Source organism: Lupinus angustifolius, chromosome LG06, assembly GCF_001865875.1.
Source record: "Lupinus angustifolius cultivar Tanjil chromosome LG06, LupAngTanjil_v1.0, whole genome shotgun sequence".
Classification (NCBI taxonomy): domain Eukaryota; kingdom Viridiplantae; phylum Streptophyta; class Magnoliopsida; order Fabales; family Fabaceae; genus Lupinus; species Lupinus angustifolius.
The window spans coordinates 3,216,146-3,341,150 of record NC_032014.1 but is presented as its reverse complement, the minus strand read 5'-3'; the positions used below and the strand labels follow the sequence as shown (position 1 = coordinate 3,341,150).

At 32.0% G+C, this 125,005-nt stretch overlaps 17 protein-coding genes and 1 long non-coding RNA gene across 28 annotated transcripts; 10 read left to right on the top strand and 8 right to left on the bottom strand.

The window, feature by feature from the left end:
• LOC109348991 lies at positions 3,938 to 9,153 on the top strand. Of its 3 annotated transcripts, none has more exons than XM_019589626.1 (6): positions 3,938 to 4,056; positions 5,033 to 5,229; positions 5,618 to 5,688; positions 6,197 to 7,852; positions 7,959 to 8,127; positions 8,358 to 9,153. In XM_019589626.1, the coding sequence occupies exons 2-6, from the start codon at positions 5,148 to 5,150 to the stop codon at positions 8,975 to 8,977; spliced, it is 2,598 nt and encodes an 865-aa protein (XP_019445171.1). In that variant the 5' UTR covers positions 3,938 to 4,056; positions 5,033 to 5,147; the 3' UTR covers positions 8,978 to 9,153. The 3 variants fall into 3 exon arrangements, with proteins under 3 accessions (XP_019445171.1, XP_019445170.1, XP_019445172.1); XM_019589625.1 differs by lacking the exon at positions 3,938 to 4,056 and adding an exon at positions 4,068 to 4,310; XM_019589627.1 differs by lacking the exon at positions 3,938 to 4,056 and adding an exon at positions 4,317 to 4,947.
• Positions 12,400 to 14,605, top strand: LOC109348995. The gene is made up of 6 exons (XM_019589631.1): positions 12,400 to 12,452; positions 13,066 to 13,243; positions 13,354 to 13,438; positions 13,563 to 13,617; positions 14,014 to 14,152; positions 14,376 to 14,605. The coding sequence occupies exons 1-6, from the start codon at positions 12,415 to 12,417 to the stop codon at positions 14,469 to 14,471; spliced, it is 591 nt and encodes a 196-aa protein (XP_019445176.1). The 5' UTR covers positions 12,400 to 12,414; the 3' UTR covers positions 14,472 to 14,605.
• On the top strand, positions 16,598 to 19,053 carry LOC109348993. Of its 2 annotated transcripts, XM_019589630.1 has the most exons (3): positions 16,598 to 16,803; positions 17,261 to 18,536; positions 18,618 to 19,053. In XM_019589630.1, the coding sequence occupies exons 2-3, from the start codon at positions 17,594 to 17,596 to the stop codon at positions 18,725 to 18,727; spliced, it is 1,053 nt and encodes a 350-aa protein (XP_019445175.1). In that variant the 5' UTR covers positions 16,598 to 16,803; positions 17,261 to 17,593; the 3' UTR covers positions 18,728 to 19,053. The 2 variants fall into 2 exon arrangements, with proteins under 2 accessions (XP_019445175.1, XP_019445174.1); XM_019589629.1 differs by having other exon boundaries at positions 16,602 to 16,803; positions 17,261 to 19,053.
• LOC109348992 (SRSF protein kinase 1-like) lies at positions 22,641 to 26,554 on the bottom strand. Its single transcript, XM_019589628.1, has 4 exons — positions 26,000 to 26,554; positions 23,882 to 24,667; positions 23,367 to 23,414; positions 22,641 to 23,119 (listed from the first exon to the last, which is right to left on the bottom strand). The coding sequence occupies exons 1-4, from the start codon at positions 26,180 to 26,182 to the stop codon at positions 22,883 to 22,885; spliced, it is 1,254 nt and encodes a 417-aa protein (XP_019445173.1). The 5' UTR covers positions 26,183 to 26,554; the 3' UTR covers positions 22,641 to 22,882.
• On the top strand, positions 28,021 to 30,262 carry LOC109348990. Its single transcript, XM_019589624.1, has 2 exons — positions 28,021 to 28,214; positions 30,124 to 30,262. The coding sequence occupies exons 1-2, from the start codon at positions 28,063 to 28,065 to the stop codon at positions 30,194 to 30,196; spliced, it is 225 nt and encodes a 74-aa protein (XP_019445169.1). The 5' UTR covers positions 28,021 to 28,062; the 3' UTR covers positions 30,197 to 30,262.
• On the bottom strand, positions 31,511 to 33,043 carry LOC109348989 (amino acid transporter ANTL3-like). The gene has a single exon (XM_019589623.1). The coding sequence runs from the start codon at positions 32,876 to 32,878 to the stop codon at positions 31,589 to 31,591; it is 1,290 nt and encodes a 429-aa protein (XP_019445168.1). The 5' UTR covers positions 32,879 to 33,043; the 3' UTR covers positions 31,511 to 31,588.
• Positions 38,069 to 40,233, bottom strand: LOC109348988 (pentatricopeptide repeat-containing protein At2g17525, mitochondrial). The gene has a single exon (XM_019589622.1). The coding sequence runs from the start codon at positions 40,180 to 40,182 to the stop codon at positions 38,311 to 38,313; it is 1,872 nt and encodes a 623-aa protein (XP_019445167.1). The 5' UTR covers positions 40,183 to 40,233; the 3' UTR covers positions 38,069 to 38,310.
• On the top strand, positions 41,386 to 44,914 carry LOC109348985 (probable protein phosphatase 2C 47). 2 transcript variants are annotated; one of them, XM_019589619.1, is made up of 5 exons: positions 41,386 to 42,029; positions 42,060 to 42,184; positions 43,233 to 43,427; positions 43,546 to 43,751; positions 43,985 to 44,914. In XM_019589619.1, the coding sequence occupies exons 1-5, from the start codon at positions 41,981 to 41,983 to the stop codon at positions 44,538 to 44,540; spliced, it is 1,131 nt and encodes a 376-aa protein (XP_019445164.1). In that variant the 5' UTR covers positions 41,386 to 41,980; the 3' UTR covers positions 44,541 to 44,914. The 2 variants fall into 2 exon arrangements, with proteins under 2 accessions (XP_019445164.1, XP_019445163.1); XM_019589618.1 differs by having other exon boundaries at positions 41,387 to 42,184.
• LOC109348982 (glutamate receptor 3.6-like) lies at positions 45,956 to 50,418 on the top strand. Of its 2 annotated transcripts, XM_019589611.1 has the most exons (7): positions 45,956 to 46,189; positions 46,626 to 46,908; positions 47,022 to 48,373; positions 48,551 to 48,828; positions 48,987 to 49,018; positions 49,113 to 49,519; positions 49,703 to 50,418. In XM_019589611.1, exons 2-7 carry the CDS (start codon positions 46,641 to 46,643, stop codon positions 50,177 to 50,179), a joined length of 2,814 nt encoding a protein of 937 aa, XP_019445156.1. In that variant the 5' UTR covers positions 45,956 to 46,189; positions 46,626 to 46,640; the 3' UTR covers positions 50,180 to 50,418. The 2 variants fall into 2 exon arrangements, with proteins under 2 accessions (XP_019445156.1, XP_019445157.1); XM_019589612.1 differs by lacking the exon at positions 45,956 to 46,189 and having other exon boundaries at positions 46,508 to 46,908.
• LOC109348987 lies at positions 48,824 to 73,120 on the bottom strand. Its single transcript, XR_002107841.1, has 3 exons — positions 73,109 to 73,120; positions 72,713 to 72,718; positions 48,824 to 48,946 (listed from the first exon to the last, which is right to left on the bottom strand). It is a non-coding gene; the product is annotated as an uncharacterized LOC109348987 (long non-coding RNA).
• On the bottom strand, positions 51,035 to 57,333 carry LOC109348984 (protein PIN-LIKES 7). Of its 3 annotated transcripts, none has more exons than XM_019589616.1 (10): positions 57,230 to 57,333; positions 54,064 to 54,282; positions 53,825 to 53,904; positions 53,234 to 53,480; positions 52,933 to 53,145; positions 52,503 to 52,622; positions 52,256 to 52,356; positions 52,074 to 52,126; positions 51,803 to 51,988; positions 51,035 to 51,489 (listed from the first exon to the last, which is right to left on the bottom strand). In XM_019589616.1, the coding sequence occupies exons 2-10, from the start codon at positions 54,199 to 54,201 to the stop codon at positions 51,368 to 51,370; spliced, it is 1,260 nt and encodes a 419-aa protein (XP_019445161.1). In that variant the 5' UTR covers positions 54,202 to 54,282; positions 57,230 to 57,333; the 3' UTR covers positions 51,035 to 51,367. The 3 variants fall into 3 exon arrangements, with proteins under 3 accessions (XP_019445161.1, XP_019445162.1, XP_019445160.1); XM_019589617.1 differs by having other exon boundaries at positions 54,064 to 54,287; positions 57,230 to 57,328; XM_019589615.1 differs by lacking the exon at positions 57,230 to 57,333 and having other exon boundaries at positions 51,074 to 51,489; positions 54,064 to 54,353.
• LOC109348986 lies at positions 58,816 to 74,234 on the bottom strand. The gene is made up of 7 exons (XM_019589620.1): positions 74,223 to 74,234; positions 62,240 to 62,359; positions 60,869 to 60,990; positions 60,487 to 60,586; positions 60,259 to 60,345; positions 59,167 to 59,302; positions 58,816 to 58,967 (listed from the first exon to the last, which is right to left on the bottom strand). Exons 2-6 carry the CDS (start codon positions 62,300 to 62,302, stop codon positions 59,207 to 59,209), a joined length of 468 nt encoding a protein of 155 aa, XP_019445165.1. The 5' UTR covers positions 62,303 to 62,359; positions 74,223 to 74,234; the 3' UTR covers positions 58,816 to 58,967; positions 59,167 to 59,206.
• On the top strand, positions 65,442 to 72,151 carry LOC109348983 (MLO-like protein 10). Its single transcript, XM_019589614.1, has 15 exons — positions 65,442 to 65,868; positions 66,915 to 66,972; positions 67,056 to 67,282; positions 68,252 to 68,368; positions 68,962 to 69,022; positions 69,174 to 69,262; positions 69,364 to 69,438; positions 69,521 to 69,609; positions 69,737 to 69,786; positions 69,890 to 69,930; positions 70,005 to 70,178; positions 70,491 to 70,526; positions 70,628 to 70,695; positions 70,883 to 70,943; positions 71,494 to 72,151. Exons 1-15 carry the CDS (start codon positions 65,662 to 65,664, stop codon positions 71,914 to 71,916), a joined length of 1,776 nt encoding a protein of 591 aa, XP_019445159.1. The 5' UTR covers positions 65,442 to 65,661; the 3' UTR covers positions 71,917 to 72,151.
• Positions 79,324 to 80,392, top strand: LOC109348981 (RING-H2 finger protein ATL8-like). Its single transcript, XM_019589610.1, has one exon. The coding sequence runs from the start codon at positions 79,642 to 79,644 to the stop codon at positions 80,299 to 80,301; it is 660 nt and encodes a 219-aa protein (XP_019445155.1). The 5' UTR covers positions 79,324 to 79,641; the 3' UTR covers positions 80,302 to 80,392.
• On the bottom strand, positions 85,108 to 87,769 carry LOC109348980. Of its 2 annotated transcripts, none has more exons than XM_019589608.1 (6): positions 87,530 to 87,769; positions 87,198 to 87,258; positions 86,993 to 87,128; positions 86,522 to 86,849; positions 86,131 to 86,259; positions 85,108 to 86,038 (listed from the first exon to the last, which is right to left on the bottom strand). In XM_019589608.1, exons 1-6 carry the CDS (start codon positions 87,630 to 87,632, stop codon positions 85,566 to 85,568), a joined length of 1,230 nt encoding a protein of 409 aa, XP_019445153.1. In that variant the 5' UTR covers positions 87,633 to 87,769; the 3' UTR covers positions 85,108 to 85,565. The 2 variants fall into 2 exon arrangements, with proteins under 2 accessions (XP_019445153.1, XP_019445154.1); XM_019589609.1 differs by having other exon boundaries at positions 85,108 to 86,029; positions 87,530 to 87,763.
• LOC109348979 (mitochondrial phosphate carrier protein 1, mitochondrial-like) lies at positions 91,164 to 95,374 on the top strand. The gene is made up of 6 exons (XM_019589607.1): positions 91,164 to 91,565; positions 92,551 to 92,900; positions 93,000 to 93,043; positions 93,593 to 93,807; positions 93,896 to 94,020; positions 95,054 to 95,374. The coding sequence occupies exons 1-6, from the start codon at positions 91,437 to 91,439 to the stop codon at positions 95,103 to 95,105; spliced, it is 915 nt and encodes a 304-aa protein (XP_019445152.1). The 5' UTR covers positions 91,164 to 91,436; the 3' UTR covers positions 95,106 to 95,374.
• Positions 98,567 to 101,453, bottom strand: LOC109348978 (plant intracellular Ras-group-related LRR protein 4-like). Of its 2 annotated transcripts, none has more exons than XM_019589604.1 (4): positions 101,204 to 101,453; positions 100,275 to 101,095; positions 99,234 to 100,147; positions 98,567 to 99,140 (listed from the first exon to the last, which is right to left on the bottom strand). In XM_019589604.1, exons 2-4 carry the CDS (start codon positions 100,939 to 100,941, stop codon positions 99,024 to 99,026), a joined length of 1,698 nt encoding a protein of 565 aa, XP_019445149.1. In that variant the 5' UTR covers positions 100,942 to 101,095; positions 101,204 to 101,453; the 3' UTR covers positions 98,567 to 99,023. The 2 variants fall into 2 exon arrangements, with proteins under 2 accessions (XP_019445149.1, XP_019445151.1); XM_019589606.1 differs by having other exon boundaries at positions 101,213 to 101,453.
• Positions 112,028 to 117,903, top strand: LOC109348977 (WD repeat-containing protein 55-like). Of its 2 annotated transcripts, XM_019589602.1 has the most exons (15): positions 112,029 to 112,232; positions 112,335 to 112,367; positions 112,503 to 112,567; positions 113,078 to 113,165; positions 113,265 to 113,337; positions 114,205 to 114,311; positions 115,346 to 115,388; positions 115,487 to 115,543; positions 115,727 to 115,803; positions 115,948 to 115,996; positions 116,091 to 116,137; positions 116,243 to 116,316; positions 116,571 to 116,626; positions 117,256 to 117,379; positions 117,479 to 117,903. In XM_019589602.1, the coding sequence occupies exons 1-15, from the start codon at positions 112,138 to 112,140 to the stop codon at positions 117,547 to 117,549; spliced, it is 1,059 nt and encodes a 352-aa protein (XP_019445147.1). In that variant the 5' UTR covers positions 112,029 to 112,137; the 3' UTR covers positions 117,550 to 117,903. The 2 variants fall into 2 exon arrangements, with proteins under 2 accessions (XP_019445148.1, XP_019445147.1); XM_019589603.1 differs by lacking the exons at positions 116,571 to 116,626; positions 117,256 to 117,379; positions 117,479 to 117,903 and adding an exon at positions 116,388 to 116,500 and having other exon boundaries at positions 112,028 to 112,232.

Genomic DNA, 125,005 nt, shown 5'->3' with positions numbered 1-125,005 from the left:
GGATGAGGACGAGAATGAGGATAGGATGAGGAAGAACATGAGAATTAGGATAGGATGAGGATGAGGATAGGATGAGGACGAGAATTTGGATGAGGACGAGCATAGGATGAGGATAAGCAGGAGGATAAGATGTGGACGAGAATGAGCATGAGGATAGGATGAGGATGAGGACGAGGATAGAATGAGGATGAGGACGATAATGAGAATAAGGATAGGATGAGGATTAGGATAGGATGAGGATAAGAATAGGATGAGAATGAGGAAGTGGATTAGGTTGAGGATGTGGATGAGGATGAGGGTGAGGATGAGGAAGAGGATAGGAAGAGGATGAAGATGAGGAAGAGGATGAGAATGAGGATGAGGATGAGGATGAGGATGAGGATGAGGATGAGGATGAGGACGAGGATGAGNTACTGTTTTGCTCCAAACTTGTAGTTCCTTGCTCCTTTAACTTGTGGGTCAAGGCTCTGGGTATTTGTGCTTTGTTGTGCCAAGTCTTCACTAATTGCATTGTTTATCACGTTGCTTGGCTGCCTTGAAGAGTCTTGTTGCCAATTGGGTGGAAACCCATGCTTGAAGTAGCATGTTTCCACTGTGTGCCTCTCCTTTCCACAGTGAGTGCATACTTTGACATTGTTTGCTTTTGTGAACCTTCCTGATCCTCTGCCTCTGCCTTGATTAGTGCCTCCTCTAGGTGCTGAGTTTCTTGGTTTCCAAGATTGTGCATTGTCACCAAAAGTGCCTTGATTCCTTGAGTTGTTGAACAAAGCTTTAGAATTAATTGCTCCTGGATCTTGTTGTCTTTCTTGTTGTATGACCAGAGAGAACACTTTGTTGATGCCAGGTAGAGGCTCCATTAGGAAGATTTGTGACCTTGTTGTGTTGAATTCTTCATTGAGGCCCTTTAGGAAGCATATCACATATTCATTTTCTCGGTATGATTTCATTTTGTCAAGGACCCAACATTTGCATCTGAATTCACACACACAGTATGGTAAAGGTCTTAATGCCTCAAGCTCTTCCCACTGTGTTTTCAGGTCTGTGAAGTACTTGGAGACACTTCTGTCAGCTTGCTTGATGGAGTGCAAATCTTGAAGGAGATCAGACATTCGAAAGTAATCCCCTTTTGAAAATCTATCCTTCAAGTCTTGCCATAGGTCTTGAGCATTCTCAATGTAGATGATGCTTTCTGATATTTCTGGTGTGAGGCATCTAGTGATCCATGATATGACCATGGTGTTGCAACGCTCCCATGTGTCGTATTCTGGATCAGATTTTCTTGGTGCAGGTATCGTGCCATCTGCAAATTTGTATTTGTTCTTGGAGAGGAGGGCCCTCCTCATGGCCCTGCTCCATGATTGGTAGTTAGAGCCATCTAGTGGTGTAGTCACTAGCATTGATCCTGGGTTATCTCCAGGATGAAGAAAGAATGGATTTTTCAAATCATTGTTGTTGTAGACTGGTTGAGATTCTCTTTCTGATTGATTAGAAGGTGAGTCTGCCATTCTGTTTTGATTGTTTGTGAAGGAAGAAGACAAGGTTTCTCTTTTTCTTGGTTAGCCATAATCTTGGCTTTGTATTGCAGCGGAGGTGGTGATCAGAACCTTCAATTTGAAGGCTCTGATACCATATTACTTTTTTGAATAGAATACCTCATAATGCTTCTTTTATTTTCCTTAATTATAGAAGTGAATGAGCACTTCTATATATAACAAGTTTGTTGCTTCAAGAGCAAGCAACTAACTATTAACAACTTTTGGAGCCAAAAAAAAAACTCATAACAACCTATAGCAAAAAACTTCTAAGAAGCATCTAGAATCCAAAGGAACAATAAAAGCCTATGAGAAATGCTCAATGAGAAAAAGGGCTCAGCCCAAAGGAGATGTGTGCGCCATGGCTCGGTCAGAGCTGGTGCGCCATGGCCAACCAGAATTGGTGCGCCCATGATGCACTCAGGCCAGCAAACACGGTCAGTGCGCCTGAGGCATGGCGCCTGGGCATTCATGCGCCTCGGTCATGATGCGCCTAGATTCAGAAGACACGGTCAGGGCGCCTCGGTCAGAAAGCTGAAGGTGCGCCTCAGGCTGATGCACATTGGGCGATGCACTGTGTTGGTTGAGCTTCTCATTTCTTCGGTCATGGATCATAATTCCTCGGTCAACCTTGGTTTTTCCTCGGTCATGTGGTGCTATTGGTCGGTGGATTTTGAGTTTGGCTCTATGAATTTTGACTTTGGCTTGGTTAAGTTGCGTGGGAGTTTCAGCTTGATGAGGTGCACTTGTTGGTGACTTTAATAACTACTACAACTTTTTCAACACAAATGATCCAAAGTGGTGTCATCTTTTGCAACCCAAAAATAATAATGTGCAAAACATAAATCATAATAAGCATATTATCATATCCAAATATTCCACTGAAAACCATGGATCTCCCAATAAATTTATATTAACACAATCATGTTACACTTTCAGTAAGAAGCAACAAACAAGAGGTTTACAAATTTCTCAACGGAATTAATGTAAGGTAATGCTGCAACTGCACATGGATGATGGAGCAAAAAGAAAGCATGCTCTAGAATTGTTATGGTAAAATGGACCTTTCAGTTTTCATACATATAGCTAATCCCTTGTCCCTATATTTTGTTTGGGTACATCCTTGTACCTATATATAAACCTTTATTATAATAGTAAAGAGTGGGCCAAAGTCAAAGAGACAGTTTATAAAAATATTATTTTTCTTCTAAAAAAGCATAATTTATTAATTATTATGAATATAATTTTTATATATTATATATTTATATATTATCAGTATAAAGATTTATATATTGCCAGTATATCATTAATCATTCTTTTATATTACTTTGTTTTAAAAATTCAATAATATTTAAACATAAATAATAAATGATACAATAACATTATATAAAATTAATGAGTAATGTTATATCCTCATACTATTCTTTATATCCACGAGAATGTAATATATGTAACTTGTAAACTAATTATTAAAAAATAAAGAACCACTTTATGACATATGTCATTTTCTTATGAGTATGAAAATTTAGTAAGATGATAAATCATTTTCCAAAATTAATACATTATGAATGCATATATTTTTTTCCTCTCTCAACAATGTATATAATTAACCTATGTACTATTAAGAAAAATAAATGAGCGTGATTGTGAAGGACAAATAAACTAATAGAAAAGGGAATGTGATAGGTAAACTTTTCTGGCGCCATATGGACTGCAAAAAGCAACTACCTCTGTGTATCTGTCTCATCTCTGAGCTGTTAGTTGCTTGTACTAACTAATCACCTCAATTATCACATTGTGCTTTGTCACTTCTCACTTCATATTTGTTTTATTTAGACTACATTTTTTGCAAACAAATAGTATTTGCATAGAGGTAACTGTGAGATTAACTCTCAAATTAGTGTTATAATTTGAAAATAAATCACATAATGAAATCATTTTTATAAAAAAAATTAAAATCATATAGCTTTTCTTAGCACTACATGTTTATTCAAAGATAATAGTACAAAGATGAAAAGGTTACATGAAAATCATACCAAAGGAGAGTTGAACATGGACAGAGATTTAGTAAAATCTCAGAGGATAATTTTGTAAAAAATATATATTTTGATAACTATCATTTTCTCTCTCATCTTTAAAAAAAAAATCTATCTAAGAAGCTAAAAAATCAGAATCATATCAAAAAAGCATTTATTTTCCAAAAGAATCCGAAACAATCGCAGTCTTAAATAAACAAGACTCCTAATAAGTACTGTAATCGTGTAGCATAGTAATATTATCCCAATGAAGAAAAAAGACAAACCTATAAGAAAACCACTCTAACAGCATAATCACTGCTGGCTTAGCTTCAAATTTTATCACAAAGAAAATATAAAAAGAATTAAAATAGAATGATTAGTTAATAAACAAAATAACAGAGAAGGAACCCTTCGCTTTCCACACACAACCAATTATGATTATTTTTCAGCAATGAATGTCTTCTTCACTTCCATTCAATACACTAACCTCGTAATCTTTTTCCTCTGTCATCTTTATTAGTATTATTACCTTTTCATAAAGTTTTAATCTTTGATTTCTTCCTCATTGTACAATTTCCCAGTTCCAAATTTTCAACCTTTTCATTCGACCCATCTCAGTTTTTTCACCAAGTTCAAAGCTTTGCTGCTTTTCAACCACACCCATCTTCTCCTTTCTCACAATGCACGATTAGTTCAGAGTTTTTGTTTACGTTCTAAACTTTGATACGTTGTTTGTTCTGAAGCTTCTCAAAAGTTATCGGTATGGTGATTTACTCTGTTTATTTATTATTATGTGTTCACTGATGTGTTGGGTTTCCCAGAAAAGCAATGAAAATTTGATTCAGTCAATATTTGTTATACACAACCATGTTCATGATTCTTCAACAACAAAAAAACGTTTGCATTTCTGTTATACAAAGTTTTCAGCATGAAAGTCAAAGTTTTTCAGGTTTTTCTATATTGACCTGTTTATACGAGTCTTCAAACTCTTAATCTCTATATAACACTGAAAGAGATTGGTATGCATAAACCCCATTACTTTTATTGATTGATTTTATGTTATGATAATTTTAGTACGCCCAAAATGCAGTTTCTGAATATGGATGATCACAGCATCCAAAACTGATGTGAATCAACTAATAGTTTGATTCTTCTCAGATTTCTGAATTCTTTTACCAGTCTGCTATACATGCAGTCATTTCATCACTAATCATCTTCCCTTTTTCTCTTTCATATGTAGATTGGTATCTTCTGCAATAGTTTTTGTTTTGGTAAAAAAATTTGGGGCCTCAACTGCTATTGACTGATTTCATTCTTACAGAAGAAAAAACGTTCAGATTAGTTGATTACAGAAATTAAAACAATCTACATATGAAAATATAAGATGCCACTCAATGGTGTTTATTCATTTTTAAGATGTATTTTTTATTTTACTCTTTTGCTACTTTTTAACTGATACCCGAGTAACTTGTGGCATTAAAGGGTAAAAAGGGATTGTGTCATACAAAAGAAATAAAAGATCAGTGCAATTTATGTGGTGTGAGGCATGGTAACCGAGGTTGAGGACAGAAGAGTCTTTTGGTAGACCCATTGTCTTATGGGAGGGTTGTTGCACTTTTTTGAGTTCAATCAGGGGAGGATGGCCAAGAAAGTCCACGCTCACAAGAAAAATCATGGTGGTAAGTGTTGTTTTATATATTCTCAAGAAGAAAGTCACTCTTGCTATGAAAGATTTTCTTTGGTTTATGTACCAAGTACATTCTTAGGAGGTAGATAAACAGTTAAACTATAGGCAAGCTTAATTGTGCACTAACTTCTTATGATTCATCCCTGAAAGTGAAAAACTGCTAGTAGCTAATTTGCTTGTGAAATCTTGTAGGAGTTAATGTTTAAATGGGTATTGGTTGTGCCATTAAATGGGATGAAAAAGTCTAATTGAATAGGCTGATTAATTTGTTACAGCAATTAAGATATTTGAAAATGTCTTGAAAATCATATTTTGTCTGTCCCTTTTAATCGATTGATTTTGCTGATTTTTCTATGATATGGTTCTGGTGCCTCATGCAGGCCTGGCTCCTCCTCAAAATAGACTGGATTCGCAAGCAGAAACATCTCACAATCCACAAAGAGAACTACCAGTAAGTTTATCTCCTTAAGTTATATTAAGGGTCTAAAAACACTATCACATTTTCCTCCTCCCATATTCATGTATTCTTGGTGACCATGGCCATTGCAATTTTGTGCAATATGTTCTTTATTTTCCTTTTGTCAATGGTCTACAAAGTTTTGGGATAGGGCTTGATCATGGCTTGTGTTTTGGTAGAAACTGCACTAATTTATTGTATGGTTGATTGGATACTTTACCAAGCCTTTGTAACATGTTGTCACTAAAAATGATGGTTTCTTGGATTTGATTACTTTTCCCCTTTACTTCATTCAATTGACAAATCTAAAAACTGGTTTTTAAGTCAATCTTCTCATTTCCCCCCTTCATTTTACATTCAACTACATGGGTGACAATAAACTCATGAGATCTCATTTCTCATTTCTATCTACAGCAGTAGAATTTAGTGGTTTTTAACTTTTTCATGACAAGTTTCCCTCTTCCCATTTTTTAATTGAATTGACTCTTAAATGAATTTTCAGTACTCTTATCAAGTAGAAGACTGGTCTGAGAATAATTGTTACTCAAATGTGGCTTCAATGAAAAATTTGATCAATGAGGAGCTATCCAAAGGATCAAGCACCAAACAAAATGTGCCAAGCCTTGTGGCAAGGTTGATGGGGATAGATATGATGCCACTGGACACGAAATCTGCTGTTCCATCAGAAAGAATAAGGGAAAATATGGGGAAGAAACTTTCAAAAAAGGGAATGAATGGAAACAATTCGATTAGTCGGGGTTCCTCCAACTTCAGTTATTCTAAGCAGACGGAATTAGACTCACTTTATGGACACGGATATGATGCTGGATGGAGCCCGAGTTTCCGAGAAGCAAGGTCGCAGGAACATCCTCAGGAAGAGGAACTCCAGAAATTTAAGAAAGAGTTTGAAGCATATCAAGAAGCAAGGTTTGTGGAGTGTTCAAAGGTTGCTGATATTGGCAGTGTGCCTAGACGATTGCGTGCTCAAGAAAACCTGAACAATGAAAAGGTGGCACATAATGCAAGTTCACGGAGAGCAGCAAGAGAGAAACTTGCAGAATATGGTGGTGATATGACGGAGTTAATCCCAACTATGCCAAAGCAAGCCTTTCCTTCAAGGAGCAGAACACTTAGTAGAGACTTTGAGGAGTGCTTAATGTTGAAATCTAAAAACAGATTAGATAGATCTTCTTCTCCTACTCATATAGTTATCTTGAAGCCTGGTCTTGATAGCATTTGCAACAATGAAGAGAGTTGGAGCAGTTCTTCAAGTACTTTACAAGGGAGTAGTATAGAAGAATTTCTTGAGGAAGTGAAAGAGCGGTTGAAATGTGAACTACAACAAGGGAAAACTTCCAAAAAATGTTCAGTGGTTCGAGGAAGTGGAATTGAGACACCTTACACCGAAAAACCATGTGATCATAAACCAATAGGCTGTCATATAGTAAAACCGGTGACCAGAGATACTGAATCAAATTTACTACGTTCCGAATCAGCAAGATCATACACAAGTGAAATGCAGTTCCATGGGCCAAGTTCTCCAGAATTTATCAATAGAGATACCAGGAGGTTTTTGTCGGAGAGGCTAAGAAATATCATGAAATGCGAAACACATGTTGACATTCCTGAAGTGATATATAGAAACTCCAGATCTAATGCATTAGATGATCACAGAGTTAGACTAAATGCAGGAGATATTATCAAGTGTGCCAATGGCATGAGCTACTCAGAAGAGGAAAACGAAATCCAAACAGGATCTTTCAGGCATGAACCAGAGCCAGATGGGAATACATTGCCCCGCTGCCACAGGGATTTGTCCCCTAGGAACCTTGTCAGATCCTTGTCTGCTCCTGTATCAGGATCAGGAACGTCATTCGGGAAGCTTCTTCTAGAGGACCGCCACATTTTTACTGGTGCCCAAATTCAGAGGAAGGTTGAAGCTGTTGAAAACAATTCGGTTGATGTTAAAAAACGGCGAAAAGATAGATTTAGTATTAAAGAAAAGGTCTCCAGTTTTAGATATAGTCTTAATCTAAGAAAGAATATTTTTGGAAAAAGGAATCAGTCGATGGCAGAATCACATGTCAACGAATATGTTCCAATGGTGAGAGATATCAGAAGTGGACCAACAGTTCTCATGAACTATGGTGATAGGCATGTAAGTTATATATATATTTCTACCATTCTCCATCATGACCTTCATTTTTAACTATACTTCATATGTAGTTATCTTATCAACATATTTTCTGTAATCTGCTTTTTAGGAGAACTCCACTGAGGTGCCTCCTAGTCCTGCATCTGTGTGTAGCAGTGTTCATGATGAACTCTGGAGGCAGGTAGAATATTTAAGTCCAATATCAACTCCAGATGTGTCTTCAAGAGACAACAATGTTGTGTCCCATGTTTTCAGAGATATCAGCTCTGGTTTGAACGGTATGACATAATTATAACTTTCATCTCTTGAGAAAATACGGTTAATGTTATCTTTGTTATGGTTTTACTGCATGTGCAACTTTTGTCTTGAATTATTATTTCTTATGTCTGGATCCTTTTTTATATATCTTTTGAATATCATCCTTTTTCTTACCTCTCTCTTCCCCCCTCTTTCTACTGCTATATGATTTTTCAATGCTGATTGATCAGTTTGGTTGTTGATTTGACAGAGGTAAGGAAGAAACTCAGTCAACTTGAGTCCGATAGCGTCGACGAATTCATTACGAAACAGGAGGCTGAGCCTGATGAGTCTGAATTAGTTCAAATAGAGGATCCAGCAGAATCATACATAAGAGATCTACTTATTGCTTCTGGTCTGTACTTTGGTTCATGGGATAAATCTTTATTAAGAGGGGACACATTTGCAAAGCCTATTGGCAACTCAGTTTTTGAAGAAGTGGAAGCATCTCATAAGAAATCGGTCAAGGAGAGTAATGATATGTCTACAAAGGACCACAAGGTTTTACTTGATTTGTTGAATGAGGCACTTTCACTAGTTCTTGGACCACCTTTGACATGGTCTAGATTCAAAAGGAAGTTATGCAACACTTCAGTGATGCTACCACCTTATGGAAAGGAACTATTGAAGTTAGTATGGGACATAATCCGTATCTCTTTACATCCTCCATGTGACATATGTCCTTATTCACTTGATACTTTGGTGGCTCAACATTTGGAGTCTATCCCTTGGTCTAGATTAACATATGAAGAGATGAATCTATTAGGAAGAGATATAGAATGTCTAATAACTAGTGATCTTGTTGAAGAAATCACAAAGGATATGCTCTAAAGATTTTTAGTGTGGAGTGTCATTTTACATGACCATTAAAAATGTATGCATACTTGAATCAAGGCTTTACACATATAACAGCATAACATATTTGGTGTGAATGTTTGTGATACAGGAAGCAGCTTTCAGCATTGAGGTAATATATATTGAACGTGAGTGGCATATATTATTAGGTTATTTTTTCATGCATAAAATTGATTGATTTTATTTAACTCATGGTAATCTGTTATTATAAATAGTTATTATTCTTTTGAAAAGTCAAATATCAAGGGAGGCATGTAGCTGCACCAAATATTACGAATCAGAGTCAAAATTTGTAACACTTTCTTTAACATAATAATAATAATAAATAAAGAAATCACGGGAACGGACTTGTTTGGATGTTCAGACATGAATGTAACCTGAAAATGTTCCACATGCTACCATGTTGCGTGTGTCCATCTGGCATACCTTTTATATGTCAAATCTAATGTTTGGGTTTTCATAATCTGCCTAATACTCCCAAAATAACTGATGGCTTAATGTTCTTGTCTTTTACATACACATACATGAGATACATGTTCTTTTCTTCAACTGTCTTTTGATTTTTAGAAGGATTTAATTAAATAATTATATTTTTTTTCAACAAACATAATAACATATGCAAAAAAATCAATATTTAAAGCAATAATTATTATGATCTTAAGGTAGTGTTTGGTTTTGAGCACCTAATTTGGCAATATAGTATGACTTGCTCGTTTGGTAGAATGTTAGGAAAGAAAAAAACAGCGCAAATGTGAATGAGAGAAAACATATTCTTACCTCCTTTTTAAGCTATAATGCTGGATTTTAACACGGATTTACAAATTTGGGAGCAAATTGAGTTTCTTGCTCTTTTCCTTTAATATTCATATTTAATTCTCTCATCTCCCTTCAATAATATTTTTTGAAAAGTTAATCATATTTTTATGATGTTTTTTATCTATCAATTATATTTAATTATATTCAACTTTACTTGTAATTAAATATGTGAATGAACGTTATCCAAACATTACATTCTCCAAGATATATTCTAAGATAAAAGGATGTATACGTCATACACAACTCTTACAATACCTATTGGTGGATCTCCATGCTCATTATAAATTATGTGTATAACTGTTCATAAAAGTGGTTGTATTAGCAGCATTGCCGGTGAATTTATCATGAGCTAAATTAGATGGAATAATATTTGTTGTACAATCAATGATTTATTTTTTTAAATCAGCGAATTATATATGTTTTGTTAACGACAACATTTTATGTCAAAAAAAATATATTATTTTATGTATTATTTTTTCTGATTAATTAAAAATATATTTATTATTAAATTTTAAATTTAAATATATATTTATTAATCGATCAGATAAAATATCATATCAAATAATAAACTCTTTTAGTACAATAGATATTGACCTGTTTTCCTAATACTAAGGAATAAGAATTACTTTGATTTTTAGCTATTAAAAGCATGAGATAAATTATGAGATGATTTTTGGATTAATGACTTTAATCACATCTTTACAATTTGAAATAAATTTATTTAACTTTAATCATTAATACCTTATTAATGATGAGAATCTCATTAGATCATTTTTTGTATTATCAAGTTACTCACAATAAATAAAACCTTATATTATTAAATCAACCCTTTATTGCTATTAGATTATTTATATTGTATTAATAATTGCTCAAGGGTGCAATTTGCAACTCATCACTATATAAAAATAAACCCAACCGTTTTTTGGCATAATAGATTATCCCTCTCACGGTCTCACCCGATAGTAAGTGACGTCACTTTCGGGGTACCAAATGGAGATAGAAAATGGAGAAGCAGAGCCAAGCCGGACAAAGGAGAAAAATACTGCAGATTTGTCTCCCATGGAAAGAAGAGAGGAAGGGTGAAACAAAATAAAGCTGGTCAAGGCACTGGCTTGTATCAAACAAAATAAAGCTGTGCAGTCATAATATTCAGATTCAATTGAGTTCACTGGATGCTACCTAGCACTACTGTGACAAAACCTGATAGTTGAGATTCATGTTATTTTTCATATAATACATATGACTTTAAATTTGATGAACGAGACCAATGGGCCAAATTAACAAATTGTGAGGCCTACAATGGGCCAAATTAACAAATTGTGAGGCCTACAATTGGCCCAATGTGCCACTGCTCGGGTCGTGTTTTTCCTCCTTTGAAAGAAAAAAAAAGAAGAATCGCCGATACATTTGTGAACCGGTGTGGGAAGGAGTAGAAAGAAATTGGGGTTGACGAATTTCATCATCACGGTGGCTGGTGTCGGCGCCGTTGTTCTTCTTCTCAGGAGCGACGTCAAGCAATCCACCTCTATCTTCAAACGCAACGTCAAACACATTCGCACGTGGCTCGAAGAAGAAACTGCTAATTCTTCCAAGTGAGCATTTTTTTCTACCCATCTATTGTTAATCAATTATGATTAGTACTTTTGTGTTTAAAAGTTTAGTCTTTCGATACTGGGTTACTTTGGTTCACTGGGTTTTTTTGTGTGTGTGGGAAAGTCATTGTTCTTCACTTAATTCACTGGGTTTCCAGAAATCATTTTCTATTATGGCTTTTGCTATTATTGCAATTGGTATTGATCTTGAAACGAGAAGGGTGTCACTCTAGGTTGTTTTCATTTGATGATGGATTGAGGTTAGGTTTTAGCCATGTAATCGAACATAACCATTCATTAGATGATTACGGATTTTGGGTTTTCATAAATACGAGCATGTGGATAACTGACTGTGTATTTTTTAATCTCTAACGTGGGTAAATTACTCAAAAGGATGATCCAAATAGTGTAAGTAACTAAGTATATAAACCTGTGTGATTTTTCTTTCTGTTCGGAGCTTCATTTTATTTCGATTGTGCTAATCTGCTAGCTCAATACCACATTTTGCTGGTGTAATTATAAGGTATTTATTTTGCTGTATAATCTGTTTACATGCACGTGATTAGATATTCTAAGTCGTAAATAGTGTATGCTAACACTAGATAATATAAGACGGAAAGATTTACATGATTTTGGGATGAAGAGAGCTGCTGGGTTTTGTTGTTTTCTTTTTGAGAAAAGTGTGTATAACACCACTAAGCTTTAAGCTACCAACAAGCTACCACCACAACTTAGATCGTTTAAATTTTATTTTCTATTTTCACATTGAATGCAACATGCATTGTTCTTTCTCTTTAACTCTGTGCTTACTTTGGTGGTAACATGAAACTGTCTTTTTCAAATGAGAATTTAATACCACTTTGTAAATAAGCTTATGGTACACTCGTTTAGTTCTTACCAAACAGAGGATTTAGTTTCTTTCTTCTTTTTTCTTATTAATTTTAGTTGTGGAATAAATGTGGCTTTAAGCTGGAAGATTTTCGATTTGGCTGATTAGGTGAGATTATGATTTGTGAAGGAGCACTGTGTTTTTATTTTTTAAGGTACAATAACATTCTCTGGGGGTTAAATGGTTTTTCATATTGGACTCATGATCTAAGCCATTTGAATTTCAGAAGCTTCTGTGTGTTTCACTTTGGTTTCACATGTTTTTCCCCTTATTGATTACTGAATTGTTGTCCCCTCTAATAAAGGTTGTCGTGGTATGGTGTTCTATGACTGGAACAGTACCTTTTCTAGTGTTTGAGTTGATAAATCTTCCTGTGAAACATGTTACATTGGCACTAATTTGTCTCAAACTTCATCTCCTTTTTGAACATGATTTTTTTCCTCAAACTTAGATAAAATTGGCGGCGATTCCATTTTTTTGGAAGTTATTTCTACGCCATTCTATTGCAATTCCGGGCGTGACAATGTAAGTATGGTTGAGACTATAGTTGCAAGGGACTCAATTCAGTACCTCATTAGCTGTACTCTCAAATTCTTTAAGAGTTTAAGGTTTAAATAAGCCTTGGTGCATATTTAGGGTACACAAATTATTATTGTAAATGAACAATTGGTTATAATTTTAATCACCGAGAATTCTGATTCTTCTTATGGAGTAGAGTGTAAGTGTATGAAGACTTGATAGATTTATTTGCTCTCCTTTGGTTTCAGAATGGTGAAATTCTCAATAAGCAATGCCAGATATATTTATGTGCATGATCAGAAATATCCCTCTGAAGATGTTGACATACACCATATAGTGTCAAGAAAGAGTATAGCAAAATCTCTCTTTGTGTACACCTTAGCATTTCTGGTATTAGCATGTTCCATCTATCTCTTTGTTCTTGAGGTATGTCATCTATTTTTATTTTCAATGACTCAAGGATTTTGAAAAAAATAATCAGTTTCTGTAACACTTTTGCCTCTCTTTTTTATTGATTGATTCCATTCTGTTAACAGGAAAAATCAATTAGCCTTGTCTTTTACAGCTTGCTTTTTGACATATTTCTTGTCAAGTTGTTACTTGGGAAGCCTGTTAAAAAAGGTGAGGAAAAGGGTAACTAGGCTTATGGTTACTCTATGGAAGCCAATAAAATAAATTTTGTAATGTATGTCGTAATTATGGAACTTCTTTTCGTCATTTACACAACGTTTGTATTTGCTCCTAGAGTCTGTTGTGATTATGCCAGCTTTTGGAGTACAGCTTGAAACTCACTACATGAGGTAATACTTTTTTATATTTATTCATTAAAAAACATTCATCATTTTGTTAGAGAACATGTAAAGCCTAATCTTGGAATATATAATTTGTGTTTGAAAGAATAGTGTGCTCTTTAATTGCTATCTTTTAGGAGAGTGGAATGTTCGTATTAGTTTAGGGCCTTTGAGCTCTTCATGCTTAAGAGAAAAAAATGAAAGTGATGTGCTTCCCTAGCTTGTATTTGGCACGGATAATTGAAGTACATTATGGATTTAAAATGAATATATCCTAATTCTTTTTCAGCTAACTGACCTAGTTAATCTTGCTCGGCTTTCATAGTGACTGTTGCAAATCCAGTATGTCATTTTCATACATGTTACTATCATATTCTTATTTTGTCTTCGGATGTTTTGTTACAGTGGAAAAGTCATCCGATGCTTTGTTCCTATTGACAAGATTCTGAAGCCTGTTTTAGTAGAATGTGTGACGGCTGTGACATGTTACTGGACTCTATCCTTAATTGTTCGTGGGGAATCAGAAATGGTGTTAGTTTTCAAGGTAGAATTATTTTCCTCTCATTAGTTTTCAGTTTCTGAGAGCTGTTTCACCTAGATAGAGGAAACAAATTAAAAATGGAAACACTATTGCTAATTTTTTGAAGGCTAATCATGTAAAAAGAGTTAATAGTCTTCTCATAAGGCAATTAACTGGGGATGTCATTCAGATATGTTGTTTGAGATCTTTTGTCTACTTATGAATTCTCTCTGAATTTGTTTTTTAGAGCTTACGTCCACCAGTGAAAATGCTGGTCCCTGTCTGGAAAGCCCTGTGTGCTGCAACTGGTAGTAAAGAAGAGGCTTGTACACATGAAGAGTGAATAATTTACACTTATGTTGATACTGGTTCAGGACCCCTTGGATATAATCTCAAGTTGAAGTTTGGTACCTCTTCACTTCAGCACTGCTGGGCATTCAATTAGAGGCTAATTGACACTAGTTTTTGTACCACGAACTGGGGAAGAAATTTGTATTATGACAAAGGACTATTAGCACAACTGCAGTTCTATCTCACCAAAAACAAACTTTAGGAACTAAAATGTTGCCCAGTTGCAAATATACCACCGATGTATCTATCATGCTGGATTTAGTTGCCAAGAGCATTTATCATTTTCATTTTGAAAGTTTTTTTATAGGGATGATGATTATTATATGTATTGATTTTGTAGCATATAATACTCATAAAATTAGTTTATTTTTTGGCCAATTACAACAAGTGACACATGGAGTGATACACTTTGTAAAACAGAAGATTGTTCTCGTTGATGCACACTCAATTACGAAAAGATTATTTTGCCATAAAAGCATGAATTTTATCAACTTTAGTTTCTCAGTTCTCAACTTCCTCTAGCGGAACATAAACACTCTGTTGCACACTCAACACATATTGTCTATATAGTTTATGCTACATATTATTAGAGCTATCATACATTAGTCCAAGCTTGACTATCTGATTGTTTTTGGTCACCCGTAGCACACTGCACGACAAAACAAATTCCTCAATTTGCCATAAATGTTGCAGTTTCTCTCAACACACACAAACATGAAAACACATATCTTACTTGGAAACAAAGTGATGTCTCATTTAGGCTTTTTAGCTCTTCAACCATAAGGGAGCATTCTAATGGTAGATTGGTAGCCAAAAGCTATTCAAAAAGCCTTTTAAACTTGACAAATCATAATTGTAACAGTATATCTACCTATTTATCCATATAGACATATTGATCTATTTACACCTAAAACTTATTTACCAAGTTAGTTGTCTGGTATAACACAATAATATATTAGTATATAGTTTTTTTTAAATATATATCATAAGATATCTTAGTTATAATTTTTACTCCTTCATCAGGAACAACAATATTATCGAGGGGGGAGTAGGGAGAAATAAATATGAGGAAAGAATGATAATTTTATTTTTTATTGAACTCAATGTTTTAAAATTAACAACAACAAAATTTATACCAATTTTGAGAAGGAATTGTAGCTATAATTATTTTGAAATAGGTTACATCCTCATAACAAATCAGATTAAACATCATCTTGACCATAATAAAATGACACGTATTATCTATATACTTATATGGTCATTGCTATAATAATTAGTTGAAAGCCAGGCGAAAGAAAAGAAGAACGTAATGTTCTTAGAGAAATATTAAGTCATAAATGTATTGGTTAGGAAATTTAAAGTAAAATGTGTTTTATAAGTGATACATTTAAGACTTTGAACTTAAAATATTAAGTGTAATATTTATGTACTGATATCGTAAAGATTTATACATAATCAATACATCATCAGCTTTTTATTTAGATTACTTTTTTTAAAGTCGATGATGATTAAAAATGAATACAAATAATATGATTTCAATATAAAAAACTCTTACACTATTATGTATTCATATTTTTTCTAACATATTATGCTTTTTGATGTACATTTTTATGTTTAGTTTCTTTGACCGTGCTTTTAGATATTCTTTAGCGTAACCCCATGTATCATTATTAGATTGTTCATGTGAAATAAAAGGCACATAAATAAGTGAATTTGATCATTTTGAAGAAGGATTTGACTCCTCTATGAACCTCACGGAAAATAATTTGTCGAAAATAACACTTTAGATAAATAATTTACAAATATTTATTTAAATTAACCCTATTAATTAAGTTCATCGATCCTGCAATCTGCAATGAAGAAAAGAAGTAAGAAGCCATGATAAAATAACAGGGGTTGAAAAACTGGATGCAAAACAACATGAGAATTGAGAAAGAATGTTAGAAATGGTGGAATTTGACAACAAAGAAAAGAAAGGAAAATAAGTTTTGGTGTTAGTTACAGAGAGAAAAGTTGGGCAGTAATTTGGGGCGTGTTTGTAGAAGACCAATCCAAAATTCCTTCACTTTCTGATATACATGCATTTCTTTTAAAAATAAAACCATGTCATAATCTAATACTATCACCATATTTATTATGTAAACAAACAAAGAAAATAAGGGGAAAAAAAAGAAGAAAAAAAAGATGTTGGGTGTTCCTAGCTCTGGAAATTCTTCCATCACCTATTTCTATTTTCTCTCTTCCTGAAACTGAGAAAACCCTAATCATATCTCGCCGTTTATTCTTCTCTTCTCTCTTCTCTCTCTACTTCTCACCAGGATCAGGTACTTTTGGACCTTCTTCCTGCTTCTATATTCCTTAACTCTCCCTTTGAATTTGATCCATAATTTCATTTCATTCTTCTTCTTCTTTGCATAATTCTCCTGAATCCAGATTTAACCAGTTTGGATAGTCCTTCGTTCTTGATTCATCTTTTTTTGAAATTTGATTCATGACGTGTTTAGAATTGGATTATGAATATGATTATGAAAATGAAGCTGTTTTGCATGAGTTTGATGCTTGGAATTCAAAGTATTTTTTTTGGCTTTGATGTATTGTTCTTTGCTGAATTATGCATCTATGGCAATTCATGTGTCTGAATTATTGAAAGATGAAGATTTACAAGTGATGTTTTATGCTATTCGGTTTTTTCATTTTTAAAGAGAATCTAATTCTGATAAAGTAAATCATATGTGCTAGACTGATTTGACTTGACTTTGATCTTCTTCCATTTCTGGTTAGGAATCAAATCGGTGAAATGGAAGGATGTGTTGGCTATGAATCAAATTTATTCTTATCTCCGGGTAGGGTTTCTGACAACCAAACAGAGGATGACACCTCACCTAGGGTTTGAGTTGGTCTTAGGTTTGTGTAGATTTTGTTGAGAATTTTTTTAGGGTTTTCAAAATTTTCATTTGATCACGGTTGTGAATTGGTTGTTTGAGTTAGATCAGCTAAAAAACATGAAATCATTGTCCCAATAGTGTGATTCGGTTGTCTACGTACTTGAAATTTAGTTTATGCGGAGATTTGTTCATTATTTTGTGAGCATTGAATTGAATTTATCGGAGGAGTATGGACAACGTGTGTGATGTCAATCACTTGGATGCTGATGTTCTTTTGCCCCCTCGGAAGCGTCTTCTTGCTGGATTGAAAAAACAGAGCCCAGATGGTCATGCCGCTGCCTCTCCATCTGTGGTTGTTGGTTCTCATGTTACTATTTCTGAGGCTGTTTCCTCTTCCTCGTCCTCCTTTTCAAGTGAGTTTGAAACCCGGCTTAAGAATTTATTGAGTTCTCATTCAAATAACCCTAACCTCACCCCTGAGGAGGTCGTGGAGGCCTCAAGATCAGCAGCAGTGGCTGCAACCCTGGCTGCAAAGGCAGCAAGAGCTGCAGCGGAAGAAAAGGCTGAAATAGCAGCCAAAGCAGTTGCTGCAGCCAAGAGTGCGCTAGATTTGGCTGCATCGATCTCTGGAGAGGGAGTCATCCAGGAAAGAAATCTGAAAAAGAACAAGCTGAAGAAGCATATCCCTGTTCAGCTCTTGTACAGAAAAAACCAACGGATTGAAAGTTGTGGGACAGATGAAGAATTGGCCCGTAAGTTACATCGAGCCATGAACAGTTCTCCTAGAATCTCGAAGAATTCTCCAAACTCAAAAGGCAGCAAGCACAAGAAGCCTAGAAGCTCTTCAAGTTTTGAAACAACTGAAGGCTCTGATGGCGGTATGGAATCTAAACAAGATTGCTTATCTTTGAACAATGGGCATGCAATAGTGGGCAAGATTGATTCTGAAGGCTCCATTCAAGAAGTGTGCTCAAGTAAGGAATCTAGGAAGTGGTCTAGATATGATAAGTCTAACCAAATGGAGATAGAAAATGGAGAAGCAGAGACAAGCCGGTCAAAGGAGAAAAATACTGCAGATTTGTCTCCCATGGGAAAGAAGAGAGGAAGGGTGAAGCTAAAGAAGTTGCCCTTAAGCATTTGTACCTCGAAAGATAGGGCACAGCCAAAAGAAGGTATAGGAGCTAGAAGTTCTCCATTGACTGAAATGAGACAAAGCAATAATCACTCTGCTGATAATATACCTTTGTTTCCAGCGGAGCCATCCACTGAGAGAGCGATGCCAATTGAGGCTACATCAATGCGGAAATGCCAGGAGTTCAAGGCACTGGCTTGTATCAAACAAAATAAAGCTGTGCAGTCATAATATTCAGATTGAATTGAGTTCACTGGATGCTACCTAGCACTACTGTGACAAAAGCTGATAGTTGAGGTAGAAATCATTATTTTTTTACATATATGGCCTTTATCTTTCTTCTTCTTTGGTTTTGTAATGTATTTGCACTGACTTTAATGTAAATTTAGATTTAAAGTTGTTTGTAAGGTTAAGCAAAGCATGAATTTAGATATGTGAATGCAATGAATTCTTGAACAGCTTTTTTCATCATGTGGTATATTCCAGCCCGCATTTGTGTTGAGAATAAAAACAGGAAATCTCTTGGTCTTTTACTTATATTTTTGCTTAGCTATTGATGTTCTTTCCCCTCTCCTTATCTTCAAATGTTTTATTTGCTGTGTTATTATTATGTGGTACATGATTAAATGATTCATGATGGTGACTTGTTGATTAGAAATTTTTAAGCTGCTCAAGATATTCTATTTTCACTTTAGCTCAATTCAATAAACTAATTGCACCATGATTATCTTTTCCTTTAAACAACCAATATATGTTATAAATGAAGCTTACTAGTTACTTATGTTTTTGAAAAAGAAAAACAGTACAATTCCAGCAGTGAGCACTACACAATTGATACAATCCTGACCAAACTCTTTATTGACAATACATCTAACTATCAAGTATTAATGTTTCTGACATTTTATTTTAAACTCTCAAGAATCAATGTTTCTTACATTTCTTTTAAATTAAGAATCCATTGAAGGAGGAGCAGAACTAGAAGGTTTTCGCTGAAGAAGTTAAACATGCTAGTCAATTAAGTGTGGCATGACAAGTGTTAATACTGTATTTACTCCTTACATAGAGTTATAGTAATAAAACTATTTAAAAATAAATTAGTGATATTATTAAATGCAGGATTAATGACAGCAGAAAAAAATCACAAGTTAACGTTAACATATTGTGTTTATACAAATATTATAAAATGCATAAGTTAATAGAAAAATAATTGAATACTTCTGGTCTAGTGGTGTAAGGCTCCAGTGGATCCCTAAGGTCGAAGGTTCAATTCCTGGTAGCGACACTTGTTGGGAGTGATAGCTATTAACCTTAAAATGGTTTAATTCCTTACCCAAAATACGAGGAGATGCCTATAATACAAAAATACAGGAGTTACTAATGGAGCCTTCCTGTTATTGATTAGGTAAAGTTAGATCTTAGATATCAAATGGTATAAGATTGATGTTTGCTTCTAGTGGAAGGAATAACCATTTTATCTTGAAGGGCATTAGTCCCTCATCAAAAGTGTGGGAGGACTCTCGCAAAGACAAAAAAAATTATTTATTAATTTATCAACATTGAGTTGATATAGTGATTAGCAAAACTAGATATTCATATATCTTATAAATCTTGTAAGACTAAGAAAGAATGATATCTCAAACCAATACTTATAAGATAAATAATCATAATATCCAAAAGAGATTAGTCCTCATTCATGGTATGAATTATACCCTGACAAGAAATTAATGACTATCAAATTTTCTTATTTTAATGAAAATAGCCTTTTGTATTGAAAAAATTCAAGATATTAAAAAATACTTAAGAATAACAGGAGGGAGACAAGAGTAAGTAAATTTCGGTGCACAAAAAAAAAACAAATAGCATGTAATTTTAGATTTTGGTGCAGCTGAAAATATATATTTTATAAAATTAATTTACACATCTCATGTAATAAGAAAAGTAATATATATAATAAATCTATATTTTTATTTATTAATGATTAATTTAATATAAAACGTGTTAGTTGTGATGGAGTTAGGAAATGCCTTTGTTTCGTTGGTGTGAAGACAGGTAAGAAGTAGTAAACTACATTTTGTGAGCAAAAGCAAATGACAATGTAACAACTTGCTACATCCACGTGCAATAAATTGCCGATTCAGTCACTAGTGGACCAACATTGTAAAGTGCTCTTTCTTTCTCAAAGGTGTCTGTGCCTTTACTTCTTTGTCTTTTGGGTAAGGGAATCTTCGGCTATGGACTAAACCCTAACCCCTGTCATAGATATTTTACATAAAAAATTATTTTAACCATCTTTTATAATTTTGGTTGTCATTTAGTTTTTTGACATAAAAGATGAAAAGTAAGTAAAAATATAGATGTTTTGATCTATTATATAGTTTCGGTTCATTATTTATTTTCAGATACTTAAAAAATATGGGAGGTTTGTGTAGGTGTAAAAAAATGAGGTGTGGTTTGTATAATTTTACTAAAACTCATAGAAGGTGTCAGTGTAATTTATTCTTAATTATATGATCAAAAAAACTGTTGCCGACCAAATTTTAAGAATCAGCAAAGACCAAAAACAATTTGACAAATAGGTCAGTAAAACATTTTAAAACCTATATCAACTAATATTTTTCTAGTTGGTACATACCATGTTTTATAATTAAGAAAACTTCTCACAAGTTGGATTTGCCTTCAATGCTTACCAAATATTGTTAATACAAGATTAGGTTAAATCAACTGCCTCACCTCTGAATAAAGTTTGACTAGGTAAATATGAGAACATAAGCATAATATGGGTAGGATGAATTTCTTGACCAGGTCACACTACATTAACTCTAATTTTTATGTTTTATAAATAGTAGAAACGTGTCACCTTGAAAATTCGACTTCACTTTCATTGAAAAGTAGATATACTTATGGGTGGGATAATAACATTTTCCAAAAAGCTGTAAGTCACCCTTCATCCATTACATTGCGTATTGATTAAGTATAGCAACAACTTGTAGATAGGAATTACGACATGTTCTTAACATCGAGTCAGTTAGGTTGATTAAACGCTGTAATCACATTTAATTTTTCAAATGTTATTTAATTAAGTTATAAAGGCATATTTGGTCTACTAGGATTTTTTATTATTCTGTCAAGCAAAGAAGCTAACAGAATAGTCTTACAAAAAGATACTAGGGCAATTTTGGTACCAATAAATTATACTCATATCCACTAAGTTTTACAAATTATCCATACAAACTCCCTAATTTATATATATATATATATTAACTAACACTAAGAGAGATAAATGTAGTCTTTTAAATAAATAAGAGTCATAACTATAATTAAGTAAATAAAATATAATATATTATAGAGACGAATCCAAATGGTACATCAGCCAACATTCCTTCATTATAATTACATTGTTACAATATAATATAAGAATGATCTAAATAGTATCTCCTTAGAAGTATCAATGTATTGTGTAACGAACCGAAAATAATAAAGCGACATTGACTCTATTTTAACTTATTTTCATATTATAACATATTTTGTTTAACTTAATTATCTTCTTCACAATTTTTTGATAAAACATCACATTTATTTCTCATACAGTAGTTAGTATAATATATGTATATAAACAAATATGGTTTGTGTAGATAAAAAAAAAGATGAATAATTTATATAATTTCAGATTCAACAACATTGTCCTCCCAAAAAATATATAGATATAGGTAGAGAATAAAATAAGACCAATTGGTTAAGGTAAAGTATCTGTATTTTTTTTTATCTTTACATGATTTGTTATGTTAAACGTTACATGAAATAATTCATTCATAAAATGCATCAGTATTGCTACTTTTTTATTTTTTCTCTCCTAATCAACATCAAAAGTGTAACATTATGACAGATAACATGGATCTTACCAAAATGTTGACATTGTAAAGTTCAAAAACAAGTATGGCCAGTGGTTTGTCCACCAAAAACAGTAGCAACATTAGAATCAACGAAGTCATTTATTCTGTCTCTGCAATCTTTATAATTTTTATGCTGAGTTGTGACATCATTGGGGAAAAGGAAAAAAGAAAATAAGACTTGACTTGCATGAATATCATCACTTACATCATGTGAATAATATACATGCAAATTCTGTTGTCAAATATCTCTGAACAAAAAAATTGTTTACTAATTACATCATTGTAGTTAATAATCCAATAGAAAAGAATCTTAATAAACTGGAACCAAGCAAACATGACTCAAAATAAAAAAGGCATTCATTTGGAAGGAGAGCTTAAAAATGTGAATATGCCAAAACACATCACTCCCTTTTCCCTTTCCCACCTTGATTTTAAGGTTACTCATACAAATATTCACCTTTTCCACACTAGTTTGATTTCTCATTTTATGTGGAGTTCACTCCAAGCAGTTCAGCCATGGGTGCTGCAGGCATTGTTCTGCAGTTGGTCGCTTCTCGGGTGCAAAATCAAAAAGTGGTAAAAGAAATTCAGAGAACTCGCGAGCATCTTTCTCTGAGAACTTGTACCTATCAATGAGTAATTTGTCAAGTGGCCAAAATTTCAGCCTTCTAATCCTTTTCAGGTCCCCATGTCTGTCAAAGAAATCCTTCGATTGTGCACCAGCAATAGCAATCTGCAAAGCATTCACAGACATTAGAGATGTTAGAATAGGCACTCAAGTAATGTGCAGAGATAGTAGAAGTATACTCAAGGGTGAGCCTCGGCACAACAATATGGTTGTTGCCTTGAGGTTATAGATTCCAATCCTGGAAATAGTCTCTCCGCTTACGGGTTAAGGTTGTGTACATTAATCACCCTCAAATCCTAGAAGGTGGATGCCTCGTGCACTAGGTCACCCTTTATAGTGGAAGTGTACTTACCTTCCGGGGCATCTTTCCAAGGAGTTCCATCATCAGGGCAAGGTGATCCTGAAATCAACACAATGAGGAGTTTTTACAATCTGAAATATAGAGAGACGTGGATCCAACCCAACAAGTTTAGGAAATCAGAGACTATATACTTCCCACTTAAATGCATGATCGAAGTGAATATTCCCCTCCCCTTTTTGCTGAATAAATCAAAGAATAACTCTAACACCAGCAATTTAGTTATACATGATATAATAAAAGCATCGAATTCATAATGCAAACACCTATATCTCGATCATTTCTTTTCAAAACGGTCACCAAAGAACAAACGTTTAATATCAGAAAGGACGACTTGATAGCTGCTTTCCTACTTAAACTTGACAGCCGCTTTCCTTTCAAACAAACATATAAGCATAAGATTTTTTCTAAGGCGAACAGTTCACGCTTGAAGGTTTATCATAAATTATACATGCATAAGATAAAGAATGCAATTTAACCATAATAGTTTATTAGAAAAAGCATCATACCTCATCCTCACAAAAACCTTGTCCACCACCCTTGGGTGTAAACAACATATCACCAGTGGCAAGCTCAAATGCTATGCAAGCAAAAGACCACATGTCAACAGAAAAAGAATAGCCAGCCTTCAGTATAACTTCGGGAGCTCTGTACTGCCTTGTCTGTATTTCTTCTGCAAGGGGCTTATCAGCCCAACACGCATTTCCGAAATCTACTATTTTGCATCTCACATCAATCCCATCGATATTTCTAGCAGACTTTGGAGCTTCTCCTGCTCCTCCCAATGAATCTCTTAATGATATCTTTGCAACTGCCCTCCTTGCTCTCCTTTTCAACCTTTTCTCAATAAGACTTGTAACTCCACCGTTTATGTTTCCCTCAGGCCTCTCTATAATTGGGGAGAGTCCAGATCTACAAGGGTCTTTGGAATGATCAATGGTTGAAAATAGAAGAATGTTTTCAGGTTTTAGGTCAGTGTGGATTATACCAAGTTCTCTATGCAGGTAATCCAACCCAATCAAAATGCACTTGCAAATCTCCTTAACTTTATTCAATGGAAGGCCTTTGTAACGGTTATATTTGATCAAACGGAGCAAGCTATCACCAAGAAACTCAAGGACCATGCAAAGGTGCTGCCCATTTGGGCCTGTGTGCTTAAAATGTTCAATCAATTGGACAACACACTTCGAATTTGCAGGACCACCATCACCAATTGATGAAAGAACATTGATCTCATGAAGTGCAGCCTGAACAAACTCAGCTGCACTTTTCTGGATCTTGAGAGCAACATACGACTGAAAACCGCAGACTTAAAATTAGAAAATATATAAAAAACTAAATACTAGACCACTACAACAACCAAGCTTTATTCTCACTAGGTGGGGTTGGAAAATAATTAAATAGCAGACCACTAAAATAATAGATTTTATCACTAGTTGGGGAGAAATAAATGAGAATACAAGCATATCCATCAACGTTTTACCTTTATAGAAGTTTATTTAATTAAATATAATACATGAACAAAGGATGATACTTGGGAATAGTTCTTAGCAACAGTGAAGCACCCCCACCTGGATCAATGGACACTGTATGCTACACAAGTTAAGCTTCTTTCACCTACCTTCTAATTTTATTATTTCTTTTGGCTCTTTCTTGTTTTCTAACTTAAAGCATTATGGTGACAGAATACATATAAAAGACTCATTAGTCTTAAAAGTCTTCTTAGCTCTGCTAAATTAGAATTAATGAACTACAATATTTCCATACTTGTATTGTATGTACATGTACTATTAGATATAAAAGACAACAGATATTACAGTTACAAAGCAGCATAGTAGACAAAATACCGAATCACCATTAACCAATCAAATAGGCAGATGAAAGAGGAACATTTATTGCTCCCTGAATATAGACAAATCTATGAAAACACATATACCTGTTTTAGTTATACCAAATTTTTTGGCACTTTATGACACACGTTGAAAAACACATATAGCATTGAAGAAAGAAAAAAGGGATTCCAGTCGCATGTGAAGAAGAAATCAAGTATCAACATCAATAAGCCAAATAAACTCAATTTTAATTTACTCAATGAAATGATGCCAATAGGACAGAAAAGGACAAAAGATATATATACCACATAAAAAAATGAACCCCTATACTCCTATACTACTTTTTGTTATACTATTTCTCACATCTGATTAATTACGCAAATGTGATGATTAGCATTTAGCATGTTCACCACTAACCATGAATATAATGTTAAACAACTCATTAATCATCCAATACACATGATTAATCATGAATATATTCATCATTAATCAGGGTGTAGAAAAGTTATTAAAAGCAATGGCAGATCATAATCTTTGTAACAAAGATACAATAATAAGGTCCTAATGAAAGGAAAGAAGAAACGAAGATCTAGGAATCTCCGCATACCATTTAAAGCAGACAAATTTGAAGAGAGAGAAAAATCACAACACAACTAGCAAAAATGTTCACAGCTTCAAAAACCAATTGCAATAAAGGGACAACAAAATTTCAAATCCAGAACTCAAATCAGAGGTCAAAATCAAATTTTGAAAAGTGGGGTCAATCAAACAAAAAGAGAAAGAGGATTAACATACAGATGAGTGGGTATCATAAGCAAGCCATACGGTGGAGAATTGACCCCAACCAAGCTTCCTCTGCGCTATGTACCTGCCGCCGGCGAATTGATCGGCGACTCTAACGGCGTGGTAGCCTCCTTTCCGGTAGGAATCGAATCCCTCATCATCTTCTTCCGATCCCGATGACGATGAACACGACATCACCTCTCTGATCTATTCAGATTCACCAAATAACAATTAAAAATTATCCTTTTAGTGATGATTGTTTTGTTTCTCTCTCTTTTTTACACAAGAAAAGAAAAATTGTGAATTTTTCTTTCTGTTTGTGTTTTGTTTGGTGGTGATTATAGATAGAGAGGTGACCAAAAATTGAAAGGGGTGTGTTTTATATTTGTGGGGTGCAAATCATAAATAAGGTTCTGTCTTCAAATTCTCTCCACTTTTTTCTCCATGTGCCTTCTTTTCTTCTTTCCTTTCCTTCCTGTAATGTTTTCTATCCTCTCATGTCAATGTGGGTCTTCTATTTTTTCCTCAAAGTAACCTTCTTTGTTACATTTATACCCTTTACACTTGTATTTTGGGAATTCAATATTAGGGTTTGTATGTAGGTGAGGTGGGTTAATCTTACTTTTCAAAGGGTTCTCAATTGATGTCATCTCTTCCATCTAATCTATACATACCATCCATTTATATATTACTTTAAATGTTTGATTAAGTTATGTGTATATAAATAAATGTCTTTATTTTATTTTTATAATGATTTTTATGAAGAAAAAACTGTTTATTTTTTAGATAAAAGTGTTATTAAATACAAACCGATTCCCCCTTATAAAAAAATTGCATCCATTCCAAAAAGATACACACTAAATATATTCTCAAATAAAATAAACCTATAAATCATTATACATCATAAAAATAATATTCATTACAAAATATGGCTTTAAATTATCATTTATTTATGATTCATGTTATTTTTCTTCTAATGTATGAGATATGTAGGGTGGTTCTACAGAGGATATCATTACTTCTAAAGAATAGTAATTTTTTACAAAAAAAACATTGCCTCACATTAAAATTACAATAATAATTAAAAATTTAGAAATTGTATCATGTGGCATATGATTAACTGTTCATGAAAATATATCAAATTATTCATGTAATTTGTGCCTATCTTATTATAGAACACATTACAATGTCAATGTCATTCTATATTGTTGAACTTTTCAACAACAAAAAATTACTATCTATATTAAATGATGAAGTAAAGTTCAAGAGAATAAGATAATGAGATCAACAAAATTACTTCATATCTACTTATATATTACATGTATATTTACCATTAAATCAACTTCAAACAACTTGACTAGTTAGAGTTTTACAAGTTAAGAAACTAGGCGGCAACTTGAATCTAAGGTCATTACAACTTGAGATATATTTTTAAAATGAGAGTAGAGTTGTAGAGATTAGGAAGAGATGAAATGTATGAATTTGTGAACACAAAAGGGCACTCATTTTTAATTGTTTGTGTTGAAAAACATATTGTCTAATCACCATCTATGCAGTTGGTTTATGGCCAATTTGAATGTGGGAGATCTCATAGTTACAGTACAACAACTAGTTGTTGGTAGACTTAAATTTTTTAAACATATTTTTATAGGAAAATGATATTTTTGGAAATAGCTATTATAAGTCTTGTATTCAAACAACAAAGACATTGATCCAATAGTATAAATTATGTTAGATCTCCAAAATAATAAAAAAGTTAAAAATTCAATTTCTACGAGCACAATATTTATTGGGAGAAAAATCATACATCATAAAAGGGATTACTTCGTTTTTATCAAAATGTAAGAGAATATGATTGGTAGTACCAATAAAATTATATTTGTGGATATATAAAATGTTGTGGAACTAGACCAATGGGCCAAATTAACAAATTGTGAGGCCTATAATTGGCCCAACGTGCCCTTGCTCTTGTCGTGTTCTTCCTCCTTTGAAAGAAACTTCATTTTTTTACAACACAAAAAGAAGAAGAATCGCCGCTACATTCGTGAACCGGTGTGGGGAGGAGTAGAAAGAAAATGGGGTTGACGAATTTCATCGTCACGGTGGCAGGTGTCGGCGCCGTCGTTCTTCTTCTCAGGAGCGACGTCAAGCAATCCGCTTCTATCTTCAAACGCAACGTCAAACACATTCGCACGTGGCTCGAAGAAGAAACTGCTAATTCTTCCAAGTGAGCATTTTTTTTCTACCCATCTATTGTTAATCAATTATAATTGGTCTTTGTTGTTTAAAAGTTTAGACTTTCGATACTGGGTTACTTTGATTCACTGGGTTTTGGTTGTTGTGTGGGAAAGTCATTGTTCTTCACTTAATTATACTTGAAATCCCTTTTTCAGAAATCATTTTTTTATTATGGCTTTTGCTATTATTGCAATTGGTGTTGATCTTGAAATGAGAAGGGTGTCACTCTAGGTTGTTTTCATTTGATGATGGATTGAGGTTAGGTTTTAGCCATGTAATTGGGTTTTCATAAATACAAGCATGTGGATAACTGACTGTGTATTTTTAAATATCTAGTGTGGGTAAATTACTCTAAGGGATGATCCAAATGGTGTAAGTAACTACGTTTATAAATATGTGGTTTTTTTCTTTCTGTTCGGAGCTTCATTTTATTTCGATTGTGCTAATCTGCTAGCTCAATATCACATTCTTGCTGGTGTGATTATGAGGTACTTATTTTGCTGTGTTATCTGTTTACATGTACGCGATTATAGATTCTAAGTTGTAACTAGTGTATGCAAACACTAGATAATATAAGGTGGGAAGATTTACGTGTGTTGGGATGAAGAGAGCTGCTGCTTTTTGTTATTTTCTTTTCAGAAAAGTGTGTATAACACCCTTAAACTTTAAGCTACTGACAAACTGGCATCACAAACTTTTCCATTGTCATAATTAACTCCTAAATAAATCTCTGTCAAGTCGTTAAAGGTATGATGACACGGTTAAGTTTAAGGACTAATGGGATAACTTTTGGTAGCACTTGAAAGTGGCCTTAAGTTTATGTGGTTAAATACACTTGCTCCATTTTCTTATCCGGCTCTCCTTTATATTTTTTGTAGTGGTAGACTGGTAGTTATATAAGGTGCATGATGTCTGAGTCTTACTATCAATCTGCAGCTGAAGTTATTTTAGGTTATGTGCATACATTTTAGTGTTGGGGATCCTATTATCCTTTAACCTGTGCAAGGCAGTGATCCGGGGAATGAAATGCATTTAACCGTTCAGTTTAAACTTAGATTTGTTTAAAGTTCTTATCAATCAGCAGCATAGTATGTGAGACTTGGTATACTATTGTCATTTTCTGATAAATTATGAAATACTTTTTCTGATAAAAAGAGGACAGTGTAACATGTAAAGCAATGAAAGCTCTTCTATGGCTCCTAAATGTTACACAGCCCCTTTTATTTTTTTGTACTTTACGAAGTGAGCACTATTAGCTTAAATAAGATGTCATCATCAATAATTGTTTGAGATTTATCAATGAACCATAAACTTGTGTGGAAGAACTAGATCATGCAACATTTCCCTCCTCATTGGATGAGAAACAAGACAACTGGATCTGGTTGGATCCATCCTTTTGTTTAAAAATACAATGCATCATATGAAGTATTATATAAACATTCCAAAGACTTCACTTATAGAAGCTTGGTGATTATTTATGTGGCACTATTTATGTTCTACTTGTTTTAGTTCTTTTTTTGGTAAATCATTTTCAATGTTGTGGGATAATAGTAAATATACACAAGTGGAATATTTAATGGGACAGTGAAAGGGACAGCATGAGGATTAGACTGAGTTGTCTTTAGCTAGTTTAATACCAACCTATTAAAATCATGGCATGTTCATAAAGATGAAGGAACATAAATAGCTTACACTACTTTAAATACATCGTTCAAGAAAACATGTTTGTCGACGAGTCTTTGTCCTCAGCCTGAGGTTAAGAAAATCCAAAAAATAATGTGGGAGGAAAGTGAAGGAAAAATGATTGGGTAAAATTTGACTGCCCCCCACATGGGTGATGCTGATTTTTTAAGTAGATAATTGATAGATTGTAACATGAATTTTACTTTATTTTTCAGGGTAATAGAGAAGTCAAAAGAAGTGGAATCAAAAGTTCCTCCTAAAGATATTCCTAAGGACAACACGCAATAATGTTTTTGAAGATGGCAGGGGTGTGTAGTGCATTAATTTTGTTGTTTCCTTTTGTTTTCTCTCGCCATGTATTTAAATGGATGCATTGGTATTTTACCAAGATAAATCGTTCGTCAATGTCTGTTTATATGATTCTTGAAAGTCCCATATATATGCTAATAAGAAGTCATAGTTATTCCACATTCCCAGTTGTTAGGATGACACTTCCAACAAATGTCGTTCACAAGAATCAAACGTTTTACCTATTAGTCTATTTGAGGATCCAATTAAGTATTATACTACTAGCCCAATGTTGTTAAAGTGAAATTGATATTGTAATACAATAGTTAACAGATTTCATTAGAAATAGTGGCCTGATAGTGAGTTTTAAACCTCAGTGTGGATGTTAATCACATACTATTAAGATAAAATGAAGTTTGTAACACCTATTCAGGTAAACGAGCAAGTTCCTACTTGCCTCTAATTATGTCAAACATGATTAAGAGTTATGGTTGATCTAAGAGGATGATGAGGCATGGGGCCTAGTTGTGATTATTCACGGTGGAGGATGAATAGTTGGGAATGGGGCTGAAGGTGAGGGTAGAGTTACCATTTTTATTTCAGTTTCTTCTCATTTTTTTCTTCTTTTAATCTCAACCGTTATTTTATTTTAACAATAAATCCAATGGTAATAAATTGTCCAACTTTTAGAACATCATGCTCCAAAATTTAACTTGCATCATCATCATCATAGTATATCTCTGCAAAGGCATTCCAAGATACACATATATACTATAAAGTTCAGGTGTTCAAGCACATCAGCTTACCTATTTCTAACATCATTAACAATGATTAATACGAAAATGTTTTATCACTAATAAATCTGGATAGCTTTGGTTTTGTACAACATTTCAGTTATCCAAATTTATTACATATCATTATACAAGTATACATATAATTCCAACCAATAAATATACATGGATGTGAGGTAAAAGTTTTTATACTATCAATATATTAGTTATCTATTATTCATAATTAATTATCATTAGCATATTTATTTCAAATATAAGTAATTCTTATTTAAATACAAGTAATTCAAATGAAAGGGACATGACTCATTGCATATAAATATTTAAACATTCAATAAATTTTACAGTCAATTATGTAATCGTATGTTTTTATTACAACGTTGGTCAAGAATCCATCTCAGTAAACAAGAAAGTGCTACTCAACAACAGCATCAACAAACCTAATTGTTCTCGCAGTAGAGTCTTTGGAGGCAGGAATCTTCTCTATAAAGGAAAACCAGGTTCAGCACACAAAAACATATCCCACATAAAATATCCTCAAATTTATCAAGTACAACAACCTTATACAACAATTCCGAATGTAACATGAAAGCAGAAGGTTTAACTAGGCCTTCGGAGAAAGAATCTCGATTATGGAATACCAGGTCCCAGAAACAGCAATAACAATACCAAAAACAACAATTATCCCATCCGGTACTATACATTTCCAACCCAACTCCTCCTTGAAAACCATAAAATGAAACACAGCAGGTAACACAAAACCAAGAACAACACACACACTACTTCCCACAAGGGACAGAAAATCTGCAAAGTTAGGCACCAAAAGTGCCAGCAAGCTCACCAACAACACCACCAACCATCTCAACCACAAGCAGTGTCTAGAGCCATAGAACCTTCTCTCAACAACCTCATAAACAGGGTTCATCATCAAAGGAAAAGTGAAGAAGAGGTTGATGCAAAGGCCTAATTGAACCAAAGCACTTATCACCCCTGGTCCTAAATTAGTTGTGATTATATCTTTAGTCTCTTCACCAAAAGCAAAATATCCAAGTGCTCCAAAAGCACCAAACAAAACAGAAATAACTGCCATCCCTATACCCAAAATACTCCCAAATTTATCTTTATCTCTGGTCTCTGATTCTAAAGGCAAAACCATTCCAATCCCTTCAAAAGCATACACAGCCGTACCTATACCATAGAAAAAGACAGAGAACCCACCAAAAGCTTCCAAAGCTGGCTTATTTTTCAAGAACACAAACACATCCTCAACCATCACAACACTCTTGGCTGCAATATCAACCCCATCAGCAAAAATACTCAAAGGAGCTAAATGGGTCAAAGTTGGAATTGCATTCAACCCTAATTGAAAAGGGAAACAACCCCACAAAAACAGAACTTTCGGACTCAACCCAAGAAACAAAGGCGTGTCTTCGTTCTTATTTGTAGTCATAAAAGCTAGGGTTGTGGAAATGAATATAAGGTAGCTGACACAAAAACCAGCTTGAGAAAGCACGATCATGAAGTCAACGGCTAATCTACCAATTGGGCCAGAGACTGCAAAACCAAGATCGCCAAAAGATTTGATTTTGGAGAACCCCATGAAGGTTGATTCAAGTTTACGGCGAGTATGAACGAGGAGCATCATGCAGTAGTAGGTGAAGAACGCAACAATGAAGAGCATGAAGAGACCCATGACCCAACCGGTTCGTTTAAAGGAATAAGGGAGACCAAGAACACCAGCACCAACGATAGAGATGAAGATATTAGCGATGGTTTTGAATTTGGAAGAGAGATGGGGTGAATTTGTGACGAGTGGGGTTTCAACATCTTCTTCTTCTTGAGGATAAGGTGGGAGGGAATAGCTTGATGAACTTGCTTGCTTCTCATACACCATTTTCAATGGTTTTTTGTTAAATTTGTGTGATAGTGTATGAATGTTATTGAGTTGTGAATGGGAAATTGGATAAAGAATTGAATATAAATAAATGACTGATGCTGTTGGAGCAGCTGATAAAATACTAGATATGAGGGGTAGGGGTGGTGATGGCTGAATCGGAATTGGTTGAGTTTGTTTAGATTACTAAACACTCCAATGTTGGAATATGAACATTCTACTAATATTATAATATATTTTTGGTTTACCATGCAATCATGTCCAAGCTGAAAATATCTATACGTATGTATGTAGGCTAATTTTCTAGCGAATATTTTTCTATCGAATACTTAAAATGAATTAAACATATACTATTTAAACATTACTTAAAATGAATTAAACATGTATTACTTAAACCAACAGTTTTTGGTTAATATTAGAATACCCATGTGGGAAAAGTAAAGTTTGATATTTTTTAATATTATATTTATAAAAAAATAATTATAATTTGGAGCATTAAAAAAATTCCATATGTGCCGTATGTAAGGATCTCAATTCAAGAATAAGTCATATGTGGTTATTCATTTCCCATTTACTGTCTTTTTTTTGTTTGTTTCTCATAGGTATTCTCGCAATGGAGATAATCTTGTCCGAGCTGGGAATATCCACAGGTATGTGGGGCTAACTCTCTCAACATGCATTTTTTCCATCCACAAGACTCGAACCCGAGTTCTTGCTTAAGGGGGATCAAACCATTTTTCTGTCTTGATAGAAAAAAAAATGACACTTAATTAAAAAAGATTCTAAAATATAATATTGTTTAGAGAAAACACATTGATTAGGGACATAGGACGCCCAAGTTATAAAAAGGTCATCTCCATTCCTAAATTTACCATTAGATCTTTAATAGTACTAAAAAAATATCTCCACTTAATTGAAATACGTGAAGTTAATTAGATATTTTGGTCTAAAAAATGTAAGTCAAATTATTATTTTTAACATTTTTATGATTTCTAACCTACACTAATTTGACTTGTATTCATAGTGAGGAGTATTCACTTATGTTAATAAAGTTGTATCAGCATAAATGATGAATGAAAAACAAGACAAAAACATGTACGACCCTTTCTCCATTAATATGAATATATATTTTTAAGAGAAAATATTTGTTTAAAATAGATACTTGTTATTTATTAGATTTTTACTATTATTGACTTATTTAAAAGAAGTAATTTTTATTTATAATTTTATTGAACTAATTTAATTTAATGAATATAATTGTGGCGCACGAAATGACTTGACACATGGCAACATATGATAAGTTTTGTGACAGAGATGTTTGGGAAATGACTCAAAACGAGACAATTAATTCCATCTAATAAATCATATATGTTTTGCAACAAAATAAAATTATAAACACTTTTTTTTTTCTCTTGAAAGAATAAGCAAAAAATATTAGAGGCAAAATCATAGGATGATTTATTTTTTGTTAACTTATTTTTTTCAATATTTTCATTTTCTATTTTACTCCAACATACCTTTATCTCTCATCATTTTTACTATTCCACCAAACTCATATCTCTTCACATCATTACCCTAATTTATAAAACCATTGTATACAGTTTCTTTTTTTTTTTTTTAAAATAAGCAAAAAAATATGAGCTTCAAAATCATGAGATTATTTATTTTGTGTTAGCTTATTTTTTCCCTAATGTTTTCATTTCATATTTTATCCCTTTCATTATTTTTACTTTTCCATGCTTCACCAAACACAATATCTCTTCACATTATTACCATAACTTATAAAACTTTTGTATAAAACTTTATATTTGTGTATTACATTTTGTGAATTGTTAATTCAAGTTTAACAACTTCTATTTATTTGCGTGTTATGTTATTTTTTAATATTGATATTAGTTTTTATATTGTACTTTGTTTTAATATATATTTTTAGCCTTTGTTACGCAATATTAAAAATTTATAGTATATATATACGATGATTTTTTCTCATTTTTTTCACTTCCATTTTACCACATCATAACTTTATCTCTCATCTTTTTTACTCTTCCACCGAACACCATAACTCTTTACAACATCATTATAACTTATTAAAAAATTTATATAAAACTTTACATTTATGTATTATTTATTTCGTGAATTATGTAATTCAAGTTTAACAACTTCTATTTATTTGTGTGATGTTGTTTTTTAATATTAATATTAGTTTTTATAATGTATTTTATTTTAATATATTTTTAGCTCGTGTTATGCAATATTAAAAATTTATAGTAAATATATATATGATGGTAAATATTAAAAAATGAATATTGAAAAAATATTGTAAAAATAACCAAAATAATCATAACATAAACAAATAACCTCATACATTTTTTTACTATGTAAAAAACAATCTTTCTACCTTAACCAAACAAAACACATTAGTTTATATTCAGTTTTTAACTAAGGTGCCCAAACATAAGCAAATTATAATCTTAATAAATAATAATCTTATAATTTATAAACTGAAACTAAAAACATAATCTACATCATATGCACGCTAAAGAAAGTGCGGTTTTGCACTAAATTAGAGGCATTAAGTTTCCCCCTACTTGTTTGCTTTTTTTTGTACTATCGAGATAATTTTGGCTAAGGAACTAATCTTTTTCGGGATTTGAGGCTATCCCTCCAAATAAGTAGAGCTCTTAGGAATCAGATATTTGACCTTGAAGATCTAGTAAGGTCTTACACTACTAAACTAATACATTGTTGATATGTTCGATTAAGTACGTTTATTTATAATTATATTGAAAACCTTCTCTTTTGTTAAGAGAAGAAAATGGATAGAGAGAAAGAGTGAAAAAAGAAAGATGTGAAAAAATAGAGTGAATTTTTCTATTGTTTTGTAAGAAAAAAATGAAAAAATATTGAAGAGAAGAATCTTCGCCCTTTGCTTTGTTTCATTGAATAGAAAAGTAGAAGTCAGAAACAATGTAATTTTTAAAACATCAATATTACCATTGAAAATAATATGAGATAAAATATATTGATTTTGGATAGTTAGCAAATATTTATATATTACTATATATATTATTTTAACCGATAGTTTTTAATTAGAAAATGTATTTAGTGATAGTATATAAGTTTTATACATCATCACTATATTATCCACTATTTGTACATTATCATCATTAATTCTTTATAAAAAATAATACAAATATGTTAAAAATATTGTACTTATTGTGTATATATTTTTACACTTACATCATATATATATTAGATTTCTTTAATTACTAATCAATTCTTATATCAATTAGGGCTGAAAGCGAGTCGAACCAAAGCTTAGATCGATTTAGCTCAATAAGGATTGTCTCGGCTCAAAACTCGAGTCGAGATCGATACTAATTATTATTTTAGCTCGAATTCGACTTGATTAAAGTTTGGAAATTAATCAGTTCAGTTCGAATGATTCATTTAGATAACTCAAATAATTAATTAAATTTTGAAAAAAATACTACAAAAAAGTTTTATAAATATAAATATAATCTTGTTTATATATATAATACAATAAATATAAAAAAATAATGTATGAGTCATAGTAAACTTAAAAATTAGTTTATATATATATCGAGGTAGCTCATGAACCAAACGAGTCGAACTATGTCCAATTCAAGTTTGACTCATTTATTTAACAAGCTTAACTTTCAGCTTATTTAGTTCATAAACCAAGTTTATCAAGCTAAATAATGAATTCAGTTTCGAACTAATATTGAGTTGGTTTGGTTCATTGTCAGGCATAATATCAATAGTTATTATAAATTAAATAAAAAAAACCTAAAATTAGGAGATTAATTATTGATGATGTTATTGACATATTATATAAAATCCCACTTTCTTTTATCACTTTTGCCTCATAAGGAGAGATAAAGAAATTTTGTGGTCCACTCATATTTTTCTCTCTCTCAATCTTTTATTTCTTTTTTACCTCTACCTTATCAAACAAAGGCTGAAGATAATGATAAGCTATGTTAATGATAATTGATAAGGTTGCTACAAAATCAAGTAACAAATCTTCTTCATCTCTATCTGTAAGTCAAAAATTGATAATCACAAATAAATATCCAACAACCTCATAATTTTTATTTTAATTATTAAGTTTAGATTTTAACTTTTTCTTTAATAATTGTAACAAACTAATAAAAATATAAATTACCATATTAGTTTTTTAAAAAGTAATAATAATTAAAGATATAAATATGTATCCAAAAAAACTGAAGTTTAACAAATTGCTAGATATTTTAACATTATTTAATGTTTTTTGAAATTATTTTTGTTAATTAAAAATGATGTAACAAATTGGTAACTGCTGTGTTTATCTAGTCAGTTTTTTATAAAAAATACAAAAATAAATATAAATATTTCTCTCTAACTTTTGAATTAAAAAACAAGTTGATAACTTTATTTAATTTTACTTATTTTCGAATCTATCTAATAAATAAAAAGATATTTGATTATTATTTTTGAAAAACCATTTTTTAGTTTTTTGAATAAGATTAAATTGAGTGTTGACGTTATCATTTTTATTTTGATGTAATATGATTTATAAGATTCTTGAAATAATGGAAGAAATAACAAGCACGTGGTTATTATATAATAGAAATGTATCACAAAAATCTTCACGGGAAAAAAGAAGTTTTTCTCCGTAAAATTCCAAACCATTTTATGCCAATAATTATTTATTTTTGGTGACTCAAAGCATTTAGCAAGCTTTACAAAGTAGAGGAGGAGAAGAAAGAAGGAACTAAGAAAAAAATGAATTCAAATAAGCAAATTTCAAAGGCAGATGCTAGATTCTATGTAAGTAACTCAAGAATACTAGTTTGGACTGTGGCCATGGAGAACGAAAAGGAATTTACTTTGAAGCTTACAATTGGAAACGGTGAATTGTTCTAAAAAGTTTCACCAACAGAACCTTACCCACCTTATAAAGACATGAGATTTTAAATTAGGCCATTAACAAGACAACAACCATTGCGTATTTGCGTTATAGAATGCAATAGTTGCTGTGTGAAATATGAAATATGTTATGATGAAAATTTGTTTTTAAACCTCATATGATCGATGTAGTTTAATATCGATTTGATATGACCCACTACAGTCACATCACTAAGATTTAGAGGCATACCACAAATCTTCCTCAAGTTTCAGCAAAAAGAGTCTGAACAATCAGAGTTCATCAAGAGATAAATAATTGTTATTACAGCCAATATAAACAATTGTTGCTGAATTTAGATGATTCATCCAGAGATAATCTAAGAATTCTCAGTTCTCACATAAAACCAATAACCCATTTGTTATTAGAAGAGCATCCAATGTAACAAGCAGATGCTACAATTGCTAAAGTGGTATAAACTACCACTGGACAAAAATTGAAGTCGCCATAATCCACCACAATACTAGAGTAGGTCATCTATGTTGAAAATATTCTTACTTTTGAAAGAATTTTCTTGACTCAGACTAAGTAGGAGTGAATTCCAAATGAAATGATCAGGATGAATGCCCTTCTCTACCATTTCTAAAAAGAGCTGCAAGGCTTTCTGAAGGTCACCCTTCCGACATAGCACATCGATCAAGGGACCGTAGGTTTCGGCGTTGGGTACACAACCTCTTGCAGTGATGTCTTCCATGAACTTCAAGGCACTCTCAACTTTTCCTTCACTACAAAACCCAGTAATGATAGCATTGAATGTTGATGGAATGGGAAAGCAATTGTTAGCGATCATTTCATTCATCAGCTCAACTGCTTCTCGGACACTACCTTCTTGGGAAAATCCACGAACAAGGCTGTCATAAACTATAATACTTGGAATTCCACCTTCATCAATCATCTGATCATATACTCTCTTTGCATCCTCAATAATCCCATCCTTGCAGTGCTCTAAAATCTTCAGGCTTCTTTCAACAGCTCTGGGAAACATTTTTTCCATCTTTGTTAGAAATTCAGCTGCCTCATCAAAACGATTTTGCTTGAATAGACCATATATTATACTATTATAAGGACTGATATGCCCTCTAGAGCCTTCTTTGCTTTCCTCCATTAACTCCAAAATCAAAAAACCATCTTCAATTCTTCCTTCTGAACACAAACCTCTAATTATTGTGTCAAATGTAATGAAGTTCCATTTGATCCCATCTGTTTTCATATCATTAAAAAGATTGAGAGCCAAATCTAGCATCCTAGACTCACAAAAACCAGATATGAGTGAATTATAGGTGTCTACATTTGGAAGAAAGCCTTTACTCTCCATCTGCTTCAGGAAATGAACCCCAACTTTCACTTTCCCCGCTGCACAAAACCCCTTTATCAATGTATTATAAGCCACAATATCGAGCGAACCTCCCATGCTCTCAACTCTGTCTAAAACCTCCGCAGCCTCTGTTACGCGATCAGCATTACATAGAACTTCTACCACCTTAGTTACAGTAACAACATCAGGCGTGAAACCCAGGCCAAAGCACTTCTCAAGCATCACAATAGCTTGAACTAAATTCTCTTCTTTACAATACGCAGATATCAAAATATTAAAGGTGACATCATTGGGTTCCTCCATTTCATTCATCAAGCTTCGAGCCCTACCGACTTTGCCATTCTTACAAAGTGAATGTAGCAATGTGTTGTAAATCACAGTGTTTGGGGTAACCCCTCTAGACTTAATAAGCTGCAAAAGCTTAAAACCGTCACCTATCCTATTAGTCAAGCAAAGCCCTTTCATCAAAATCCCGAAAGTATAATCATCACCCTCGACCCCACATTCCATCATACTCTTCCTATAAAACTCCCTAGCTATATCAATATCCTCTTTGACAAGAACATCCAAAATTGAGTTGAAAATCTTCAAAGAAGGGATGGTATGAAACTTGTACACCAAGTCAAGAACTTTGATGACACTACGAATCATACGGGCGCGGGCAAGCCCCCTGATGATGGTGATGAAAATGTCATCTCCAGGGGCAGAACCAATTGAGTCAGGCATTTCGTCGAGCAGTTGCTTGACAGTGTCGAAACGGCGGAAAGAGCATAGCTTGTGGATCAATGCGCGGTATGTAGATTGGGTGTGAGCGAATTTGGGAAGGGAGGAGGCCCATCTAAAAGTTTCAAGAGCCTGAGAAGCTGATTTTTGTTCCAGAATGAGGTGGGAAACATGTTCAGGGCTTGGAAGAGAAGAAGAAGAAGAAAAGGTTTGTGATTGGAATATGAGAAAACACTTCAGAGAGATGAAATGGGTTGAAGACGATGAATATGGCAATGCCTTGCAGAATTTGAGCATTTCATTAAGTGAAGGATGATGCACTATGACAATGGCCTTCTAATGTTACTGTCGAGTGTTTGATTTGATGCATTCAAAGTTTAAACAAATATTTATTATTTTGTTTCTTGCTTTTATTCTTTTCAAGACTTCATATATTATTATTTTTAATTAGGAGGATCCACTTAATCTAAGATCATCAACTGGAAAATCCAGTAATATAATTAATGAGTAAATATGTACATAACAGTAGTGGATTTCTGCCCTTTTTTAAATATATTTTTTGAGATGAATAACAAATCTTCTTTTTAGGAAAAACTTAATTATGTTTTAAGGATACATGTTAACAGTAGTTATTTTTTAATTTCACAAAAAGGAGAGTTTATTTCGAAAATATATAATTGGTGTGTAAAAATTAGATGTAAATTAATCAATATCTTTCAAATTAGTAAATTTACATAGCTCTCAAAACATTTTCATTCAACTCCACATCCTTTACCATTTTACATTACTCAGATTTTTATTTAAACCATAAAGATTCTTCACCAATCGAAAATAATTTTGTTTGAACTTGAAATAATCACCTTAGACAACCTGCATACATTCGTTTAACTGCAATTAATAAACATATATATTTAAAACAATTTCCTTGTAATATTTATGTATTGTATTGTAAAAATTTATACATAATCAATAATATATTCATCATTCATGTGTGTTATTTAATGATAATTAAATATGAATATTGTATGATATAGTAATAATGTATAAAAATCTTACAAAATTAGAATATATATCTTTTTTTCTAATTTTTAAAATAATAATAACAATATAATTATAATCACATTACCTAAGCATGTGATTATGACTTCCATTCATAAAAAGAAAATGGGACGATTGACAACCGACATAAATTCAGAAAAAACGTGAACTAATTGAATAATCAAATCAAATCAATTTTATACAATATCATCTAATACATTAATGAGACAATATATGAAAGCTTAAGATACGATAAAGTATAACTAACTGACTGATATGACAGTTAAGAAAATATTTGGAAATGCAATTCTACATTCACCATTATTCCACCGTGGTGTGTGAATGATATATTTATAAAGAAGCATAACACATGAAATGTATATATAGAATCACATTGAAATTTGATAATGAAATGTAGATCATAGAATATAAGATGTTGGAGTACCACAAAGTTACGGTCAACTAGTAACACACAAATGACAGCACGTGTCACTTTGTGAATCTCCCTTTGAAGCGCTACAATGGCGACCGCAAAAAATGCACATGCCAATCAAGAAAACATATATAATATCCCACTTCTCTTTCCTCTTAACGGTTCCTACTACTCTTTCATATTAATAATTATTATTCTCTCTCTTTGGGTGGGTCTTCGTTTTTTCTACTCTTAATCTTCATCCGTACCCTTAATAAGTAATGCTACAAAGCTCGCAGGAGCTTTGCATGACCATGTGTTTTTTGATTCTAATTCTATTTCTATGGATTAATGTATTACCTAACAAATATTGTTACATTATTAATATTTTGTTCCTTGGTCACAAATGTGATCTGTATTGTGTCTCTCACGTTATTGGGTTGGCTTGAGTCTTAATTTGTTTCTTGGATCAAGTGCAAAACCACGTTTGGAACAGCTGTTTCTTGCTGTAACATCTTCTGGGGTTGTCTAAAAATGGCTTGCTTGTCGGTTTTGGTGGCTGAAATTTGAACAACTTTTCTTATTGGGAAATTTGTGATAATATTTTTGTAGAGATCTTGTTTGATTGGGTATTATGGGAAAAAGATGGCACCAGGGACTGGTTGCATATCTGAGACAAGTACAATGAGTGGTGGTGAGAGTCTCAAGGGTGGGAGTAATAGTGGTGAGTTTAGCATGGAGGATCAGGATGGTGATACATTGGGAAGTTTGAATCAGAATATTGGAAAACCTCCAAGGGATCACTCTTCTATGCGCCATTGTACCAGCTCTTCATGGCTTCTTGAATCGGTTAGTATAATTAATTACCATGTTCCTGTTCTTAGTTCCATTCATTTTATTTTTCCTTATACATTCTATATTCACAAAATCTATTAAGGGAAACATCTACTTTTAGACTCTGCTTACTGCTTAGTTCCATTGATTGATATGTATGTGCACTTGTGCTGCTTTCAAAAGGTTGAGAGCAGACATAAAGCACTTTGGTTAGGATGAATAAGCTGATTGATTTTGAAGCATATCTACTTGTTTGAGGATAAGATTGAATTTCCAAGATGTGAAAGGATTTTATGGATTGTACTTGTCATATTGTACAGTTACAATCTCAGTAAGGCTGATCTTTTGTTGGAGCAAAAAAACAAAAACAAATTGATATTCTGCAGGCCTTCCTAGCCTTTTTTCCTAAGTCAAATGGAGTTTTAACCAAGTACAATGCAACATTAAATTACTAGCTCTCCCTCTTTAATTTAAGTTGCATTCTTGCAATATATCTCAACTATTGACTTATAGCTACTCTATGAGTTTTTAGATGTCTCACCCGAAAAAAAAGATGCCATAGTTGAGATTAACCCATAAATAATACCTCACTATAGCTTCTCAAATTTGCAATTTAGGAAGGCTTAGCACTTATTCCTTAGTTCTTGTTTTTTTATATTTCCTGGACTCCTGGGACTTGTTTATTGTTGATTGTTGTATTGTGAAAGAGGCTGGGATTCTACCAAGTCTGCAATTAATTGCAAAAGTAACAATAAAGTTTCTGATGATTTTTGTAGATGATTTTAGGAGCTGCAGCTTTAAAATAACTTTCTTTGAAATTGGGAACATACTAACTTGGCATTTTACTGTCTGAACTTTTGGATAACTTATTCTGTTTGCCGGTTCAAATATTTATTTGACCAATTTGTTTCAAGTAAAGCGATTAAGCTTGTGAAAGCATGACAAGAGAAGCACAGTTTTGGGTTTTATGGAAAGAAAATGGGTTGATTATTTCTTAAAGTTGTGGTTATACTTTTTGAACTAATACTTAGCTAATAATCATGTCCTATTTACTTCTGTACAGGAACCCGATATTATGATTATAGGCTTGAAACCAACCAGTGAAGAGAAGTCAGAGTTTTCACCTATATTGAGGTCTGGAAGCTGTTCTGAGAAAGGACCAAAGCAGTACATGGAGGATGAGTTCATCTGTGTCGATATTCTTGGTGATTATGTTGGTCGAGGAACAGACCTTCCTTCTCCAGCAGCATTTTATGGGGTATGTTTCTTCATGTTAACTATATATATGCATTGGTAATTGGTTAATTAATGTTATAATGCCTAATCGGGCAGCGATTTAGATACTCATGGAGGTTGTGCACTGTTAACAAGTACAGGTATTTGATGGGCATGGTGGTATTGATGCAGCATCATTTACCAAAAAGAACATCCTTAACTTTATAATTGAAGACTCTCAGTTCCCGTCAGGCATTAAGAAAGCTGTTAAGAATGCATTTGTGAAGGTTGATCACACATTTAAAGATGCTAGTGCTCTTGATAGTTCTTCGGGGACCACTGCTCTCACAGCCCTTGTATTGGGAAGGTGAGAACCGAGTACTAACTCTTGCCTAAGTATTGTTGGTATTTGTATACGAGATTTTTATGTGTACAACAAATCTGAGCAACTTCTCACTCGACTTTACTTTTGCTTTTTAAAAATAAAACTTGTCCGGAAGGTGTCAAACATAGATGTTCACAAAAAATTTGGTGCTGCAATTGTGCTTCTACTCTTCAATCTATCAGTTAAATTATTGGTTGGGTGTTATGATGATGCAGGGGCATGCTAATTGCCAATATTGGAGATTCTCGTGCCGTATTAGGCAAAAGGGGAAGAGCTATTGAACTTTCTAAAGACCATAAACCAAATTGCACTTCAGAAAGATTAAGAATTGAGAAACTAGGTGGTGTCATTTATGATGGATACCTGAATGGCCAACTATCAGTGGCTCGTGCTCTTGGAGATTGGCACATCAAAGGTTCTAAAGGTTCTAAAAGTCCTTTAAGCTCAGAGCCAGACTTGGAAGAGATTTCTTTGACAGAAGAAGATGAATTTTTGATTATAGGGTGTGATGGATTATGGGATGTGATGAGTAGTCAATGTGCTGTTACAATGGTAAGGAGAGAACTCATGCAGCATAATGATCCTACAACATGTGCAAAGGCACTCGTGACCGAGGCGCTTCAGCGCAATACATGCGACAATCTAACAGTTGTGGTGGTTTGTTTCTCCAAAGATCCACCTCCTAAGATTGAAATCCCAAGATCACATAGGAGGAGGAGTATTTCAGCTGAAGGCCTTGATCTTCTCAAAGGTGTCTTAAATGGTAGATGAGTCAAACTTGTTTGTTATTTTATTTGTACATACTCAATTGGTGGGGATTTTTCTGACTAACCCCTATGCTATTAAAGTTGCTTTTTTGCTTAAATCTCAATTATAGCATCACAATTCACATACTTGAATTTGGATGCACCAATCAGATTCATAACCTTCTTCACTTGTACCACATTATAATTACAACCATACTTTTGGCCATGTATAAAATGGCTTCACTTCTGCAAGTATATTTCTTAAGAAACAGTCCAAGGTTTCTGCCAATTTATTCTTTGTCAATTTGGATGCATCTCAATTTCTTAAGTAACGAACTATGTAGCAAGTGTTCTGTAATTTGTTCTCATTAATTCATCATTTACAATTTTTTTGAGCCATTGTAAATTTGTAAGGAACAGTCATTTTTTTGTGCCGATTTGATATATATTTCTTCTGTCAAAATAAACCAATATCAATCACGTTACTCTTTTAATTGCTGCATTAAAAGTTCTTATTTTGATAAATTTTCTACATCTAGATTGTTCATGTAAGTTATACACCTTTTACTTTTGAAAAAGAAATGAGATAATATTTACTTAAAGTAGTAGGTGTACACGCAAAAAATGATTTCTTGTCATATAAATTATATAAGTAATTATTCATGATACACTCATTGCTTTCGAGATAATCTGTGTTGGGCAATAGATGCAACACTTACTTCATTTATTTTTAAGCCTAAAATCAGGTATTGCTGGGTCTTTTAAGTAGTTATTTATAAAAATGAAATACCTGAATGGTGCATGATTAATTAATAATGCAAATTTTGTAATGGTGAACACTTATTTTGACCTACTAAGATGTTTGCAAGTATCAATTTTATCTATTGAAATATAAAAATCCAAAATTTATCTTGAAAATATGTCAAATTATTCTTTTTTGTGACTTGTTCCAAAATTTTGTCAAATTAATTGACGAAAGGAAAAAGTACAATTTCGATTCCAAACTTAAGATCTTTAAACCTGACCAATTTTTGTAAAAAATGCTTACACACAGTGCATAAAATGAAAACTCCACAGTAAAAGGCAAAGACTAATGCTTTTACCACTCAGATAATGATACATGTGGTGTGGCCAATTTCATCATAGTATCTACACATCTCTTTCAAATCGATCCTGAAATTCTATTTCACCACAAGTCACATCCAAAGTTGTCGTTTTTAGCATCCTATAACAGTGGTGAGGCCCAAAGCCAGAGGTCCCCAATTGTATTTGTTGTTGACTTAAGTTGTTGGATTGTGTATAGTGAAAGTTACTTTCTGATTGAAGACAATGTCCCACGTGAGGCTTCAGCTATTGATTCCAAGCCTCAATTTTACCCTTAAAAAAGGACAATGGATAAAAAATATCCCCAGCATTCAATTTGTAAGGAGGACAATTCTCTCACCATTAACATTACCTTTTCAATTTTTTTATTATTGTTTATTAATTTTCTCCACTTTCCTTCAGTGCCCAGGTTAATGATTATTATTCTATTGCTGACTTTTGCTTCCACTGCAACTCATGGTCATTGGATAAAGTTTCTCTTTTTATTCTCAAATTTAACTAAACATGTTTTCTGCATCATTGTGATGCTATATATAATACATGTCCTTTCTTATCTTGTGAGTATATCAGGTATGTTTTTCTTCATATTACAAGTACACTCCTTTTTTTACTAAATTTATTATCTTCACATGTTACTATAAGCAGTTGCAATCTGATACTTTTTTTCTTTATTTGTCTACACCATTTTGTGCTTTATTCTTTCCCATGTTTCTTGGGTTTATTTTATTCACTTTACCTTTATGACTTTTGTGAGCCATACACGCTTGATTTTGGGGCACTACCTCTATGGTCCTGCTTTTTATTTTACTTTCTTCTGTTGGAACTTGGTCTTGAATCCTCGGTTGTTTATGTTCCTTTCCAACCAAGGTTATGGACTTATGGTTGAGTGCTGCAGTTTATACTTAATTTTGCATTAACTCTTTCAATTATTCTTTGTTAAAAAAATGGGGTTGTTGCTTCACTTGGTTGTTGTGCAAGGTAATCACTAGTGGCTATTGTTCTATAGGTAACTCATCCAACAATGATTGAACTTTGGCTCTTGGTACTGATGGTTCTTTCCAATGGATTCTCTTCAACTGGGGCTGGCATGCATAATTCCAGTATACCTGACTCTGTAAATATTGGGGCTCTTTTCTCTTTCAATACCACTGTTGGTAGAATGGTAAAACTTGCGATAGAAGCTGCTATTGAAGATGTAAATTCTGATCCGTCTATTCTTGGTAACACTAAGCTGAATATCTCATTGCAAGAAGATTCTAAATACCAAGGTTTTTTGAGCATTTCTGAGGGTATGTATTACATCATGTTACCCCCTTTTTTGTTAAATCTTAAAAGTATTCATTTTTTCCAAGAAGTTACTTCAATTTCAACTCTGGAAGACTATAATTCTTGGTTACTACAGTATTGCAGGTCATGGCAAGGCACACAGTGGCAATAATTGGCCCTCAGACCTCTACAACAGCCCATGTCATAACACATATTGCAAACGAGCTCCAAGTTCCGCTGCTGTCATTTTCAGCTAATGACCCTACCCTTTCTTCACTTCAATTCCCATTCTTCATCAGAACTGGTCCTAATGATCTTTATCTAATGACTGCAATAGCAGACTTTGTTAACTATAATGGGTGGAAAGATGTTATTGCTGTATATGTTGATGATGACAATGGGAGGAATGGAATCAGTGCATTAAGCGATAAGCTTTCTGAGAGACGTTGCAAGATCTCATATAAAGCACCTATGAGCCCTGGAGCAACTCGGGAGGAAATTACTGATTTGCTTGTTCAGGTGGCTCTAGCCGAATCACGAATTATAGTTGTTCACACAAATACCAATTGGGGGCCCAAGGTGTTTAGTGTAGCAAAGTATCTTGGGATGATGGGAACTGGGTATGTTTGGATAGCCACTGGTTTTCTCTCTGCTATTATTGACATAGGTAGTCCCCTCTCTTCAGATGTAATGGATGAAATTCAAGGAGTTATTACACTACGTATGTACACACCAGATTCCGAGCTCAAAAGAAGGTTTGTTTCTAGGTGGAAAAATCTGGCTGCAGACAATAAAGGCGATAGCCCTCTTGGATTGAGTCCTTTGGGTCTCTATGCATATGATACTGTTTATGTACTTGCTCGTGCCCTTGATACGTTTTTCAAACAAGGGAACTCAATCACATTCTCAAGTGATCCGAAGTTATCTATACTACATGGAGACAACTTGCATCTTGATGCCTTGAAAATCTTTAATGAAGGAATATTGTTATGTAAAAGTATTTATGATATTAACATCAATGGTGTATCAGGTCAATTCAAGTATACATCCGGTGGAGACCTTGTAAATCCCGCTTATGAAATCATCAATGTGATTGGAACAGGGTCCAGGAGGATTGGTTATTGGTCTAATCACTCTGGATTATCAGTTGTTCCACCAGAAGCTCTTTATTCGAAACCAGCCAATCATTTCAATTCAAGCCAAAAGCTACTCCCTGTGATTTGGCCAGGAGACACAACCCAGAAACCCCGTGGTTGGGTTTTTCCAAACAATGGAAGGGTCTTAAGAATTGGAGTACCAAAAAGGGTTAGTTACCAAGAATTTGCAACACAAATACAAGGGACTGATTCCTTCAAGGGATTCTGCATTGATGTGTTTCTTTCTGCAGTGAACTTGCTGCCATATGCTGTCCCCTATAAGTTTATCCCATATGGGGATGGTCAAAACAATCCTAGTGACACTGAGCTTGTCCGTTTGATCACAACGGGTGTGAGTATTGTACTAATTGCTCTTTTGTGGAGTTTGAATATTTTATGGTAGATGCCAATTGTTTTTCTGTAGACATAACTTATGATAGAACATTATGACATTGTTTAATTCATATGACCGACCACACCTGATGAGAAAAGTCTTGGTGGCTGAGACCAGATTTCTTCTTCCATACAGGAATTTGATGGAGCGATAGGTGACATTACAATTACAACAAAAAGAACAAAGATGGCGGATTTTACTCAGCCATTTATGGAGACTGGTCTGGTGGTAGTAGCAGCAGTGAGGCAGTCAGACTCCAATGCTTGGGCTTTTTTAGCCCCATTTACACCAACAATGTGGTCTGTCACAGCTAGCTTTTTCATATTCATGGGAGCTGTTATTTGGATTTTGGAGCATAGGGTGAATGATGATTTTAGGGGACCTCCCAAAAAGCAATTAGTTACTGTTTTATGGTAAGGAAATCTGTTATCCCTCCCCCCATGCCCTTTCGCGGGGTTCACCATCATAGAACCTTTTCAAAATCGAGGCCATGTTAATCATACATTAAAGAATTATATCGAGGTTGCAGCTCTAGATATGTTTTAACTTTTATTTGTGTTGTAATTTGCAGGTTTAGTTTTTCAACTATGTTCTTTGCCCATAGTAAGTGCCAATTGTTTGTCTTATGTGACATCTATGTTCTAAATGGTAGCATCCCTTTCATTAATGAAGTTGCTTTTTTCTAATTCTAATGTAGGGGAAAATACAGTAAGCACACTTGGTCGCTTCGTGCTCCTTATATGGTTATTTGTAGTTCTGATAATTAACTCAAGTTACACGGCAAGCCTAACGTCAATCCTCACAGTGCAACAACTTTCTTCACCTATTAAAGGCATTGAAAGTTTAATGAATAGCAAAGAGCCTATTGGGTATGTGCAGGGTTCTTTTGTTAAAAGCTATTTAGTTCAGGAAATTGGTATTGATGCATCCAGGCTGGTCCCTCTAAAAACACCTGAAGAATCTTCAGAAGCACTTAAAAAGGGTCCCCAAAATGGTGGTGTTGCTGCATACATTGACGAGCGTGCTTACATAGAGCTCTTTCTTTCAACCCGGTGTGATTTTACTATTGTAGGTCCAGAGTTCACTAGAAATGGTTGGGGATTTGTAAGTATCTCCTAACTAATTTCCCTATTCTCAAATAAACATGAGCCATTTGGAGGGTGTTGAATGATATAAAGGGTGGCTAGAATTTAGTTTTACAATATACCATGCTTAATTATTGACCCCTTTATTTGAAGTTATCAATCAGCATATGGTTATAAGTCATGACTTCAGTGTTTTTTCCAGGCTTTTCCACGAGACTCGCCATTAGCAGTCGACCTGTCAACAGCCATTTTGCAACTATCAGAGAATGGAGATTTACAAAGGATCCATGATAAATGGCTTTTGAGTCGCGCTTGCTTATCACAGGGTGCAAAGCTTGAAGTAGAAAGACTCAACCTTAGAAGCTTTTGGGGTCTTTATCTAATCTGTGGGCTTTCCTGCTTACTTGCCCTCTCCATTCATCTTATTCAGATAATGAGACAGTATAGTAAGCACCATTCAGAGGAACTTGAGGCTACTAACCAAAGCTCAGGATCAGGATCTTATCGTCTTCGAACTTTCGTTTCATTCATGGATGAAAAAGAAGAGACCGTTAAGAATCGGTCCAAGAGAAGACAAATGGAGAGGATCTCAAACAGAAGCAATGAGGGTGGATCATCCATCAACTCCAATAATGGATATGCTTCTTCTACCAGAAGTGGTTTTCCTAATGAAACCTGACCAACTGTTTGCCTATCTCAGCATCACTCATCATATTACCTATTGCTACTATCATTGGTTTCTAGTCCTTTTTTTCTTTTATCATTACATATATTTATAGGAAATATAATTGTATTATTGGCCTGAATGTAACTAATGTTCAAACGTGGGGAACAAGCTCCCTACTTAAGGCCAATGTAGAATACATAATGTAGGACTAATAAGATGAAAAATCAATCAGGGGATATTTAGAGATGTCATGGTCAACTTTTCTAGTTTTTTTGGGAGATTCTATTCTCATTTTATATATCTATTATATGTTCCCTATTTAATAAACCTAAAATAATGAGTCACTTTTACTAGGTATGAGTTACACAAATACCAATCAACTCACCACAAAATATTCTCTCTATATTTACTTAATTGAAAATAAATCGATTAACATTAGATGCATGCTTGAAAAAACAAGTCTCATTAGCATCACAGACACTACATAGTACTTCATTGAGTCACATAAGCACATTCATTAGTCAACACTAACCAATTTACAATTTTCCAATTAGTGGTAAAACATGCAAAATTTGATCTATGAAGGAAAGTGCCAGCAAATAATAAGTTTCTTAAAATTTAAAATGTTGTCATGATCTATAAAATTAAGCCTCTAACTTGTTCAAAATTTTACTAAAGAAGTTATTAAAAGGGCAAGGTCATTATGATGATATTTTAAATTTCCCAACAACTTATTTGATAATATTTTTTCAGGACAAAATTTGTGATATTTGCATCTTCAAAGTGTAGGATGAATTGAACTAAAAGAGTAAGTATATAGAAATAATAAAAAAGAACAAAATAACGAATAATAAAATGGGACGGGAGTAGAAGCATGTGAACCATTTGCTTTTTTTTCCAAGTGAGGATCACATACAAATCACAATAGCTTTCAATACCTAATTCTAATTTTCCCTATAGAATAAAAAGGACTAATACAGGGCAATCAATACAAAAAATTAACTAAAAAATCTTAAGTAGCCATTCTTATATCTTCATTTAACCTATAAACTGAAACAAAGTTGTTGAGAGAAATCTGCTGTATAAATGTTCTCAGTCACATAGCCACTATGCATGGTTCTATATAGACTGTGATCTTCTAAACAGTGTTTTGATTGGAGAATATACTTATGACTGCATAGGCATAAAAATCAGATCAGATCATAAAACTGATATGAGGAATGTTGACCAAGCAGTCAGTGTTATGGCTGCAGAAACATATGTCCACAAGAGGATAACTGAACACTCTTCAGTACCTACATCAAACAGCTGAGTCATGATACCTGCACAATATCATTCAATTTTAGTATCAGTTAGGAACAAGGCACCGATACTTCGAAATAGATGAGTTCATGTCATGTTCGTCTAAGATATGTATCCCTATCGGATACTCCTAATTGTATTGTACAACTTCTCATGTCTACTATTCTTACTATTATATCGTCGTAGATGGGAAAGTCACAATACTTAGATAAACATTGACATATTATTAAGCTTATAATGACTAATGTTACCTTGTATTAGTTTTATATCTTGTATCATAGTTGTGTTGTATCCTATTAAAGATTAAAAGCAAAGATGGAATGAATCACTTACTAATATTCATTGCTGGTGGCATGGCATACTGCAACACCAGCACATACTGAAACAAAGGATCCAAGGGGAGGAGGCCTAAATTTGCTGCAGCTTTAACAATAAAGAGTCCAATAACAGGTAGTATGAAAAGTTTAGCTATGGTGATGCTGATGAGGGTCAATGGTTTGACACTAGATGATTTCAAGCCTGCAATTTGAAGACCAAGTTAACAAAACCAGTACTTTACTCCTGAAATGGTAAACTATTCTGAAGATATCTTTGGCAGCTATACCTTGAGCGAGGTTACCACCAAGTAAAAGGGTGATGCAAGGAATTGTCCCATTCCTGCAAAGTAATAAGTTCAATAATCAGATAGCTGTGAGGTTAGTATTGCATCATGATATCATGAGCTAATAGTTAGAATAGAAATAGAAAAAGGGAGAAAAGTTTGGTTCTATGAGCAAAGTCACATACCCGAGTAATACAAGAGAGTCTTGGATAACTGCCAATGGAGCATCGTCTCCGATTATTAGGTTCCTTAGCCATGCAACCGCACCAAACAGGAAGCCAAAAAACTGAATATGGAATTAAGGGTGTGAAACATCTAGGTAACTAAGTCATTTCCACAATGAAATGGAAGTAGGTGAATGCCAGATTGCACCTATTCAGTAGAAACTAGAAATTAACCAAGACACAAACTAGAGCTAAAGAAGGGACTCACACTAGCAATTGCTGGGGGTGACATTAGTTCTTCTACAAGTTGGCTCAGAACTTCTATCAGTCTATGCCAAACGGATTCTTTCCCCTTCTTCGATACACTGGACTGACCTTGTTCTTCAATCTGAAAATTCAGATTTGATTTATAATCTAGCAAATGTTTTAGCATGTTAGAAGTATAATTGTAGTGTAGGATAGATGAACTTCAATTTTCAATTTTGTTACTCGTTAGATTGTGGAAAGTTAACTTCCATACTGTAGGAATGTCAAATTTGTGGGGTTGAAGTATAAACGTGTTACACTTTTATTTTCTACCTTCCCACATTTTAGTTTTACTTATCAAGTTTAGACTAATTTTCAAATTAAAATCTTCACCTACTCAAACAAGTAATAAGTATATAACCATCATAGTTTAGTATTGCATAGGGTCTTACACTTTGGTTTTCAGGGTCTACAATATAATCTGATGTGGGGACTTCTGCCACTATGTTTTCACTGTATTCTCCCTTGAGAAGGAGAGTTTCTGCATTAGCATCAAAATCTTTGTTGGGAATCTTTACAATCTCAGCAGCCTCAAGTGCCTTGTATCGCATAGATCTGCTTCGTATTGTTTGGTAAGTATAGGTCCAAATGAAGATACCACCAAGCTACATTTAAGAAAATAAGATAGTAAGGTATACTATAGAGATTTGTATATATAGCAAAAGCATATAATAGTTAAAAAGGATGCATTACCGCCATAGAGAAAGATGCATAAGAGACTGCATTGTTGTGGCAAATATCACTTCTACCAAATGGGCCTCCCTTTTCATCACATATAGCAGGGATAATTACTAAAGGAAGGTTACCCATATTTCCTGATGAACATGAAGCAATTATAAGACCTTCCACTTTCAAGTTAGGCTTTAGTAATTTTACAAGTATCCATCCTAGAATCCCTCCAATAAAGAAGGTAATTCCAATGTTAACTGGCATAAACCACCTGCATAGACAAGTAAACAAGATATGGTTCAATTAATACTAACAATTAAAACAAGTGAATACCATTTTGTCTCCACAAATTGATACCCTTTCTATCTTCCTGAACTCTACTCCATTTAACAAATGTACTTATGATTTTTACTGCAATGATAAAACAGTTCAGAAATAAACATGCAGCATCCCACTTTAATGATTAAGTTGTAAGTATGAAACATTGTTCTGCTCCAATAAAGATTCTTATAGCTGTTTGGTGATATATTTTTTTCCTAGATTGATAGGATATTTATGAAGATAAATAATTCCTCAAATTGGAAAAAGTTAGAGTGAAAAACTAAACATGCGTACCATGATATCATATCAGCAAGTGAAACACTCTTGGCAAAACTAGCAAATACAAGTGAAGGAGTGAATACAAGGAAGACAACCTACAAAAGTGGTAAACAAAACAAAAACCAAAAGTTACTTTTAGTGTTTCTTTGTCCTGTATTTGTTCTCTAAAGAAAATAAATGGATGTTGGAACAATGAAAAATGTACGTTCATTATTTTAATTTAGCTTCCTTATTATATGAGTTATATCTCTTACTTTGTTCAAGGATTTCCGAAAATCTGGTGAAAGAAGATGATCAAAGTAGTGAGTTGACATCATAGCTCCCAATGCACCAATAAGTAGGACTTGAATAACTGGCACAGAAGCCACCTCCAATAGATTCAAAAAACCCATTTTCCTTTTTATTTTCTTGTGCTGTTCCCCTTCTTCTGTTTGCTACTGCTTAATATAACTTCTTGACTATAATTTTCAGTTCTATTCAATACAATGATTGAACAAGACAGAAGAGATGAAACAGTAAATCAGAACCAATTAAAATAAAGTGTGATGAAGTAGGGACTAGTGACTGTGACCAATGTGATTAGTTATGAATTATGGTGGCAGCCAATATCACTTTTGTTACATCAAAGTCAATAAAGAAGCTCAACAAAAGTGATAAAACAAGAGAAGAAAATCACTAAGCATGAAATAGATTATGGGAATGTACATTCTCTAGTGAATTTATATGGATGCACAGCTAGTAGCTACACAACAAGACGCAAGCGCGTAGGTCACATAAGTTGTCACCAAGTGGAGAAGGCAATAGTGACAATTAGATAAATTTGATAACTCATGTTGCAGTATATTAGGACAGAAAAAGTAGCTAACTTTACAGGCCAAGGCATGTGCTAAGACCAGCGTATTTAAATAGTTGCGTTACCCCTAATCCGATATCTGATTTACAAGTTAAATGAGAGAATCATGTAACTAACTATCTTCTATCTTATTAGGGGTTATGCATGATATGGAACTTTTGGGTGTTTAAATTAAAAAATATGGAGTTTTAATGTGCCAAAGACGTGCACTCCTCTCCAATTTTTTTGGATAACTATTTTTTATTTTTAAACACCTAAAGAACCAGTAAATTGCACTTATAGTTGACATTAAGAAGCGTAACAATCAACTAAGCCTACTTGTCAAGTGGTACAAAATTGTTAAAATGACTGTATTATGATGTGATATTTTTCAAGTTTCAACTGATATTTGCTAACGTTTTTGTACCCCTTCCAAACTTATTGACATGTAACCCACACCACTTCCCACCTCCCCCAAATACGAAGGGATAAATCCCATATTTTACTCTATCTTGTGTCTAATTTCCAGTGTCCATTGGGATATAATTAATTAGAAAAACCAAATGATTGATAGCAACATAACAAAGTAAAAAAGGGAAACAAGAAGTAAATGCATATGAGTATAGGATCATCAAAATAAATAAATAAAAATACAGGAGTTAATTATTTTGTCTGCCAGTATCTCGTGGTAATTGATTGTTTTCACTTTTCAGTTGGTGCAATAATTGGCTAACGAAAAAAATGCTATAGTTATAACAAATAAGAAAAGAAAAATATACCTAGTAACATATTATCAATTTTATATAATATCACTACATTATTTATCACTATATATGTTATAATATTATTGACTCTTAAAAACATAATATATATAAATTATGAATTATATATTAATTGTATATAAATATTTATACTATACATATTACATTCTAATGTCACATAAGATGAAACTAAATGTAGAGTATAAACTTGCCATGTTATTAAGATAATGGTTCTATATAAACAATACTTAAATGATATAGAAGTTATTAAAAACTACAGACTAATTAGGTGGTATATAAATTGGACAATGTTATGAAGAATAAAAGTACCTTGAGTCTGATACTTCAGAAAAGTCATTTTCTTCTTGTTTTGATACATTTTTTTAAATAAATAAAGAAGATAAAGGGTAAGAAAATATAAATAGATGCACATTATAGTCATAGAAATTTTTAAGTTCTTTGTCATATTTTTAAGAATATAGATTTTTCAACATATATTTTTAATGATCTCATACATAATTTTTATTAATATTTTTCACTTAATGACACGTGTTAGACAAATGTACTGAATCTGAAATTCTGAACTACACAACCTTCTTTCCTCATTGATTGGAAGTCCTAGCCGCCAAGATGGTCTTACCATAATCATGCAATATTTTGCAGTACGAATATACCTCAATGGAATATAGTGGTATAAACTTTATAAGTTGTTATTATATTATTTATTGTCTATATTTAATAGTCGTTAACTTTTTTAAAAAATTAATATAAATTAATAGTTAATGATATAATAATTAATATAACTTTTTCCTTGATTGACGCTCCTGATTTTTTAAACTCACATATATTCTTCATCTACGGCCAAAACTACAAAATCTTTACCTTTGCGAACTTCGAAACACACGTTTCATGCCAATCAATGCATCAGCTATCAATAAATTTTTCTTCTATAATATTAGATACAATGCATGTACACAAAATAGTGTTATATTGTCGTCTTTTTACGGTTAAATTAGTTGTACCATTATCTAATGCTATGTTATGTGAAAATCAGGAGCGTCAATCAAGGATAAAAAATCGTGACAAAAAAAGATACAATATATAATATTTATAATAACTTTTTATATATAATAATACCACGTATATAAGACTTATAGGTAGTTATAAGATATATATTGAGAAGGAAGCGACCTACATATACTATTTAGTGTTGAGTAAATGCCCCATTTATTTTGGGAAATTTGTTAAGATATATAAGAGTCATTGTTTAATTTTTACTAATGTCTTTTTAATTATATGTTATTTTTGTTCTTATTATTACTTAAATATTTTTACCGGTATGCTATATTTACCATTTCCTCAATGCATTCTCAGTGAGAACAAAATTGGGTAGGTGCAGGTCGGAAAAAAAAAAGACACTCTTAACTCATTTATGAAAGTAACCTCATTAATTAATTAAACTAACAATTAATGTAAATCTCAAATAAAATAACAACTAATTACAAATTGTCTCACAAATTTGTGACCAAACGGGCTATCTTTATAATATAAAAAAGTTATGTAGATATAAAAGTGCAGAAGTATTAATATTTGGAGTGACCGAAAATCAATCAGATTTCACTCAGCAATTGATTATTATTAAATAGAGGCTGGTAATTAATATATTACTACTAGAAAACGAAAATTGTTTACAATATATCGTAGATTAAAGTGAAAATGGCATCAATGAACAATAGAAATAGAAGATATATATATATATATAATAATAATAATAAAAATAGTGCAGATATGTTGAAGAGAGGGGGTGTATATATATATATATTAAACCTGGGAATATGAGGTTGTGGGATAGTGATAAAATCTTCAGCGAAAGAAGAGATCGAGCTAGTGAAAAGAAAGATTGGGAGGATTTTGATTATATCGTTAGTGTTATATGTTCACGTTGTGTCATGTATAGGTTTATACTTAATTTTATTCACTTTATTCTATATATATTGAGAGATATTATTAAGGTGCAATGAATTGGTATCATCCCCAGTGATGCTTTCAGATACTTCTCTGTTTTTTGTCTAATTTTGACCAAAACCAATTGTACAATAGGATAAATACAAAAATGATTGAATGTTCCTGTTTTCGTCATGCATATGATCATGTATATGCGATCTACTCACGAACACGATGCCTAGTATGTGATATGGTTAAATAAATATTTGGACAAAGTTCACCTCTTATTTTCTAATCTTATTTATAAAAAATATCCTTACCGGCCACTTGGAGCAAAAAATTAATATATCTAGAGACATGGATTGTGTAGGAGTTCAAACTTCAAAGTGTCTCATATATATCTATTGGAGAAAAAATTTGTTAGGAGTCATATATTGAGTAGTATAACAAATTCAATGTGACACTTAAATCATATGACTTCTTCACCTAATAGACTAATTTTTTGGTTTGGACATGTGTTTAATTCCTAACAATTAGTGTCTTTTCATTGAAAATTGTGTCATGGAAAGAACTACATATATGTTGCATTAAAGTACATTAACAAATACTTAAGTCATGAGGCTTTCTTACCTAATATACTAGTTTTTTTTAGTTAAACTCTTTTCATGTGTTTAATTCCTAACAAAAATGTTTTGGCCCAATGGCCTTTTCTAGGCCTCCTTCTCCTTGGCAAGGGTAGATTAGTCTCTTTGCAAATCCTTCAAGTTTAACATAAGTAGGAAAAATATGTAGAAATTGATACCGACACCATCGCATGATACAAATGAAAGAAAACAAAATAAAGGAGCCATGTTGCAGCCATCAATATTTACTAAAATAAATAGACAAGTAAAGTCCAATAGCTGAACTTCGCTTCCCCTCTTGTGTTTTGTTAGATATGGAACCAAGATGGTGACATGTAATGTAAGCAGCAGCACGCCATTATTATAAAATTTGGACTCTAAATCTTTGCAAGAGTTTTATTTTTCATTGGTTGTATGTGTGTGTGATGGTAGAGAAGTTTTGTTTCTCATTCAACAAGTATGATGGAATAGATATTTCTTTTCCTTTTATTTTGTGAACAACTTTAAACATGTATATAATATACCAAGATTATATTAGAGTTACAGATGAACGATTCATTACAGTGGGCAACATGATTTTGATGCTAAACAATAATTTTCTTTATTCAATTAGTAAAGAATTAATCTCTAAGTCTATTTCCAACATAATAAGTACTATATAACAATTATAAAATATAATTATTTCACAAATGTTTTAAAAACAGTAGTAGATATCAATTATAGAATATATTTATAATGGCACAATTTTCACACCAGAATTACTGGCATAGAAACGACAAAATGGAGTAAATCCCACTTATGGAGCAACTGAAATGATTGCTAGAAATTTACAGCCAATCAGGCATATATCTAACAGCATGCTTCAAACTTATTATGGCCTACACAAAATTTATCCACTTTAACCAAACTTGTGACAAGGACATGTATGACTATAAAGTATAAAGTGACTCAATAATGATAAAGCAATTTTTAGACATCAACCATTAAATACATTATAACATTCTGATTTGGAGCATTCAATTTCAATCTCAGCCAATAACAAAAATTCATGCCTGATTGGTGCTGTAATTTATTTACAACGAAGTAAAATATCTAGAAACAATTAACCATTATATATATATATATATAAATAATGGTTAATTGTTTCTAGTATGATCACCACCACCAGAAAAATAATGACATTTTGAGGTTAATGAAGTGATACATTCATATATGGAAGTTTCAGTTTCCTCTTAGTTCACTGCAGATTCATTTTGGCCCTCATCTGTGCAGAAACACCATCTATGGCAGAACTCAGCTGAGCAATTTTCTCAGTAAGCACCTTCTGAGTCTTCTGTTTTCACCACAGCAGAAAATAACAGAAATTAATTCATTGTGATTTTGTATTTTCATCTATTCAAATTCAATTCATTCAATGAATGAAATTCATATTCACTTTCTGCTCTTGATTCTTAACATTTTGTATAACAAAATAACAACAATGAAGGCTATATGGATCAACTCTATAATATTTTATCATAAATAGTAATTATTGACAAATAATTGATCTTTAAATCTTTCTTAATCGTTACATATATGTTTTTCTTAGTCTTTACCTTCCTCTAAGAATTAGACTGCACTTCATTCAATCTACACTCCTTACTTGGGTTTCTACCGATATCATTTATGCATGTCCAAACCAGTTAAGATGTTATTCTACCATTTTATACAATAGGAGTTAGTCTAACTTTCTCTCTAATGCATTCATTTATAATTCTATCTTATCTAGTGTGTCCACCCATCCAACACAACACCCTCATCTCTACTATGTGAAGTTTATTCTCTTGTTTACATTTTACCGTCCAATATTCAATCTCACATAACAATGTGTGTCTTATAGACTTATAGTAGTGCGGTAAAACTTTCCCTTTCTATAAAAGGGGCCCTAGTTTACGAGGCTCTCACCTAGTAGGGTCTAGGGAGGGTAGATCAATGCAACCTTACATTCGCAAGCGAATAGGCTGTTTCCAAAATTTGAACTCGTGATCTTCGGAACAATTTCATATTATAACATGAGTTTATTTGTATGATTCACTTTTCTTCCTGAAATATGGCAACATTCCTCCAGTATTAACCATGGAAAGTGGAAAGAGTTGTATTTTGTGTTTGAAGGGGGTGTAAAGTGAATTCCTTATCCCTTATACTAAATGCAGGCTCATATTCCTCCTATTTCAAAGACATTTAGACACACACAATGAGCATGGTTTCAAATGAATGATAACTGCATGGATAATTTGATTAATTTATTACCTCCAGAGCTTTTTCCTCATCATACATAAATTTTGGAAGTTTCCTCATGAAATCTTTACTGTCAGCTCCAACTAATGCCTTGCTTATCTGGAAATTTAGTAACATAGAAGTCAAACATTTCATGAGCCTTAAAGAAAAATATTGAAAAAATAGTCGATTCATCGTGGAGCTCTCCCTTTTCAAGAGGTGTAAAAGTCCAAAATGGACACGCCTGTTCTGCATACATACCTGAGGTGCATATACACAACCTAGTGTTCCAACAATTATTCCTCCCAATACAAAGCCACCAACAAAGATACTTCCACCATTGGGTCTATCACCATCTCCACTGTACTAGCAGAGAGATAAATAGCACAAAAGAGTTAGCATAGGCCTATAAGTTATACCTGCTAGTTAAGTATATATCATTCTTGTAACAAAATCTAAGACAACAAAAATAACTTCAATGTAAAACATGGCTAACAAGCATAACACAATTTATTAAAAAACAAAAATGAAACAGTCATAGCTGTCAGATGATATTTATTGTTACCAAACAATTTTTAGGTTTGTATGCTAAATAGTCATCAAGTCATGTACAAAATAAATGCATCATAAGGTTATGTCCTATCCTGCTCGAACTAGAAGTGGCAGGTTACGTGCTGTTTTAGCCTTAACAGAGGAACCTGAAAAATGCTCACTGGAGTTGATTTTCAAGAAGTGTTTATCCATCTGCTTTAACGGGGAACCTGACATTAAATAATTTGAATATTAGATTTCCTGGAAACACTACAAATGGTGAGAGGGGGATGTTAAGCTGCTTCAAGTTACCATTCATATGTAGAATAGTAAGTTTTACACAACATACTTAGCCTGAATGCGTTTAGATGATTCATTAACTTATTTTCCAATGGTTAATACAGATACAAAAGCCTTAAAAGCTTGGAAGTGGAGGATCCACTCAAGTACCTTACACAAGACCGCATCTTCTAATATCAGGATTATGTGGTCCAACTATTACATTAACATGCCAGTATGCTACTAGCAATGTGCTAACACTAACTTCAGCACAAATCCATATAAAAACAAAAAGGAAGGAACATGTATCGTGTATGTATCATCCTCCTCCTCAAAATGAGGCCAGAACAAAAACAGGCTGTGTAGAATTTTGGTCACAAGTCACAAACAACATACGAACAATAGCAATGTCTCTAGGCACAAACAATCAAGTCTAGGCACACAACCATTTTTCACCTTCTCATCTTCTACCTCTTCATTCTCACCCTAAATCAAGCATAGTGTGACACGTAGTTAACGAATTCTCGCAGCTACCTTTTGAACTGCGTAACACATACCAACCCATGGTACTTCACAATGTAAAGAAAGTCTTCTAATTATATGACAAGTAACAAACAGCATACTGCTTACCACAAAGTACTGTCAACCTAGTACCTATGGCATGAAACTAACATTTGGCTATTGTTTTAATCAATAATTTCAAGCAAAACATAGCTGCAACAAGTTTGGTTGGTCATTGAATTTTGTACATAATCAAAGGAAGGTTGTTAGTACATCATTCGCTGTTCATATTCACTGCTGAATGTAAGTCATTATTAACCGCTAAATAAAAGGCATACATGAATGTATATGTGCAAAAAGCTTTACATCATTACTCTGTAGGTGCACATTCATTGAACTCTTTAGCAAAACGGTATGAGTCTGATCAAGGCATTAAACATAGCAGGAAGCAAAAAATCACAAACAACTAAAACCATCCTAAAAATCCTTTCTTTTCCCCATTTTATATTAAAGAAATATATTGATTTGGAAATAAATAATACCAGTGAATCATACATACATATAAAAAAACTATAAACTTGATAGACGGAAAAACAGCAGAAATCCATTTAAAACGAGAATGTGCAATTGTACTGTGAGAAAACAAAAGGAGAAGTTTTTGAGTGGTGCACAATGACAGTGATAAATTTAATGAATCAGCTGAAAGAAATTGTGTTTCTGGAGTCTTCACCATAACGATCGAGGTTGATAGAGCAGTAGCAGCCATTTCTTCAGATAAAGATTCAGACCCAAAAATGAGAACCAAATTTTTCTAATACTGTTTCTTTCCTCGTAGAAGACGAAAAACAACAGAAAAAATAGATCGATGTTTTTGGCCTTGCGCTTTGATATTATCAAGCGCTGTCTTCTTGTTTCCGTTATTAACACGTTTACCACGTAACTGTTTTGTTTTGTTTTTTTTGTTTTTTTTGTTTAATTTAAAATCTGTGTACTGTTTTTTATTTAACAAATCAATGGTGTATGATTTAATGATAGTGTAAATCTTTTTTTTGAATAAAAAAATAATTTCCTTTTTCTTTTTCTGTTGTTTATTCTTTCAATTAGTTTCAAATTTTAGTTTTTTAGAATTTAATAGAATATTATATTATTAAAATAAAATATCTCCTTATAATAAGAGATAGTTTATCTCTCTTTAAATCCATTTTTAGTTTGACATGTATTTTGTTTTCTCTTTTTTCAAGAAGTTTTCATTTTAAAATATATTATAAAAGATATATGTCAATTGTGAATAAATTTAAGGAGATAAACTATCTCCTAACATGAACAAATATTTTATTCTCGTGTCCGGTTATCCATGTACATCCCATTGAAGTTGGGTTTGCTTGCCCGAAATTCTTTTTTAGCCCAAAAACAATTGATGTTTTGCATGTCTTATATTTACCATTTTGTCCATTTATTTTTTCTTTTAAGTTTAAAGAATAAATAAATGATAAAAAAAGAAAGAAAAAAAGTTCTTGATGTTTGCTTAATTCTTTTCCTATAAATAATATAATATATATACAATATGTACTAGTATATAAAGTAAATATAACTTTTGTTCAATTTTTTATTTTAGTAATGATGTATTGCTAAAGCTGATAAATGATTGTCACATGATTATTATTATCTACAAAATATTTTTATCCTCTCAAACTTTGTTTTTACATAATATAAAAACCAAGTATCAATGATATTATTTGATCTGACCCTCTTATAAATTTTAATCATTTAATGTTTTATTTATTTTTATTACAAAAAGTCCAACTATTTTTTTTCTAGCATGCCTCAAACAAATTTGAACGACTTTATTAGTTAATTTGAATTTGGGTGAAAACAATTTTTTATCATACCTTACCTGTTGTACGTGCTTAGAAATTCACATTACTGTTTCGTGTGAATTTCGAAAACAAAAGTATAAACGTGACGTTTTTAGAAAAATAATACTATTAATTTTCATTAATAGTTGTAAACGACTTTTTCATTCTTGAATTGTTCTTACATTAATTTTATATTTCCCAACAAGTTAAAAAGTTTGAACCAAAATTTACTCCAGTGATTTACCTTTATTATTTATTTAACTTCTAAAATAAAAAATATTGCGAAATAGAAACAAATTCAATATGTATACACTGATAATATAAGTGATTTTTCACTGTCAACAAATTCACGTCATTCATTTGTTAGTTAGTATTGACTTTCAAATAAAAGTATTACAAATCAATAGTGGATGATGTGCTGATAGTGTAAACAACTTAAATTGTCTGTGCATAGATTTTACACTCAATAAAAACATGTTAATAATAGGAATGCCCCAGTAATAATAAAGGAGATAAAATATATTAAATTTTTTAAGAACGCCTAGTGGTCAAAGAAGCCACTTGCACAAGGCTTATTCAATGGCGCGTTTTGTTAAGCTGTGGTGGCACTATTGTTGGGACTTTGAATTCAAGCACGACTGAATTTGTGAAAGGAACAGGGAGATAAGAAATTGAAGTTGAAGAAGACTTTATTACTGAGTTTGGGTCAATTTTGTTTATAATTATTTTACTCTATAGTACATTATTAAATAATAAGGATTATAAATTTAACACGAGTTTATGCCCATATTATGTTTTAAATTGGTGCATGTTATAACATGAATTTTGAGTTAAATGTGTAATTTTGATATTTTCTATATGAGTGATACTCCGAGTTTCAATTGGATATGAGAGGTGATTGTAATAGTTTATAAATGAAAAAATCAATGAAATCATTGTCTTAAATTTTGATTAAAATCGTAATATCTTACTTATAACTGATATTCTCATGCTCAATACTAATGCGACTATCCAATAATCTGAGGCGCAGACATTGCTCAACAAGTCCAACAACTAAGATTTTGATTTACAGTATAACATTATATTTTTTGTGGTGTGGCTTCTTATCATCTCATGGGATGCTTGACGGGGCCAAGACATGAAATGTAAAAAAAATCGTTCCTCTGCCCTCAAATCTGTGAAGTCAATATTTTGAACAAGCACTTTGATGGACCTACCTTAAAAAACTATTAAAATTATTATTTTACATGAAGGTCAACAATTATATCTCCTTAGGCAATGATTCAGAGATTATGATTATTGATTCGGTGAGTTTTATTATTTACAATTTTTTTCACTCACCATCCGGTATCATTGGTGACTTTTACTTGTCAATCACACTCAAATGTAACCAAAAATTTCCATCTCAAATGTAATTACCACATATTTATTACTCACTGCCCTTAGATCCAAGGGCTGGGATACTCTAAAGTATATTGGAATTGTGAGGCCCAGATTTAATTTTACCATTTATAATAATATTTTGTGTATAAATATTTTAAAATCTATATTATTCAAATCTTTTTAAAGTTATATGTCACAATCTTACATGATTCTAGATCATTCAGACTAGATTCATTTTCTAGATCTACAACGTCTAAGTAGAAACATCCCCCCATGATAGCACTGTTGGGACCAGCAATTCGTCAGGCTCTAACCATCGATGAGCCATATTGCTTTAAGATCATTAGAAATTAAAAGAGCAAAAAGATCCAATATTTAGGAGCACATTATTTTCCAGTTGGGCACTAAAAACAAAACAAAAAAATCTTTTATTCACTTTTCCAATCTCTCTTGAATAATAAATATAATCAAAGGTAAACTCAAACAATATTGCTGGGGACTTCATTTCTTTCCTTTTCAGGGCTTATATTTTTAGTTTAGTTTTCAGTGTTTTCTCTGACCAAAACTATTATTTGGGGCACTCCATTTCTTTTCTTTATACTGAAAAAGGTAGCTTCACTTACCAAACAGGCTGAGCCTACGACTACTTCAACACCACACATCAATAAATTCATGCGCTTCTCAAACTTCATTCATCGTTTTCAAAGCCAACAAAAAATGTATCACATTTGAAAACTGTTTTCTTTGTCCTTTAAACACAAGAAACCAAGATACATATAATACATAATTTAAAATTTTGCACCCCAATTTTCAGTTTTCCTTTGTCTCCTTGTTTTGAGTGTTTGTTTTGTGTTGGGTGATTTTGTTCTCAATTTTTCATATACCAATGTCTAAGTCAAAGTTGAAAAAACTGTTATTTTATGTTCTGTTTTCAATGCTGGTCTGGTTTGGAAGTTATGGTATGGCGGCAAGTGAAAGTAGTGGTAATTCGAGAGAGCTTGATCAGACACCAACTTGGGCTGTTGCTGCTGTGTGCACTGTTTTTATCTTGGTTTCCATTACTTTGGAGAAGAGTCTTCATAAACTTGGAACGGTATGTCACTAATGAGTTGTGTGTTTTTTCTTTTTTTGTAACTAATTCTCTTTTTGTGCGTTTCCCATTAATATAACTGTCCCTTCTATAGGTTTCTTTCCCTTTTCTTTTTTTTGGGTACATTCTTTTCCTTTTCTTTAATCTAATGGCCGTGTTGTGTTGCTCATTTAACCAACCTTCCCAAAGTTGTATAATTTAGGTTTGTAGTTATGTTATTAGCACAATATATTCAGGTGATGTTTGGGATATAAATTTGTATTTGCATATTTATTGACGCTAAAATTCAAGAAAATGAAAGAATCAAATGGTATCCCATAAAATTGTCCAGAAATGTGGGGAAAAGAGAAGATCATTTCTCAATCGCAAAAAGTAGGAAGAAGAAGAAGAAGAAAGATTGTGAAGGCCATGGGGCGGCAATGAAATGAAAGTTTCAGAAAGAACAGAGAAATCTGAGTACAGTGAAGAGTGTGAGAAAGAAAGAAAGAGGAAAAACGATTTCAGAAATATGAATCTTGTTTTCTAAAATGTGAAAATGGGAATAACCCTTCTAATTCTAATAAGAGAATAAAAAGGGAGATAAAATATGGCATATTTCATGAATTTAGTGGTAGAGGGAGATAAAAAGGAGATATTTTAAGTTCTAAAGTTTTGTAATGGACAAAGTTCAATTCTTGTCGTTCGGATTCTTGTAAATTAAAATTGAAATTCAGCCTATAAAAAGTAATTGTCATGTGTTTGTATTTTGTTTTTCAGTTCCCCTGAAAAGTTGAAAATTTTCGTTTAACGAATTCGTAGCACTAAGTTTCACGTTAGTTATCTGTTGCCCACGCATCTCATCATTTTACATAACAGGAAGCCATTTATTTTGTTCTTTCCTCGTTTGAACTTCGTAGAATTATTTTCCCATTAATTACAATTCTGATACAATATTTGAAGTCTTTGAAATATATGAAGTTGAAGATTGGTCTGTTTTGTTGATATCATGATGAGTATTTGTTGGGATTTTCACGTGTTTTCTGAACCTTAACACTTGACACTTTCATCAGTGGCTAGGACATAGGCAAAAGATGGCTCTGTTCGAAGCACTAGAAAAGGTTAAGGCTGGTAAGAATTATTTATTTAATATCTTCATATCTGTTATAACTTCATGTGGAATAAGTAATTATTTTTCACTTTTTTTTTTGCAGAGCTTATGATTTTAGGTTTCATTTCACTGCTTTTGACTTTCGGGCAGAGTTACATAGTCAAAATATGCATTAGTGCAAGTGTTGCGGATAAAATGCTGCCATGTCCATATAGAGAAAAAGGCACCAACAATGCATCAAGTAGTGGAGGGGAACACCGTAGGAAACTTTTTTCTTATGAACGTAGATATTTAGCTGCTGATGCTACCTCGTACAAATGCAGCGACGAGGTAACTAACTAACTGTATTTCCATTTTATTTTCTTCTATTTATTTATAAATGAAACTTGCTTTGGAAAGTGCTATACTTAATAAAATAAATTATGTATTTCATATTACAATAAAAAATTATATTTTGTTTTTCCTTAATCATTGCCTCTAAGGGTAATGGGTAACAAAACAATAGTTATATATGTAGTGCTCTACGTTAATGATCTTGGACATTTTTTGCCACTAATAAATTGGTTTTGCAACCCATGTATCCTCTGATTGCCTTACACCTAGTATTTCTATTTATTTTTTTGGTTTGTTGAGCTTCTTTATATAAGGAGAAACACTGAAATAATTTATGGGGATCTTCGCAACAGTGCCTTATTCACTATCTCAAGCTAATTATATGTTAACACATGGATCAAATAAAAAACAAAATAAAAAGTAATAAAATGAAGTACTCTGATTTACTTTGGACATGAAATGAAACATCGTTTAAGACAAGTGATTTCCATTCCTGAAATAGCTTGCTTTTATTAAAGATTGTGTGTTTTTTGTTTGAAGAAACAGAAATAGAGTTTTTAGCCTTGTTAACGGCATTTTGATTGACAGATTTTTTTCCCCATTCAAAGCACCGTTTATAGGTGTAGGTTGACAAAATAAAAGCAATTGCTTGACTATTACTTGTTCTTTTGAGAAAACAAAACTGAATACATATCTTATCTGTTAGTTTTTAAGAGTACTTATAGAATAAGCTTGCTTGGAGTAGGGGATGATATATTTCACCCTGATTATCAGTGTTTATTGAGATCTTGTCTTTGGTTTTATGCAAATTCTCTGTAAGTTCCACCCCTTCTATAGTTACATTGGTGTTTTAATTTATCTAATTATGTGAGCACAACATCAAAGGTTTTCTTTTTCCACTTCCTGACTTTATTTTCAATTTTGTTTCCTATCAATAGTTGCTAATCTAATTGTTGGTGGTTATAGGGACATGTGCCACTTCTATCTGTGAATGGATTGCACCAGTTACACATCCTCATATTCTTCTTAGCAATCATTCATGTGCTTTACAGTGCTGTCACAATGCTTCTTGGGAGGCTAAAGGTTCATTCTTTTTTTTTAGAATTGTTCAAATATTTGTCCATATCTGTGCTTAAAGGACATGAAATCTTACCCAGCTTATGACATCTTATTGCTTTAGAAGTATGAGTATGGCAGTTTATGTATTATATGGTCATAACTTTAGGTTATGAGACATAAACTGGTTTAATTTCAGACATATATTGATGAAACTAAATGCGATTAGAGTTCTGTTAAAGCACCTATCCTCAGGGAAACACTGAATCCTTAAATATTGTAGTCTCATGTATTTGTTTTCTTTTTCTTTTTCTATTGAGAGAAAGAAACCTTTACTATAGGTGCTAGTGCTCTATAACATGGAATAGAACATAGTGGATGCAGTTGTAAGTAGGGCGAAGGCATTGTATGAAACAATCTAACAATAACCTTAACCCAAGACCATGTCGAGGCTCATTGAATTCCCCATGGAGAAGCAGAAAGAAAACTTGTCTGATCTATGAAAAATGAGAAATCACCCTATCAAGGGAAAAAGGACTTAAATGGCAAATAAACTGCACTTACATAGCCTGATTAATTAGTCCAAATAATGATGATTTGAGTCTTTTTTATTTCTTCAGATACGTGGCTGGAAGGCATGGGAGGAGGAGACTTCAACTCATGGGTATGAGTTATCCATTGGTATGAGTTCCAATCATGTATATGTTTTTCTTCTTCTAGAGTAAAATTTATAGTCCTTCAGAATTACTAATAACTTCTATCAATGCTACTTTAAAATACTGCTATATGAGACCTCATAACTATATTTGGTATTTGATATGCATATGAGCAGATGCTTCAAGATTCAGGCTTACTCATGAAACATCATTTGTGAGAGCCCATGCAAGTTTTTGGACGAAGATTTCAATCTTATTCTATATTGTGAGACCCATCTTAATAATCTTCTTACTTTCCCTTCAATTTCTTATGCTCATTTTAAAGGGATGATGTACCATATCTTTCTCTCTCTTTTATTTCTCCAGGGCTGCTTCTTTAGGCAGTTCTATAGTTCTGTGGGCAAGGTTGATTTCCAAACTTTGCGCAATGGGTTTATCGCTGTGAGTCTTGCAATTTTCATCAAATATACTCGTTTCATTATGGATTACCTTCCTTTTTGACAGTGTCATTATTTATTTATAGGTCCACTTAGCCCCTGGAAGTAAATTTAACTTCCGAAAGTACATCAAAAGATCCTTGGAAGATGACTTCAAGGTAGTTGTCGGAGTCAGGTAACAAACAATCTTTGACACAATGACACAATGCATATGCAGCATTACATTATATTATATAATGTGTTGGTTTTCCTCCTAGAACTAGTTCTAAATGTTTGCTTAATCTTGTCCTTTATCTTGGCAGTCCTGTACTCTGGGCATCAGTTGTAGTTTTCCTGCTCCTAAATGTTAATGGTGAGGAACTACATTCTTCATGGATTCCTATAAGATTTAATAATTCTGAATTTCAAAATTTAATTAAAGGATGAAAGTTGGTTAATGATATATATTTTTTCAGGATGGCAAACTCGAATTTGGGCAGCCTTAATTCCTGTTGTTGTAAGCATTCTGTTGTGTTTGAAATTCTCAAATTGGTTGAGAATGAGATCTACAATTAGTTTAAATGGTTGCAGATAATTTTGGCTGTTGGAACAGAACTTCAAGTCATATTGACAAAGATGGCTCTTGAAATCACAGAGAGACATGCAGTTGTTCAAGGGATTCCTCTTGTTCAAGCCTCGGACAGATACTTTTGGTTTGGTCAGCCTCAATTAGTTCTCCATCTTATCCATTTTGCTTTGTTCCAGGTATTCAACGAGTTTCCTTTTAGCAGAATCTATTCAAATGTTTTCAATAACAAAGTTGAATGTAGCCTTTAGGAAATAAAAATTGGTAATGATATCATACTAATTTTGAAGATAACATACCAGCAAATGTTTTCTCCTCACTCGAATTTGCAAAATTTAAGATACTATGATAGATTTTCTATTATAAAGTGGGTCATTAAACTGCCTATATTAACCTCCACTAGTGAGAGTTTAAAGGTTTATCTTAAAGAGGTTACTATTATTTATTTTCAAATTGAAGATAATAGCCATCTGGTTTTCTTATACTTGCAGATTGCATTCCAAATAACATATATCTTGTGGACATGGGTACTGACCCTTATTTACTCCTTAATCTTGAATATTGACTAATAATATCTTTTTGTTGTTTATATTTCTGGATGATGAAAGAATAATTTCTTTATTTGCAGTACTCATTTGGGCTAACAAACTGTTTCCGTATTGACTACAAGCTTGCAGTTGTTGAATTAGCTTTAGGGTAAGTAAGCCTATGATCTGAATAATATGGCCTGCCTGATTATGCATTTCATACTTTGGTATAATAGCTGGTCCCTTTATATGAATATATCTAGTGGATGGTTATAGACACATCAAGCATTATAATGATTGATTAATTGAAGCCCATAATACAGGACAGTTTTTTTATTAATTCTCATGTTTTGCAGGGTCATTATGCTATGCCTCTGCAGCTACAGTACCCTTCCATTATATGCTCTTGTTACTCAGGTAGCTACTATTTCTATTTCCTTACTGCCATATTATTTGAGACATTTTCTTGCCTGAACTTAGCAGAGACCAATGATACAAGTGTCTTGTTTATCCAAAAACAAGAGAAAGGAGGGAATAAAGACACATTTTAGATAAGAAAAGTACTAAATTACTCATAGTTCCAAATGGCAATAAAACCCTATACTTATCCATTTAAAAAAGTTTGAACAGCTTTTATAGGACTAATCCATTTATGGCCAAGGCCCAAGGTGGAGCTTTCAACCCACTTAGCACAACCCCAATTGGCAAACCCATCTGATATTTGCTCATTGCGTATCATTTATCAGTTGATCACTCTTGATAACAATCTTATCATTATCCCAACTACTTTTTTTAAGTGCAACTCAGGGTTATACTTAAGAACACTACGATGTTAATAGTAAAAATTAATTTTGATAATGCTATTTTCAACATGTCCTAAAACTTTTCCTCACTAATAAGGTAAAGTCATTAAGTTTTGAAATTTGTTTAATTGACAACGTAATTATCATGATAAACATACTTGCAGATGGGTTCAAGTTTGAAAAAATCAATATTTGATGAACATACAGCCAAAGCATTAAGGAAATGGCACATGACAGTAAAAAAGAAGCAGGGAGTAGTAAAGCTAGGAAAATCCACCATGCGAGCCATGGACATGGATGGAAGCACCACCATTGGTTCAACAAAACTGCATTCTTCTCGACCCACACTTCACCGTTTAAAAACTACTGGCCATTCAACTCACACATCAATATATGAGGATGAAGATGAATATCAATCTGATATTCAATTGTCTCCAACATCATCGTCAACGACCTTGGTTGTAAATGTGGATAATGGTCATCAGCAACAAGTAGAAGAAAATACTGAAGAAACCAACATTCAAGGTGACTTCTCATTTGTCAAGCCTAGCCCTATAGAAAAGAACCATGACGTAGAATTATTATAACTTTCATTCCATATTATCCTTTTTTTCCCCTTATTTTAACTATATTTTCACCTTCTTGGTCTATGACACTTTCTACATGTATATGATAATATTTTTAAACTTGAGATGATCAGTTTTAATATTTGTATATTGATTATTGTTTATAAATCACTGGTGTCAGTAATAAAAAAAATTCTCTCGCTCTGATCCATGCTTGAGCAAAGGCATATACATAAGGGAGAGAAAAGAATCTTTTGATATACATTTCTTATATACTTGATGGTCCTGATGAGTGTGATTAGCTACTAGAATGAACCATATCTACAATATTAGGAGCTCAAATCTTAGAACTAGTATGGACTTTATCTAACCACTACCTTAAAGTTATTCTTGTAAAATTACTCAGTTACTTACACTAGTTTTGTCTAAAATGTATTAGAGTTTCTGTTGGTTCTTAGTTTTTAATTTTCTATTGTTGTCAAAGATGAATAGGGATCATGTCACTATATTGTCAAGTAGTGGACAATAATTTGGTATGTAAATGGAAGTGTGATGGTCCATATCTTGTGCGATCCATACCCGTGATTGTTTATGTTGCACATGATGGATGAAACCGAGAAAAGTGGAAAAGGGAGAAGAATCATGAGTAACAGATAATCTTGGCGTATTTGAATTTTAAAAATAAAACTTATTTAACATATATAAGATGTTTATATTCAAGGAATGCCAGGTTGGTTTGTCTAAAGTGCTAAATATTCTTCAACTTATTTAATGCAAAACAACACATAAGTAATTTTGTTGCAAAAGTGAGAGACACATCCAACTTTGGTCAACACTGTATGTACAAAAGCCTATCAGAATGTTATTACTATGATATCATGATATGAAGATGATGTGCTTATCTGTTAAGCTAATATATATTTACCTGCTAGGACTAATCATTGTAAAGCTGACTAACCATTCCGTGAGATATTTTCTTGAACATTTGGTAAGACATGCTATGTCTAAAAAATAACTATGTCTTCCATATGTAGATACTTTTTGAAAGATTCAAAACTAAATTTGGGCCTTCCATATGGGAATTTTGTGTCTCATAAAGTATCCTAATTAAAATTAAGTGTATAGTCGTTGATGAAAAATGAAATTTCTTAATATATATTTATATATATATGAAATGTATATTATTTGTGTCCTATTTTAATTGTTTCTTTACCAATATTTACTTTTCTTACTTCTTGGGAACAATGTAGTTTTATTACTTTAAGAAATGTTAATTATTTTTATTACTTTTATTAATATTTACATTTATTACTATTATTTATTGTTTAAGAAAACAATAAATATTAATTATTTTTCCTTATATTCTGTTTTGTTTATATTGTCATAAATAGCCTTAGTAATTTCAATAAACATTATTAGAGGTGTTTTAGTAAAAATATATTATTTTAAATTGATAGTTTACATGTTTAATGGCTGTCTTAATTTATGTACGTGACCTTAAAGGAAGATAGAAAAATTATACTTTTCATATGTCTTATTTTAATTATCACTTTAGCTTTAGAGGCATATTAATGCAATCATTAAACGTATTATTTCCAATACAAAATAATATATTTTTACTAAATAATTCATAAAAAACTATATTCACACTTTATTTAAGACAATAAAGAGAAAAATAATTAATACATATTAATTTTATAAAGTTTCGAAATATATAAAAAAAATAAAAATGCTAAAATTCTAATTAAAATAAAAACAATTAGAATAATTAGGAAATGAACTTCATCTCTATATATACTTATAGGATATTATTCTTCCCCTATTAAGTTTTAGGATTTTCCGACATCCAAAAAAACTTCATCACTCGTCATTATGACACACACTTTGTGGATTACAGAACATTTTTTTTATACAGCTCCGAACACAGTTTTCTGAGCTGCCAACTGATTGTGAAATATTCTCAATCCCATAAAATGTTTTTTTTCCTTTTTATTTTAGGAATGTTTTCATTCAACATTACTTTAAAGGATGAGATGCTTGTTTTATCCGAAAAGGACCCCAGCTAGAATTTAGAGTTTAATAAAAGAAAAGGTTCACAAGTGTTTTGAGTAAGCGTATTATTTTAAATAGATAAGAAAAAAATATATTTAAAACACATTGAAAAATATGCTTGGTTTGATCTTTTAAAATTTATTAAATAATTTTATTTAACACATACCGGAAACTAAACTAAGCTAACTTCTTTGGGATATAGGAGGTGAAAGAGTGAAATGATAAATAATGGTAAACTGAAAATAAAGTATAAATATAAATTGAGTTTTTAAAACATAATTTGTTTCAAAAAAAATAAAAAAAACTTACAATATCGACAAATATGAAAAAACATGAATTATTATTAAAACACTTAACACTACACTACTTGTAAATTAGTAAATAAGCAAACAACAATTTGTTAGTTTAATGATGTAAAAAAAAGACTAAAATGTTAAAAATTTAATTTATGATAATGACATTTATTGAAAAGAATAATTTGGTACAAAAAAAATTAATTTTATCCAAAAAGAATACTCTAATAAATAATTATAATAGTCCATATTGCACAAGAGTGGGACTTTTTTAATCTTCAAATGCCATTCTGTCCTCATTATGATATCTTTGCATGTTAGATAGTAGATATAGATGTTGTGACCATTCAACAAAACATTCTACCCTTTCTCTACTTGCCAATTTGTTGGATAATGACAAAAAAATATGACCTCTGAATTGGGATATTATAATAAATAAGCAAATTACTTGAGACGAGATTTTATTGGGTGTCGAAATTTATATTAAATAAGAAATACAAATGTTAAATTAATATAAATTCAAGCTATGTACCAAAAAATATAAATTCAAGCCTAATAAACACCACTTAAATATTAAATTATCAGTTAAAAATAGTTTTTATAATAAATACATATGTGTAATTAAATTACTAATTATTCTCGATATAAGGGTGTTATAGTTAGAAACAGCAAACTACGAATAAATAGTAGGCAAATGACGATACTGTAATTTTTAAGAATATTTAGGAAGAGTGCTATTTAAAAAGTCAAAATGTGAATTTTCAAACTACAAAAGAACAATTTTTCATTTATTCCCAAATTTGGAGCAGGAACTCAGTTACGACTAACTACTTCTAGGAAAAGTCAAACATACTAAAAAATTCAAAATTACTTGTAGACCGATCTCTCTAATTGGATGTGAAAGATCTAATAACATTTTTTTATCTCCTAATTAATGTAACTCATTACATTGGCCGTGTCTTAAGGCTTAAGGGGATTAATTAAAAAACGAAATACAGAAAACTTGAATTAAAGAATACAATGTTTTAATTTCGATTTCAACGTCTTCTTTTCTTTTTAACCTTCAATTAATATTATGAAAACACTTCACCCAGTGGCGGATATAAGGGAGGGAATCCCTGAGATGAAAGAACCATTAATATTACATATTTTTAAAGGTACCGCTTACCAATACTCTTGCAAGATTAAAGAATTAAGAAGGAAAATGATGTATTGAAAAGCTAAAATAAACACTTTTAAATACAATAATATCATCATTTCTCCATGAAAATAAGTCTCCTCTTGCACAAGTTGTGATCACCTTAGGATACAACACAGAAGCTTCATTTTACTTTCTCCATGAACTCATCTTTACTTTTTTATTCAATGGCTTCACTTAATGTCTTAATCACTCCACAAGCTTCACTTCATCAAATAGACATCAAATATTATTCAAGTCATCTTCCTATAATTAATTTCTAGTACCAATTAGTTATTCCAAGTCCTTCATCAACTAGTTTTATTATTATAAATATTTTCTCCTTTATATTTTTGAGTAAGTACTCAATTCATTTTAGTCTCTCATATTTTTTGACATTCCCACTTTAGTCTATTGGAAATTGGAAAACTCAAAATGATCCACAAAAACTTTAATATAAATCAAATTAGTCATTTTTAAGATCAAATTAGTCTATATCAGATGTTATAAAATATATTAAAAATAACTAACTTAACTACTATTTAAAATTTTAGGGATCATTTCGAGTTTTTTAATTTTTGAGCGACCAAATTGGTAAGGTCGAAAAACGTAAATAACTGAAATGAGTGCTTACTTTATATATTTTTTTTGTTTAGTTGATATTTAAATCTTTGGCTTTTTTCTATTTTATATTGGATGTATAGAAAAATTAATCTTTTGGTTAAGACTCGACAAAAAAAGTTAGGATCCTAACCTTTATCTTTCCTCAAATCCCTCATGATTTTAACATTTCCCATAGTGTAAACTTTTAAGAAGCAACCACCACCAACCTTATCTAAATAACTACGAATGACACATGCCATGCACCTAGAATGGCAAAAAAGAATACATTTTTTCAACAGTGGCACCTTTCCACTGCCAGATCAAAAAAGAAAGAGGATCATGTTGGCTTCAATAATCTCCCTCAATCATTGATTTGGAGACTACTAGAACATAAAAAAATTGAGACCTGAAAATAAGTTGAGAATTGAGATCCATCCTTCTATAAAAAAAATGAGTTGAGAACTATAGTGTCAGACAGTAGCACATGTGTTGAACTAGGCTATATGGTTCATAATCATGAAAGTGGGAAAAGCCTAAAGTCTTCTAAAGAGTAAAGACGCACTATGCTTTTGGTGCATTAATCCCTCTCCTCTTGACAATTTATTTCTTGTCACTTCATATAAATTTCGTTATCTTTTTTATTTCTTATATTTTTATAGTGTGTAAACATATAGAACCCTTTATGGGGACATTTTCATGAGAAACAAATTCCATCATTATAGTTTCCTTTTTACCCCTTCCTTTGGTTTTTCACGGCGAATAAAAAATAAGGCCTTCGACTGAATGGAAACAGAATTTTGCAGAAAAGATGTGTTAAATTAATTATAAGATGAGAGTCTAGCAAGGAAAATAAAACAGATTTTAATAAAGGGCATGCTCTCAAGCTGCATCAAGAGTCCATGGTTTTCTATATATGAGAAGAAAATTATAAGCGAATTCATATGGTGAGAAACCAAAAATAAGAGAACAGAACTTTATTTCTTGCTGTCGGTATTTCTTATCATCGTCAAATTTGTTTTTTCTCGGAGGAAAATAATTAGAATTTCAATAAATTGGTACACAGTTGCAACTCTAGCCTTTTTCTTCTCTTTATTCTGTTATCCAATAAAGTATCCAATTTCTCAAAAAAATTGACTTAATTATATTTGATATTCCTTTCTATTAAAAAAGTATATTCCTTTTTCTTTTGAAGGAATATAATTACTATCTCTTTACAGAAAGTGAGTCTAACATCAATGCAAAATTTTCCAACTGCCTGTTCTAATTTTTTCAAGGAAAATGTTGTTTATTACGAAATTAATTTTCGTCCAAAATCACGAACAAATGAAACTGTAGAAACCAAAATTTCACTGGTCATCCATTTTTTCTTAGGCTATTAAGTTTTTTTGGTCTCTATTTACCATATGTTAAGGAATTGCTCTATTTCAGGTTGTATAATTATCTTTCTCAATAAATATCATTCTCATAAATCAAATATTTAATATTTTATCATAGACTATTGTATTAGACTAACGCCTTGTTTGTCTTGTGCTATTGGTTTTTTTGTACATTGGAAATATAATAAAAAACTAAGACAAATGAACCCGACAATAAAATGCGCTCTAAGTTTTGTTATAAAATCAGACACCATATTAGCCTCTCTAATTACAAACTTAAGTTGGACGTCTAAAAAAAGGAGAGAAATAATTAAGGATGAGAATGGTAGGTTTTGGATGGTAGTAGTGTAATATTAAGCTGCCAAACCTATGGACCATATGAAGGGACAGTACCCAATTGATTATCTATTTTCCAAGAGACACAAAAAAGGGAAGTGTCCAATTGCTAATATTGGTAACAACTATACTATTTTTCAAATTATCAATATTTGTGGTTTTGAACGCCCCTTAAGTTGGTAACATAGTCAAGGCTGGTAAGTTACTGAGGCAAACACGAAACCTCAAACTCTTGTGGCATAATTGGGCAATTGCCTTATTTTTTTAATGGTGATTGGTATTCCTTTTTCAGAATTAAAAATAGCCACAGTTGAGATTCGCACATTTGATGGATCGGTTCAAAATTCAGTTTCTTGATTTTGAATGATCAAGTCTCACTTTTATTATTTAATTCAGATTTAAAAGATAAGTATAAGGCACGTATAATTATATGATCTGATCAAGTTTCCTCCTAGAATATAAAATTTATTATTTAATTTTTAACATTTTTTCAACTCCTTTACGTTTCACTTTTTCTAATTAATTACACAACCAATTAAACTAACCGCCCCAAAAAAATACCCGTAGGCCGTAGCCACATTAGCATCCCACTAAAATTTGTTTGACTTTTAGTCATATTTGCTTTGTCGGTATTTGTAGTTATCTACCATCTACTATTTTCAAAAGGCAAACCAATAAAATATAGAGAAAATTAATTTTGTGCAATGATAATTTCAGAATTTGTTGCCTTGTAGTTGAATGATTAATTATTATTATTATTGAATTTTAAGTAAATATTATATAAATATTAGATGATGTATTAGATATATAGTTGGTATATCATCTAATAATAAAAAAGCAAACCGATTTTCATTTATGAGAAAACAAAGGATTTACAACAAAAGAAGAAAGAGAGAAAACGGCTAAGGTATTGGACATAGCAAATCAACAGAACAAAATAAACTATCGTGGAGAAAAGATAAGCATATAATTAGTCCCGTAGGTTGGGTATGGCAAATAAGAGGGAAACTAAATTAAATTATTTAGGAATGTGAAATTTAGATAGAAGAATAAATAGTAAACAATGAGAGGATATTATTTTAAACTCCTTTTAAAATCTAATTAATAATACACAAATGTATAAAAATGTAATTATAAATTTTTTATAAGAGCGTTTAGAAAATATTAAATCAGTGGAATCATGAAAATATACCTATAATGAGTTTTAAAGAATTCCAGAAAACTTCTAAAATATTTTCCTATGTTTTAGCTAACTCTAAGGCTCAGAGACTTTCCTTCCTCCAAAAGGACAATATATCGTTCTCTCCCACTTTGGGCCTCACATTACAACTTTGTGTGTTTTTTGTTACAGGGGACAAGCTACAATATTACAATACGACTCCATACTCTATTAATTATATTCTAATAATGATTATTGGGTCTCACAATTTAGAGCTTAGAAGATAAGGATAGAAAAATAATAATTTAGAAAAGTTGAAAGCAGGATACCTTGGACAAGACTTTGGTTTATGTCCAATTTTGTCCCTGAAATATCCACCCACTTGCCCTCGAAATGGGCCATATCCCCCACTCTATTATACCTACCAAACAAACACACACCTCCTTCAATTACCCTCACTCTCAATCTTCCTTATTCTCTCTCTATATCTACCCTATAGGCTTTTAGTTTCAGTCTTCATTCTTGACTCAAGTCTCCTTCTCCCACATCTTATCCTTTAACACAACCACTAAACTTCCAATCAACTACTTATACCTACTTCAATTATTTAAGCTCCCATTTCTCACTCACAACGACCATAACATAACTCTTCTACTTTCTTTTTTTTCCCTCTCCCTCACTTACTCTGTTTTCACCTTCTCTTTCTCACTAACATTTCATCAAACACTTACCCATTCAAAAACCCTCACCATGACACGCGCTCTTAGATTTCTTACCGATAATGTCACGGCGCTGGCAGAGGCTGCGCCGCCGCCGGAGCCGAGAGAATTGGAATCCGATTTCGTTGTCATCCTGGCAGCGCTTCTATGCGCCTTAATATGCGTCGTGGGATTAATCGCCGTCGCACGGTGCGCGTGGCTCCGGCGAGCTACCGGCGTTGGGAGCTTGCCGGCGCACTCTCAGGCGAACAAAGGGCTGAAGAAGAAGGTGCTGCAATCGCTTCCGAAGTTCGCTTACGTGGACAGTAACTCGAGCACGTGGCTGGCGACGCCGGAATGCGCGATTTGCCTGTCGGAGTTTGCCTCCGGCGACGAGATTCGGGTGCTGCCGCAGTGTGGGCACGGGTTCCACGTGGGATGCATAGACACGTGGCTTGGGTCCCACTCTTCATGCCCAACCTGCCGACAAGTCCTGGCCGTTTCTAGGTGCCAGAAGTGTGGGCGGTTCCCTGCAGTTGGCGGTGGCGGTGGCGGTGGCAGCACAACTAACTGTGCGACGGTTGATGAACCGGAGCTAAAGTCAAGAGAAGAGAACAATGCATCTGTTAATAATAATAAGGTCGGTGGTAGCAGTTGTAGTAACATGGAGGGACATCAAAGCCATAACGGTAGCAGTAATTTCCTGCCATGAACAAACACTTTCTTCTAGTTTTTGTAGGTTTTTTATTTTATGTAATTTTATATTATCCAAGTTGAATGAAGAGATTGGACTTTGGGCAAAATCTTCGCTTTGGCATACCCTCTTTATTGTTGCAAATTTGGTAACGTATATATTTTTTTTGGTTATATATCGGTAACATATATTTTTATTTTACTGTATGAGTTGGATTTGATAGAAACCAGAACTCTTATAAAATGCAGTAGGTTGTTGTACCTTAGAGAAGTGGGTAGTTAACTTTAGAGATTTTAAAGTAATTTTTTGTTGATAAAATTGTAAAATACACTTTATTTAAGTGCAAATAAGTTATTTTAATCTATATGTTTTTTTAAATTCTAAACATTGATATTTGATCAATGACTATAAATATTTAGTTTCTGAGAGCTAAGTCCAAAATGTAAAAGAACATAACTGTTTTTTCTTTCACTTTAGTCGATATTTGGGACTACTCCCCATATTCAAAAGTAGTAGACAGGTAAAATGAAAAAAAGTATATATATGAGTTTTGTATAATGTATTGATTGTATATAAATCTTTAGACTCAAAATATAAATATTATAACCATAATTAAATATAGTATTGTTATATCTTTTTGAGAAAGTGATACGTGTCGGATATGTTATCCTTCAAAATATCCGACACGTATAAATTGTATATGTTAACGTGTCGGATATGTTAAGGCGGGTTTGGTCTACTATTTGATATACATAAATTGTATCCGGACTTTTTAGCCCGACCCGCTTTAGCCTGAACCCGTCTGGGTAGCCCATTTTGACACATCTACATAGGCTATACCATATATGATTTTACTTTGTTTATTTATGAGTAAATTACACTAACACCCCTGAGTTTTAGTGAAATTACACAAACTACCCCTCAATTTTCTACATCTACATAAATCCCTCTAATTTTTATACTTTCATTACACAGACCACCTCTGCACGATAAATAAGTGCAATCTTTTAAACAAAAATGTGTGATAGATGTATTAAGTTAAACAAAACATGGTATGGTATATTGTGGAGACAAGTCCAAATAATATATGAGTCGATACCTTTTTATTATTTTGGTTCTTTACGATATAGTATAAGAGCAATTTAAACAATATCTATTTAGAACTGTTGACACATTTTGTAATAAAAATAATAAAGATACATTTATTTGTATATTATTTAGATTTTTCCTCGTAATATACGATGTTTTGTTTAACTTAATTGCATTTATCATATTTTTTTTTAAAAAAAATTACATTTATTTATCATGCAGGGGTGGTCGGTATAATGAAAGTATAAAAACTATGAGATATTTATGTAAGTGTAAAAAAATGAGAGATAATTTCTGTAATTTCACTAAAACTCATGGGTGTCAGAGTAACTAACTCTTTATTTATTTATCTTCAAATTTAGGATCTATTTAGTATGTGTATCAGAGATAACACTTGTCTAAAATACAAACTAAAACCATTCTGCAAAGGAAAAAATTAGGTCTTTGATGTAGTTTAACCAAAAAAATATGTGTTTGGTGTAACCTTTTCATTTATTAATTAAAGGTATCATACAGTACTAATTAACATAAGAGTGAGTAAAATGTTACTCTAATGTACTAATGTAAAAAATATAAAGAGTCCCAAGTTATGGTTTGACAAAAACAAGGATTTATCAACTAACTAGTGTAGCAACATATTAATATATTCAGGTTGATATATATAAAATCTAAATGTGAGCACTGAAGAGAAGCACACAAGTCATAAGCTCTTAGGCTAAGGCTGCATCAAGCATACTATTATATTTCCAATAAATGAATCAATTAAGAAGCCAATTGAAACCTATTAACGAGAATAATTAATATATTGTCATTGCAGATTAAATCAAATGCATATAATTATTAGCAGCAACATGATCAGAAGCTGACAAAGGAGGTAGCCAGTAGAATAAAAAAGCTATAACAGGAAAGGAAGATGAATAAAGAAGCATCACACACAAGGGGCATTGAAATCTTGTTTTGGAAAACGGCTTTCTAAAGATTTTATTTTAAACACATTGCATTGAAATTTCTACAAGCTAATAGCCATGAATTTTCTGAAAATTTAAAAAATGGAAATTATGGCTATTAGCCATGAGTTCTTTGAATTTATCTCGAAGATGTAGTAAATGAAAAAGTTACGCAAAAAAACATAATTTCCGAGTCAAACTACACAAAAAATGTAATATTGTCAATTTTATAAATATCAAATTATTAGAATAAAATTTAATACTTTGTTGTTGAAATGTCACGGTCAAGGAAGTAAAAGGCATCACACCTCATTCGTGATTACATGCTTAGTCACCAGCTTAGCAAATGAGAAATGAAAAGTGTAAAGATGAGACTAGTATATTTATGTTTATATTGCTATTAATTTAAAATTAAATTTTTAATATATTGTTAAGATTTTATTAATTATTTTTATATAGATATGTCTCCACACACGTCTTTCCTAAAAAGAATGTCTAGCATATTAGCCAATCAAGCTCAACCAGCAAGTCCACATTTGCATTTATCCAAACAAGCACAGCCAGCATCAATCCAATTTCCTGTGTGATTCTAATTCCCTCCTTATTTTGTGCATTTTGTTTTTTCTACAACAAAATGATATTTTGACTTTGCTTTTCTCTCTTTGTTGGGTACTAACAATTACCAAATAAAATACTCATAGCATTTGTACAAAATTGGTCATCTAATGAGAATCACTTTAAGCACTTTTGTCAAATATTATTCACAATTACTCCAGAGTGCTAACCATCTCTAATAAAACTTGCACAGTTGCACGCAACTTTCTACATCAAGCTTGATTTCCACTATCCCAGAATCATCTAATCTTCAATGAACAAATTTAATTTTAGGAATAAAATGAAAGGCACAATCATTATAAAATCAAGTTTAAAGTAAAGACAAGACAAAAGAGGGATATAAAGGTAGTTCAATTGATTATTTTATAGGGTTAAAAAAGAAAGTAAAAGTATAAGATTCTCTTTTGCAATATGGTCCTCTTTATCCCAAATCCCATTTACTCCTAACGGGGGAATACAAAGTGACACATCCTTGATGCCCGTAGAAAAAGCTTGAAAGTGATAATTGGTGGCATCTACTTTTTGTTTTTGGTAGGACATGTGTGGCTCCACACATCATTTTTATCTTCCAAGGTTATCTTCTCTTCTCTACTTTATAAATAATGTTACATCTAAATATTTATATATGTACCATCTTATACTATTATAACTTTTATCACGAGTCATATTATTTGTACATTGGAATTTAAAATTTTTCTTACATCTCAAGAAATTTTTCTTTCTTCATATCTTCATTCATACTTTACTACCTACCTCTAATGTAAATATGTGCTTCTAAGTAATGTGAAACAGAAAGAAACCATCAAAAGGTTCTAATCCCTATCCAGGCCCACTTGGGGGTTAGCACTAAACAACTCAGCAGTAAAGTGAAAAGTTGAAACTAAGAAAAGCAAAAAGGCAATATTTGCCCCAAATCCTAAATATACATGATTTGAGAGCACTAATTATGTGAGATATTTTACACCTACTTGTCCCTTTTTAACTACAGCTCTGCAAGGCCACTCTCGTGTATTGTTTATTTTCAACCGAGTTGAGATAAAGACTTCAGCCTACATTTTCATTTTTGTAATGTTAGGCTCCCAAATAATGAGAGATATACAATCTTATCTCTACACTTACTTTAAGAGTAAATAAAAAAATTATTCCACAATTTAGTTATTCTATAAAATATTAATGGTTTAGATTTAAATACTAATTTCAATCATTAGATTTTTATAAAATTAATAATTGAGATATAAAATATCTTTTTTCACTCATTCTTAGAATAAATAGATTCAAATTATTTTTTCAATTTATCACGTGACTTATTAGAATATGACAACTCTATGCAGGCTACGTGTTCGCTTACATACATTTTCTCCTATGACGGCCTAAATTGATGAAGTGGTAGCTAAACTTCAGACCTTATCCTACTTAAGCATCCAACATGAATCATGCCTAAATTGATGAACATGACATCTCATTCTATAATCCATTCTCTTATGTTATTTGTTGTGTCTATTCTCTTATGTTTTAAAACTTTGTAATTTGCTCAATAAATGAAGATTTGTAAACTAATAGCTAAAAGCTAAAATTAATAAACTAATATGCTAGATGAAGATCTATAAAATAATAGGTACATATAAAATAACATGTATGAATTGTTATTTTACAAAATATTGACTTTAGTCACCTTAAATTTTTACGTGTATGAATTTGATCACCAAAAAAATAAAAATCCAAATTAATACTCAATAGTCATAAATGAAAGTCAAAATAGTCTCTATCAAATATCATAAAATATATTAAAAATGACTAATTTGACATACATTTGATATTTTTTAGATCATTTTAAGTTTTTCAATTTTTGAGACATACCTAACGTTTTACTAAAATAGCAAATGAACTACCTGATGGTCTTGTCAAACACACTCATAGTGGGTGCACTAATTACTAAAGAGAGGTTTACATTTATAGAGAGATCCATATGCCAACTCCCTGAGTGTAATTAAGATTGGAAGTGTGAAAATATGGAAGATAACTCATTTTACTTCGACGCTGTAACTTGGGCCTGATGTGTTATCTTTCAAAGATTAAATAACAGAGTTACCTTGTTGAGCACGACTTACATGCTCAGATATTTTATACAATGTTTTTTATAATAAAAGAAATACTATTTGATGAGGGGGCAAAGTAAAGGATTAAACATCCTCATAAAAGAACTAAGTACTAGGATTAAGTGATTGAGTCATACAACACAGCATATCAGCACATCTGCATGTCTACCAAAAAAAGTATCAATAAAAAGCCTAAGTGTAGAACACCAAAGGGATACCAAAACAAGGACCCAATCTCAAAGGAAATCTAAAGACAAAAAAGAGTACTTGAAAATTCTAGTGTTCTTTTCCAACCAAATACACTAAAATATTACACTACCACATAATTTTGGCATCTTTGCAAGAACCAAAATTGATCTTGAACTTGTTCAGGTTTTCTGCAGCGACCAAGTAGGGCATAACAAAAGCATGAAGAAGAACACTGATCCTAGATCAGGGGAAGTTGCTCCCTCCTAAATGCTGGCTTGTAACAAACTAACAATGACATTCATCATCTACTTGAACATTTATAACTGAGTCTCGTAGAGCTAACACCTTATATGGACTCAATTTCCTCTTCAGCATCGCTCTCCCCCCCAAATACGGCAGCCATTTTCATTGCCAGCTTTGCAGCCATTTCCCTCCTTTGAAAATCAGGCATCAATCTTAAGCTTGAACGCATGTTTCCAATCTCAGCCATCATCTGTTCCAAATCATCGAAGTCAAGAATTTTACCCATATCAGGCTTCTCATCTTCACAATCATCAATATTATTGGGTAATACTTCCTTGTCACTCTCATCTTGAAATGCAGTGCCTGAGGTTGAGGTCTGGAGCTCTTTATCAGATTTAGTTCCATCCTCAGGTTGACATTCTGCGTTGGGGTTGCTATGAGGAATTGATCCTCCGGCATCTAAAGAAGGTGCAGAAACCCATCCATGTTCCATATCATCCCATAGATCAGCTGAACCGGCTGATAAAACTTCATACTCCAATTCAAATTCCGATTCATCTGAAGACTCTGCATAAATTAAGATAAACCAGAGTAAGTGCTTAGCTTTTATTCAAAATTACTAATAGTAGAATGCTCCATATAATGAAAAACCAAGGGAAGAAAACAACCTTCTTTCTCAGGCAATGATGGCTCACTTATTCTATCACCAGATTTTAATATCATTCCAGGCCACATGTGAGCAGAGAGAGCACCATAGAGCCGCTCAATTCCTTGTAAGTCACCATCTACAGACAAGCCTGTCAACAGCAGTTCTTTTGTCTCAGTGAAATGTATGGAAATTTTGTAACGGAAAACATTTGTCGAATATTCATCATCATCTAGCCCCCCCCACCCACCCACAAAAAAAAGAAGAAGATTTGAATTATAATTATGACTCATTAATATATAAAACTGAACATTTGTCAGAGCAAAATTCAGAATAATGTGCAATTGTTAGCCAATAAGTCATATTATTAACGCATGAACAACTAATTACAACAACTGGCAGGGAAGGTTTACATTTGTCAAAATCAGCATTGGAAGCACATGCCTCAATGAACTCGATGTTATTCTCTGTGCACCATTCCAAACAGGACCTTCTGATATCCCCTGATGGTTCTTCATCCCCCAATAAACTAGTTCCCTCAGATTCAGATATTCCATACTTAGCAAACTCTGAATAAGGATCAACAGCAGAATCTTCAAGCTTCATCAATCGTCTTCTGTATTCAGCATGAACTGGATGGCCTGGAATCAGATCCACTTTGTTTCCAATGCATAATAATATCTCAAAGTTTTGAATATCAGTGCAAGATACCCAACTCTGAAGTGCAGTTAGGGAAGATAGCTGCACATAATAAGAAGAAAAAAAGATACATCACATGAACATGTTGCAAATGCACAGTTCTGCACATAACTTCCCTGGCGGATTAAACCATATCATCGATCAATTGAACAAACTAACTAAGAGTGAAGTGAAAGGATGCTAACATCATTCATGTCAAAAACCATCACTAAAGCATCCAATTGTTGAAATATGGGCAGACTCCTAACAGAAAAGTCATCATGAAGATTAGCCGTCCATACAGAAACATCGGCAGTATAGTACTTAGTGCTGATATTCCACCTGTTCAATCAATCAAAAACACACTGAGGAATTTGGTTAAAAGGTGTAATCAATTCACAGTGAACATACCCATGGACATTTACTTCAGACGCAGAATCAGAAGCATCTTGAAGATCAATAGAGAGCAATCCTGAAGCATGCAAAATCAAATTTAGTAGATTAAACCTATATCCAAGCCATCAAAATAAAATGGCTATCTTATGCTAAAATATGATTCTAAAACAGTTATATCAGATATCGGAATCCAAACCTAAAGCTTAGAATTAGAATAATTGCAACCAAGCTCAGTGGATCAATCACTAAAGGGGAAATGAAAGACTTAGCTGAAAACCTAAACTTTCAATAAAATCCAATATTAAAAAGAACTCGATTGAAGATATAAGATAATAAGAGGAACTTACGAGATAAGAGGGTACGTTTACCAACGTTGGGAGATCCGATGATGAAGATGCCGGGTCGATTATCAAGTGGAATTGGATCCTTTGGTGATTCGTTAGGATTCATCTTTAGTTGAAAGCTTCAATTGTGATGAATGAGGAACGATCTTTGATTTGAAATTGTTATAACCCTAATTATGGGGAATTGGTCACTGTTAATTGTGGTTTTTTTGCAGACAATTATGATCATCATCTATTAATTACAGTGATAATTCATTGTTTGCGAGTTGCTACTCTTTTTTTTTACAAAAGCTAAAATGCCATTTTTGTTATTTTATCCTTAAAAACATACCAAATTATCCTTAAATATCATTAATTTTTTATTAAAATTTAGAGCCTTGTAGAGATAAAGACAATAAAAATATATAAATGATGATGAAGAAAGAGATAATAGAGAAAGAAGAGAGAAAGAGATGCCAAAATATTCATTTTTTTTATATATTAAACCTAATTATTGATGAGGAGAAAGAAATCTCTTTCAGAAATTTCGTATATTTTGATAAATAATTAAATATAAGATAACATATGGGTAAAATAAAATAATTTTTTTCTAAAAGATCAAATTAAAAAAACTAGAAGAGCCAAAATAATCAGAGGAACCAATTACACGATTATTAATTAGATATTAATTACTTTATGCAATACATACCTCTAACCACAAAGACATAGCTACCTCAGAAATCAGCTACCATAGTATTATCTCTCGTGATATATGAATTGGTCAGCACACCGTATGTAAATTTTGTAGCAAAGTCCTAGCCATCCATTTACTAGTTAAGAAGGTGATATAGAGGGATTTTGATTCAATTGTCATCAAAGCACATCATCTCTTGCAAAGCATGCAGAAACATGAAATGGTAAGGAATGCAAGAGTATAAAATAATACAAGTAATACTCTAAAAGCACAAAAAACTAAAAAGAAACTTTCTGCTGATGTCTTTCAAACTTCAAATGCTAAATAGTTTCAATTTTCTATCTAATATTCTCAACTCAATTTTGGGGACCAACTAAACTTCCAAATTTATCAATGATAAGTTGCTGCTTCTTCTTACACCAATAGTAGCAGGATCAATACCAGGCTTTGCACCAATAGCAAAAAACTCAATAATGATGTCTTCTAAAGGCATTCCCTTGTTAGGAAACAAAGACAAACTATGAGAATGGGTATTGTATAGAGCATTATTGACCTGGCATGAAAAAATACATAAATGTCATTGTCACAAGTAGTAGCATTTCAGTCCAATTTCAGTTATGCAAATCCTTTAGGATACTATTAAAATGCAATCCCATCAAATGCCCAACAGAAACAATATGAAAAACAGATGAAACAATTGTGAGAATATAAATGAAACAATATAGCAGTTGTAATGTTTTGATATAGATAGAGGGTTCCATGCATGAAACAGAAACAAGACCAACATGAAAATCAGGCTATGTCAGAGTTTAAACATACCTCCTTCCAGCAACATCCATAAGCCTCATGGAAATAACTATACAATGAAGCATACAAAATGTTGTAATGACACTTATAAGTAAAGAAGTAGACATTGAACTCAATCCCAAATTTGACAAAAGAGCCCCTACTCCTGTCTGCTCAAGAATCTGGGGGGCATGTATAGAAAGATTGGCAATTGGTACCAAAGGGGGTGTTGGAATCTGGATCTCCCACACTAAAGATACTGTTATCATTATGCATTAGCATAATGCTTGAACCTCCATTGTGATGGAGAGTACTCTCATGCAAACTTCCAAAGAGATTGACAATTGGATCCTTAAGACCTGCAGCAGCCTGAGTTGCAAAGTTTTGTGCTAATCAGCACAAGATGTCAAAATGGTGTTGCAAAAAAATTAAAGATAGCGTTTAGTTCATTAACAAACTAGGATGAAACATAACAAAATAGTACGTTTTAATTTGTTATGTTATTTTTGGTTAGTTGAAAGACTTGAAAGAATATGAAAAGTATGTGTATTTCATTCATTAAATGAATAGAATAATATTGAATTGAGTAGAATCAATTACAAATAAGAACTAATATCTCGCTGTGAGACTGAAGCTTCATTGTTGCAAAATACACATTTTGATGATGTTGTGAGTGTGAAAGAGGTAAGAAATAGAGTATGAACAAAATGTAGATAATTGGTGGTAGGCAAATCAAAAAAAACTCATTCCCACTAATAGTGACAAAGCTTGTTCTTTTCCATCATCATTTGTCTGTTTAAAAGATTTGATACTACCATCAAGATCCTTAAAAGCTACACCTAGACACACCATTTTTAAAGAAAGATATCTCACTTTCAGGCACTACTACTAATCTTCTTTAGAATCTTGATCACAAACATATATCTGGCCTTCCTTATACTGGATTTACTATCACTGCTGCAAGATGGAAAAAATCCATTTTCCACTGAAGTTGCTTTCAATGCTTTGTCATAGGTTCTCTCTCCGGTGAATCTTCTATCAACATAAACATTACTGCTATCGGGGAAAGAATGACTCTGGGTATCCCATTCTTTAAAATAAATTTCCCTCGTTCTTGAAGTGCACTAACTTCTTGTGACGTAAATTTAGCCATTGAAACAGATTTCACTGCTTGTTTGTGGGTTGAAGAATTGAAGAGGAGAAAATCAAAGGAGGGGGAGGGGTGAGGGTCACAAATGTTTCTGAGTTGAAGATGAAGGTTCTTACAATTAAGCGATACGTTGGTGAAATTGTTAAAGAATTACTCAAGAAGCCACGAGATCAAGAAATCAATAACTGTGGCCTGTGGGTTTGAATGGACTAAAAGACTAAAAGACCTATCTATGGATCCTTTTGAGACCCTCTCTTCTTGGTTGCATGCATGTAAAAGCCTTCTTTCTTTGATGATTGACAAGAAGCAGTGGCCGAAAAACAGCAATCCATGCACTGAAGAAATCTGGTCCTGAGCTTCATGAGTTCCTCGCACAATTTTCTGCTGGCATTGCACTTGCGGCCACTGTGGGTTTAATTAATTGGACTAAAACATGGGAGCACTGGTCACTGCACCAAAAGATATGATTGAGAGTGCAACAAAAAATATATTTGAACAATTTTCACCAAAATGTTTTGTTATGTAAACAATAATTTTTAGGTATTTTCCAAAATACTCAATAACAAAAATGTCTCTATAAAATCTTATTCTTAGATGGTAAAAACAAAAAATAACATACAAATATAAGATATATAGGTATAAATAGTTAGACAATATGGACAAAAATAACATCAAATTTTAATATCTATACATTATTGATATAACCTTTTTTACATATTCATCTATTATTTTTACTTAATAGTCAATAATAGATAATATGTTAATAATATTACTCATACTATTGGTGGATACTTACTAATAATGAGTATAAATGTTTAGGTGAAAAAGACAAGTGTGACATAAAAATATAAATCAATGAGTGAAATCAACAATAAGTATGTCATGTAATAAATTTCAATTGCGTGTGGTTGTGAGTGAAGCTGTCATATATAAGTATGAGTAAAAACGCTATTTATTATATGAAATTATAAATATTATTAAAAATGGTTTTGAAAGATTCGTATTTTTGGGTTGACAATGACACGAGTAGGTTGTCCGTGAAGGCCGAAGAAGTTCCAACAATATGGGGAGTTTAAGGTCTTTGTGTTTTGCGTTTACATTTTCTCTTCATAGATTCCGATTCCATTTCCCACACCTAATTTTTCTTCCTTTCTTTTCCTTCCCATTAAAATGAAGAATCATAATAATAATCTATAATTCTATATCTACTCTAGTGTTCACTATTATCTGTTAGAAATAATGGATTAATGAATAGAGGTTGAGTTTCTTGAAGCTTTTTATTTTGATCGTAAATCATAGTGATGGAGAGAAGAACCTGTGAGGAATTAACGCCCAGGTATTATGGCCTTTGTGCCATTGCAGGAATGTTCAGTGCTGCCACTACCCATCTTGCTATCACTCCTCTTGATGTCTTGAAAGTTAACATGCAGGTTAATTTCATTTTACTATTCACTCGTTTTTGTTTCATTCACACTGCTTTACTTTATCACCGTTTCTTGCATGTTTCTTGGTAGGAATTCTGAACAGGATATGCGTTTCTTTAAATAGAATGTTTTGGTTCGATCTTGAGCAAAGAGAGTGAGATAGATTTTTCTGCTGCGCCAAATGTTTGATTATGTTACAAAAGATAGGTTAGTGGGAAACTTGGTGTGAAATTTGAAAATCACTTTGCAGCTTGTTATTATAACAAAAAATGTTGGAAGACTGATTTTCTTGCCGACCCTTTTAGCATGAAAGTGAGATGAGACTCATAATTTTTGGTAGAACACATGAGGTAACATATCATACTGTTTGTTGATATGTTTGGTCTATTCTATAACCTGGGCATACTATGACAAGAGATTAGAAAGTATAATATTTTAGTTCCTCTTGAAGCAGTTGAATCAAAGAGAACATATTGAGCATCTTGTTCCTGTCTTGCTTCATCTTGTTCTGTCCTCTTGGCAGAAGTTACCTAGAAGGGCGACCCTGTGCACGAGGCTCTCACCTGGTAGGATCCGTAAAGGGTAAACATATATAGTCTTACCATCGTAAGCAAAGATGATATTTCTAAAATTTGAACCCATAACCTTCAAGTCATAACGACAATCAATCTTATCGTTGCCCGAGACTCGCTCTCTTCTTACCAAACATTACGTACAAGAATGAATTTTCATGCTGGTGTCTAGTAAGCATGATTGATCTTATTGTTGATTTGATCATGGTTTTAACAAGAAAGTGAGAAACTTGAAATGAAAATCACTTACATTTATTATAACAATAACGTGGAAAGATTATTTTTTTGCTACCCTTTTAGCATGGAAGCGAGATGAGATTTACAAGAATGTGTTTTCACCCAAATGCCTAGTATTTATGATTGATCAAATTTTTGATTTGATCATGTTTGTAATGAGGAAATGATGATGTCACATGTAGGTGCACCCAATTAAGTATTATAGCATTTCCTCCAGCTTTACTACCTTAATGAAGGAGCAAGGGCCTTCTGCACTCTGGAGAGGTTGGACCGGCAAGTTCTTTGGCTATGGTGCTCAAGGAGGCTGTAGATTTGGTCTCTATGAATATTTCAAGGGTGCTTATTCTAACATATTGGTAGACCAGAACAGAAATCTTGTTTACCTTCTTAGTAGTGCATCTGCTGAAGTATTTGCCAATGTAGCTCTGTGCCCATTTGAAGCTATCAAAGTGAAGGTTCAAGCTCAACCCTGTTTTGCCAAGGGCCTGTTTGATGGCTTTCCGAAGTTATATGCATCAGAAGGCATACAAGGGTAAAGAAAGATTAAACACATTTGTTTCTTTTTCTTACTTGGTATCAGTATGTGTTTAGGGGGATTAATTAAATCTTCTATTCTCTGTATTGCTTGCAGATTCTACCGTGGACTTGTACCACTTTTGGGTCGAAACATCCCGTGTAATTTCTTAATCTCTTGAACCTTTATTTAATTGTAAATTAGGTAGAGTAATATAACTTTATATTTAAAAATTAAAGTGAAATTAGTAATATTTCTACCTCTATGTTGTCTGCCATACTATCTTGTGAAATCTTTTAGCATTTAACTATCTGCCAGAAAACTACTGTCAATTTTACATTGTGCTTTGCTCTATGGTAAATGTTTTGTATTTTTGTCATTCCTGCTCTGCTTAACATCTGGAAAATTTTCATTTCCTTTTGTCGAATCTTTATATTTCCTACACATATTCAGGTTGAAATAACTATTGGTTTGATCGAGTGGCATGGTTGCTTGTCGATTAACAAAATAACAATAGACTTCTTCTTTCAAACGAAGCATGTTGAGTAGTATTCGAATATACATTGGGACTCTTTTCTTATAATAAATAATTTTTTTCATTTGGAATAACTCGGTAATGAAATACGTAGTTTCGGTGATAGTGAGCTATAACCCTAGCGGTTGTCGATCAACGAACTGAATATTATGTATTCTGCTTATTTTTTGGACAGTTTCCATGGTTATGTTCTCAACATTCGAGCATTCCGTTGATCTTTTGTATCGCAATGTTGTTAAAAGAAAAAAAGAGGATTGTTCTAAAGTTCAACAGCTCGGTGTGACATGTTTAGCTGGATATGCAGCTGGATCTGTTGGAAGCTTTATTTCTAATCCTGCTGACAATGTTGTTGCTTCTCTTTATAACAGAAAGGCTGATAGTCTTGTGCTGGTATTTGTTTCCTCACATTTTGTTTGTGATGCTTTCTAAAGGCATTGGATAGGTCATACTAAATTTGTTCCACTTATTTTGAGAGCAGGCTATCAAAAAAATTGGGCTAGCTAATCTATTTACAAGGAGCCTTCCTATTAGAATGTTGGTGGTTGGTCCTTCTATTACTCTGCAATGGTTTTTCTATGACACCATCAAAATTTTAGGTGGACTGTAAGTGTATTACTCCCTAAACTTTTTAAGTTATATTTATAGCTTGCTGAGTAGCTTCTTCAATTTTACTTAAACATAGTTATTGAATATTAACTCAATTTTGATTCAACCATTTTGTATAAGTCATAATTATATATCAGGATGTGGTCTCTCTTTGTTGTTGAGAAAAATGAAGGAAGGGACCAAACCAAATTATTGCTTATTCTTGCATTGTTTACATCTACATTTGTATCACCTATATACAGATTTTGTCGTTGGGTCGTTACTTGGGCACACGGGCATGCTATATTTAAAGAGTAATTGAGTCATTTGCACAAAACATTTCTTCACGAATACCTAAACTTTATCTTTTTAATCCAGTAGAAAATGGAGATAGATGCCCAAATTTAGTGTGATAGGCGTAAAGCCAATGTCACTAAGAGATAACATAGCAGGTCATGCAGTGGCTTTTAATGGTTAAGAATATAAATCATGATACTAGATTCCACCTTTGATCTGTGTCTACTAGAGTACCAAACAAAAGAAGATTGTAATCACAGGCTATGAGAGTGTTCAACTCGGCTTACATGTATGACTTAACCATTTAGCGTACTAAAAAATGCAAAAAAGGCTTCTGTTGTAGTCAAGAAGGTTGATGTTCTAGAGTTGCTGTGGTGAATTGTGATGATAGTTGTAAGTAACATTACAGACAAGATAGCCCATTAAAATATGTTAGTTAGGATATAAAAATGCTGAGAATGGAGTAACATGGCTTGCAAACTTCTGTACTTGAGCAAGAATGTCGTTATCTGATGCAAAGTTTGCAAATGTCTCAATAGCCATGGTTCAAAAGTTAAGGGAGTTACTAGGTTTATTGAAGTTTTTACACCGTCAAGTAGTCGTTTTATGTTGTTCGATTTGATAAGCTTGGAATCAACCATAATGTTTATGCAGCGTGAAGATTTACGAAAGAAATGAGACACTGAACTAACATAATACTTTAAGTACATATTCTCTATTCTCTGAAAGGTAACTTTGTTTTGAAACCTTGCAGGCCAACTAGTGGTGAAGTTGCAAGTGACTTGAGAGGAGATGAGGCAGGCTAGACACAAGGAAATGGAATTCTGCAGTCACATTTTTGTACTTGCCTCATTATGTACGATTGCAATGTCATTATATATGTTATGTGTGTGAGTAGTTTGTGTGGTGGCTTTTGTATTTTGCCACCATTTAGTATTTTTTAATCTGTCATTACTCATTATGACAGACTTTAGCTGAAGCTTTTGGAATTTGGTTTGGAAAAAGAGGAGGAACCTATTTATGTTCTCACGTGTACTAGAAATAAGTTTTTAAAAAGAAAATTGAACTTACTGGCGTTTGGGTTTTTGAAGGAAACATATTTGATGTCTCATTAGTCGATATTTTATTGTTTTTGATTAATTAAAAAATATATATTTAAGTTAAAAATTTAATATATAATAATTTTTATAATCTCATAAGTAATAACATATCAGTTGGGACGTACCATTTTTTCTTGCCTCTTGGCATTTCTCCTTCTAATACTCGTACATTTATTATCTACATATTAACATTTCTAGTTTCTAAAATATATTTGTTGTGTATTTATTGTTCTTGATAAATTTGTTTTTAAGTGTGAATGATATTAAGGAATGAAGGATCATTTATCCTAAGTTATGTCTCAAATCTTATCTCACTAATAACAATAAATAAAAAATAATAATGAATATTTAACTTTTTAATTGACATAATATATTTTTATTGGTACTTATAAGATTTGAGACATAATTTAAGATAACAGATCACATAATAAAAGCTGCTCTGTAGCATCATATTTCTCTTTTATTAACATTGTCCGGTTTCCAATTTTTCCATAACCTTTTGAAATCAACTAAATTGGACATTAATTATTTTTCTTGACTTCTTAAAAAAATATTATAAAATTATCGTCTTACTATTATTTAATATTGTCTTTAATTGATGGTCTCAACGATAACAAAAAATAAAGATAATCAAAACCTTAATATGGGCAAATGAAGAAAAATCTAATAAGTATAACATATAAAATGTAAATTATCTTATAAATATGATCACCAAAATCTTTTATAGTCGGAACAGCCGGAGTATTTGGGTAGTTTTTTTTGTACTATCAATGATAGCTGCATATTCATTCTTTGAGTAAAGAACTAATTCATTTCGGGTGTGTGCTAACCCTCCTAACAAATGTCGTTATCAGGAATTGAATTTTTGACATTTGGTCATTTTAGACATCTAGTAGGGTCTTACATCATTAACTCATATCTCATTGATCTGATTGCTTTTCCACACCTTGGGAAAGGAGCATTTAACCACTTCAATAAAGAAAGTCATAAACATCCATCTTAACAGTTTATCATATTAGTCATCAGAATGAAAGCTACATTTGTTTGTTAACTTTAAGTAAGTGAATCACAAAAGACCCTATTATTGAGGATGTAGGTAACAAAAGCTTAAAGCTCATAATTCACGAGCAGAACAGCACTTTGTATTGTCACCACTAGTGACTAGCCAAATGTCCTTAATAGCTCAGTGTGATGTATGGTTTGTTTGAGAAAAATTTGTGTGGAGACGAAACCATATAGAGACAACTAATAAGATTATGATAACACGTTAATATTTAATTCTAATTAAATTAAATTTTAAATGATAGCATCAAAAACCATAAAAAGTATTGTCTCCAAATATGACATATTAAATGTGTGAAGTTTTTGTCTAGTTTGTCATTGAAGGTACAGTTTCACTATCAGCCATGTGGTATGTAGTATGCCAATGGGGATAGACCCAACTCTCTCACTCTCAACTCACAGGACAATTACCAGAGTAGTGACTAGTGAATATCAAAATTAGGATGTCACATACTTCATATATCAAAATTAGGAAGTCACATACTTTATATATGGTGACTAATAACTATGAGTAATTATAAAATAAGTTATGAGACACTATTCTGTTGGGCGAATATACGCTTATCGATCTCAAACATTTTATTCGAGATAATTACGCATAATATTCTAAAAACACTACATATGAAAAGCAAGCATAGAGAGAATATAGAACCAAAGATATAAAAATGGATTCTAGTAATTAAAAAGGCTCCTCCCGCCAATAATTTCCGAGTTAAACTTTCTGATGCAAAATATTACATGATCTAAAATATGAACCTGAATTACAAATGTCCATAAATTATTTCCTCTACCAACACTAGTCAGCTTCTATAGAGTAGCTTATGGCCCCCCAAGAGAAGCTGTAGAATGTTACAAGTAACCTTCACTCATTGTATTGCTACTAAACATGTTAGAAAACACCAATTGAGTGTCTAATTGTGCCACCGCATTTCATGCAACATTTTAACATTCGAAGTTTGACATTACCCAAAGTCCCCAAAAAAATAAATAATGCTCAGCCACATGTTTGACATTTATTTGGTTGAAGGAAGGAGTTGGTAGCAGCCATCACCCTGGCAGATCCTAGGGTGGGAAAAAAGCTGTTCTGAATAAATAAAAAATTGTTCCATAAAAGAGAGATTCACCACTTGATTTCTGATTAGTTGTAGTCTTTGACTGTTATAGGCTGTTGGATGATCTTGTGGACCCTTCTAGATACTAATAGGTGACTAGAGTTTAGACAAACTTAAACTTTTGTAAGATTGTTATACATTAATACATTATTATTGTATCATCTATCATTCTTATTCAATTATTATACATATTTTAAATATAAGTAATACAAATGAATTTTAAATGTAAATGATGTATTGACTATATGTAAATCTTTATACTAATGGTGTATATATATATATATATATATATATATCATCATTGTCATGTGTAACCAACTTTCAAACGTTGGTCAATTTTGGGAGGTGGGTAAGGCAGAGCATGTATTTGCCAAACTATCTTCTATTAATCAGTGCCTAATAGTCCTTTAAAAAGTTTGGGTCACAATCAATGAAAGCGAAATTATCATACACAAAATATTAAATTTATCAAGAACTTTTTCTTGTTTCCTTAATATATACTCCTCTTTTGTTAGGAACTTCTTTTGTATTTGTTCAATAATGTGAATAGCAACAGAGGTGCCAGCTATGCTGCCTACACATTCTAACCAAAATCAAGTGCAATAATGCATCATGGAACAAAAGTATAGTTAGCTAGCTCTAGCCTCCTACAACTAGCAAAGCTCTTGAGCTTTGCCCATCTTGTTCATAATGAAATATATTGACCTGGGTCTATGATTTTTAACATTATGAAACACAGCTCCAAATATTGGCCAGCTGTCTACTTGAATATATATGAACCAAGAGGGTTAGTGAGTGATTAATTAATGAAGATAATTACAATGGTTAATGCATTTCTATTGGTTCTTCAAGAAAACACAGGTTCTTACCGGTTAAAGTTCTGGCAAATTAAGTTTCTTTAAAATTAGAGTAAATTAGCAACAGTATCAGAGCCAAAGAGAAGGCTAGATGGCATATTTTGACTGAAAGGGGGCATTTTATATAAATGGCACAAAGGGTAACTATAATTTTTTAACAATTAACAATAGAATGAAGATGGACAATTGAACATACATACATAGACACAGTACATAAGCATCTTTGGTACTTCCCCACTAGCCACTACCCATCTCTATTTTGCCTGTTGAATTGTACACTTCTTTCTACTTTCACAACATAACTACAAATGAAATAAGATTGTACAAAAACAAAAGAAAAAATCAGAAAATATATAACAATAATTTGAATGCCTAAGAGATGTAGTAAGCCATGCCTGCTCTTGAATTTCTCCAATTATAGTGACACACTAAATCTGATCAATGGTTAAGCCTGGGACTATTTCATAATTAACAATCAACTTCAATTTTACAGTTGAAGTATTGACCCCAAAAACAAAACTTACTTATGGAATCTATTGCTTCTAGAGACTGGTGTAACCAAATGAAATCAGGTTTTCACATAATCAACTCCATCACGCTTTCTTCGAAAATAAGCGGATTGTCCAACTCTTTTTCTTCTTATGTTGCTGAGGTTTAACATCCTTGTTCTCCCTCTTCTCCACAAGCTCAGCCATGTATTGTACAACAGCCTGAGATGCACCAACACATGAAACATGAGATAAAAAACTTTCGGTCTTTATTAAAACATCAAAAGAACTAGATTGAATAGAAATGAAAGTTACCTGCGCTCCCTTTTCAGCTATATGTCTTGGTGGAACTTCAAGAGGATTCTCTTCCACTCGTAGGACACGTAGTCGACTGAGCATCCTAAATGAGTCAGGAAGAACATAAATCTGATTATTGCTGATATCCAATTCCTCAAGCATTTCAAGGTTCCCAATGGATCTTGGTAATGATCTCATGTCAGCAAAATTGTTTCCTATGACCAACTTGACAAGAGAGGTAGCAAAGCATAAGCTCTCAGGCACTGACTCAAGCTCATTAAAACTCACATTAAGTTCCTTCAGGTTTATTAGAGATGACATTGTCGTAGGAAGTTGTTTAATGTTATTGTACCGCAAGGACAAAATCTCCAGGCTCTGAATCTTCCCTACAGCTTCTGGTAGGGCTTTAAGTCGATTATAGTCAGCACGGAGCTCTCTAAGGGAAGAACAGTTACCAATAGAATGTGGAATTTCTTCAATGTCATTTGTCTCCACACTCAATACTTTTAGGCCAACAAGTGACCCAACAGTGTCAGAGAGCACTGAAATCTGATTTGAACTCAAATCAAGCTCCTCAAGACGGACCAATCTGCCAAAAGAAGCAGGCAGAGATGATAGCTGGTTTCCTCGCAAATCTAGATAGACTAGACTAAGCAAATTTCCAATAGAATCAGGGAGCTCTGTGATCCCATTGGAATGCAAGTCCAATCTGGTCAAGGATGAAAGGCCTCCGATTGTGGAAGGTAAGGACATAATCCGATTCTCGGATAAATCAAAGGTAACCAAACTTGATAATTTCCCTATTGAATCGGGCAGCCAATCAACTTGGTCCATCAACTTATTCTGAAGTTTGAGATCACGAGCACCTTTCTTTGCAGAAACTTCAATTAAGCTAGCAAGTTTTATCAAACTCAACTTATCACCACCTTGACCTGTAAAACAACACTCCATTAGAACAACATATTTGCCTACAACATGACCATCAGGAAACAACAACAATAAAAACAATAACAGCTATAATAACAACAATAACTGAATTGAATATTGTGTGACATATACCTGCAATAGTTGTCAGTTTTAGTGATGAATCCAATATCTTCGGTTTGGATAGGTTACTCGGTTGAATTCCGTAACTGTTGGAGTAGAATGTGGACTTGGTATTCTTGACATAACTGTCATCTCTTGTGAACAATTCTAAACTCTTCACGGGTTCTTTCTCTGCATGGAGCAAACTGGAAGAAGCAGCAGGAGGAGGTTGCATCTTATAAAAATCACCCCTAGAAGATGAAGCAGAAATTGAATTGTTCGCCAAACTGGTCGAAACTGTGGAAGGGGAACCATTGGAGTAACTGGCTTTTCGAGAATTCAAATTGGAATTGGAGGGAGTGGAAGAAACACAGTTGGAAGCTCTCTGAATCAATTCATCAAACAGAGAGTGAATGTTTTCAAGATCAAGCAGTTTCACAGCCTCCCTCTTTTGCTCATTGCTCTGAAAATAAATAAAATTATTCTGCATCTCTTGCAGCAGTATGAACAACTCCTCTGGCACTTTAACACCCTTATTTTGTTTGGCTATGGATTCAAATCTCACTTGATCTTCTCTCTCAACATTGATTATCAAAGCCTTTGCAGCTTCAACTTCATCAATCCCTGGTCTAACAGGTAAAGATTTATGAATCCTCATTATCTCTTCAACCACTTCATCCACCGATGACCAAGTCTCCATTTTTTCTTCCGATTTCAGTGTTTACACTAAACCCAGATTCTGAAACCTCAATATTTTCACCTAAATTTTAAATTTTGAAGCAATTACGAACACCCTTTTGAAATTGGAAACACCCCAAATATGAACTGAATTGGTTTCTTCTAATCTTAAGTTTCTGGATAAAAAATGAAGGAAAGCAAAACCATTAATTATGAAAACAAGTTACATACAATAATACCCATGAAGGAAGAAAAGAATAGCGATATTAAGTTAAAGTAAAAACCTTTGTTACAGATTTCAATGAGCAATGAAGAAGAGAAGCGTAATCTTTTATGAGTTGGAAATATTGAAGGATATGAAAATATGAAATGTGCTAATTTGAATGTGACAGATGAGTTGAGAGTAAGAACGAGATCTGCATCAACATCGTCATCTGCTAACACTGTTCACTCGTTTCTTCTTCCTTTATTTTTTGTTGTTGATGTATCGTTGTCCTGTTTTGTTTATGCGCCACTTTTCTTGTTGCCCGATATATCCCTGTCCCATTTCTTAAATAACGAGATAGGATACACCATGTTCTTCTATTTTTTTCCCATTTCCCACGCCCGCGGTATTATTAACGGTTTTAAGTGCCCCTTGGTTTGGAATTTATAGCAACCATAATAGAGAATATATCTTTATTCTTATTTCACCCTATGCATTATTTTATAATTTAGTATGAGGAATTAAGAATTTTATTTACATTTTTTCTGAATAACATTATTTTTGGGTCCTAGAACCTACTCCATAGTTTTATATTTTCATTCTTTTTTCTCATTTTCCCTACAAATATATATAATTGTGGACCCAATTCTTAAATAACAAAATTCATAAGATTCTCATAATTTAAATGAAATAATATAAAAATATTCTTATTTTATCAAGAATAATAATCTTAACAACAATTTTTGTGGTTGCTCCTAGGACTCCAAATGTTTTATTGCATATTTGGATGTTTTAGAAATTTAATATGGGTTCTAATTTTATTTTTTAATTATATTATTATTAATTTGTTTCCTTTTCATCCTATATATATCTGATTTTGTTGTTGGTATGAATTAAATAAGTTTATCTAAATAAATTGTTTATTCCTTCTATAAATTAAAAAAATTTACTCTAAGATATTATATGACACTTTTAATATTAGGAATTACTCTAATTTTCTATTTAATACACTTATTTATTATGGTAACTTATCCAATATATCCATTTATTTAATGCAATATCATGTTACATCCAATTCATTCTCTTGCTAAAATTTCATAGCCCAATATTGAGGTCAAATTAAGTACATGTTAAATATATGTTTGTAAGTATAAAGATATATATATAACCAGTAAACTATCTATTATTTATTAATATTGCTTTATTTAGATAATCAATAAGGATTGAAAATGAAATTATAGATAATTGACTGATAATATATAAATTTTTACACTATTAATACATAATTTTCTCTCTCTTGCATAGCAACAACAACAAAATGCATGGGGTGAGAAAATATATAACACTCACCTCATGAAATAAATTGCTTCTTTTTTGTTTATATACTTTTATACTATATTTTCATATTTTGCCCACAATATTTTTTCATTTTCAAAGTAAAATCATATAATCCTATATAACTATAATTAATACATCTCATTTTAAGTTGGGTATTATAATAAATATAAAAAATATAACATAAAATACCTCCAATAAAAACATTTTATTCTCTAAAATAAAAAATACAAATTTAATACTTAATATTATAAAATAAAAATGTGTGTAGTAAACATAAAATATTTATCAACATGCTAGTTTTTATATAACAAATTGTAACACCAAAAAGGATAAAAACATAAAAAAACTTGGAAGGATAAAAAAATAAAATTGTAATCTCATAAAAAGGTAAGCCTCCAGCGGGTGGTAAAAGTGCAACCACTTAGGACTCACAATAATAAGAGGCCATTTTTTTAATTAATATATTTAGTTTTTGTTTTATTTTATTAATATTTTTATTTTTATGAATTATATAGTGATTTTAGTACATTGTATAATTTAAATTCATTTGGTAATCATCATAATATATACAAAATGATTAAAACTTTAGAATCAACGTTTATAAATTAACATTTTGATATTGAGTTTAGATAGTCTATAAAAAAAAGTAGCTTGTGTTATAAAATTACAACACATAAAGTACTAGACCAGTAACCACAAAATATTCTCAAATCCTATAAAACAAAACTCTATAATTATTCTTAATAGATTTAGAACCTTGTCCAAATCCACGTCCTCTCATAAAAAGAAAACTACCTTGATCTAATCCGGGAATGATAAAAAAGTGTATGTATTGTAGTAAACTATGGGTAAAGTTTCTAGAAAATGAAAGGAGAAGAGAAAATTATTTTGTTATTAACAATGATATGATTTTATTTTTTGGTAAAGAATTAATCTTTTTTAGAATTTATGACTATATTTTCTAATACATGTTCCTCCCAAAATTGAACATTTAACCTTCAGAATATAATAAAGTCTTATACTATTAGATCAACTGTAACCACACTTGAATGTTAAGAGAGATTGGGTTGGAAGAGAGTATAATGCAAAAAGGCAAGGAAAGAGGGGACATGTGTAAGTGTTGGGAGAGGGACACGTTTAAAGGTGTATCAGTTGGCAATATAGTCTTTACCCTTTTCTGACGCTGTGCAACACTACACCACAAAGCAGGCACAATTAGATCAGGTTAAACTGTTAAGTGATACAGAAAGTCAAGATCCTCAATACTCATAACATTATAAACTGTTAATTGATACAAAAAGTTAAGATCCTTAATTATACTATTATGATGCAGGGAAAGCCTGTCAAACAATAAGCCGTGTTGTTCACTACTTTGTGGTTTATAATTATGACCATGCATGTACTCCACAACGTGAAGCTCCTATGAGGGGATGACACTTTTTGAGTTCATGAAGCCTAAAAAAATGGAAAATAAGGCAAAAGTGTCACACTCTCACCTATAAGAAACATCATCATATAAATATTATTGTTACCATGAGAGAGATAAAGTGGGTCCATGTTCATGTGATAGACTTATAGGAATAGGATCATTGGAGTATTAAGTAGATGAGATAGATGGTGAGACATGTTTTAAAAAAAAATCTAATGATATAAATTTAAAATTATAAATCTTCAAATTCATTATAACCTAACATTCGAAAGTACTGGACGCTTCAGTCTTCGGCCATAACTCAGAGGCTCAAATGACAAATGAATCACTATAATAATTAATAATCCTATTTTTCTCTCTCTGTTGAATTCATCATAGTCGTCCTCCCATGATCCATAAGGCTGATATCACATTCAGCCTCACGTGCTGGTGCCATTACCTGTCCCCTCACCTTCAGGAGAAGCCCATGTACATGTCACCCCCTCACCTCCTACCTCCTTTATCCACCTGGCCTATTTAGTAAGAGCATGCATAATGGTTGTTGAGTGTTATAATAAATTATAATTATTGAGTACTAACTGATTTGAAATTTTTATGAGGAGTTGTAATAAATTATGAAATAATATGTGAGATCTAAATAAAAATGAAAATATTGTTCTGAATTTAGATGCTCTAAACTATCACCACTATTCTCATCCACTCATTCATTTGAATCATTTCTACACATTCATAATTCACATACCCTCATAACTTAGATTCTTTCTGTATTTCTGTTTTTTGGTGCATATTAACTGCAACATATGTATATATAACCTTTGATCACACTGCATATGAATAGCATGTATTTATCACTGATTCCTTGAAGTCTATTATTTTTACCCTAATGAATTTTTCTCACTTGCTTTTACATTTCACAATCCATAGAGATAGATTAGTATCATCTAATCAAAAGATTACCATATTAAAAACACATGAGAATATATATTTTCATACATCATATATAATATATTAAAGGGCAATGAAAGCAAACCATAAAATTATGAAACAAAAGTAAAATCCAGAATATCCAAGATAAATTAAAATCCCCAGTATCCAATGTGTCCAGCCATGGTCTAGTCACCATGCCACATCAGCAACATAGATAAATTCTTGCATAAACTTACTACACTCAAGTTTAGTAGTGTGCATAGACCAATCACAACATTAAAATCAATTAATGTATGGCGATCAATTTAGTGTGCACTCAACTCAGGTGTTCCAAGTTTATGCAAGATTATTGAGCTCCTTCAACGTTGCCTTATGGATGTGATTCACTATTTCCTTTGTCAACCATTCTCTGTCCCTATGGTTTGGGAAATGGGCAAGCTCTGGTCTTCTCAAGTATTGTTGTCTTGCCATGGATTCTGCAGCAAATGCACTCACTGGGGCCACTACAATCTGCAAGGTTTCATATATAACATTCATGTTCATTTGGAAATTTAAGCAATGAAAAACAACAACACCGAATAAGATACTATTTGAGTTAAACATAAAGAACATTTAGGGGCGATATGAGAACTTAGATGAACTTAATACCTCAAAATCATTAGGAATATAATTCTGTAGGTCGAAATCATTATCAAATATTTAAAATACCATGCATAACCATAGAGATATATGTATACTATGCTCTATAAGGATGATTATACAGAAAAAGGATCGAAAAATAAAAACCTCAACATTGGATCCAGCAACTAAGCGCTTTACAGGTCCTCCTTTAATCCTAGAATCCTTTCCAGCCATTAAAATAGTTAACCAACTGAATTCCCTCTTGCTACTATTATTTTTGGGGATTATAATACAGCCATCCAGTAAGATAATCTCAAATGTCCCCTGCATGCAGTAGAGCACGTGTTAGCCATTAACTCAAATCTAGCATGTTATTAGATATGGGATAATCAAATTCAACCCATCTTCTATTATAAGATGTATATTACTTTATATATCTTTTTATTTTTTATTAGTCAAAAAGTATAAAATTAAATTAATGGTTTAATCTTTTGACATATGAAAATGAATGGGTATAACCCTTTAAGAGATTATGTGTTACTCCATCATGTGATGCCTCCAAACAAATTCAAAAGCCACTATTTTTTATTATTTAAAATTTATAACATTATTTATACCAACAATCGCTTTTTCTTGGGAGGAGTTAAAGTACTAAGACTAAGATAAAATTCACACAAAGAAAAAAAACAAGTTATGAATATTGAGGAAAATATGTAAGGGATGTAACATTTCAGTGTAGTTAACTTTTGAAAGTATACTTAAATATATACTAGGAAAAAAAAATGCACCAATAATATATGAGTCATATATAATTATCATCTATTATTTATTTTTATAATCATCAACTTTACAAAAAATATGATATAAATGTGTGGTATATGATATAATAAATGTGTATAAATATTTACATTCACAATATATAAATATTATACTCTAAATATATTTTTGCAGAATGTCCCTAATTCATAAGTGATGGTGAATCAGAAGGAAAAATAAATGAGTATGAATCATCTCTATTAAAGGACAGACAAGTCTTTAAAAAACTAAAAAAAAAATATAATATTATATTTATCTTTTCAAGTATAATAAAATAATATTTTTATCATTAAAAACATAATAAGAATGAAGTATTTTACCTCTCCTATATTCAAAATAAATATAGGCAATAGAACAACATAAAATGCATGTTACATATTTCACCATATATTGATTCAAGGAAATGTGAATGAGAAAATATACATGTTGAATATATGTATGATATTCAGAAGAAAAGAATGATCACAACAAATATATAATCTTGAAAGCTAAAGAAGAGTTATGGCTAAATAATGAGCGAAAACAAATACTCTATTCAAAGAAAAAGATGAAGAGACAAACATGCAGAGTAGTCTTTGCCACTGGTGCGTCTTCATCATTAAAAAGTTCAACGAATGATACAATACCGGCCGCTCCTAAGATCAAAAACCCTTGCTTTTGAGCGAATTTCACTAATTTCCTTACTATATTCTGCAAAATAAATATATAATTTGTGAGATTTAATGCTCTATATGAAAGGATAAGGATGCTTTGTATCAAAATATATAAACGTGAAATATCTAAATTAGCTCTATTTTTTGTCAAATATAAACCGCAAATTTCCTGTACTATTCAATACTATGGGAAGCCTTATTTACAGGACTGCTAGTAGTTTTCTATGATCAACTTAGATGCATGGTTGCACGACACAGTAATAGTTAGTTTTAAAAAAATAATATGAGTGACAATGAATACTTATGATTTAAGCTTGCAGCTATTGGTTAATCAAATCAGAAATTCAGAATGTAATATCTATATACGAGGGTACGCGTCCATTCATTTCTATTACTTTTATTGAAGAGTCAATAATAATTATACATGAATATTAGGTGATATAGTGACAATATAAAATCCGGTTAGACTTTTACTATATACATCATTTTTCTCATTTATTTTTGTATTAAAAATAACAATACCAATGGCGTATTTCTATATCTCTTCTCTCTGTGTATCTTCATCTCACACCCTTCTTCCTAGCTATTAACCCCTATTATTTTCTCCTTTCCACCTCTTATATCATAAGCTCCCTCTGATATTTTGTCATGGCTTCAATAGCTATATTTCTAAGCAAATTAATCACAAATTACCTGAACGCATCCATGTTAATTATTAACAATAAAGTTGTTCCATGGCCTTAAATGGCTATTTCAAACCCTAGGTTTAATTACTTAACCAACCAAATCTGCATTACCGTATCTAAATCTAAAGATCTCATATTTTCCTTCACCAAACCAAACAAAAAATTCATAGATATCTACCAAAGTTATCCTAGGTCATATGATAACATCAAGTGCATAACTGCAACATTATATCATTAGTTCATCATTAATCCAGTTACCAGATATGATTCACAAGTTATACAAATTAATCACATGTAGATGGTCGAATTTAAAAGTATTCGATTAAAATTTGCACCATTACTTACAAAAAGGTCATCATATATGCAACAATGTTTTCCACCATACAACATATGCTTGATAAGTAGAACATAAAATACATAAAAAAACGATGGGAAACATGTTAAAGGAGAAGGAGAAGGAGTAGCACCTTATTTCGCTTCACCAAGATCGTGGATGCCTCAAAAGGTCTCTGACTTGCCCCTGTAACATTAAAGTAAAATCTTATTGTGCATCAGAAAATTTGACAGCAAGTTCTTGCAACCAAGATGCATTGTACTTCGTATATTAATCAAGGACTTTAACATATACTATTATACGTGGGATAAATTAATTAATTATATAAATTTAGGTAAAAAAGAGAGTATACATAGTAAAATCGAAGAACATTGAATTTATTTATTTATCTTGAATATGGATACCATAAATTCTCTCTATCAATGATTTACAATCAATATAAATATCGATATATGTGAGTGACTGATGATATTAATATAGCGTAGTAAATATATCATAAGCCGTATAAGAAAGAAACCAAAGTGTATTTAGTGTCCAAATATTAATGTGGATAGAATGTAGCCGTCATATTATACAATGATGAAGTTTTGAAAAACAAAATTGACCATAGTATCTGTAAGGTTTTTTTTTATAAGTAGTATCTGTGAGGTTAATATCAATATAACATTTTGAATAAAGGTTTTAAGTTTCGTAAAGCTTTACAACCTTCATGTAAAAAGTAAATATCCTCATATGTAAATTAGATATATAGAACTATAAAATTTGCATGCTCAAAAAAGTAAAATGGTAAGATCTATAAAAAATAAATTATGTTATATTCTTTATTCATATCATCTGTATTTTTATAATTCAATAAAATTATTATTATAAATTAATATTCATATAAATGACAGTTATATTGATATAAACTAAAATTTAAAATAATATAATATAGTATATAACTTTTATTATAGGTGATAATGATAGTTTTTTTAAGATAATATAAGTATGATGTAAGATGAAAATGTAAATTAATATAGTAACAAAATTACAATATCTAACTACTAATTCCTAATTTCAGATGATTGCATTGTTTTTCTTGATTTACAAAATCTAACTACTAATTCCTAATTCCATATGATTGCAGTTTTTCTTGATTTACAAAACCATACCTAATATGCTAAAAATAATTAAAATTTTCAATGCTTTTCCTTATAACACCATACCATACTTTAAAATAATTAATAACATAATTAATCTTTTAGACCACAAAAGAGATAGAATTGTACTGAAAAATCAATGCATATAGATGCAAAATATATTAGAGTTGGACAAATGAATGTATACACTAATAATATAAAAAAAGTTAATTATTCTTATTTAATCAATTTTAACTATTGAACATAAATACTTATGCTTATTATTATAGGTAAAAGTTTAAAATATGTGCAAAGTTTTTTACACTGCCAGTATATGATACACCATTTATTTTTATTACTTTTGTTTGAGAGTTAAGAGTCAATAATGGTTATAAATCAATAGTAGATGATGTGGTGACATATAAAAAACACTTATGTATACATATTAAATCCTATAAATAATTACACTTTTCAATTTATATTTCACGACACTGCATGTAGGCAAGCTAAAGTAGTTATAAATATGACATTTCCGAAAAAGAAAATGAATACACGGCAAGAAATATCTTACCTTGTTTTGAATTGGGGTAAGGGAAAGGTACGAGGGGAGCTTCAAGTTCAATCTGTGGCACTGGTGGTGGTGCTACAGTGACTGCAACATTACCACTATAGGTGTTGTTAGGACATGATGAAGGCACAACAATAGGCGTTGCTCTCACATTGTCCATTTCCATAAAATGAAAAGGCTGATGTATAATTGTTGCAGCAATGCCAGTATTTACAGAAGAAGCTGTTCTTCTCACAGTATTCTTGGAAGATTGTAACGGAGCTCTTACAACAGCACCACCATTCATAGCAGTGGCGACCCTAGCTGCAGAGCTAGTGCCTTCACCGGAGCGTGGTGGTGATGAGAGGTCGAAATAGATTTTGTGTAGATTGAGTAAAGGAATATCACATGAAACGTTGATGGGCAAGGGCACAAAGTTATTACCATTTTCCAGACCAATGCCATATGGATCTGGAGAAGGTGGTTTTTCTTCTTTGATATAATTGTACCGAAGAGAAGTATTCTCAACAAAAGAAGGAAAAGGTGGTGGTGATGAGGGTGGTGTGAGAAACATGTTTTCAGTCTCACCCTTTGAATCTAAAGGATATCTATTCATGGGGTTTTAGTGAGAATGAAATGAGTGTTATTTGGTCCTTTTTATACCCTACGAGATAGAACTTATCTTGAAAAAAAATGAAAACTTGGTCCAATATCCAATCTACAATATGCACGTTTATGGAATGTTTTTAATAGGATGCATTGAACCAAATCTGTATAGACAAGGATGTGCTGTCTTCAAGCATATTTCAAAGTTTGTCCCAAACCAATTATATTATATTATGTTAGTTAAAAAAATTAAATATTTATGATTTTATCAATTTTTGTTTTATTGTGATTGATTAAAGACAAGTTTAAAGACAAAAGATTACTATATAGTCTCTATTTGTTAAATATTGACATAACATGTATATGGAATGTAATATAGGTAAAATAGAAAGTAAATATGGAGTGCAAGTAAATTTGGAATGTATCAATAAGCATTTAAGGGAGGAATTATAAAACGTATATAATTCTATATTGGTGTTGGCTACACTCCCCAGTGGGAATTAGGAGGGAGTATGAGAAGAAAAGATTTGTTTCTTAATCAAATTCTAAATATTTCTCAGGTTAATTTTTTAAACCTGAAACTAATCCAACTCTAAAGGTTCATCGGTCTAACTTTTGAATCTAAACTTAATCCTAACCTAATTAAATATAATATATATTTCTTTTAAATGTATAAAGTCGTCTCAATATTGTATATGAATATATAGTTTGATATATAAAATGATATATATTGTTCATGATATATATATTATAAAAAATTAGAGAGTTAATGTTACTTTTAAACAAAAATATGTAATTATTCTATACATAATTGAACAAATACACATATAAATATGATGAATGAGTGAACATGGGTCGGTCAGACTATGTCATGTTTGTATCTTAACAATCATAAATATTGTCCGAGTATAATTTTTTAACCGAACTCAACCTTATACTCAGTGAAATCCAACCATATTTAGAGTTAATCATAATCTGGTGAAATCAGGTGAATGACTAACTTAAGCTTATCTTCAATCCTACTCCCTCCAACAATCACTCTTTCCCTTCTGCCCACCCTTACACCAACCACAAGCTCTTTTTAAGAAAAAAAAACCTTTTTGCCAACTTTTTGTTATGCAAGATCTTTAGTAAATTAAAAGAGAGACAATTTACCACACAAAAAAGGAAGAAGAGAGACACATTAAATATTTTAAATAATATTGCTTTTTCTTTCTTAATAAAACAAAAAACAATTAATGGTTTTCTAAAATATTTCCATTGTAACTTGTAAATTATAGTTTCAAAAAAAAGATATAAAATAAATCATATCAATATATATACCTATTATTTAAAAATGTGTCTCTTGAAATGTAAACTTTTCTATTCTAATCGAATCATGTGGGAAAGCCAATTTTTTTGCTTCTTCTCTAATGATGAACATGAAAAAACTATACAAACAAGTATTTTGCATTAGGAGTTATTGGAATCTTGGAGGGATGGGTGAGTTTATGAGATTTTTCAAAAATAATGACATACAAATTTAAAACGTTGGGTCCAAAAATAAGTATTTGTTACACTGGTATCCAATTCCACTAGTCCATTAACATGGGGTTGATGAGAGGGTTATAGATAAGATCAAAATTTTGATTCATGTGAACACGATATTCATTAATGAGAGGGACAATCATCGAAAGATATTAGAAAGATGAATTTGTTTCTCGTATGGGAATGCGAATGATACCATTTGTTATACCATAAACTTGAAGAGCCCGTTGAAAAATGACGTGAGGCCCAACTACTTGTTAAGCCCATTCATGAGAAAGGTATGCTCCAATTGCCTTAAACCTCTATGCGCAATAGCATGCTTCTGAAGCCGCCAACTCGAACGAGCTAAGGAGGTTTTAACATTCTCTCGTCCAATTCGATTCAATTCAATTCACAAACAACAAAACAGGAATGGAGATAAACTTAGAGAAACTCGCATTTGACATTGATTTTCATCCATCTGATAACCTTGTTGCTGCTGGATTAATTAACGGTGATCTTCACCTGTAAGTTTATTCTCCATTTTTCATATTTATCAATTATCAATTCAATTTTTTAATTATTTATTATTTGAGCTAATAGTTGTAACTAATTTTTGTGTCCTTCAGATATCGTTATACTGCTGATAGCGTACCCGTTAGGTATTATGAATTCTGAAACTATTGCTTTTTATTATTTGTTTGTTGGATACTTCAATATTTGATACATTAACTTTTAATTCTTATGTTGTTTACAATTTTCGGTGTTTCATCACTGTTTTTTATTGTGTTTTTAAGGCTGTTGGAAGTTCATGCCCACACTGAGTCCTGCAGGGCTGTTCGATTCATCAATGGTGGACGTGGTAATGTCCTCACTGAATTTTGCACATTTTTACTGTGTCACTTTAACTTTTTATTTATTTTTTTCTAAACCTTTTTTCAAGTAAAAAAAAGTAACTTCTCACACTTACATGTTTGTTTGGTTTTTCTTTTAGCAGAAGCTAAAAAAACTTTCATAATCACTATTTTAATAATATTTCATAATCAGACTCTTTTTTAACTTAACAGATGGATCCTTGTTTTTTTATCTACTTTTATATCATTGTTAATAAACATGGCAAGAGCCACATAGAGAATTGAGAGAAAGTGAGAAGTGAAATCTAAAATTGACTGAATTAGTAAAAGGGTGTTCAAGTGTACAACATACTGATCTGGCTTTCATGGAACAAATGAGAGCAATCAACTCGCAACCAGCCCAGTTACTCAACAAACTAATCTAACTGCCTTATAACTAGACTAACTAAACTCTAACCAGTCATAATGATTTCATTAAAATGACTTGGCTTTGAATGCTTGTTGTGATTGTTTTTTAGCGCTTTTGACTGGTTCTCCGGATCACTCCATACTGGCTACCGACGTTGAAACTGGATCTACCATTGCACGTCTTGATAATGCCCATGAGTGAGTTGATTTACTTTCACTTGCACATTTCTCATGATTTGACCTTGCATATGATAATAATAGGTATGCTCATTGCTTCAAGATTTGTATGTCATGCAGGGCTGCTGTCAATAGACTGATAAACTTGACCGAGTCAACTGTTGCCTCGGGAGATGATGAAGGTTGTATTAAGGTAACATGTTTGGTTTTGTTAGAGTATGTAGCAGTGTATTAGTTTGCGTCAACTTGTGTAAAGCTAGCATGTCAACCTAACAGTTGGGTCCAGCAGAAGGTTAATTATTTAGTTAGGTATCTGGACTGTTCTATTTTGTTCCTTGTACATATATCAGAAACTATTTGGGGTCTAATCAGTTAATGACAACTACCATGTCATTCTATTTTCTCCCACTCAGATTTCATACACTTTCTATCATTTTCTTTGCATTTTCTTCCTAATCTTGAAATCTAAAAGTTTGTATTTCCCATGCTTAGCATTTGTTTTGGTTGGAACTCTTAATATTTAACATAGATATCCAGTCTGTTCTATGATATTAGTGGAAGAATGAATTCTCATATCTCTGACATGGATTATTTTAATATTGTGCCACTCACCCTCTTTTTATCATTTTAGTTATTTTATTTTGAGTAAATACGTATTTTGGTCCCTCAAATTTTGTGTGTGCCAATTTCATACTTGAAAATTTAAAATCCCCAAAATGGTTCCTAAAAATATCAAATGTGAGTCAAATTAGTCTATTTTAGCATTTTTTATGACCTTAACAGAGACTATTTTGACTCATTCGTGACCTTTGGCTACAAGTTTGGATTTTTTATTTTTTGGGATCAAATTGGTACACGTAAAAATTTTGAAGGACCAAAAGGGTATTCACTCTTATTTTTTACTGTTGTTGTATCCCCCTCTATAGTAACTGTTCCGTCTACAATAAAGCTACTCTTTCGCCGTAGTTGTTCTGTAGATGGTTGTAAATTTGTCCTTTTAGAGTTAAGCACAGGATCAGTGTTTTGTTGCTGCTTCTCATTTAGCTTATCCTCCTTGCAGGTGTGGGATACCAGACAACGGTCTTGTAGCAATTCTTTCGATGTCCATGAAGATTACATTTCAGATATGACTTTTGCATCTGATGCTATGAAAATTTTGGCAACAAGGTAGCATGCATACTCAGTAACTTCTACCCTACTTGGGACTAAGTTCTAGTTGTGAAGATTTTTTTCTAAAATTTCTTGTGAAGACTGAAGAGGCATGCCATAACGTGGACAGTAAATTTAAAATTATTAAATCCTGTTGTTTGTGTCCCTAGTTATATTCATATTGGCTTCTTCAAAAATAAAATGTTTATGTGTTGACAATAACGAGTGTAGAAATAACTGTTTTCTAATTATAGTCTTGGTCTAGTCTGATTTTTATTTGAGAAGTTTGGTCAATCCCTTAGCCTCTACTGGTAGGATTTCATTACTAAAATTGTTTATCTTCGTTGACAATACAGTGATTATCACTAGAATCAGCGGTGGTAGGTGTTAGTTGTTTTGTTTTCAGGAACTATTGAGCTAAAGCACAGCCTAATCACGCTTTAAGTTTTGTACCTTTTCCTCTTATTTCCATATCTCACCAGCTAGAGGGTGAGCCTAGACGCAACAGTAAGTTTGCTACCTTGTCACCTAGAGGTTACAGCCTTACAGATTTAAATCCTGGGAATAACCTCTCCGCTGGCAGGTGTGATATAAGAATGTGTTCATTTACTCTCCTCACACCCCACCAGGTCCGAGCCTTGTGCATTGGCTCACCCTTTTCATATCCTACAGGCTATGTAGTAAACACATTGGTGTTGACAAATACCTAAACCCTTTTTCACATTTTGATAGGGTTGTTCTTCCTTGTTTTATATGTATGTTCTCTTTATAGAAAAAGGAAATTTTACAAGAGAAAAGTGAGACATTATCTAGATTATTAAAACAAATTGGTATGTATTCTGAAGAACTTATATTTGCAATAATGTCATATAGTGCCATTTTTTGTTCTGTTTGAATCTGGTAAACTTTGTAGGATGTGTAGTATACTAGTATGTACTCCTAGTGAGCAGATAAATATTCTCTATGAATGATCAATCGTTTTTCAATTTCTACTTCCTGTGGCTTACCAATTCAGACTTTCTTTTTTTCCTTGAATTCCTTTCATTGTTAAGTGGAGATGGGACTCTTTCTGTTTGCAATCTTAGAAGAAATAAAGTAAGTTGTACATCAACATTTTCTGATTCATTTTGGAAATCAAACACTCTTTATTTGTTGCACTCGAATTTGATAACCTTTTTCTGCTTTTTTGACAGGTCCAAGCTCAATCTGAATTTTCTGAAGATGAGCTATTGTCTGTTGTTATAATGAAGGTATCTTATAGTGACCATTTGACCAATGTACTGGGTTTGACACACATCTCGTCATTCTTACTAATATGATCTTCAAAGCTTATCTAGTGTTACAGTTTGATTATGTTTAGTTGCACAGTGTGATGATTCACATGTCCTTTTAAAATATCATAGGCTGATGGTTACTTTTTTTTGGGTGATCAGAATGGTAGGAAAGTTGTTTGTGGATCACAAACCGGTATTATATTATTATATTCATGGGGATGCTTCAAGGACTGCAGGTATTTGATGTGGAACATGTCACCATTACATGATGGAAATGATTCTGTTTATAAAGATGCATATTTAGATGTTTTCTTTATTTAGTGTTTAGGGTCCTACCTCTTCTACTAACGTTCTTGCTTAATAATGGCTTCAATTTCCAGTGATCGATTCATTGATCTCTCACCAAACTCTATTGATACAATGTTGAAGGTGAGTGGATAACATAACTTGATTATTTCAGCATCATTAAGCATTTGTACCATACTGAGTTCATGTAACAAACTTTTGAAATTTTTAATCTTAGCTTGACGAGGATAGGATTATTACTGGATCAGAGAATGGGCTTATTAAGTAAGTATTCTGCAGTATGAGAGCATTGGCCCTTTTGTTTGAATTATATTCCAACTTACGTTTTTGGTTCTTTGTTCCATTTACAAATATATGTTCTTTGTACAGCCTGATTGGGATATTACCCAACAGAGTCATCCAGCCAATTGCAGAACACTCCGAGTATCCCGTCGAGCGTCTTGGTAATGTATCTCTTCCTCTCATCAATATTTCATGTGACTTTTATGCCTGAGGGTGAAATTTTTGTTTTCAGTCTCAATCTCTTCATGCTGCACTTGTTATGTTTTTGTCCTTTGCTCAGTTGCTGCTGAGGTGATTTTTGGCCTCAATTTATGATGTTGATTATTTCAGCATCACAGCCCTCACTATTGTATGCTTTCATGTTTTTTCCTTCTATTGGCTGCAAGTTTGACCTATAGTTTTCTTGGTCCAACAGCATTCTCTCATGATAGAAAGTTCCTTGGCAGTATTGCTCATGATCAAATGTTAAAGGTACTTCTCTCTCCCAATTATCTCCCTCCAAAAATTGATAGAATCTGCTTGAATTGCTCCATTTAAATTTTGGCTTATATAAATGACACTCATCGTAATGATTATAGAGCTACCATGCTTTTCTTGACAATTTATTGGGGCTGTGCAATTTATTGTTGTATAAAGGTGGTGCTTAGGATTTTGAGTAGAATTAAGTAATTTGGACAAAGTGCTCAAATTGGAAGGAATATTTGATCGTTTTTTCAAATAATGTCTTAATTTGGATGAACATTTACAACCGAGGGGTCTTGCTAGAGTGTTGGCATAAGTTGTTATAATTTGCTGTTTCCAAAGCACACTGTAAGATGATACATCTTGGAGAAGCTAAATCAGTCAATTTTCATATGGTTCACTGACCTTTAAATGCAAAGTACTAGGACATGTATGTTTAACATATTGGTTGGATCTGTTTGGTACAATTTTGCTCCAAATGTTGCTTATTAATCCTCAAGGCGTGTGTCCCACTGTCACTGATAAAAATGTGAACCATTTGTTGCATGTGTCTGAATATGTATGCCTGTATTTTGTTAAGAATCATACTAATAAATCAGTCATCTAATCTCTGAACTGTCATTTTTCCTTTTGAACAGCTATGGGACTTGGATAATATACTGCCAGGTTCCGAAAGCACACAAAGAAATGAAGCTGGAGAGATTGACAGCGACGATGATGAGATGGATGTAGATGTAGATGCTGATTCTAAGTCTAACAAAGGTATGGTTTATATAGCTGCAGATGTTACGGGTTGCCAATCCTTGAAGAAATGATATGCTATATAATCATGTATTTCATTTTTTGTTGCTACCTTTGCAGTGAACAAGACCAAGCATGCAAGTAATGGACACACCTTGGGTGGTTCAAACAACTTCTTTGCAGATTTATAGGAGATTATAGATGATTAGATGCAACCCTGTTCAAATGGGATAACCAATTAGAACACTTGCAAGCAGGATTTCCTTTTCAGTATCATCTTCAAGTCCCAAGAGCCCTTTCAGAAAGTAGATCCCTATTGAGGACCGTCTCTCCCCAAGACAGCATTTTTGGGTGCATCATTGTTATTTTAACAATACAAATTTTTTGCTATATGTGATGTTGCTACATTGTGTTTTTCCCATATATAATATATACATCAAGTAATTGTCAAGACTTGGATACTTTTGGAATGAACTATGGTGATGAATATGATCACGTTTAGACTTTAGAGTAATTAAATGTGAAGTATGATGAACTCGGAATAACCTCTCAAAGTCTCAATTAGAGGGTGTTGAATATTATGCTTATAGCAATTTAGTTTTGCAACAAAAAAAGGTTAGGGATACTTCATGGGCATGATTTCCTACAAGAGCATGATTTGAATGCTATTTAACTGAAGGTTGAAAATATACTCATTCAGCAGCTCATTTCAGAAAAAACCTTTTCCTTACGGATAACTTGTTGCATATACCCATTTGGTGCATTAAATTAGTCATATCATTAAACATTTGTGGATTATACGTTAGTTCATTATAACCTGTAAACCTTCCAACCACCACACATACCATAACTGCCAAACCAATCACATTTTACATGAAATTAAAGAAAGTGACTTGTTTATAAAAAGTGCTTACAAAAGTGACTTGTTTAAATTGATTACAAGAGCGACATGTTTAAATTGATTACAAGAGTGACTTGGTTAGATTGATTACAAGAGTGACTTGGTTCAACTTCGCTACATGTGTTGTTAAACATCCTTTTCAATACACTAAATAATAAATATGGATCACTAGATTACACTTCTTACCCGTATTGAAAAGAATGTATTACACCAAGCTCATCACTACTGCTCAACATCAAACAGAAGTAGGGTTGGGATTGAGATCTATAAGTTAAGACATGTTAAGAGCTCAATTTTGATGTATGTATAAGATTTTATCAGTAGAAATAAAACTTAGTATAGGAAACATTACACGTAAAAAAATTGTTTGTACTTCACTGTTCTAAGTGTATTAATAACTTCATCCTAAATAGAAATTCCATAAAACAAATGGATTGACCATGATGACTGTTCCATTTCATACATTGTTCATCTGGTACGTAGTAAATTCGATATGTGGACGTAGGTAAATGAGATAATTATGTAATTATGTTCACTAAGCCTGCACACTGCACCGTATCAAGGTTAACCTCAAACAATGAAATTCCTGAAAACGTAAGCCTGATCATATGCCCTGATTATAATTCAATCAACCTCACTAGCTTGGTCAGTGAATTGTGCATGGTCCGTATATTAATAATTTAATCTGATTTTTCTACCTTCTTCTAGCATGGTTGCCATAAAAGGCACTAAGGAATACTCCAAATTAAAGAATGCTGCTAAAACATGTGCAAGAGATATATCCCTCAGTTAGTGAAATTAATTAAGTATTTGATTATTTACTGACTTTAATCAGCCTAGTGAGCAGTAATGCTTATTCAACAAGAGATATGAGCTTTCATTAAGGCAAATAAATACTATGTTCCTGAAGATGACCATGACATAAAACATGACCAAACTTCAAAGAGCTACTTCTATTCTATCTGTGATGAGATAGTATCCAATAAGATAGCATGAATCAACAACAAAAATCATTTACTCCAATAAAGGAGCAGATAAAAAACACACTTAGTATAGAAAAGGAAGTTAATAATTAACAAAGAAGTGTTAGGAAATAAGTCTTACACATTCACTACCTTATATTATAGAGTGCTGGAGCAAAAGGATATCATTTGGAGTTGGGACAACAATGATTTTGGAGGTGGTTCTGTATCTCTGCTAGAGAAATATCACTCACTGAAAACCCTCAACCATTTTGATAGACTAATTAAAAATACCTGTACAGAATTATCTAAATGGTGTTAAATATAGTTCTCACGTCTGTATATTGCATCATATCCGATGTAATTATATTTGAGCCCAGAATATTCATAACCTAGTAACAATAACTCTTCCAATGGGTTATTTTTCCATATGAAAGAATTGAATAAAATTTAAAACCTTCCTTAAATAAGTAAACATGTTTTAAAGGGGATTACTCTCTGTCTAAATGGTGCAAGGTGATCCTCACAAGAACAAGAAAAACAAGATGGTACATATGAAAAGATCTAGTGAGATACAATATACTCTATCTCACACAAGAAAATGAACACAAAAAATATTATTTTAGCTACCAACCTCCAACAACTTTTACTTGCCTTTTAATTTTTTGGATGGTTTTGAAATGTGTGTAGAGATAAAAATTTAAAAGATAAGTATTATAAATAGTTTGATTTGTTATTTTGTTATAAGAAATGAAGTAAAATTATAATTATCTTAGCGTGTTGATAGATTCATGTTAATCAGTGTTCATATTATTTGGCATTGAGTGAACACCATTTATATGGTAGAAATTCTTAAAAAGAATTTTATTCTCGTTAAGAATAAGTCAACAATTTTTTATTCGATTATGCTTTAATCTTTCTTTAAAGGTGTGAACTTTGTCATTTGAAGCTATTTTTTACACAACAAAATCAAAGAAACAAAAACAGACCATAAAAAAATGAACTAGATTCACCTAAAAGTTTTGATTTTGCATCATTGGTTGGGGGAGGAAAAGAACTCTAAAGAATAAGAGTCTACTCGTAATAGAAACAAAAAATAAAAGGCACGAAATTAGCAAGAGTGCACCAATATAGTATGTGGAGAATATGGAAATTATACTACTTCAACAACCTTTCGTTTTTCCTACATGATAACCAAAATTCCGAATGATAAACTAAAACAGATGTATACACCGAGGAATAAGTATTTACATAGAAATACTTATAAACATAATGTGACATTGAAAAATTCCAATCAGGGCAAATTTAAAGAAAAGTGGTACTTTTTAAAATGGTTAAATTGAAATATAAAGATCATTCAAGTTAAATTAAAACGAGTTTAAAATCTATGTATTAACAGAAATTTTTTTATACGGTTAACACATTATCCACCATTGATTTGTATTACTTTTGTTTGAGAGCGTAATTAACAAATCAATTATATACGATTTACGATAGTATAAAAAACTTTACATCGACAATATATACAAATTAAATTCATATAGAATTTGGGTAGGTTTTGTCTAATAATATAGATAAGGATATTGAAGACAGGATCACACGTTACTTATGTAGCGTTGGGTTTGACACATTACAATTAAATCCTGCAATTAATGGGTGTGCACTAAAAAGCAAACAATTAATGGGAGTGCACTAAAAACTTATACATTTGATGTCATTTATTGTTTTTACTAATTTTTCAATGTACAATACTTAATAATTAAATTAAATTTTTAACTTAAATATATTTGTTTCAACCATCGTATCACATAAAAAAACATATATTATAAGATAAAAGATATGATTCACTACAATACCATATAATTAAACAGGATATAAAATTGTCAGTGATGAATTAATCTAGTAAGCAAGGAAAATTTGATATTCTAATGTAATATTTATACAAACATTTATTTTGATTACTTTTTTTTGAAAAATCAACAATTATTAAATTTGAATGAAAAATAATATAATAATAATGTATAAATTTGCATAATATTTTTCTCAGACTAATACAGGATTAAAAGATGAAATTCTATATATTAGGCTGGCTAAGAAGAAGATATTAGTTTTTACAGTATTATTTGGGTGGTTTATAATCCTTCTGCTGTTCAAGATTTCTAAGCTACACGTTTGAATTAATATTATGACTAGTTACAAACTTACAATAACAAAAGTAACATGGTGCAATATATTGAGATGATAATATAGGGACGGAATAGGTTTCTGCAATGAATACCAGATATGAGAATATTAACATTCTTAAATTCTTTTTGATGTCACATACAATATTTAAAATTTAATACATTTCTTTATAAATTAAGAATTATACTCATTTTTTCTGACAATAATAACCATTATTTTTATTCTTATATAAATATTACACTATTTATCCTCTAGAATTACCACACAATTTATCTCTCCTCCTTTTCTCTTTAAGGTCCATATTTTATAATAAGAATAATTATAAGAGTGTTTTCTTTTCTGTGGAAAATATTATTCTTAATAAATAAGAATTGAATATCAAATACGAAAAAATATTCTTACTTCAAATGGAATGATAGTGATGGAAGACTTGTTTGACTTGCTTGGAGTGCAGTGTTGTAATTGTTTTGCTCTTGAATCACAAAGGGGTACATATAATATTAAAGATTTATAAGTGGTAATTGTATTATTTATTTTTTATTAGGGTACTTTTTAAAAAGAATTAATGATAATTAAATATGAATACTAAATGATACAGTAAAAATGTATTAAACTTATATAGGATCAATGCATATTTTATTTTCCTCTTTCGAAATTTCTGTTGAACTATTTAATCATAAAGAATAATACTTGAATTTAATATGTATGCATTGTTAGTGTAAACTATTTTACACTCACAATATATCATCTATCATAATTAATATTACTTTTGTTTAGACCAACGATAATTAACATATGAATGATAGATAATATACTAACAATGGATAAAATAGTCATATTATCCATGTATGTATATTAAATCCATAATACTAGCTTCCACTTAAAATTGTTTAAATATTTATGTAACATAACACCTTTTTTCGGATCAATATATGACATAGAAGTTGTCAATGTTGAGAAGAGTTTTCCTAACTCAGAATTATAACAAGTACCAATTAGTAGACCTTTTTAGGAATTAAGGTTTATACTCATCTTCTAAAAGGATCCCATCACAATCAATGATGTGATGCGAATTTATTTGAATAATTTGACGTTATACAGGTATTAACTCGTTACAAAGGTTTTAAGTTTTATCTTGCTAAATAATATAGAAATATATAAATGTATTAACTTATTAAATAAAATAGTAATATATAAAGATTTTAACTTAATGAATAGTATAGTAATATATTGATCACAAAGAATTTATTTTTACTGTTAGCAATGTGTTATATTAAATTCATCAAATTTTAGAATGAATATCGGTATCATATTTAAGTTTATTAATGTACATTAAGAGTAAAACATGTTTAACAGTCGCAGCGTCATTTTAATATATTCATCTAAGTTAATTGATAATAGCTTTTAATTTGTCTAATATAAAGTCTTAAAAAATCTTTGGAATCTTGATTTGCGAGGCTTGATCCAATGTTTTAGAACATAAATGAAAGAAGTAGTTTAATTGCATGCACTATGAACTGAATTATATTCATCTGTTCTCAAAGTTTGTCGGAACTATTCAATAAAAGTTTTATCATTAATATTTGCATGAGAATGGTATGGACTCTTATATATACTGAATAAACACATTTAAGATGATTGGTACAGTCATGCAATGATAGGAAAATCATATATTTGATTCGGCCTTATGTTCTGACATTAGTTGTGCCTCGTCATATTTTTTTCCAAAATAAAAGAAGATGAGAACAAGAACAACCATATCAAATATACATTATCAACCTCACTTTGAAAATGAAAATAATAATCAAAACCTCTAGCTTGGCAAAAAAAATAAAAAATAGCCTAATCATACTTATCCTAGATTGATGAAAGGTAAGAAATGTGATTTTCATTATCCTTCAAATAAATTATAAGTTTTATTATTTCTCATATCACCATAATTCATTTGATTGCAAGTAACACATGTCATATTTTAAGCATGTAATATAAAGATTAATACGCATTTATTATGTCATTTATCATTTATTTGTATTATTATTTTTTGCATAGTTAATAATGATTAAACATGAATAATAGATGATATAATAATAAATTGAGAGTGTATAAAACTCATACACTAATGATGCATATATTTTTTTCTATATTTTTAATGTTAGGAAGAATTTATAGGTTAATCTTATAAAAATATATTTTTCTTGATAAATATAACGTGAAAGTTACTATTTCATTGTAAAGAAGAAAAAAAAGGAAAAAGTGGCTGTTCCATTTTATGAAATGATATTGAATTCCTTCATGTCACTGGTCCATTTCTATTTTTATATTTATATTTATATTATTGAATATTTAATCTTATTTATATACTTTTGTTCGATATAACATTATGATATATTATTTTGTTAGTGAGAGGAATCTGCTTATTCCAAAAGTAAATTTTTAAATTTAGTCCTCATTAAGTTATCAATTATAGGAAAAAATCATGATTTAAATTAGTGAATATATTCAAACTATCCAATTTTTCTAGAATTGATGGCTAGAATAAGAAATAAATTTTAAAAACTTACACTTTGAATAGTTAGACACCACTCTTTTATTTAAAGGTAACACAAAAACATATTGTTCATAACGTCACAATATAGACTATGACATTATTTTACGATTATTTTGTATTTGTTACTGCGAAAGTAATAAAAAGTATTATTCATTAAATATTATATTATATTATAAAAAATAGTATGTAATAAATAATAGTTGGTAAAGGGTAATGCTTTAATTTACACATAACAATAAATTGAATCATTAGAATATAAAATTTTTAAAGTCAGAAGATTCATTTACTTCGAGAATTTAAAAACTTACTCTACATTTTAGACATCAATTTTATAAAAAATATAATAGTTTGAATTTATTCATTAAATATTATATTATTTTATAAAAAATAGTATGTAATAAATAATAGTTGGTACAGGGTAATGCTTTAATTTACACATAACAATAAATTGAATCATCAGAATATAAAAATTTTAAAGTCAGAAGATTCATTTACTTGTTTAAAAACTTACTCTACATTTTAGCCATATCAATTTTATGAAAAAATATAATGATTTGAATTAGTGACTAGATATAAACTATTAGATTTTATTGGAATTAATAACTAAGATATGAAGTAAATTTTTTAACTGACTCCTTCTTAATTTTAAATGTAAAATAAATATTTTTTCCATGATTAAATTCTCAATGCATTTAATGGAAAATTTAAAATAACAAATATATAGTAAATCCCAACTCCTCCTAAATACAAATAAGCTCTTTATAATATTTTATAATCACTACATATATTTTAAACACAGAATACTAGAAATTTGAGCATAAAGTCATTTTTTCAACCTCTCACGTAGAGAAACTATGTATGTAAGTTTGAGATTGATGTAACCTGTTTAAGTACAAGCAAATAGTAAGATAAAAATAACAAAAGTAAGGAATGAACATAGAGAATGTACTTACCATAATACCAACCTCACTAAAATTAATCGACGGAAAAAATTGTCTACTAACAGAGAATGACAACATCAATTAACATTAAAGTAAGAAACAAACAAAGCA

What these genes read in the sequence shown, in the direction of transcription:
- LOC109348991 (XM_019589626.1), top strand. Translation starts at nt 5,148, where the DNA reads ATGGGAGGGTTGTTGCACTTTTTTGAGTTCAATCAGGGGAGGATGGCC. An exon ending in TCACAAGAAAAATCATGGTG is followed by an intron (nt 5,230 to 5,617) that starts GTAAGTGTTGTT and finishes TGCCTCATGCAG; the next exon opens with GCCTGGCTCCTCCTCAAAAT. An exon ending in TATCAGCTCTGGTTTGAACG is followed by an intron (nt 8,128 to 8,357) that starts GTATGACATAAT and finishes TTGATTTGACAG; the next exon opens with AGGTAAGGAAGAAACTCAGT.
- LOC109348995 (XM_019589631.1), top strand. Translation starts at nt 12,415, where the DNA reads ATGATTTGTGAAGGAGCACTGTGTTTTTATTTTTTAAG. An exon ending in CTGTGTTTTTATTTTTTAAG is followed by an intron (nt 12,453 to 13,065) that starts GTACAATAACAT and finishes CTTTGGTTTCAG; the next exon opens with AATGGTGAAATTCTCAATAA. An exon ending in AAATGGTGTTAGTTTTCAAG is followed by an intron (nt 14,153 to 14,375) that starts GTAGAATTATTT and finishes TTTGTTTTTTAG; the next exon opens with AGCTTACGTCCACCAGTGAA.
- LOC109348993 (XM_019589629.1), top strand. Translation starts at nt 17,594, where the DNA reads ATGGACAACGTGTGTGATGTCAATCACTTGGATGCTGATGTTCTTTTG.
- LOC109348992 (XM_019589628.1), bottom strand. Translation starts at nt 26,182, where the DNA reads ATGTCGTGTTCATCGTCATCGGGATCGGAAGAAGATGATGAGGGATTC. An exon ending in AAGGTTTTTGTGAGGATGAG is followed by an intron (nt 23,415 to 23,881) that starts GTATGATGCTTT and finishes TGTTGATTTCAG; the next exon opens with GATCACCTTGCCCTGATGAT. An exon ending in TTGGAAAGATGCCCCGGAAG is followed by an intron (nt 23,120 to 23,366) that starts GTAAGTACACTT and finishes AATGCTTTGCAG; the next exon opens with ATTGCTATTGCTGGTGCACA.
- LOC109348990 (XM_019589624.1), top strand. Translation starts at nt 28,063, where the DNA reads ATGGGGTTGACGAATTTCATCGTCACGGTGGCAGGTGTCGGCGCCGTC. An exon ending in GAAACTGCTAATTCTTCCAA is followed by an intron (nt 28,215 to 30,123) that starts GTGAGCATTTTT and finishes TTTATTTTTCAG; the next exon opens with GGTAATAGAGAAGTCAAAAG.
- LOC109348989 (XM_019589623.1), bottom strand. Translation starts at nt 32,878, where the DNA reads ATGGTGTATGAGAAGCAAGCAAGTTCATCAAGCTATTCCCTCCCACCT.
- LOC109348988 (XM_019589622.1), bottom strand. Translation starts at nt 40,182, where the DNA reads ATGCTCAAATTCTGCAAGGCATTGCCATATTCATCGTCTTCAACCCAT.
- LOC109348985 (XM_019589618.1), top strand. Translation starts at nt 41,981, where the DNA reads ATGGCACCAGGGACTGGTTGCATATCTGAGACAAGTACAATGAGTGGT. An exon ending in CTCCAGCAGCATTTTATGGG is followed by an intron (nt 43,428 to 43,545) that starts GTATGTTTCTTC and finishes TAACAAGTACAG; the next exon opens with GTATTTGATGGGCATGGTGG. An exon ending in ACAGCCCTTGTATTGGGAAG is followed by an intron (nt 43,752 to 43,984) that starts GTGAGAACCGAG and finishes ATGATGATGCAG; the next exon opens with GGGCATGCTAATTGCCAATA.
- LOC109348982 (XM_019589611.1), top strand. Translation starts at nt 46,641, where the DNA reads ATGATTGAACTTTGGCTCTTGGTACTGATGGTTCTTTCCAATGGATTC. An exon ending in TTTTTTGAGCATTTCTGAGG is followed by an intron (nt 46,909 to 47,021) that starts GTATGTATTACA and finishes TGGTTACTACAG; the next exon opens with TATTGCAGGTCATGGCAAGG. An exon ending in CAATTAGTTACTGTTTTATG is followed by an intron (nt 48,829 to 48,986) that starts GTAAGGAAATCT and finishes TGTAATTTGCAG; the next exon opens with GTTTAGTTTTTCAACTATGT.
- LOC109348984 (XM_019589616.1), bottom strand. Translation starts at nt 54,201, where the DNA reads ATGGGTTTTTTGAATCTATTGGAGGTGGCTTCTGTGCCAGTTATTCAA. An exon ending in ATGCATCTTTCTCTATGGCG is followed by an intron (nt 53,146 to 53,233) that starts GTAATGCATCCT and finishes TCTTAAATGTAG; the next exon opens with CTTGGTGGTATCTTCATTTG. An exon ending in TAGACCCTGAAAACCAAAGT is followed by an intron (nt 52,623 to 52,932) that starts GTAAGACCCTAT and finishes CTGAATTTTCAG; the next exon opens with ATTGAAGAACAAGGTCAGTC.
- LOC109348986 (XM_019589620.1), bottom strand. Translation starts at nt 62,302, where the DNA reads ATGGCTGCTACTGCTCTATCAACCTCGATCGTTATGGTGAAGACTCCA. An exon ending in GTTGTGTATATGCACCTCAG is followed by an intron (nt 60,346 to 60,486) that starts GTATGTATGCAG and finishes CTAAATTTCCAG; the next exon opens with ATAAGCAAGGCATTAGTTGG. An exon ending in ATGAGGAAAAAGCTCTGGAG is followed by an intron (nt 59,303 to 60,258) that starts GTAATAAATTAA and finishes TGGTGAAAACAG; the next exon opens with AAGACTCAGAAGGTGCTTAC.
- LOC109348983 (XM_019589614.1), top strand. Translation starts at nt 65,662, where the DNA reads ATGTCTAAGTCAAAGTTGAAAAAACTGTTATTTTATGTTCTGTTTTCA. An exon ending in ACTAGAAAAGGTTAAGGCTG is followed by an intron (nt 66,973 to 67,055) that starts GTAAGAATTATT and finishes TTTTTTTTGCAG; the next exon opens with AGCTTATGATTTTAGGTTTC. An exon ending in CGTACAAATGCAGCGACGAG is followed by an intron (nt 67,283 to 68,251) that starts GTAACTAACTAA and finishes TGGTGGTTATAG; the next exon opens with GGACATGTGCCACTTCTATC.
- LOC109348981 (XM_019589610.1), top strand. Translation starts at nt 79,642, where the DNA reads ATGACACGCGCTCTTAGATTTCTTACCGATAATGTCACGGCGCTGGCA.
- LOC109348980 (XM_019589608.1), bottom strand. Translation starts at nt 87,632, where the DNA reads ATGAATCCTAACGAATCACCAAAGGATCCAATTCCACTTGATAATCGA. An exon ending in TAAACGTACCCTCTTATCTC is followed by an intron (nt 87,259 to 87,529) that starts GTAAGTTCCTCT and finishes TGCATGCTTCAG; the next exon opens with GATTGCTCTCTATTGATCTT. An exon ending in TGGTTTTTGACATGAATGAT is followed by an intron (nt 86,850 to 86,992) that starts GTTAGCATCCTT and finishes TATTATGTGCAG; the next exon opens with CTATCTTCCCTAACTGCACT.
- LOC109348979 (XM_019589607.1), top strand. Translation starts at nt 91,437, where the DNA reads ATGGAGAGAAGAACCTGTGAGGAATTAACGCCCAGGTATTATGGCCTT. An exon ending in TCTTGAAAGTTAACATGCAG is followed by an intron (nt 91,566 to 92,550) that starts GTTAATTTCATT and finishes TGTCACATGTAG; the next exon opens with GTGCACCCAATTAAGTATTA. An exon ending in GCATCAGAAGGCATACAAGG is followed by an intron (nt 92,901 to 92,999) that starts GTAAAGAAAGAT and finishes TATTGCTTGCAG; the next exon opens with ATTCTACCGTGGACTTGTAC.
- LOC109348978 (XM_019589604.1), bottom strand. Translation starts at nt 100,941, where the DNA reads ATGGAGACTTGGTCATCGGTGGATGAAGTGGTTGAAGAGATAATGAGG. An exon ending in AAAACTGACAACTATTGCAG is followed by an intron (nt 100,148 to 100,274) that starts GTATATGTCACA and finishes GTTGTTTTACAG; the next exon opens with GTCAAGGTGGTGATAAGTTG. An exon ending in TAGCTGAAAAGGGAGCGCAG is followed by an intron (nt 99,141 to 99,233) that starts GTAACTTTCATT and finishes GGTGCATCTCAG; the next exon opens with GCTGTTGTACAATACATGGC.
- LOC109348977 (XM_019589602.1), top strand. Translation starts at nt 112,138, where the DNA reads ATGGAGATAAACTTAGAGAAACTCGCATTTGACATTGATTTTCATCCA. An exon ending in GCTGATAGCGTACCCGTTAG is followed by an intron (nt 112,368 to 112,502) that starts GTATTATGAATT and finishes TGTGTTTTTAAG; the next exon opens with GCTGTTGGAAGTTCATGCCC. An exon ending in GGATGCTTCAAGGACTGCAG is followed by an intron (nt 115,804 to 115,947) that starts GTATTTGATGTG and finishes TTCAATTTCCAG; the next exon opens with TGATCGATTCATTGATCTCT.